At 41.3% G+C, this 122,137-nt stretch overlaps 1 protein-coding gene across 1 annotated transcript; it reads left to right on the top strand.

Moving 5' to 3' along the window:
- Positions 1-16,836: 16,836 nt before the first annotated feature.
- On the top strand, positions 16,837-110,982 carry LOC132830252 (eosinophil peroxidase-like). Its single transcript, XM_060847789.1, has 15 exons — positions 16,837-17,056; positions 67,411-67,498; positions 74,919-75,094; positions 77,811-77,943; positions 82,988-83,117; positions 84,481-84,687; positions 85,692-86,046; positions 89,406-89,566; positions 92,699-92,957; positions 96,756-96,926; positions 99,971-100,208; positions 104,145-104,350; positions 108,003-108,164; positions 109,918-109,976; positions 110,908-110,982. Exons 1-15 carry the CDS (start codon positions 16,837-16,839, stop codon positions 110,980-110,982), a joined length of 2,640 nt encoding a protein of 879 aa, XP_060703772.1.
- Positions 110,983-122,137: the final 11,155 nt, after the last annotated feature.

Raw genomic sequence — 122,137 nt, 5'->3', positions numbered from 1 at the left:
TGTGGAAACACTGTAGTGGTTATTTTAAAAGAGGTCATTGACATTTCACTGTGGACATAAGAGATTTTATTAGCAAGGCTTTCTGTTAATCATATGACTGATGATTTATTATAGATCTTGATGGGACTACTTTGAACAGTAAATGGTGTTGAAATGTGTTTGACGTTTCTGATTCATTTGGAGGAAAACTTGTGAAGGAGGATTCTGGGTAATCCAAGATGGAGGACGGGAAACATTTCTGGCTGTAAGAGCTGCTCCTTTTTTTGAGGTATTTTAGGTGTTGGAGGTGATTTCCTCGAATTCCAAGTGCAGCAATTACTGTTTTATATGCTGTTGCATTGTTTTGGAACTTTGGAAAAAAAAGTCCAAACAACAGCAGTTTAAAAGAGAGAAGGGCAGACAAAGGAAGCACTTGGTGAGGACAGTGCAGGAGACAGAGAACCTGCACAGTTACTGCCTTTGCTGTTTGAATTCGTGTATCGCTGGACATTGGAGTGCATCTGGGAAAATTAACAAACAGTGAAATTCACAACTAATCTTGTTGGGTGAAGTTCACAGCACAGAATCAGATAAGTTAATTGTTGTTTTAAGTCTGTCCAATAGAAAGGCTGCAGTAGTGGGTACAGTGGATTCTTTCTTGATTTATGTTTTTGGAGGTAAGTCTCTTGATTAAACTTAAAATATAAGCCATAGCTATTAATTTAACCTGGGGCAGTGTTTGTAGAGGAATAAGATGGTGTTATTTTCTGGGTCTGTAGATTGTGAAGGAGCAAAAATGGCCTTTGCAGTGATGTGTACTTCTTGTCAGATGTGGGAGCTGAAAGAGAGTTTAAGGGTTATTGTGGATTATATCTGCCATAAATGCTGTTGAATGCAAATCTTATCAGATCGAGTGGATTGTTTGGAGAGACAAATAGAAGTGATGAGGAATTTGCAACAGCTACAGTATGTGATGGATGGCAGTTATAGAAAAGGGGGGGGGAAGTCTCAGATACAGTCACATAGCTGGGTTAACTCCAGAAAGGGTAAGAGAAGGAGGCAGCTAGAGCAGAAGTCTTTTGTGGATATAACCATTTCAAACAGGTATTCTGTTTTGGAAAATGTAGGGGATGATGGATTCTCAGGGAAACGTAGCACAAACAGCCAAGTTTCTGGTATTGAGACTGGCTCAAATCAATGAGGGGTATGTCGGCTTCCAAGAGATCAATTGTGTTAGGGGATTCTGTAGTCCGAGGTACAGACAGACATTTCTGTGGCCAGCAGAGAAAAAGCAGAATGGTGTGTTGTTTCCCTGGTGCCAGAATCAAGGATGTCTCAGAGAGGGTGCAGAATGTTCTCTTGGGGGAGAGGGGGCAGCAGGAGGTCATGGTCCACATTGGAACCAATGACATTGGAAGGGAAAAGGTTGAGACTCTGAAGGGAGATTAGAGAGTTAGGTTGAATTTTAAAAACGAGGTCCTCAAGGGTAGTAATATCTGGATTACTCCCAGTGCTACGAGCTAATGAGGGCAGAAATAGGAGGATAGAGCAGATGAATGCATGGCTGAGGAGCTGGTATATGGGAGAAAGATTCACATTTTTGGATCATTGGAATCTCTTTTGGGGTAGAGGTGACCTGTAGAAAAAGGAGAGATTGCACCTAAATTGGAAGGGGACTAATATACTGGCAGGGAAATTTGCTAGAACTGCTTGGGAGGATTTAAACCAGGAAGATGGGGGGGAGGGGGGGCACCCAGGGAGATAGTGAGGGAAGAGATCGATCTGAGACTGGTACAGCTGAGAACAAAGGCGAGTCAAACAGTCAGGGCAGGCAGGTACAAGGTAGGACTAATAAATTAAACTGCATTTATTTCAATGTAAGGGGCCTAACAGGGAAGGCAGATAAACTCAGGGCATGGTTAGAAATATGGGACTGGGATATCATAGAAATTACGGAAACATGGCTCAGGGATGGGCAGGACTAGCAGCTTAATTTTCCAGGATGCAAATGCTACAGGAAGGATAGAAAGGGAGGCAAAAGAGGAGGGGGAGTAGCATTTTTGATAAGGGATAGCATTGCCGCTGTGCTGAGGGAGGATATACCCGAAAATATCCAGGGAAGTTATTTGGATGGAACTGAGAAATAAGAAAGGGATGATCACCTTTACTGGGATTGTATTATAGACCCCCCCCCCCCCCCCCCCCCCCCACCAACCCCAATAGTCAGATGGAAATTGAGAAACAAACTTGTAAGGAGATCTCAGCTATCTGTAAGAATAATAGGGTGGTTATGGTAGGGGATTTTAACTTTCCAAACATCAACTGGGACTGCCATAGTGTTAAAGGTTTAGGTGGAGAGGAATTTCTTAAGTGTGTACAAGACAATTTTCTGATTCAGTCTGTGGATGTACCGACTAGAGAAGGTGCAAAACTTGACCTACTCTGGTGAAATAAGGCAGAGCAGGTGACTGAGGTGTCAGTGGGGGAGCACTTTGGGGCCAGTGACCATAATTCTGTTCGTTTTAAAATAGTGATGGAAAAGGATAGACCAGATCTAAAAGTTGAAGCTCTAAATTGGAGAAAGGCTAATTTTGACGGTATTAGGCAAGAACTTCCAAAAGCTGATTGGAAGCAGATTATTCCTGAGATGCTGCCTAACCTGCTGTGCTTTGACCAGCAACACATTTGCAGCTGTGATCTCCAGCATCTGCAGACCTCATTTTTTATTCGCAGGTAAAGGGAAGGCTAGAAAATGGGAAGCCTTCAGAAGTGAGATAACAAGAATCCAGAGAAAGTATATTCCTGTCAGGGTAAAAGGGAAGGCTGGTAGATGTAGGGAATGCTGGATGACTAAAGAAATTGAGGGTTTGGTTAAGAAAAAGAAGGAAGCATATGTCAGGTACAGTCAGGATAGATCGAGTGAATCCTTAGAGTAGAAAGAAAGTAGGAGTATACTTAAGAGGGAAATCAGGAGGGCAAAATAGAGACATGAGATAGCTTTGGCAAATAGAGTTAAGGAGAATCCAAAGGGTTTTTACAAATATATTAAGGACAAAAGGGCAACTAGAGAGAGAATAGGGTCCCTCAAAGATCAGAAAGGTGGCCTTTGTGTGGAGCCACAGAAAATGGGGGAGATAATAAATGAATATTTTGCAACAGTATTTACTGTGGAAAAGGATATGTTAGATATAGACTGTAGGGAAATAGATGGTGACATCTTGCAAAATGTCCAGATTACAGAGGAGGAAGTGCTGGATGTCTTGAAATGGTTAAAGGTGGATAAATCCTCAGGACCTGATCAGGTGTACCCGAGAACTCTGTGGGAAGCTAGAGAAGTGATTGCTGGGCCTCTTGCTGAGATATTTGTAACATCGATAGTCACAAATTAGGTGCCGGAAGACTGGAGGTTGGCAAACGTGGTGCCACTGTTTAAGAAGGGTGGTAAGGACAAGCCAGGGAACTATAGACCAGTGAGACTGACCTCGGTGGTGGGCAAGTTGTTGGAGGGATTCCTGAGGGACAGGATGTACATGTATTTGGAAAGGCAAGGACTGATTCGTGATAGTCAACATGGCTTTGTGCGTGAAAAATCATGTCTCTCAAACTTGATTGAGTTTTTTGATGAAGTAACAAAGAAGATTGAGGGCAGAGCAGTAGATGTGATCTATATGTACTTCAGTAAGGCGTTCAACAAGATTCCCCATGGGAGACTGATTAGCAAAGTTGGATCTCATGGAATACAGGGAAAACTAGCCATTTGGATACAGAACTGACTCAAAGGTAGAAGACACAGTGTGGTGGTGGAGGGTTGTTTTCCAGACTGGAGGCCTGTGACCACTGGAGTGCCACAAGGATCGGTGCTGGGCCTTCTACTTTTTGTCATTTACATAAATGATTTGGATGTGAGCATAAGAGGTACAGTTAGTAAGTTTACAGATGACACCAAAATTGGACGTGTAGTGGACAGTGAAGAGGGTTACCTCAGATTACAACAGGTTCTTGACCAGATGGGCCAATGGACTGAGAAGTGGCAGATGGAGTTTAATTCAGGTAAATGCGAGGTGCTGCATTTTGGGAAAGCAAATCTTAGCAGGACTTATACACTTCATGGTAAGGTCCTAGGGAGTGTTGCTGAACAAAGAGACCTTGGAGTGCAGGTTCATAGCTCCTTGAAAGTGGAGTTGCAGGTAGATAGGATAGTGAAGAAGGCGTTTGGTATGCTTTCCTTTATTGGTCAGAGTATTGAGTACAGGAGTTGGGAAGTCATGTTGCGGCTGTACAGGACATTGGTTAGGCCACTGTTGGAATATTGCGTGCAATTCTGGTCTCTGTCCTATTGGAAGGATGCTGTGAAACTTGAAAGGGTTCAGAAAAGATTTACAAGGATGTTGCCAGGGTTGGAGGATCTGAGCTACAGGGAGAGGTTGAACAGGTTGGGCTGTTTTCCCTGGAGCATCGGAGGCTGAGGGGTGACCTTACAGAGGTTTACAAAATTGAGGGACATGGATAGGATATATAGGCAAAGTCTTTTCCCTGGGGTTGGGAAGTCCAGAATTAGAGGGCATAGGTTTAGGGTGAGAGGGGAAATAAAAGAGACCTAAGGGGCAACTTTTTCATACAGAGGGTGGTATGTGTATGGAATGAGCTGCCAGAGGATGTGGTGGAAGCTGGTACAATTGCAACATTTAAAAGTCATTTGGATGGGTATATGAATGGGAAGGGTTTGGAGGGATATGGGCTGGGTGCGGGCAGGTGGGACTAGATTGGGTTGGGATATCTGGTCGGCATGGACGGGTTGGACAGAAGGGTCTGTTTCTGTGCTGTACATCTCTATGACTCTATGACACACTGAGTCATCAAAAAGCTGAAAAAGAATAAGCTGAGTTTGGGGAAAGCTTGTTTGGAAAAAGCTGAATTGAAGAGAAGCCACCTCAGACCAAGTCGAACTGGAGAAAAACCTACTCAGACCAAGTTGAAGTGAAGGAAAACCTTGCAGGTGATTTCTTCCAAATCTGAAAAGAAAGCCTTCCATTTGAGTTCAGGGTAAAACCAATTTGTTGTTTTGAAAGATTGATTGAAAAGATTTCTCAAGAGTTGTTTCCTGAGCAAGGAGACTCTGCAAAATTTCAGACCCAACTGTTCATGATGAATTATTTGACTACTCTTGCCAGAACATTCAGGGAACAGACTTTGGAACAGCCAATGCTTTATCCTTTTGTCTTTGAGACTAACTTATTTGCAAAGTGCCTTTTTTTTTGCAGACAGTAAATTATTGCAGACAATTTTCTTTGCTCTTTACCTGAGGAGTATCTATGACTTACGTTCATTCTTTTTAATTCATTCATGGGATGTAGACATCACTGGCTGGCCAGCATTTATTGCCTGCCTCACACTGCTCTTGAACTGATGGCTATCTAGGCCATTTCAAAGGACAGCTGAGAGTCAACCAGATTACTGCGGGTCTGGAGTCACATGGTGACCAGAACAGATGAGGAAGGCAGATTTCCTTCCCTAAACGACATTACTGAGCCATACGGATTTTTGCCTGACAATTGACAATGGTTTCATGGTCATCATTAGATCCTTAATTGCAGAATTTTTTAATTGAATTCAAATTCCACCATTTGCCATGGTAGGATTTGAACCCAGGCCGTCAGAACATTAGTTGAGTTTTTGGACTAATAGTCTAATGACCATACCACTAGGCCACTGCCTCTGGTTTTGAGGGCATTTAAAGTAATAACTATTTATTTTCATAAGTATTCATTTTTGATAAACCAATAATTGTGCTTATCAGAATCCTGTTTGTTAGATCTTATTGATTAAAGCCTAGCATTTAATTGGTCATCTTTGTAACTGGAAAATATGTATTTTTATTTGTGACCCATGGAGTAGTGGGAATAGAGTACAGTCCACTTCTCCAGTCTCACCCCTAACAATATTCATTATCAATGGCATTATGCTTTTAAAATCACAAAGAGTGTATCTCTGATAAAGGCAGTTCAGCTACTGTAATGGGGTGGAAAAGAAACTTTGCCCTCAATAACAAAACATTTTACTTGTTAGTTATGTATGAAATATCTTGTGATGGAATCTGGAGAGTCAAAAATTGTATTTTTCTGAAAAGCCAATAATGAAGAAGGGAAACCAAGCAATGGAAACCAAAAATGCAACCTGAGAAAGGAAGCTGATGCACCCAGTTTCTAAGAAAACCTATACAACGTTAGAGTGAAAACAAAACTCCTGCTTTGAACTACATGAATAAAACAGAACAATTTGAGCTCAGTGAATGGCACATCTAGTGGCACAGTCCAGGCAAGCTGAGGAAGGTAGAGCACAGACTCAATAACTGAGAATAAGCAAAGGGATGGTTGCTGCAGCTATATCTGTTATGATATTATGACATTAAGTAAAGGTGACAAATGTATGGTCCACGTGCCACGTAACTTGCCAGAGTATTTCATATGTCTACTCTACTGGTCTTTTTCTTTACAGCTTAAATAGTTCTATGTAGCTTTGTGCATTGGTCTAGGTGGCTGGTCAGTGCAAATGTTTGGGCACACCTGCATTCATGGCTCGACCCATTCGAAGTATAAAGAGATTCTACCGAAGTGTACCATTTACGCTGAAGATCGTGCCTGTGTAGTTTGTATTGGTTATTCACTGCTGTTGGAAGAGGATCAGGATAAATCCTAGCAAAAGGAAAGATGAAATCCATTGTGACTGAGACTGATGGCAGATCTGCTCGATGGATTGTGGTATCTGCTGTAATTACATCTGCTAATTAATATTTAATATTTAATTTTTAATTGATTGCAATGTTATCACTGTTAAGTAATTTTGTCTTTGTGAGACAGTATGGTGACATTGGCAGCTTGAATTAAATCCATGCAAGGAAAAATGTAAAATAAGATACTAATTTGGTTTCACCTGCCATTTTTGAATGATTACAGACTAAAATCTTACAGGTGTGCTGCTACCGTCCCTACTCCTGGACTGAGGGGTCTGGGTTCAAGTTCGACCTGATCAAGAGGTGTGTAACAATATTACTGTAGCAAGTATATCTCCTCAGACATCATCCCATTCAAATGGTGCAACTTCACCAAATAAACAACAGAGGGCCCCAGTTACAGAAATCAGGATTTTGTTGCACATGTAGATTTACAGCAACTGGCGGAATGAAACTTAGAGAAAATGCCCAGTGTCGCCTATTTAAGAGTTGTGATCATTTTATTATTTTAACCATTATAAAAAAATTACTTCTTGACAGTTTAATATATTTACTGATCGCTTTAAACCGAAGGTCTAATGTACTGGTCTAATATTTCTAAATGTTGGTGCATGTTGGTAGTTTTGAAAACTAAAATAGTTTTATTGCGACTCAACCATTTTTATAGTTTTATTGTTGCACTAAGCTAACCTAGCAAAAGAAGCTATTTTGAGACTAACAGCACAGTAATGATTTGAACTCAGTCACTGCACATATGAAAACCAGCCATTAAACAAGGAGTGAGCATCAATTATAAGAAATTGAAGAATACGTAATTACTCAATAAATTAATAAAAGATATACATATAACTGGCTGCAGAAAGTCTGAAAATGTTTAAGTAAACATTTAATTGTATAAAACATATAATTTTAAATGCGTGTTGTAAGTTTTTACTCTGCAAAATAGTGGTTCCTGAAGCTAAAAGATAGGGGATACAAAATGAATCTTTCATTAATGACTTTGTACAGTCTCATTAAACTGAATAAAGAATATTGCATTTTTGAACTTGATGCAAGAATAAAATATGGAAATAGTCTGGCAACTAGTACCATTGTTTTAATGTATGGGAGAGCGCTCACAAATGTGAGAAACTATTTGTAGGTATCAGAAACTATTAAACAGACAGTTAAGCCAATTAATTTGCGTTTGACACATAAGTCAAGTTGATATAAGAAAAAATGGAGTTGTGGGCTTGAAATGAAGATTTTGAGGAAGACATGGTAATCTCTTAGTCAGCACTGGGGAGTGGTGTATACACCAGGCTTCAGTCTGCTTGATCAACAGAAGTGGATGGGGGAAAGTTGTTTGATTTAAGCTTTTTTGTTGTTGTTACCTGAATCTTTATCATGTATCATTTTAATCTAGAACATGTCTATCATTCAATGTTCAATAAACCTTTGAACTTACCAACTGAAGGGTTTGGTCTCACCTTATGGCTAAATCTTATTTAAATTTAACTCAGTTATGGTTGGAGAATCATTGAAGTTGAAACACTTCAATGTACATTATGATAAAACTTACATTATGAATCATTTTCAAAAGTGGGATGAAACAATTTTCCGAAATGTGAAGTTTATCAGAACTCGAGGGTTACCAATGCTGTTGCACCCCATGGCAGTTACCAAAAACAGGTTTGCTGACCACCCATTGGGTATTTTGCTGAAACTGTACCTAGATTGAATGGAACGTTGAAGATAGTTGGAATGGGTAGTCACCCACAGCAGTAATGAGTTAAAAGAGTCAAGATCACAGTGTAAACAAGCTCAAAAAGTCACAAGAACATAACCCTGCCACTGCAGCTGAGTTACAAACCACAGAGATAAGACAAAATGATTCTCCCTCCATCTGATCAAGGGAAATGAATCTGCAATAAACATAACTCTGTACTAACACATGAACACATCAATAATATATCAATATAAACTGTCAAAATCACTTCAATTGACATTAACATGGGAGTGAAGGACAGAGTTTATTGGAATGGTGAGGGTGAATATGTTTGGAGTTTCTTATTTAGGACAATGCTTGATGCACAACATGGGTGTATATTGACACATGTTTTTCCACTAAATCTGACTGTCATAGATCTAAACTGGACGTGTCTAATGGGATGGTGTAAAAGGAGTTCTACACTTCGTCTAACCTGTATGGTACAAATACTCCGCTCTTCTCCCTCTTCAGCATTCCAAAAGGCCTGCTTCCTTCATGACACCCTCTATGTCTTTAATTATTCCCAGCATTTCAAAATACTCATCCATGCAGGATCAGAACATGTACCACCTGCTTTTTACCTTCTCTCTCCTAAGATGCCAAGTCCCCAGATGCTTGTTCCAGATGAAACAGCAAGTTGTGAATCATTGGATGGCCACTTTGCAAACCCCCTTGTCCAGGATGTAAGCTCGCTATAAGGTTCCAATAGCCAGCCATTCTAATTTGCTTTCATTCTGATCTCTTCCTATTCGGCTCAAATGAAGCTCAGGGCCAGTAACCTCAGACCCATCCTGAAATAGCTTTGAGTTTCACCATTTCAAAACGTAATTTCTGTCACCATTTTATTTCCATCTTTTGCATTTTATTCTTATTTTCCTCTTGCATTTCCTTTCAGCTGGCAGCTTTTCATCATTCTGCCAATCAGACTTCATCTAGCCACTTTTGTTATTAATTTTTTCCAATACCGTTCACTTTGTCTTTGCATCATCAACTCTTTTATAATTCAAAGTTTCCTTCCACAGCTTTACCACATATCTTTTGCCTTTCCATTCCAGCTTTTACCTGCTTTAAAACAATTGCGTTTTTACCAATTTGCAGTCCTCCTAAAAGGTTATTAACTTAAAAGGTTAATTCTACACCACTTGTCATCAAGTCTGCCAGACCTGCAGGATATTTCTAATGTTTTTATGTTTTTACTTCAAATTTCCAGCATCCATTGTATTTTGCTTCTGCATTGTATTTTATTTCTATCTGACTTGCACAACTTGATGGGACAGTATGGATGGAGCTTTACTCCTTGCCTGAGCAGGGGTCGGTCAAATCAGTAGAGCGCTTTTATTCTGCACTGAGTGTTAAACATGGCTATGAGCGCTTGTTCACAACTCCGGGTAGAAATGTCAGCATACCTCACTCCCCGTTGCCATGGAGCAGAAAAAAACCACACAAAAATAAAGCAAGTTATTTTTGAAAATAAATTGGTTATTGTAACTGTGGTCTGAACAACAGCCTCTGAACAGTTACAGCAGCTGAAGACAAAAAGAAAAGGGATGAAATATTGTAAATCCAAAATACAAAAGCAGAAGTGTTAGTAATGCAAATTCTTTATTATTTCAGGCTGTGAAATTCACGAGCAAGATCAAAATTTTTACTCACCCCTAATTACCCTTCAGAAGGTGGAGCTACGCAACTATTTTGAACCTCTCCTGTCCAGATGGACTGGTCCACTACAGTGTTGGTCGGGAAAGATTTCTATGTTTATGCCCAAGAAATAATGAAAGAACAGTACAGTTTCAAGTCAGCAGTGCGTGTCTTGGAGGGGAATATACAGGTGGTGATGTTCCCATTCCATCGTTACCACCGCTACCTGACAGTGCCCAGGCACCTGCATTCCATTCCACCCTCAGGCGACGGTCTGTGTGGAGTTTGCACATTCTCCCGGTGTCTGCATGGATTTCCTCTGGGTGCTCTGGTTTCCCCCCACAGTCCAAAGATGTGCAGGTTAGGTGGATTGCCTGTAGGTAATACAAACTTATAGGAAAAAGGGTCAGGACACAAGTCTCGCTGAAATGCTCTTCAGAGGGGTGGCATGGACTCAATGGGTCAAATGGCCTGCTTCCACACTGTAGGGATTCAAAGATTCTGACTGTAAGTGATAGAGGACACAGAAATGTAAAATGCTGTTGAAGGAGCATTTGTGAGTTACTGCAATGCATCTTGTAAATGGCACACACGGCTCCCTCCATGCATCAAAGGAAGAGGCAGACTCAATGCTGAGTGATGGCTATTGATCAAGAGGTTCGCATTGCCCTGGTTCTGTTGAGCTTCTTCAACATTTGTTGGAGCTGCATTCATCAAGGTTGCTAAAGTGTGATGCTGAATAAAGCACAGCAAGTCAGGCAACATCCAAGGAGCAAGACAGTCGACATTTCTGGCAGGACCCTTGTTCAGGACTGGGGACGAGGTGGGGGTTGAGACATGAATAGGGGAAGTGGGGTGGGGCGAAAGGAATGGTAAGTGGGATAGTGACAGGTGGCAAAGGTAGGACATGATGGTGATAGGTCGAGGGGAAATGAGGAAAGGAGAGGTGGGAATGATGATGGACAGGTAAATCAGGTCAAGAGGGTGGATCTGTGGTATGGAGTGGGGAAAGGGAGATGCAGAAACTGGTGAATTCATGGGGTTCATGCCATGTAGTTGTAGGCTCCCAATGAAGTGTTCCTTCTCCAAATTGTGAGTGACCTTGTGTAGACATTAGAGGAGACGCAAAATGGATATGGCCTCAGGGGAGTGGGAGGGGGTGTTGAATTAGATGGCCACTGGAAGGTGGGATTAATTGGTGCGTACCGACCAGAGGTATTCCCTGAACTGTTCTGTGAGTTTGAACTCAGTCTTTCCAACATAGAGGAGTCCACATCGAGATGAACGGATGCAATAAGTAAAATTGGAGGATGGAAAGTAAATCTCTGCCAGATTTGAAATGATCCTTTGGGGCATTAGACTGAGGTGAGGAGTGTGGTATAGATGCAGGTTTTACACCTCTTACATTGGCAGGGGAAGGTGCCAGATGCAGAGGGGGTTGGGTGGGGAGACCAGACCTAAGGAAGGAGTAGCAGAGTGAATGGTCCTTACGGAATGCAGATACGGGTGGGGAGGGAAATGTCATTTTGGTGGTGCACTCTGACTGGAGGTGACAAAAGCAGCAAACAATGATGCACAGGATTTGGAGGTTGGTGGTGTGGAATTTTCTCTCCCCTGTGATCAACAGTGCCCTCAACTGTATCTCTTCCATTTCGTGCACTTCTGCTCTCGTACCCCATGCCTTGAACTCCAACAAGTATAGAATCTCCCCTCGTCCTCACACTTCACCACAAATTTCAAATCCAGTGTATCATTGTCCATCACTTTCACCACCCACAGTCGTACCCTACCATCAAAAATATATTTCTCTCCCTACCCCATCTGCATTCCCTCTGCAACTCTCTCGTTAGGTCCGCTCACCCCCCACCCCTCTCCACACCTTGCACTTTCCCCTGCCAACATAAGAGATGCAAAATCTGCGTCCACACCTATCCCCTCACCTCAGTCCAAGGCCCCAAAGGGTCATTCAAATGTAGTAGAGATTTATTTGTACATCGTCCAATCTCAGTTATTGTATCCGGTGCTCTCAATGTAGCCTCCTTTACATTGGAGAGATCGAGTGGTTCATGGAACATCTCAGAGAACATCTCTTGTCTGTATGCACCAACCAAACCCACCTTCCTGTGGCCATCCATTTCAACTCCCCCTCTCACTCCCCTGAGGATTCTGGGTCACCTCCACTGCCCACACAAGGCCACCTGCAAACTGGAGGAGCTACACCTCATCTTCAGCCTCGGGAGCCTACAACTATGCAGCATGAGCATTTAATTCACCAGTTTCCACATCTCCCCTTCCCCCACCCAATCCCAGGTCCAACCCTCTGACTCAAATCTGTCCTCTTGACTTTATTAACCTGTCATCTCCATTCCCAACTATCCACTCCATATTCACACCTCCTACCTTTAACCACCTGTATGCATCTCACCTTCCTCTCCCCTAGCCCCAACCCCCCTCCTCCTATTTATCTTTCAGCACCCGCTCCCTTCTCCCCGGACCTGAAGAAAGGTCCTGTCTGAAATGTCACCTCTCTTGCTCCTTGAACACTGCCTGGCCTGCTGTGCTTTTTTCCAGTGCTATGCTTTATCAACTATGACTTTCCAGCATCTACAGTTCTTGCTTTCTCTTAGTTGCTGCTTCATCAAATCACATCGAAAATATTCATTCACATTCCTAATGTGTCTTATAGATGATTGACAGGCTTTGGGTGTCAAGAGGTAGGTTATTAACAATAAAATTCCCATCATTTGACATTCTCATGCAGCCACAGTATTTATGTGGCTGGTCGGATCAGTTTCTGGTCAATGGTAAACTCATGGACTTGGTGGTGGAAGTTCAGCAACGCCAATTACCATGAAGAGGAGATGGTTAGATTCTCTCTTCCTGCAGATAGTCAATGCCTGGTATTTGTGTGAATGAATGGTATCAGCACATGACTGAATGTCGCCAGGTCTCGCTGTAAGCAAGTATGGATTGTTTAAGCATCTGAGGAGTTGTGAATGGACCTGAACATTTTATTATCATCTCTGAACATCCTACTATTGAGCTTATGATACAGGGAAGATCCACATAGTACAGTTGACTACAGTTAAACTAAATTTCAGGCATTGTTTAGAACAAATTATTAATCTGATTCTCTAATTTTGTGCCACCACTAAAATAATTTTTCCTCTTGATGATTAATCTTTCCCAGTTTCAACTTTACAATGTTTAAATTTAATAACATAAAAACATACCACTACTATGATCTGATTGTTTGCATTATCTTATCCTCATGCTGTCATAGTCTCATCAAGATGTGCAATACAGAAAGAGACGCTTTGGTCCAACTCATCCATGCTGACCAGATATCTTAATGTAGTCACGTTTGTCAGCATTTGGTCAATATTATTCTAAACCCTTCCTACTCCTGTGCACATCCAGTTGTCTTTTCAATGTTGTGATTGTACCAGCTTCCATCACTTCCTCTGGCAGCTGATGAGTATTGGAGTATATGATTGGTGACCAACTGTATTGTGTTAAGGCTTAAAGATGGTGTCAATTTGTTGCTTTTGCACCAAGACGATGAGCTGGTGTATGACAGTATCCAACTTAACAGCCTCTGCATCAAACTGAAATTCAATCAGTCCAGGACAGAGATGACCATATCTGGCTATACAGATATCCTTTCAAACTATCGTATTCTGTTATCACTGAAATTAGCTCATGTCACATTTAAAACACTGTCCACAGTCAAAACACATCAAATAATCTGCAAGTCAGCATTTATTTTTACCTTAAATAACCAGGAGGTAATTTATTTATGAAGCCAGAGGAAGTGAGTGAGGTCCTTAATGAATATTTCACACTGGTGTTCATCAACGAGAGGGACATGGTGATGGTAAGATTAAAGAGAGCTATGTTGATTTTTAAGGACACGTTGGTATTAAAGAAGAGGTGTTGGGTATCTTGAGAAACAGGGCCTGATGGGATCAATCACAAGCTACCAGGAGAGGAATGGAAGAGATTGTTGGGGCCTTGACATACATCTATGTTGAAAATGTTTTGCTGGAAAAGCGCAGCAGGTCAGGCAGCATCCAAGGTGCAGGAGAATCGACGTTTTGGGCATGAGCCCTTCTTCAGGAATGAGGAAAGTGTGTCCAACAGGCTAAGATAAAAGGTAGGGAGGAGGGACTTGGGTGAGGGGTGTTGGAAATGCGATAGGTGGAAGGAGGTTAAGGTGAGGGTGATAGGCCAGAGTGGGGGTGGGGGCGGAGAGGTCAGGAAGAAGATTGCAGGTTAGGAAGGCGGTGCTGAGTTTGAGGGATTTGACTGAGACAAGGTGGGGTGAGGGGAAATGAGGAAACTGGAGAAATCTGAGTTCATCCTTTGTGGTTGGAGGGTTCCTAGGCGGAAGATGAGGTGCTCTTCCTCCAGCCGTCGTGTTGCTATGGTCTGGCGATGGAGGAGGCCAAGGACCTGCATCTCTGTGGTGGAATGAGAGGGGGAGTTGAAGTGTTGAGCCACGGGGTGGTTGGGTTGGTTGGTCCGGATGTCCCAGAGGTGTTCTCTGAAACATTCCTCAAGTACATCTATGTTCCCTCTTTAACCACAGGTGAGGACCCAGAAGACTGGAGAATAGCCAATGTCATTCCTTTGCTAAGAAAATCCAGGATGTTATAGGCTGGTGAGCTGTACATCAAAGAAATTATTAGAGAAGATTCTTAGGGACAGGACTTACTTGCACTTGGAAAATGATGTCACATGACACCAGGTTATAGTCTAATGGGTCTATTTGAAATCACAAGCTTTCAGAATGCTGCTCCTTCATCAGTTTTACAGATGGAGATGTGTGACTAATGTGATCTGTAGGAATCAGTGCTGGGACTCTTGTCGTTTATAATATATGAATCCAGTTGGTTACATCAGTAAGATTGCAACCAACATGAAAATTGGCAGAGTTGTAGCTAATAAGGAAAGTTATCAAAGGATACGTCAGGATATAGATCAGTCAGAGAGTTGGGCAGAGAAATGGCAAATGAAGTTTAATCCAGATAAGTGCAATGATACATTTTGGGAAGTGAAATGTAAGAGGAAAATACGCAATAATGACAGGACCCTTAGGAGCATTGATATATAGAGAGATATTGAGGTGCAAGTAAATCGCTCCCTGGAACTAGCAACACAAGGTGGTAAAGAAGATATACAGCATGTTTGCCTTTATTAGTTGTGGCGCTGAATATAATAGTTGGAAAGTCATTTTGCAGTTGTATAAAACTTTAGTGAGGTGACATTTGGAGCATTATGTGCATCACACTATAGGAAGGATATGGATGCTTTGGAATGGATGCAGAAGAGGTTTACCAGGATGTTACCTGGATTGGAGAGTACTACCTATAAGGAGAGGTTGGACAAACTTGGAATGGCTTCACTCGAGCATCAGAGGTGGAGTAGTGCAACCTATTAGGAGTATTTAACAAATTATGGTGAAAATAGATAGGGTGGATAGTTAGTCTTTTTCCTAGTGTGGAAATGTCAAATACTGTAAGGGATTGGTTCAAGGTGAGGGGGGAAAATGTAAAGGTTATGTGTGAAACAAGTCTTTTCATACAGAAGGTGGTATGTGATTGTAACAAGGTCAGCCAGGTGGCCCCCATAGAAAATGAGTTCCCTGACTGGAACAAATTAACATCCAAGGAGCAGGAGAATCGACGTTTCGGGGCTTATGCCCGAAATGTTGATTCTCCTGCTCCTTTGATGCAGCCTGACCTGCTGACACATTTTTCAGCTCTGATCTCCAGCATTTACAGTCCTTACTTTCTCCTGGAACAAATTAACAGGCTCAATCAGGGAACCCTCTCTGACAGATATAAATAGAATTATCACAGGTTCTGTTCATTCACAGCTGGCTGCGAGGGAGCTGGATCAGTGTCAAGGACTCGCCACATAAAAATAAAGGGTGACTTGGTGAACAGGATACCGGCCTTTGGAATTAGTTCAGGGGCGATGGGAGGAAAAAATGCTCCTGAAGAAATTCACTCATGACAGTTGTTCTGGAGTTGGGCAATCATTTGTGGCATCAAGCTGTATTCAGGAAGTTTGATTTGTTCAATCTTGCCATTGAATACTGGGCCTAGTATGTGGACAGAATGCATTATTCTTCTAGGCAAATGACATTGGGGCAGATGAAAAGCAATGAATAATTCTCCTGATAGCTTGCAGAACCACAGGTTTTCAGTTATTCGGAAGCTAACTTTTCCTGAGGCACTGATATTAAACATTTCAAGAATTGATGGATTTAGTTATGGAATATTATCACCCCAAGCCTTGTCTAATTCTGAGATGCTATTGGTTTTACTTTGCAATTCAAGAACTGGAGGGAATCCATATTGGAATTTTTGACAAGGTTAAGCTGACTGGCTGGGGGATCCAAGATGGCAGCGATCTAGGAGATCATATTGCTGGGCTCTGCACTGCAACATTGGCAGGACATAGCTGGAGCCCATCCCGGTCAAGTCATTGTGAGAAATAAAACATTAAAAAAGTGACAGAACTTAAAGACTTCACTTAATTTTGTTTTTGCTGCAGGAGAATGCTAAAGAAAGGAGGGAGTTCACCTGAGGAGGGGGGCCACAGCTCAATCCACTAGGACGGTGGGCTTGCTTACTCACCAGGCCTTGGTTGAGGACCTGCCATATTTCGCGAGGTCCTGGGAAAACAAATCAAAGACGAAATCAAGGACAAGCTGGCCCCCATCTCTTCTATGCTGCAAAAGCATGAAGAGCAGCTGGAAGACCTGGGGAAAAGAACCGATGAGCTTGAACGCCAAGTCACAGGGGTGGGAGCTGAGGCTGATTCATCCATGAGTCAGATTGAAGTCCTGGAGATACAGATCTGTGGCTTAATGGATCTGGTGGATGATCTTGAGAACAGGGGCAGAAAGAAGAATCTTCAGGTTGTTGGCCTGCCCGGTAGGACAGAAAGTAAGTGGCCAGAGGAAGTTTTTCAGAAGTGGTGACCAAAATCTCTTAGCTTGAATGCTGAAAAGGGAAGGATAAAGATTGAGAGAGCCCAATGGGTCGCGGCATGGAGGCCAGGTATGGACCAACGTCCTCACCCTGTCCTGGTACGGTTCCATCCCTATTAAGACAAGCAGAGAGTCACAGAAGCTTTCAGAGCCCAAGGGAAGGATCCGAGGACATTGGTGTGCGAGGCCTTCAGAGTTTTGTTCTTTCAATACTTTTTAGTGGTGGTGTGTGATTGGAAAAGGAAATCCTACGACAGCATCAAGAAGAGATTGAGAGAGCTTGGGATCCAATACTCTCTGAGATATCCAGTGGTGCTTCTGATTAACAGAATGGACCTGTACATTTATTCAGCTCACCAGAGAAAGCGAGAAAGTTTGTGGACACATTAACTTAAACTGGATGATTGAATAGGTACAAATAATAAAGTTGTTTGGGTTTGTCTTTCTTTAGAGAGGACTTGGTGGAGTCCCTTCTTTTTCTTCTTTGTTGGTCATAAGTTGGGTTACATTGTGCTCGGGATGGATAGGACATTCACCTTTAACTTCCAGGTTAAGTTATACCAGGGGATGCATGATGTACTTACTTGTGTATATTACTAATCTTTTTGTTTGCTACATTATTCTGCATTGCCCATGTTTGTGGTCCGACCTTAGCTAGGAGCAGTTAAGAGAGTGGTTGGGATGGCTAGTATGGTTTTGAGATGTGTGGGTGCCCCCATGAAATGGGGGGGGGGGAGTGTAAATTCCTCCAATCAGTGCCTCTGGTGCTCTTTTGCTTTTTCGTTTTTGATGGACATAGTTTTTGTCAGTTTTGTTGGTTTATTGGTTGTAGCTGTTTTAGTCTATGTAGTATTTAGGTTTTGTGGATTTTCTTTTACTGCAGCAATTCATAATTCTATTCTTCCTCTCGAAAGTCTAAATGTTGCTATAGAATGTTATGGCTAGGGATGTGTTTAAGTGGTGTACCTGGTCAAGAGGAAGAAGATACTTTCCAGGGAAAGGATGGATGTTGCCTGATTGTAAGAGACACACCTAGATGATGCAGAACGTTTGAAACTGCAACAGAATGGGTATGATGGGGTTTATTTCTCATCTTTCAATACTAGGAGTAGGGGAGTGGGCCATACTGGTTATGAAGAATATTCTGGTTAAGTTATTAGGGTGTAAAGACATGCAAGGGGGATTCATAATCCTTAAAGTCATGATAAATGGGGAAGAATACAGGATCTTAAATGTTTATTATCCCCTGACACACCCCCTCAAATTCCTGGTAGACTCACTTTCTAAATCGGTTAGTTTTGCATCTCAGCATATTATCATGGGGGGGGATTTTAATTGTCAAATGGATCCACCGTAGGCAGATTGTCCAAAGGCCACCCAATACCTTCTTCATGATCTAAGTAATTAAGGGATTTTTATGTTGAACTAGGGCTGGTAGACGTTGGGAGTCACTTTCACTCTACCAGCATGGATTTTACGTTTTTCTCCAATCCGCATAAATATCATACCAGGACTGATCTCTTTTTGACAGCACATTTGGGCTTGGTGGTGTCATGTACAATTGGCAATATCATTGTTTCTGATCATGCTCCAGTGTACCTAAAGGTCAAGAGTAAGGACACTATGGTAGATTCGAGGCACTGGTGACTAGACCCCTTCATCCTTAAGGCAGCAAATCTACTGAATACTTCTCCACTGAATTAGGCATTAATTCAGCTCGGCTGGTAAACCATCCATTGTATTGGAAACTGCTAAAGCCTTTGCTAGGGGGTTAGTTATTTCCTACTCTATCAGTAAGAAATGATAGAAGGGTGAGCAGCAACGCTTGCTTGAAACATGACTGAATGCAGCCGACAAGGCATACTTTGACATCCCTTGCTGGCTAAATTACAGAGGAGCACAGCGCTCTGGTCCACACTGAACTCCATGCTCACACAGACAGCTAAGATGGAGCTTATTTTGCAAAACAAAGGTTGTTTGAGCATGTAGACAAACTAAGCATGTACTTAGTGTATATTGCCAGGAAAAGAAGTGCTCCCCAAGCCAGCGCCTCCATCAGGGAAGATACTGGAAATTTCACCTGTGATTCTAAAAGCATTAACGTGGCATTTTGAAAGTTTTACTCCAAACTGTACCTATCTGAAAGTTGTGAGGATGGGCGGGCCAGGATGCAGCTTTTTTCAAGAATTTGGATCTCCCGGGTGTGACCCCCAAACAAGAATCTCTCCTTAATTCCCCACTTCAGTGCAAGGGGTGAAGGAGGTTGAGGGACAGCTCCAAAATGGAAAGGCACCTGGTCCTGATGGACTTCCCACTGAGTTTATAAGGAATTTATACACATACTGTCAGGACCGATGCTCAGTATGTTTAACAATTCACACAGTCGTAGCCTCCTCCCGTCATCTTTAAAGGAGGCAAACATCTCTCTTATCTTTAAAAAGGGAATGCCCCGGAGGATTGTGCTTCCTATAGGCCCATCTCACTTCTGAATGTCGACTTCAAAATCCTATCAAAGACCCTTGCATTAAAACTAGAAACTGTGTTGTCTTCCATGAGGATCAGATGGGTTTTGTAAAACTTCACCGATCGTCTAATAATGTCAGGAAGTTACTTCATATGGTCCATATATGTCAACAATGATCAGTACGGTGCTTAGTGATCTCTCTAGATGCAGAGAAGGCATTTGACTGGGTTGAGTGGCCATATCATTTTTATGCTTTAAAAGTGGTTTGGCTTGGGTAAGGTCTTTATCAGATGGGTAAAGGTTCTTTTTAGTGACCCTGTTGCCGCAGTTCTCACCAATGGGGCAGTTGACAAGGCTGTACCCTGCCACTGTTGCTTTTCACATTGGTGATTGAACCATTGGCAGAGGCAATAGGCAGGGATCACAATATATCTGCTCCAGAAGTGTGGATAAAGTCACAGAAGATTGCATTGTATGCAGATGATGTTCTTGTCTCTTTATCAAACCCAACAGTTTCTGTACCTCAACTGATATAATGCATCAATTCGTTTGGCAGCTTTTAGGGTTCCATCAACTTTACTAAATCAGAGGCCATACCCATGGGTGGTCTCCTGAAAATGCCTGGTCCTGAGGACGAATCTCAATTTCCCTTTAAATGGTCACTGGAGGGTCTTCTCCACTTAAGTATATTCATTACTCCCATCTTTGGTCAGCTATTTAAAACCAATATTGCCCATTTATTCGATAGAAACAAGCAAGACTTTCGCAGATGGGAGATGCTTCTGAACTCTTGGTTAGGTCAGATAGTCCTCATTAAAATGAAAATTCTCCCCCACCTGTTGTATTTTATACTAAATGTTTCCTTTGATCTTTACGAACCAAACATTCGGGAGACTGAACAGTTGGTTTAGTTTTTTCATCTGGTGTTGCAGACGACCCTTTATTAAATTCACTAAAATACAGCCACCCCACAGACTGGAAGGAGTGGACCTCCCAGATATTAAAAATGATCAATAAGCTTTTGCTGTCTTAGGTGAATGACTAGGCCCGGGGGTTCCTCTATCACTATGGTTAGACATAGAGGCATCTCAGACAAGATGCCCCCTTACTAGCTTACTGTTCTTGGACAAAATGAGGATAGTTAAGGAATAATCAATAGTTATTAATCCTGTTAACGCATGGAGGGCAATGCATCAGAATGAGGCAATTTTTCCAAAACGTCATTTTTGACACCTGTATGCTGGGTTTTCAACCAGGGATGATGGACTTGGGATTTAATCTATGGGCAGTTAGGGGTGTGTCTTGTCCTGGATGATGTATTCGAGAGGGACATATTGCTGTTGTTTGACCAGTTGGCTTGGAAATACGAGCTGCCCAGTCAGTACCTTTTCTATTTTTTTTTTCAGATCAAAAATTTCGTACAAAAAGAGACCACACTTCCAATTGATTCTTATAGATCTGACATGGAGAAGAGGATGCTCAGAACACACTTTCTGTCAGCAATCTCTATCACCTGTTGGGAGAGGGCTCCTCGGACGAGTCCAAACGGCTCTGTAAGGTTGGGAGAGAGAACTGGACATTGAGATCTCCTCTGAAATGTGGGAGGATATCTGGGAAAATGCATAGAGGATCTCGATTTGCAACAGGACCCATGCCTTGCAACTGAAGATTCTCCACAAAGTCCACTTGGCTCCAGATGCCTCTCAAAATTTAAAGCGGAAGTATCTCCAAATGTAAAATGAATATGTGTATGCTCACTCATTGCCTTTGGTCCTGCCACAGGCGATGGGCATACTGGAGCGCTGTGGTGGGAGAAATAGAGGGTCTTGGGGACAGAGATGGGGATGGACTCGGTATCTCTTTTTCTTGGCCTAATTAATCCACTTCCATTAGACACACACAAAAAAGGCTTTTCAGCATCCTCGCTTTTTGTGCAAGAAAGCACACCCTGTCAGAGTCAGTGTCTGAAAATCCGCGGGATTGTTGGGCTGGTGTAAGCTAGTTATGGAATACATCCCTTTGGACTTTCTTACAAGTATGATACAGCATAAAACTGAGAATTTTTTTAAGACGTGGTGGCCCCTTTTGGACTACTTGGGTACAGATCAGTCTGCCACACCAATAAGTGCCTTTATATCACCATGACAATGCTGTTCCATGAATTAGATATCCAGAGAGGAAGAATTACAAACATGGTCCGTGGCCTTTGCCACCTTACGCGTTATCTTAGTGGGCGGCACGGTGGCACAGTGGTTAGCACTGCTGCCTCACAGTGTCAGAGACCCGGGTTCAATTCCCACCTCAGGCGATTGACTGTGTGGAGTTTGCACGTTCTCCCCATGTCTGCGTGGGTTTCCTCCGGGTGCTCCGGTTTCCTCCCACAGTCCAAAGATGTGTGGGTCAGGTGAATTGGCCATGCTAAATTGCCCATAGTGTTAGGTAAGGGGTAAATGGAGGGGTATGGGTGGATTGCGCTTCGGCGGGTCGGTGTGGACTTGTTGGGCTGAAGGGCCTGTTTCCACACTGTAAGTAATCTAATCTAAAAAAAATATGAATATGTGCAAATTTATAATCTCAACAGTCAAGGGCTATTACTCTCCTTCGCTGAGACAAATGTCATGATTTATTAGTTAGATGTTGGCTATTATTTATTTATTTATGTAATTAGTGGGTTTCTTTGTGCTGTTTTGTATTTGTTTCAATATCCAAAAATATCATTTTTTTCAATATAAATATTTATTCAAAAAAGACGACTGGTAGAAGCACGTGGTATTGGTTTAACCCTTAATGAGATGTTGATAGAGCATTTAGCATGTGGGAATAATGATGTAACTATATAAAAGTGCTTGCATGCTGAAGCCCAACAGGACCTCAACACAGGGACTACAACTGGCTTTATCAATGGAAAATGCAGCAAGTACAGCATTTGAGTTACAGGGTATTCTTATAGAGGTGGACACTCTTGCCAGTCCAACTGAACTTGGGGAACACCACATGAGTGAAGGCAATTGCTTAGCTACAGTCAGAACATATCCCGAACAGAGAAACACAAGGTTAACCCACAACAAAAACCTCAAAACAGAGCCAAGCCTCAGCCAAGCAGTTAAAATTGTTTTCAGGATCCAGGCCAGAAAGCCATTGAAATTGCTGCTGGGACTCAAGACAGCAAAAGAGTTCCACTAGACATAAATTGAGTAAGAGATCTCACCGAGGACAGTGCATATCTTGGAAAGTCCACCTACATCTGGTAAGGAACAGTCAAATTGCTCAGCAACATCCAAATCAGAACCAATCAAAATATGGTTATATGGTGAACACTTCTGATGGAGGTTGATTCCGGTGCAGCTGTTTCGGTCGTCAGAGAACCAGATTTTAACAACATTCGTTCTGGATTCTAACCCTCAAGTTTGCACAAGACCTCAATTAGATTAAGAACCTATACCAGGGAACCTTTACCGATTAAGGGTACAACTTCGGTTCTGGTGTCTTAAGAGGGTCAGCGGGTTCAGTGACTACTGATTGTATTAAAAGGCTGGGGCCCAACCTTGATAAGGTAAAATTGGTTGAGAAAAAAATCACTGAGATTGGCTCAACATTTTTTAATTAGAAAATAGTAGCCTGAATGAAGTCCTAATTAAATACCCAGAAGTGTTTCAGAGTGTTCTAGGGACTATCAAAGGTTCCAACGCCACTTGCATGTTGACCAGGAAGCAATCAGTTGTTTCGGCAAAGCCCCCCATTGCCTTCTGGGCAAAGATTGAACCAGAAATCAGAAGGCTTGAAAGTGAAGGAATCATCAAACCACTCCAATTGGCAGAATAGGCCTGACTGGTCGATTTGTCTTTGTGGGGGCTTCAAACAAATAGTAAAATGTTTTTTGCGGGTGGATAAATACTCAATCTCAAATGGAGGATACATATGAAAAGCTGGTAGGGAGGGCTGTCCTTCACAAAGCTGGACATGAGTCATGTGTATTTGCAATTGTGTTTAGATGAGGATTTACAGAGTAATACAACAATTAGTACCCATCAGGATTTGTACCAATATACAAGACTGCCAATTGTGGTACCATCAGCCTATGCAATTGTTCAGCTGATGATGGAAAATATTTTACAAGGTCTACCCTAGGTCGCTATTTTGTTGATGAGCTAGTAACAGGGAAGACCAATATGGAGCACTCAGAGTGTTTGGACGTGGTCCTCAAATATTTCTCCCAGGCAGGTGTATGCCTAAGAAGTGGAAAATGTGTGTCCCAGACATCCCAAGTGACGTGTATGGGCTACAGAATCAACAAGACTGAGTTACACCCATTGGAAGATAGAGTGAGGGTGATCAAAGGTGCCCCAGCTCCCACATCTGTCCTGAAGTTTGGGTCTTCCCTTGGTCTGATGAACTATTACAGAAAGTTCATATGTAACCTGGCCTCCATCCTGGCACCTTTGCAACTCAATAAAAAAAGGGTCAGCCTTGGAAATAATCACATAGCCAAGTAATAGATTCCAGAGAAGTGAAGAAACAGCTTCATTTGCAGTTGGCACACTATGATCCCAAGCGAGGTCTGGTACTGGGGAGACATGCAATGCCTCCCCGTACAGCATCAGGGTAGTTTTAGCATTTGAGGACATAATGGAGAGGAACGCCCAATAGTATATGCATCTAAAACTTTTGCTAATGCAGGGCGTAAATCTGCCTAGAGAGAAAAGGAAGATTTGGCAGCCATATTTGGAGTTAGGAAGTTCCACTAAGTCAGGATGTTTACAATGTGTAATAATAACAGACCACAAACCCCTGCTAAATCTATTTAAAGAAGACAAGGCAGTGCTGCTGATAGCTTCAGGCTGAATTCAGCAGTGGGCTCTAATATTAAGTTTGCATCATTATAAATTGGAACACTGTCAATTCCAGACACAAGACCCTGCTAAGTGAAAGAGACAATTTACTTTAGGGGCCGAAGTTTGGTCTAGAAAACCACGGAAATAGTCCTTTATGGGTAAGAGGTATGGTCAATGTGGGATCAGGTCCAATTAGGTATAAAGCACAGGTAGGTGCGATGGTCCCAAATAAGCACATGGATCATATGAAATCTGCAAACTCACAAATGGTACAAAACTTGCCTGAGTCTTCAAATGTTTTTGACTGTTCCAGAACCATGGGTTTGCCCTCTCCATCAAGCATTGGAGAAATGTCAGAATCTAAGATGGGTACAGCAGATGTCACCACCTCAATGCCTTTGTTGCCTGAAGAGGAGAATGAGTTTCTTTCAACTTGCTCCAGGCACAATTGGTGAGCTACTGTGCATTCCACACAGCCTGTAGCAGAGGCAAAGTTGGAGAAACCTGATTCAGCCCCAGGTAGAGCTACAAAGAAAAGGACTGGCCTGTGTCCTCAGACCCAGAGAGGGAGGGATGTAGTGAATGTAATGAGGTCAGTCCGGTGGACCTCTGTATATGAGTTCCTAAAGTGGACTGTTAATCTGGTCCAATCAGAGAGCCTGGCTGACCAATATAAACAGGAGTGTTCCCTTTTTGATTTTCTTAAAAACCTCCTCCTCTGTTTTTGGTTGCACTTCAGTCCCACGCTCCTGATCTTCGGGCACCCGGTGCGGAGGAGGGAGGGCAGGTCTGAAGACCTCCTCGTGGGTCTACTCCTGGGCCTGGCCAAACTGGCCATAAACAGGTCCAGGCAGCGGGCCGTGGAGGGGGTCGTTAGGGCCGACTGCCTGCCCCTCTTCTGCGGTTACGTTAGGGCCCGGGTGTCCTTGGAGAAGGAGCACGTGGTGTCCACCAACACCCTGGAGTTGTTCAGGGAGAGGTGGGCGCCGCATGGAGTGGAGTGCATCATTTCCCCCTCCAACTCTATTTTGATTTAGTCCCTGCCCTCCCCTTCACTGTTTGTTCACACAGTATTGCCCTTTGATGTGAAGGACACTGCTTGTCACAGGCCACTCGGGTGTTTTCCTACTTTTCCTCGTGGTGGAAATTGAATAAAGATTTGTACACCTTGTCTCTCACTGTGTCTCACAGCTGCACACACACACCATGGGTGCTGGGGATAAAAATAATAAGCACTACCACAGTTAGGCATTAGTGTGGGGGTTAATAAAAAAACGAAAAAAGAAAAAAAAGTAAAAAAAGAACAGGAGGGTGATCACGCAGCATTGATGTGAAGGGCACTGCTTGTCACTGGCCACTTTGGTGTTTCCTTTCTTCCTGGTGGTGGAAATTGAGTAAAGATTTGTAAACCTTGTGGCTTTCACTGTGTCTCACACCTGCACAAAAAAAAAGAAAAAAAAGGTAAAAAAAGAACAGGAATGTCAGACACCCTGTTTATTCTGAGAGCTAACCCTAAGGGAACTTGATCAGTGTCAAGGATTCTCTGTGTGTAAATAAAAGATGCCTTGGTGGTGGTATACAGCCTCTCTGAAAAAAAAACAGGAGTGTTCACACAGCATTGCCCTTTGATGTGAAGGGCTCTGCTTGTCACTGCCCACTCGGGTGTTTTTCCTATTTTCCTGGTGGTGGAAATTGAATAAAGATTTGTACACCTTGTCTCTCACTGTGTCTCATACCTGCACACACACACCATGGGTGCTAGGGATAAAAATAATAAGCACTACCGCAGTTAGGCGGTAGTGTGGGGGGTTAAAGAAAAAAAAAGAAAAAAAGAAAAAAAAAGAAGAAAAAATAGAACAGGAATGTAGCATTGTCCTCTGATGTGAAGGGCACTGCTTGTTAAAAAAAAAGAAAAAATAAAAATAAATAAACAGGAGTGTTCACACAGCATTGCCCTTTGAAGTGAAGGGCTCTGCTTGTCACAGGTCACTTGGGTGTTTTCCTATTTTCCTGGTGGTGGAAATTGAATAAAGATTTGTACACTTTGTGTCTTTCACGGTGTCTCACACCTACACACACACACACCATGGGTGCTGGGGAAAAAATAAGCACTACCACAGTTAGGCGGTAGTGTGGGAGGTAAAGAATAAAAAAGAAAAAAAGAACAAATAAGAAGAAAAAAATTTATAACCAGGAAAAATAGAATAAACAGGAGTTCCCCTTTGATGTAAAGGGTACTGCTTGTCACAGGCCACTCGGGTGTTTCCTTTCTTCCTGATGGTGGAAATTAAATAAAGATTTGTGCACTTTGTGTCTCTTACTGCGTCTCACACCTGCACATACACACCATGGGTGCTGGGGAAAAATAAGCTCTACCGCAGTTAGGCGATAGTGTGGGGGATAATAAAAAAAATTTTAAAAAGAAAAAAAAAAGGTATTTTGAAAATAAAAGCAAAAAAAAGAAACAGGAGTGTTAGAGGCTCTGTTTGCTCTGACAGCTCACTCCGCGGAAGCTGGGTTAGTGTCAAGGACTTTCTATGTGTAAACAAAGGATGGCTTGGTGATGGGATACTGGCCTGTGTGACGGGATTTCAGGTGATAGGTGTCTGGATCATGCTGCCAGGAGCAGGGGTAGAAGCTGATACAATAGCAACATTCAAAGGCATTGAGACAGACACATGAGCAGGCAGGGAATAGAAGGATATGGGCCATTTGCAGGCAGATGGGATTAGTTTAGAATAGCATCATGGTCGGCAGGGACATGGTGATCTAAAGGGCTTGTTCCGGCACTGTACTGATCTATATTCGGTGTTCTATATCCTTTGGAAACACAACCTAAAATTAAAATGAATACACTTAAAACAAACACATCTGTTCCATGAAACACACCACAATGATTGAACCTTTCATTTGTTCTTGTCCAGATAGTGATTCCTTGTTGTGAGTTGATGGGCTCAAAAGTGCCTAACATCATACCCACAGTGAATATCAATATAGCTTAACTCAGAGACATGTGCATAATATTGCACCTTTTAGCACTTCAGGATTCTCCAAAGCAATTCATGCTTTTGAAGAGACAAAAACATTGCAGGTGCTGCATTCCAACATTGCAGGAGACTGGAACAAAACAGCAAGCAAGGCAGCATCAGGAGATGGAGAAATCAATGTTTCAGGTGTAACCCTTCTTCAGGACTGGGGGTGGGTTTAGGGGGAGCTGCAGATAAAGGGGGTGGTGGGGGCAGAGTGGTGAAGTGGGGATAGGTGAAACCAGGTAGAGGGTATGACCTGATTGGTCAATGGGAGGTATGAATCCAGTGGGTGACAGGGAGGAGTGGAAGGGTGGGGGAAGAGCTGGGAATGTGTTGGGTGATGGGAAAGGAGGGTATTTGAAATTGGAGAACACAATGTTGACTCCTCTGGGCTGTAGGCTGCCAAGGTGGAAGATGAGGTGTTCTTCCTCCAATTTGCAGCTTGGTTCGTTGTGGCAATGAAGGAGGCTAAGGATGGTGATGTTGGAAAGGGAGTCGGAAGGGGAATTAAAATGGTGAGTGACTGGAAGGTCCGGTGAGGATTTGAAGTGCAGTCATGGTTGTAGTGTAAGAAATAAAAGATCTAAATTGGTAATACCAAGGTTCCAACCCAGGTATGTGATAACGACCACCTAATCTATTTTACAGTGATGGTTTTGGAAGAATAAACAGACTTCAAGGAGAAGTCTCCCTTTCTCCTGCATACTAGTGCTGTGTGATTAATTGCATTCTCCACAGAGAGCAGATGAACTTCAGTTTCACATTTCATGACAAAGACTGCATCCTCCAATTTTGCACAGACTCTAGCTGCTGCACTGGAATGTTAGCCTACTTTTTTTTTTACCCAGTTCTCTAGAATGGCCCTTGAAGTCGGAACGACCACCACCAAAAGCCAGTGCTCATAAACCCATAATTTGATCAGATGTCCAGTCTGTTAATTTCATTGCTCAAATCCCAGAATAAAAGAACCTAATATTGAAAAAACAAAGATTGTATGCAAACACCATACAAATACTCAGCAAATTAGTGTGGACTCATAGACAAGACATGGACCCAAATGCAATGAATGCATTTCACAGGAACAGAGACAAAAGAAGAGTTATACAGTTTTTAAATCTGTTAAAGCAAAACTACTCAACAAAATTCAAAAAGTCAAAACAAGTGAAAAGATCATAAACTTAAAGCTCTTGCAGCAATAAAGAAACTCTATTGGTTTGTTACTGAATCCTGTTTCCTCACCCTAAATGCAATCTCTGATATTTGTCTGCTGGAAATACTCGAAAAGCCCCTTTTTGCTCTCAAGTTTCAAGGTCAGTATTTTTTGTAGAAACTTTAAACCCTCCTGAATATGATGCTGGTTGGTCAACTATCTTATCAGGTAATCTCTCAACCCGTTTTTACAATGTTTCAATTTTGACCTATTACTGCTTATTTGTGTTTTTTTTAATCCATAGAAATAGTACTAGCCATGGATTGCATCTGATTCACTTTGTTCTAACAAGATTATAGCCAGATAAATTGCTATGTCTGATATGTAACACCTTGGCCACATCATTTGCCACAGAACATAGAACATTATAGTGCAGTACAGACCCTTTGGCCCTTGATGTTGCACCGGCCTGTGAAACCAATCTGAAGCTCATCTAGTCTACACTATTCCATTTTCATCCATATGTTTATCCAATGACCATTTAAATGCCCTTAAAGTTGGCAAGTCTAATACTGTTGCAGGCAGGTCATCCCATGCCCCTACTACTTTGAGTAAAGAACCTACTTGTGACATATATCCTATATCAATCACCACACAATTTAAATCTATGTCCCTTCATGCTAGCCATCACCATCTGAGAATAAAGGCTCTCACTGTCCACTCTACCTAATCCTCTGATCATCTTGTATGTCTCCATTAAGTCACTTCTCAATCATCTTCTCTCTAACACAAATAGCCTCGAATCCCTCAACATTTCCTCAAAAGACCATCCCTCCATACCAGGCAACATCTTGGTAAATCTCCTCTGCACCCTTTCCAATGCTCCACATCCTTCCTATTATGTGCAACCAGAACTATACACAATACTCCAAGTGTGGCTGCACCAGTTTTGTACAGCTGCAGCATGATCTCATGGCTCCAAAACTCAATCACTCTACCAATAAAAGCTAATACATCCTACGCTTTCTTAACAACCCCATCAACCTGGGTGGCAACTTTTAGGAATCTATGTACATAGTTGCACACAGGACTAAATGGCATAGCTCAACAATTCACAATTTTTCTCAATAGAAAACATATTGTCTTTCACCTACATTGTATCAAACAACTCTTCTCCCTGCATCAGAATAAAAGCTTCTCATTCTCTGAAAATAATCAATGTTTAATTCTCATTGCCTGGAATCCATTGATTCACTGGCTGAGACACAGCTTAAGCCAGGTTCCTCGAGCTCACTGTACCCCTGTTTTCTGTTGAATATCTGATTTCTCTGTGCATGCTAACTCTCTGATCATCTTTAATTGCAACTCTGCCATTAATAACAACATATTGTACCCTGGAGTTGTTCAGGGAGAAGTGGGCACCGCGGGGAGTGGAGTGCATCATTTCCCCCTCCAACTCTATTTTGATTTAGTCCCTGCCCTTCCCTTCACTGTTTGATCACACAGCATTGCCCTTTGATGTGAAGGGCACTGCTTGTCACAGGCCACTCAGGTGTTTCCTTTCTTCCTGGTGGTGGAAATTAAATAAAGATTTGTGCACTTTGTGTCTCTCTCTGTGTCTCACAACTGCACACATACACCATGGGTGCTGGGGAAAAGATAAGGACTACCGCTTAAGAAAAAAAAGAAAAACAAAAGAAAAAATAACAACATATTGTTTATGGAATCGGTACTTTATGAAAGAGACTCCACTTTTCACAATTGCAGTTTCTGCTGCAAATCAGCAGACATTACAACAACAGACAGCAAACAGCTTAGAGAAAATTCCCATTAATGTTTCATTCTCATCTATAGAAGAAAATTTTTAAAATTACCAACTTGGCAAATTGCTTAATAAATTTACTGATATTTTAACAAGAAAGCTGAATCTCATGTCCTATTATTTTGGAATGCTAGTGTGAGGACTCAGAGGATATCATTACTTCTACACCCAACAACAATTACCAGAGTTTGCTGACCAGTCACTAGGTGTGACACTGAAACCACACCCGACGTTCAGTGCAAGAATAGCAATTCTAAAGGTATGAGGAGCAGCAAGTCACTCATACCGCTAATGAGATCAGAGTCAAAATAGTAGAGTGCAAGAAACTCAAACAGATTCAAGTACATAATTTTACAGGGTCAAAAAGTGTGGTGCTGGAAAAGCACAGCCAGTCAGACAGTATCCAAGGAGCAGGAGAATTGATGTTTCGAGGCTAAGCTCTTCATCAGGAATGTTGGGGAGAGGTGTGGGGTGCAAGGGTGCTGAGAGATAAATGGGGGAGAATGAGGCTGGGAGGAAGGTCGCTGGGATTGCGATAGGTAGATGAAGGTGGGGATGATGGTGATAGGTCTAAGTGGAGTGTAGAGCGAATAGGTGGGAAGGAAGATGGACAAGGCAGAAGATGATGCACCTTGGGACCCTCCAACCACATGGGAACAATGTCGATTTCACCAGTTTCCTCATCTCCCCTCTCCCCACCTTTTCCCAGATCCAACCGTCCAACTCGGCAGCGCCTTCTTGAACTGTCCTACCTGTCCATTTTCCTTCCCATTTATTTGCTCCACCCTATCACCACCACCCCCCCCCATCTTCATCTACCTATTGCATTCCCATCTATCTTCCCTCTAGCCCCATCTCCCTCCCATTTATCTCTCAGCCCTCTTGTGTGCCCTCTAATATTCCTGATGAAGAGCTTATGCTTGGAACATTGAATCTCCTGCTCCTCGGATGCTGCCTGATCTGCTGAGCTTTTCCAATGCCACACGTTTTGACTGTATTTGTATAGCAAGTCCAGTTCAGTTTCTGGTCAATGATGAACTCTGGTTAATGTTTATGGTGAGGGTTTCATTAATGGCACTGAATTTAAGGGACAGTGGTGCGATTGTGTCTCATTGGAGATGATCACTACGTGACATGTATGTGGTGCAACTGGTTCTTGCCACTTCTGAGCTCAATCCTGGATATTGACCAGGTCTTGTTGCATTTGCACATGGACTGCTTCAGTATCTGAGGAGTCAAGAATGGTACAGAACATTGGGCAAACATCAATAAACATCCCCATATCATTAAGGATGGGAATATTTGTGGCTCCTCCTTCTCCTCCTCCATCAAGTTATTTGATTGTCCACTACTATTCTCAGCTGGATGTTGCAGGACTGCACAGCATATGATCCATTGGTTGTGGGATCAATTAACTCTACTTGAAATACAAGAAATCCTGTTTTGTAGCTTAACCAGGTTGAAATTTCATATCTGGGTACACCTGATGCTGTCCATGGCATACCCTCCTGCACTCTTTATTGAACCAGAGTTAATCCCCTGGCTTCATGGTAATGGTAGAATGGGGGATATACAGTTTGCAGATTGTAGTGGAGTACAATTCTGTTCCTGCTGATGGCCACAGTGTCTCATGGATGCCCAGTCTTGAGTTGCTAGATTCGTTTGAAGTCTGTCCCATTCAGCATAATGGGCCACACAACATTATGTAAAGTCTTATCAATGTAAAACAATATATCAGACATGTCTGATAGGCAGGTGGTGAGGAAATCTCCAGAGTGTCTTACACTCACAAACTATTTTTTTGGCCCTGGAAAACAAAGAGGGTGATGGTTCCTCTGTGGAGGCCAGCCAGAGCCAAGGTCATGTCACAATGGATAGTCCTGTTGCTTGACTGGGTAGAAGTGGGCAAGTGGTTGTGGAGACCAAGAAATGTGAAAGGGCCTTCATGACTGGGGACTGGACATGCCTTTTTGTAGCTGTAGATGTGACCCCAAGATGGTATATTGTTTCCTGGGTGACAAGATCAGGAATGTTAAGGAACAGCTGTACAGCACCCTGTAGGGGAAGATAAAAAGACAGCAGATCTGATCCAGAAGACCAAAAGACCATAAGACATAGGAGTGGAAGTAAGGCCATTCGACCCATCGAGTCCACTCCGCCATTCAAATCATGGCTGATGGGCATTTCAACTCCATTTACCCGCATTCTCCCCGTAGTCCTTAATTTCTTGTGACATCAAGAATTTATCAATCACTGCCTTGAAGACATTTAGTGTCCCGGCCTTCACTGCGCTCTGCAACAATGAATTCCACAGGCTCACCACTGTCTGGCTGAAGAAATGTCTCCGCATTTCTGTTCTGAATTTACCCCTTCTAATTGTACGGCTGTGTCCACGGGTCCTAGTCTCCTCACCTCACGGCAACAAGTTCTTAGCGTCCACTCTTTCCAAGCCATGTGTAATCTTGTAAGTTTCTATTAGATCTCCCCTTAATCTTCTAAACTCCAATGAATACAATCCCAGGATCCTCAGCCGTTCCTTATATGTTAGACCTACCATTCCAGGGATCATCCATGTGAATCTCCGCTGGACATGCTCCAGTGCCAGTATGTCCTTCCTGAGGTATGGGGACCAAAACTGGACACAGTACTCCAAATGGGAGCTAACCAGAGCTTTATAAAGTCTCAGTAGCACAACGTTGCTTTTATATTCCAACCCTCTTGAGATAAATGACAACATGGCATTCGCTTTCTTAATCATGGACTCAACCTGCATGTTTACCTTTAGAGAATCCTCGATGAGCACTCTCAGATCCCTTTGTACTTTGGCTTTATGAATTTTCTCACCGTTTAGAAAGTAGTCTATGCTTTTATTCTTTTTTCCAAAATGCAAGACCTCACATTTGCTCACATTGAATTCCATCAGCCATTTCCTGGACCACTCTCCCAAACTGTCTAGATCCTTCTGTAGCCTCCCCACTTCCTCAGTACTACCTGCCTGTCCACCTAACTTTGTATCATCGGCAAACTTCGCTAGAATGCCCCAGTCCCTTCATCCAGATCCAGTTGCGGCCCCAACACTGAACCCTGTGGGACACCGCTTGTCACCGGCTGCCAATCTGAAAAAGAACCTTTTATCCCAACTCTCTGCCTTCTGTCAGACAGCCAATCCTCAATCCATACCAGGATTGATCCATCTCTGACATTATTTGTCAAGATAGGAAAAATGGTACTGGGATATCAATAAACATATGAAGGCCCAAATTCACATGTAGCATTATTCTAAAGTAAATGTTGAAGATTTGAAACACACCACTGAAGAAAGGCAACTGGACTCAGAACATTAACTCTGTTTCACCCTCTACAGATGTTGCCAGGCCAGCTGAGTTTCTCCAACAATTTCTGTTTTTGTTTAAGACTTAGAGGTCAGTCAATACTAGCTACTTGGCAGAAGTGGGTACTGCAGATGTGGAGGTTAGAGTCAAGATTAGCATGGTGCTGGGAAAGCACAGCAGGTCAGGCAGCATCCGAGAAGCAGGAAAATTGACATTTCGGGCAAGAGTCCTTCATCAGGAATTTTAGCTACTCCCCCAGCATTGGACAAAATGCAAAATGGATGGGAAAACAAGCATTGTAATTTTTCTCTTGTCCCACATCCGAGGTGAAGTCAAATCCAGGCATTTCTGATCTGCGGTGGATGAGAAATAAGCCAGGTAAACCACTCTGTCAATGATAGCGATAGTAAAAAAAGCAAGAGGTGTAAAACGTGTAAATTAATGCGTGAAAGGGAGACAATGGGTCCTCTCGCCTAAGAGCACATTAATCAAGATAAATGCATACAGCATTAATCCATCCCACATCTTACAGAGTCGTAGAGATCTATTGCATGGAAAAAGGCCCTTCAACTCATCACATATGTGTCAGTTAGAAACACCCACTAACAATTCTAATACCATTTTCCAGCACTTGGCTCAGAGCCTTTAATGCCTTGGCATTGCAAATACACATCTAAATACTTCTTAAAATTTATGAGGGTTTCTGCCTCCACCATCCTTATAGCAGTAAGTTCCAGATGCCCACCACCCTCTGGGTGACAAAACCTTTCCTCATATCTCCTCTAAACCTTCTGCCCCTTACCTCAGGCTTTATTACGAAAGAGACTAACCGCTGGAATCACAACATTAAACAAATCAGGTAGGAAAAATACTACAAAGGGTAAAGAGATGAACATACCGTGTCTATGTTTGCAAAAATAAGCTCTTGATCAAAGATAAAAGGGCACATACCTTTTTGTGGAAGCAGTTTGAGGTGTGTGGCCGTATATTTTTGACAGTAATGCTAATTTTGACTGTCACACTCTAAAAGCTAGTCAATTAGTCACGGAGATATTTAACCTTTCAGAAAGAATGTGAAGTAATTTCTCAACAAAGAAAATAAATCTCTTTTTGAGCACATTCCAATTCTCCTGGAAATTTGAGGCTGTTTTCTGATTGTAACCCAAAGATTTTGCACCTGTATAATATAGAAGGCTTAGAGATAAACACAAGGTAGTCCACAGAAAATGTTGATACTTAGTACTTTTTCAAGCTGAGTTAATGCCCAATGCTGATCATGCCTTAGGTACCTGTCTTGCTTTCAGACTACACTGACACTAAGTCTCAATGCCAACCAGTGCAACTATGCGATGAGGTCAGTAACTCCTTCCGGTGCAATAGCCATAGCTACAAGCATACCTGCAGATCTCTACAGAAATGTAATATCGAGGTACCATTTAATTCAAATAAACTTGTAGATTACCATCCAGGCTCCATTTACAGATGCCTGTCTGTCTCAATCCATCCACACATATAAAACCATTATAAGACATAAGGATTAGGAGCAGATTAGGTCATTCAGCCCACTGAATCTGCTTCACCATTCAATGAGATCATAGCTGACCTGAGAATCCTCAACTCCATATCCTTACCTTTTCCCTATAATCCTTCATTCCCTTACTGACCAAAGATTAGTCTATCTCGATGGTAAAGACTTCCACAGATACACAGGCTCCTGAGAGAAGAAATTCCCCCTCATCTATCTGGTGACCTGTTATTCTGACATCATGCTGTCTGGTCCTAGACTCTTCCACAAGGGGCAACAACTTTCTCCATTGGTCATGTGAGTTCCCGAAGAATTTGATATGTTTCAATAAGGTTCCCTGTTATTCTTCGATATTGCAAGAAGTACAGGTCCAATCTACACAGGCTGACATCACATACCCTTCCCTAGCACCTAATGAACTTGGATGTTTCACGGATAAGGCGCTCCAAATATCTCTGTTTTGTATATTTCTGCAGTCGTTCAACATTTAATTTACTCAGCTCCTGTACACTTCCTGCCAAAGTGCATGACCTCACATTTCCCCACAGTACATTCTGTCTGCTAATTTTTGAACTACTCACTTAACCTATCCATATCCATCCATTTGTATAATCCTCACTATTTGTCTTTTTCCCCTTTTTTGTGTTAGTTCTGAAGAAAGGTCACTGAACCCGAAACATTAACTCTGTTTTTCTTCACAGATGCTGCCAGACTTGCTGAGCTTTTCCAGCTTCTTCTGTTTTGGTTCATGATTTCCAGCATCCACAGTTCGTTCAGTTTTTATTTAGGTAAGGCAGATGAACCCAGTTGAAAACATGGGATTGGGATTTCATGACTATTACAGAAACGTGCCACAGGGAAAGGCAGGATAGACAGCTTAATGTTCTAGAGTATCAACACTATATGTAGGATAGAAAAGGTGCAAGAGAGGAAGGGGAGTGGAGTTTTTTGTTAGGGATAACATGTACTTAAGGAGGATACTCCTGGGAATATGCCGAGTGAAGTTGGGTGGAACTGAGAACTAAGGAAATTATTGGGATCATACTAAAGGACCCCAACAGTCATACAGTTATAGAGTCATATAGTATGGAAACAGACCCTTTGGTCCAACTCATCCATGCTGACCAGGTTTCCCAAACTAAACTAGTTCCATTTGCCCACTTTTTGGTCCATATCCCTCTAAACCTTTCCTATTCACTTCCATCAATGTTGATTTCTCTCCACAGATGCTGCCAGACCTGCTGAGTTTTTCCAACAATCTCTGCTCTTGCTTCTGATTTACAGTATGTGCAGTTCTTTTATTTTGAAATGTTGGCATTTATTTTAAAGAGAACAGAGTATGAAAATCGGGAAGTCTTGCGAGAACTATGCAAGGCATAGGTTTACCACAGTTGGAATACTGCAATCAGTTTTGGTCCCCTATCCACAGAATGTTATACTGGCATTGAAGGCTATCCAGAGAAGGCTCACTACATTGATCTTAGGTATGGAAGGTGTTTTCTTAGGAGAAGAGGTCAAGCTGGTTGTATCTGTACTTATTGGCATTTAAAACCAAAACATGGAGCAGAAGCTTCTTGATTGAATAACCCTTGACTGGGCAGCTCGATGACTCAGCGGTTAGCACCAGGGATCCGGGTTCAATTCCACCTTTGGGTGACTGTCTGTGTAGAGTTCGCATGTTCTCCTCATGTCTGTGTGGGTTTCCACTGGGTGCACTGGTTTCCTCCCACAGTCCAAATATATGCAGGTGAAATGGATTGGCCATGCTAAATTATCCATAATGTTCAGTGTTGTGTCGGTTGGGTGCATTGGCCATTGGAGATGGGGGGTTGGGTCTGGATGGGGTGCTTTTTGGAGAGTCAGTGTGGACATGTTGGGTCGGGTAGCCTGTTTCCCTGTTACATTGTAGGGATTCTATATTAAAAAGATAATCTCCCAAGGGCAGTATATTTATGGGATTCTTTATCACAGAGGGAGATGGAAGGTTGATATATTCAAGGTTGAGATAGACAGATTTTTAATCAGTAAGGGAGCCATTCGGTTATGGGTAAAAGGCAGGAAAGTGACAATGAGGATTATCAGATCAGCCATAATCTTACTGAGTACCAGAGCAGACAGAATGGACTGGATGACCTGCTTCTGAACATGGGTCTTAGTACAGGGCATTGATGAGACTACACCCAATGTATTCAGCAGGAAATTGTAAAGCAAATTAAGAAGGAGATCTCAGTAACCTGTAAGAACAACAAGGTTGTAATGTTTGGGGATTTTAATTTCCCAAACACAGACTGGGACTATCATAGTATTAAGAGTTTGGATGGAGAGGAATTTATTAAATGCGTACAAGAACATTTTCTTGTTCAATATGTGGATGTACCTACTAGGGAAGGAGCAAACAAGCTTTGAGAAGATTTGTAGTTCAGGTTGAGGTTCTGGATGTAGGTTTGTTCGCTGAGCTGGCAGGTTCATTTTCAGATGTTTCATCACCAAACTATGTAAAACCTTCAGTGAGCCTCTAGACGAAGCATTGATGATGATTCCTGTTTTCTATTAATATGTTTGGGTTCTTTGGGTTGGTGATGTCATTTCCGGTGGTGATGTCATTTCCTGCAGTGATGTCATTTCCTGTTGATTTTCTCAGGGATGGTAAATGGGTTCCAACTCAATGTGTTTGTTGATAGAGTTCCATTTGAACTGCCATGCTTCTAGGAATTCTCGTGCATGTCTCTGTTTGGCTTATCCTAGGATGTATGTGTTGTCCCAGTCAAAGTAGTGTCCTTCCTTATCTGTATGTAAGGATACGAGTGAGACAGGATCATGTCATTTTGTGGCTAGTTGATATTCATGTATCCTGGTGGTTAGTTTTCTGCCTGTTTGTCCAATGTAGTGTTTGTTATAGTTCTTGCATCGTATTTTGTAAATAACATTAGTTTTGCTTGTTGTCTTTCAAGTTCATTAGCTGCTGTTTTCGTGTGTTGGTGAGTTTGTGGGCTTTCATGATGCCAAGGGGTCTGAGTAGTCTGGCAGTCATTTCCAAGATGTCTTTGATGTAGGGGAGAGTGGCTAAGGTTTCTGGATATCCTTTGTCTACTTGTTTGGGTTTGTTGCCGAGAAATTGGCAGACTCATTCTTTTTGAATACACTGTATAGGTGATTTTCCTGTACACTATATTAGACAAACAGGCATAAAACTAGCCACCAGAATACATGAACATCAACTAGCCACAAAATGACATGAAATTCTCTCACTAGTATCCTTACATATAGATAAGGAAGGACACCATCTCGACTGAGACAACACAGCCATCCTAGGACAAGCCAAAATGAGACATGCATGAGAATTCCTAGAAGCATGGTAGTTCAACTGGAACTCTATCAACAAACACATTGAGTTGGACCCTATTTACCAACCCCTGAGAAAAAGAACAGGAAACGACATGACCATCGGAAATGACATCACCACAGGAAGTGACATCACCAACCCAAAGAAACCCAAACATATAAACAGAAAGCAGGTATCATCAGTAGTGCTTCATCCGGAGGCTCACTGAAGAGGTTACCTAGTATGGTGACAAAATGTCTGAATATAAACCTTCCAGCTCAGCGAGGAGACCTACATCCAGAAGGAGCAAAGATTGACCTTCCCTTGGGAAATAAGGCAGGGCAAGCATCTGAAGTGTTTGTGTGGGAGCACTTTGTCCATATTACAGAGGAAGAGGTACCAGATAGCTTAAAACAGATAAAGATGAATAAATCCCTGGGATCTAATCAGGATATCCAAAAATGTTATGGGAAGCTAGGGAAGTGATTGCTGGGTCCCTTGCTGAGATATTTCTATCATCGGTAGTCATGGGTGCGGTGACAGACTGGAAGTTGGCTAACATGGTGCCACTATTTAAGAAAGGTGACAAAGGAAAAGCCAACAAACTATAGACTGGTGATCCTGATATTGGTGATGAGTAGATTGTTGGAGGGATTCTGAGAGACAGGATTTACTCATATTTGGAAAAGCAAGGGCTGGTTTGGGATAGTCAACATGGCTTTGTGTGTGGAAATCCTGTCTCACCAGGTTGATTGGATTTTTTGAAGAAGTCATATAGAAGAGTGATGAAGACAGAGTGGTGGACATGTCTATATGGACTTCAACAAGGCATTTGACAATGTTCCACATGGTAGACTATGTGGAAGGTTAGATCAATGGAATCCAGAAAGACCTAGCCATTTGGATAAAAAATTGACTTGCAAGTCAGAGGCAGAGGATGATGGTGGAGGGTTGTTTTTCAGATTGGAGCCCTGTGATCACCAATGTGTTGCAAGAATTGGTGTATGGTCCACTGCATTTGTCATTTATGCCAATGATTTGGATGTGAATATAGGAAGTATGGTTAATGCATGACACCAAAACTGTCAGTGTAGTGGATAGTGAAGAAGGTAAAACAGGACCGAGATCAGATGGGGTGAGGAATGGCAGATAGAGTTCAATTTAGATAAATAGAAGGTGTTGCATTTTAGTAAGGCAAATCAGGGCAGGATGTATACATTTTAAGGTAGGATCTTGGGGAGTGTTGCTGAACAAGGAGACCTTGGGACACAGTTCATTGTTCCTTGAATGTGGAGCTGCAGATTGACAGGGTAAAGAAGAATGCATTTGGTACACTTGTTTTTATTTGTCAGTACATCAATATAGGAGTTAAGATGTCATGTTGCAACTGTACAAAATATAGGTTTGCCCAATATGGGAATGCTGGGTTGAATTCTGGTATCCCTGCTACAGGAAAGATGTTGTGAAACTTGAAAGGGTTTGGAAAAGATTTACAAAGATGTTGCCACAATTTGAGGGTTTCAGCTAGAGGGAGGGACTGAACAGGCTGTGGCTATTTTCCTTGGAGCATCGGAGGCTGAGGGATGACCCTCAAAAGTTTATAAAATCATGAGGGGCATGGATAGTGTGAGTAGCCAAGGTTTTTAGCCCAGCTTAGGAGAGTTCAAAACTAGAGGGTATAGGTTTAAGAGGGGAAAGATTTAAAACGGACACAAAGGGCAACTTTTTCACGCAGAGGGTAGTACGTGTATGGAATGAGCTGCCAGAGGAAATGGTGGAGGCTGGTACATTTACAACATTTAAAAAGCATCTGGATGGGTACATGAATAGGAAGAGTTTATACGGATATGAGCCAAATGCTGGTAAATGGAACAAGGTTAATTTCGAATATCTGGTCAGCATGAATGAGTTGGATCAAAGGGGCTGATTTTGTGCCATGACTGTATGACTCGAATTAGCAAAGCCACATTTATTGTTTAGCCCAAGATACCCTTTAACCTGAAAGAATTGTAAAACTAATCACTTTGCCAGAGTTACTTCAATGAGTCATTGTGGGGTTGGAGTCACATATAGATTGAAGGAGGCAGTTTAAATAGATTCTTTTTGAAAAATGTTACATGATCTTTTAATAACTAAAAAACATTGATCTGGAGCTTATTGGAAGACAAAGTAAGAACTTACATTCTGTTGTACTTTTCGCAATCGCATGATGTTCCAAATTTTTCACAGCCAGTGGAGTACTACTGAATTTTTAAACTACAGATGATAGCAATTCAGCTTGTCATGTCTGTTCTGACTCTCTGGAGGAATAACTCAACTAGTTTTCACTCCCTTATTCTTTCACTGCAGCCCTTCAAAGTTTCTCTCATTAGATTTTTGTCCAATTACCTTTTGGGAAACAAGATTGAATCTGCCTCCACCACACTCAGGCAGTGCACACACTGTATAAACAAGGTTTCCTCACGTTATCTTTGGTTATTTTGCTAATCACCTTAAATCAGTGTCTTTTGATTGTTGTCAATAGGAACTGTTTCTTCTGAACTATTTCATCGAGAATTCTCATGATTTCAGATGTTTTTAACAAGTTCTCTCTTTTCTGGAGAAAAAAAAATCCCAGCTTGTTGACGCAGCATGAGTCAATAATGACACCATAAAACACAGGAGCAGAAATTAGGTCAGTCAACCATTGAGTCTGCTTCACCATTCAATCATGGCTGATAAGTTTCTCAATCCCATTCTCCTACTTTCACCCTGTAACCCTTGATACCCTCGACAACCAAGAAACCTATCTATCTCTGTCTTAAATACACTCAATGACCTGGTCTCCACAGCCTTCTGTGACAATGAATTCCACAGGTTCACAGCTCTCTGCCTGAAGAAGTTTCTCCTTATTTCCATTCTAAAAGGTCTTCCCTTTACTCTAAGGCTGTGCCCTCGGGTCCTGGTCTCTCCTACCAATGGAAACATCTTCCCAACATCCACTCTGTCCAGGTGTGGTTTAGTGGTTAGCAGTGCTGCCACACAGCACCAGGGACCCAGGCCCTGGGTGATTGCTTGGGTGGAGTTTACAAGTGTTACTCATGTCTGTGTGAGTTTTGACCGAGTGCTCAGATTTACTCTCAGTCCAGTGCAGATTTGGTGAATTAGCCATGCTAAATACGGGGATAGGGTTGGAGGCTGGGTCTGGCTGGGATGCTGTTTGGAGGGCCTTTGCAGACTGGGTGGGCTGAATAGCCTCTTTCTGCGCTGTTGGGATTCTATGGTTCTTCAATCAGTCCATGTACCTGAAGTCCCTCATCAGTGTTATCATTCTCTCAATCCTTTCTGATCTCTCTTAGTCCTTCATAACCTTCCCAAAGCATTGAGTCTAATTTAACACAGTACTTAATTTGAAGTTGAAACAGTGTACTGTGAAGTTTCATTACAATTTCCTTGTTCTTATGCTTGTGTGCTTCTATTAACAACCTCATGATACTATGTCTTTTTAGCAACATTTTTAAACCTGTCCTGCCATCTCCTACAACTTGAGCGCATCTATTCCCAAATCTTTATTCCTGAACACCTTTTAACTTATGTTATTTCTTTATTGTTCCAACCAAAATGCATCAGCACAATTTATCGCCTTATTTTGTAATTGTTACCCAATCCACCAGTCTGTCCATAGCACATGAAGTCTATCATTATCTTCCTTGCACTTTATAACAGTTATCAGATTTGTGTAATCTACAAATGTTGAAATTGTTCTCTGTATACATAAATCTGTATTAGGATTATATAGCAAGAATGTAATGGCTCGAGTACTGAACTCTGGGTAACTCTACAGTATACCTTCCTCTGGTCCAAAAACACCACCATTCAGCATTCTGTTGCCTGTGTGGTTAACTGCATCAAATAGCGGAGACATATCGCAACAAGCATGGGCAGCACAGCGGCTCAGTGGTTAGCACTACTGCCTTGCAGCACCAGGAACCTGGGTTCAATTCTCCCCTCAGTTGACTGTGTGGAGTTTACACATTCTTCCTGTGTTTGTGTGGGTTGTCATCTGGGTGCTCTGGTTTCCACTCAGAGTCCAATGAGGAGTAAGTTAAGTGGATTGGCCATGCTAAATTACCTAGTGTTCAGGGATCCAAACTGATTTTTCAAATGCATTAATAGCAACAGGGTACCTAGAGAGATGGTAGGGTCTCTTAACAATCAAGGAGATCATCTTTGCATTGAATCCCAGGAGATGAGAGATGCTATACAAATATGTCACATCAGCTTTACTGTGGAGAGAGAAATGGAGTCTAGAGAATGCAAAGAAATAAACTTTGATGTTTTAAAAACAGTTCACATTGCATAAGAGAACATCTGGGAGGTTTTAGAGAATATAGAGGTGGATAAATCTCTAGGACCTGATCCAATGTATCTCAGAATGCTGTGAGAATAAGAGAGGAAATTGTAAGTTCCCTTTGCATCATCTATAACTACAAGTGTGATGCCTGATAACTGGAGGGTGGCTAATGTTGTAACTTTGTTTAAGAAAGAATGTAAGGAGAAATTGGAGAACTATAGACCTTTGCATCTGACTTTGGTTGTGAGTAAGTTGTTCGAAGTGATTATAAAAGATAAGATGTGTGGACATTTAGAGAAGCGAAAATTGATTAGGAATAGTCAGTATGGTTTTTTGTGAGGAAAATCCTGTCTCACAAACTTGTTTGGATTTTTTTGAGTAAGTTATCAAAAAGATGGATGATGACAGAGCAATAGATGTTGTTTATTTGGATTTTAGAAAAGCCTTTGACAAGTGTAGACTAATTAGTAAAGTTGGGTCACATGGGATTCAGGATGAGCTTGCCAGTTGGATATACAGTTGGTTTAATGGCAGGAGACAGAGAGGAAAGGTGGAGGGTTGCTTTTCGGACTTGAGGCCTGTGATCAGTATTCCACACGGATCAGCTCTGGGCCCTCTTTTGTTTGTCATGTATATAAATGATTTGGATGAGAATACAGAAGATATGGATAGGAAGTTTGCGGACAATTCCAAATTGATGGCATTGTAGATAGTGAAGAAGATTTTCTAAGGTTACAAAGGGATCTTGGTCAAATCGGTCAATGGGCTGAAAAATGGCAGATGCAGTTCAATCTGGATATATGCAAGATATTGTGTTTTGGTACAACAAACAATGTCAGGGCTTATACAATTAATGATAGGGTTATAGAACAGCAGAACCTAGGGGGCCAGGTACATAATTCTTTGAAGTTTGCATCACATATAGACAGAGTGGTTAAAATGTATTTGGATGCCTTCATTGCTCAGTCCTTTGAGTATAAGAGTTAGGAAGTCATGTTGAGGTTGTACAAGACATTGGTCAGGCCTCTTCTGGAATATTGTGTCCAGTTGTGGTCGCCCAGTTATAGGAAGGATATTATTAAGCTGGAGAGGATTCTAAAGAGATTAACCAGGATGCTGCCAGGTATGGAAGATTTGAGTTATAAAGAAAGGCTGGATTTTTTATCACTGGAGCATAGGAGGTTGAGAGGCGACCCTGATAGAAGTTTATAAAATATTGAGAGGTACAGATAGAGTTAATGGTAGCTGGTTTTTTCTCTCTCAAGGATGGGATATTTCAAGACTACGGGCACATTTTTAAGGTGGGAGGACAGAGGTTTTAAAAAGACATGACAGGCAAATTTTAGACAAAGAGGGTGGTTCGTGTGTGAAATGTACTTCCTGAGGAAATGGTGGATGTAGTACAATTACAACATTTAAAAGACATTGGATAGGTACATGAACTGAAAATGTTTGGAGAGATAGGGGGCAGGAGCAGGCAGGTGAGACTAGTTTAGTTTGGACATGTCAGCATGGACTGGTTGGCCCAAAAGGTTTGTTTCCATGCTGTATGACTCTGTGTGCAGGCTAGGTGGGTTAGCCATGGGAAATGCAAGGCTACAGGAATAGGGTAGGGGGCTGGGTCTGAATGAGATGCTCTTCAGAGGGTATATGCGGACTTGATAGGCCAAATGGCCTGCTTCCACACTGTAGGGATTTGATTGTATTCTCATGGCGAGGGATAATTACCATAGCCAGAGGCACATTTGGTGTCACATTTGTGTCCTTGATAAGGAATACTTCAGTTCAATGGCAAAGGGGGAAATGATATTGGGAGGACAAATATGGAGTCCAGTGGATTTTGGGTGACGACAATCTGTTGAAGAACTTAAGAGGAAAGCAAGTTTGGAGATGAGGCGATCGATCTGTCGGATAGGACGGTGGTCTTATTGAGGGTGGGATCAATGCCTGAGGAAAACTACCCCTCAGCTGTTTTATGGGAATGGGCTGAAAGGAATAAGATGTGGCCAAGATGAACTTGGAGAGGGACCGAAGGAAAACAAGAAAACTGGAAAAGCATGTGAATTCAGGACTAGGCCAGGAACAGCTTCGAGGGTCATTTGGTCCATGAGTTTCAGGGATAGGGGAAAATGTTTCTTTTGAGGGTGAATGCAGAACTATGTGGGACTGAAAGGATGGGAGACGATTACTGGAGGAGAATATAAGTAATTTGAGATGGTTGTATTCATTGACGCAATAGGGAAAGACAATAGAGGCCATGTGAGATGGCAAGATTGGAGATGTGACTGAATATGGTTAGAGAACTCATATGGAGAGAAAGCGTAAGGAGGAGCGGAGGACAGTGAATTCAGGGGAGGGAGAACATGGTAGTTGAGACACAGATTGAAATAATAAGGATGAGAATTTACTCAATGTAGATGGTGAAGCAGGGTGGCAGCGTCACTACCTCAGTTGAATACCTTGGAGGTTTGGTGGGAGTAGCTGTAGTAGAGGATAAAAATTTTAAAGGAAACTGAGAAAGGGTTGAAAAAGTTGAAATGCTTAAAGAAGATGGTGCTGGTGGAGTGAGGGGTGGCCACACTGCAATGCTACTGCCTGTACAGAGAAAGTGCTGGAGGTGAAGCCAGAAAAGGAAGCTTCAATAAAGGGGAAGCCATTATCACCAGCAATCCATGTTTCCAACAAGGACACAACATCAAAGCAATTCTCCAAAAGTTGATGGATGGCAGAAATATTACTGAAGATAGTCAAGAGGCTGATGCGGACAGGGGCAGTAAGAGCTATTCTATTGACTGGGAACATGCAACAATAACATTGCATGAAAGCTTAGATTGCTGAGTAAAGGATGTAGTGAGAGAAGCCTCAATAGGTCTTTCAGCGGATGCCATGTGAAAGACAGTGGGAAGCTGTAATTTTACTGAAAGGTCGTTTGAGCCTGGGATGATGGCAATAGGAAGGCCGAGGATTGCTAAAATCTTGCAGAAGTGACTGAGAGGAGTTAAATATTTATGCATTATTCCTTCAGTTTTACATTGGATTCAGCCTAGATTATTGAGCAAACCTCAGGATTGGAACTTGATTTCATGACCTCCTAACTCAGAACCTTTCACTGAGCTTGGATCAGAGCCAGGCCTGAACAATGATTTTTTTTGTTTACCTGGGGCTAAGCCCCAAGTGACCAATGAATTCAATTTAATCACTTGCCATGGTGCAATTGGGATTGACATCCTCTGGGTTGTAAGTCCAAACTATAAACAGTAGGTACCGTGTGCAGAAGAGTTCACACTTCAGAAGGTCATAGTCATAGAAATGTTCAACATGGAAACAGACCCTGTGGTCCAACTCATCCACGCTGACCAGATTTTCTAAACTAATCTAGTCCCGTTTGCCAGAACTTGGTCCATATCCCTCTAAACCCTTCCTATTCATATATCCATCCAGATGCCTTTTAAATGTTGTAACTGTACCACCCTCCACCACTTCCTCTGGCAGCTCATTCTATACAAGCAGCACCCTCTGTGTGAAAAAGTTGCCGCTTAGATCTCTGTGAAATCATTCTGCTTTCATCCTAAACCTATGCCTCTAGTTCTGGACCCCCTACCCCAGGGAAACTATCTAGTTTTTTTACCCTATCCTCGAATCTCAGGATTTGATAAATCTCTATAACATCACCCCTCAGTCTCTGATGCTTCAGGGAAAGCAGCTACCTCCAGCAATATGTAGTGATGGCGATGTGGGGCACCAGGCAGGGCAGTTTGAGACAGGTGTGCCAGGATCTCCAGCAGCAGGGATCAAAAATATTTGAGGGCACAGAGTTGAGCAACTAGAGCAATCCTTCTTGGAGGAAAGGGCACCTTTTGGTAAGAAAGTCCAATGGGGAGAAGAATCAAGCAGGTCAAAAATATCATCAATCTGTTGTAAACCAGAGCTTATTCCATGTAGATACTGTGTCTTCTATTTTTAACCCTAATTTCTCGTCATGTTTGTAATGACCTGATGCCAGGACTAAAAAATCCCTGCATCGTGAGCTATGTTCAAACCTCATGCTACAATGTCTAAGAATTAACATACACAAAGTTAATTACAAATATGATAAGCCACTTCAAGAAAAGAGTAAAATTACTTAGCAGTCAATATTTAATTAAAACATTTAATAAAAAGGAAGTTCAGAGTCTGTTGTAATTTAATTATTTTCATTTAATGGAGGTAGTTGAGATACAGGATTTATCTATTTTCTTCTATTTTAAGGCTTACAACTAAATTTGAAAGGTAATTAAACATATTTTTTTCCATGCGAATCTTTTAATCTTACAGCATGTTTTATTGTTTAGCCTGATACATGGCAGGTAATTTATAACTTGTTTGTGTGCCTCGTTGTCATAGATTTGCTGATTCAGAATTTTCCTCGCTCTATTGATGGTATTTTACTGACATGCAGAATCTCAAGTATGTGAGGTGAAACATTTTGTCCTGGAGTCAAATATGTAATTGCATGTTTTATTACTCAGCTGTACACGTATAATCCCTACCCTTCTGTGTTGCTGAAGTGGAAGGAATTTTACTTTGTGCTTATTATGAATTGAATGTAATTTGATTTAGCCTTCTACTTTCAATAATATGCTCACCAGAGTCAAACAGCCTAAGTATTGAATAACAAACTAGTATTGATTGCTGAAACACGTTCTGCTCACTGCTCTGATAAAAGTGGCAGAAATGTCTGCACCGAAACACATATGCTACGTTTAAACATTTTATAAATGTTAAAGTTTTGTAGCCACTTTTATCATATGGATTTTTACTATATACTGGAACCCCGGACCCTCAAAAACAGCAATGACAGAGTTTTTCACCAATTAAACAAAAGACAGATATCCCGGCTTCCCCATTATCAACAATATACATCAACTTTGAAGTTGTGAGCATTAGCAATTATTTTCTGTATCAATTAAGAGTTCCATGGGATCTTACCAAAATGTAAGAAAATACAACCTCAGTATAGATAAATATTTTTTCTGTATATATTACCCCATTAACAATATGAAAAGGTCACTGGACCAAGAAATGCTTGTATTATAGAAGCTCAGTGAGGAAACAGGCCATTTTGGCTCAACAAGTCTACATCAATCCTTCTAATAGCATTCCACCCAGAGCCATCCCATACTGTATTACTGTACATTTACACATGACTAATGCACCTAACCTACACGTCCCTGAATACAATGGCCAATTCAGCATGGCCAATTCACCCAACCTGCACATCTTTGGATTGTGGGAGGAAATCTGTGTAACCAGAGGAAACCCATGCAGACACAGGGAGAAAGTACAAACTCCACACACACAGTCACCAAGACTGGAATTGAACATGGGCACCTGGCTATGTGAGACAGTAATACTAACTACTGAGCCATCGTGTTCAAACCTCAAGTAATTTAACTGCTAGCACACTGCATCTCAATTCCTTTTCATTTACACCTGTTACCACTTACTTCCTCTTTAACCCAGTTACACAATTAACTTCAGCTTATCACATAAACTGTTCATACATGTCAATTTTCCTTCTTGTTCCTAATTTTGTATTATTAACCGTCAGCTATTGTTCTGAAATAATCTCTCCAAACATTTCAGCAATCTTCCCGTGTCAGATTTTTTTTGGGTCTCTTACTTAGCTATCTGTCCCATCCTGTGTTCACATTCACCTTAAGAAACAATAACAATAATGGTAAAAAGGTTTGGTGTTTCTTTTGTGTGTAATGTTGGTACTTTGGATTTGAACATTTCATTTCTGAATTAAACTGTCAAGATTATCTTAGTTAATCCTCATCCTTTTGCAAAATTAGAGAAAACAAAAAAATCCATGAACTTTCCTCCACCTTTAGCGAATTTCTTTCACTTTTAATCTGGGAAGAAGATGGCAAAATTCGGCCGTGGTATGGAACACACTAAACAGTCATATCCTTTGAGAAACGGATATTCCATGCAGAATCTCACACTTTTTTAAACTTAAGTGTCAGTTTAGCCAAGTTTTATTTCTTTCCATGAGGCCCAGGGAATTTTCTTGATATATCTTAACCAACTACCTCATTGGCTACTTCCCTCTCCATCATGGCGTCGCTCTTACGTAATTCTTGCATCATCCTGCCATCTGCTTTCATAGGACAAATCACCATGATCAGGACATCCCAGAATTGTCCCTGAAGCCAACACCATCTTCAAAACTTTGTTGTGCACCCCGACAAACATTTAGTCCACAGCTGCACTGCATGATTCTTGATATCTGCCCTGGTTGTGACAGACAAGGGAAAATCAGAGCCTTGTTTTGTGGATAGAGATGGGGAGGTCTTGCTGAATGGATGGCGGAGTTGGGTGCAGAGAAGGTCATGACGCTTGACTGTGGTCTGAGGCTGCCATCCAGGTCAGTGCAGACTCAGCTGTCTGGAAGAATGCCCCATTGTCTAGGGGCATTAACATTCCATCAGAGTAAATGCCACCATCTTCTTTCTGAGATGTCACACATTTTGTCTGGTTGCTGTACCCACCTCCCACCAAGGCTATTACTCTCACTATTGCTCGCAACATTTTCTCCACTTGACCTCACCTATTCAAACCCTGGAATTCAGAAACCCTGTATCCCCCTCTGTGTTTCCTACTGGCTTGATTAGGACACATTCAAACCTGCACCAACAGGAATAGCTCTGCCACCCAGTTTTCCCCTTAATACCTGCCTCTCTCATTCCAGGAGAAAAACAATCCACTCAAAGAGACAGGAGGGGTGGTAGGCTGAATTGCATTTAGTTCTTCATCCCTAATGAGTCACGATTTTAAAAACATTTGTTAACAAAGAAAGTTAGGCCCTGAGTCTGACCATTCCAAGCAGCTGATTGACTGTATTCAAGCCCATTGTCTCAGTTCTGAGACTGCCCTTGACTTATTGTGCCAGGACACTTGAACCAAACGCTATTTCCCTGAACATGACTAAGACCTGCCAACAACCATGAGAAACGTCCCAGCCTTATAACTGTGTTAAAAGCAAGCAAGGTGGAAATAATATGAGCATGGAATCTCCAGCTGAAGGACAAGGCAAAAAAAGTCAAGGCAAGCCAGGAAGGCTGAGAGCATCTCAAAGTGAATGTGGACCATGAGATAAAATAAAGAGGCTGGAAATGTAGCCTGGTCCACTCCATGAGCTGTGAGCATGCCTCTGAGTGCAAACTTTCCTTGCTGCAGCAGTATCATGATATTGAACTGGTACAGCATTGAAGAGCCACAAGTGGGTTGGCGATGTACCATGAAGGTTCATAGAGGCTGGCACATGTTTAGATACCAGTGTATATTGTCATGGGGTGTGGTATGATGAATACCCATGAAGAGAACCCTGAGATATTGGTGTCTCATGTTAAACATGAAGGTTCATTGAAGCATGTGGCATGTTCAAATCTCCAAGTATCTGCTCAGCTTTCCATGTGGAAAATTCTCAGAGTCAGAGAGTCTCAGATGTTTACAGCACAGAAACAGACCCTTCGGTCCAACTCATCCATGCTGACCAGATGTCCTAACCTAATGTAATCCCATTTGCTAGCATCTGACCCACATCCTTTTAAACCCTTCCTATTCATCTCCCCATCCTGATGTCTTTTAAATGTTGTAATTGTACCAGCCCCCACCACTTCCTCTGTTGGTTCATTCCATACACGCACCACCTGCTGCATGAAAACATTGCCCCTTTGGTCCCTTTAAAAATTTTCCTTGCTCACTCTAAACTATGCCCTCTCGTTCTGGACTCCCCCACGGCAGGGAAAAAACCTTGTTTATTTACCCTATCTACACACCTCATGATTTTATAAACCTCTATAAGGTGGTGAACCTATGGAAATCACTGCTTCAGAAATTGATTGAAGCCAAAAACATGGAATATTTTCAAGAAGCAACAAAATATAGTTCTCAGGACTAAAAGATCAAAGGGTATGGGAGAAAAAGGGAACAGAAAACTGCATTTGAAGATTAGCCATGATCATATTGAATGGTGGAGCAGGCTAAAAATGGCCACATAGCCTATCCCTGCTCTCATTTTCTGTGTTTTTTTTTCACGTCTATGGGATCCTAGCCAGAGGTTCTTAACAATAGATAAATAGTGTTCCAGTATATATTACTAGCCCCCAGATTCCTTATAAACTGTCATATAATATGTAAAAAACATAAAAAACATTAGTCAGAATACGAGAAGCCCACAAGTCCAACGAATTTTTATTTTATCTCAACCGATGTGACCATTATCACACTATCTCTTTACTATCTTTTGTTACAGCTACTATCTGATACCATTTACTTCCTTTTAAACTCAGTTACACAATTAGCTTCAATGAACTTTCCCCATGGACATTGCATAAACTATTTAAAAGTGTCTGTCTCAGCCCTAATTTCATATTTTAACCTGCAGTTGTTGTTCTGAAATTATTTTCTAAAGAGACCTTGGAGTGCAGGTTCATAGTTTCTTGAAAGTAGAGTTGCAGGTAGCTAGGATAGGGAAGAAGGTGTTTGGTATGCTTTCTTTTCTTGGTTAGAGCATTGAGTACAGGGGTTGGGGGGGGGGTCATGTTGCAGGTGACATTTCGTTAAGCCACTTTTGGAATATTGTGTCCAATTTTGGTCTCCCTCTTACTGGAAGGATCTTTTGAACCTTGAAAGGGTTCAGAAAAGATCTACAAGGCTGTTGCCAGGGTTGGAGGCTTTGAGTTTTTAGGAGCGGGGTAAATAGGCTGGGGCTCTTTTCTCTGGAGCATCGGAGACTGAGGGCTGTCCTCCGAGTTTATAAAATCATGAGGGGCATGGATAGGGTAAATAGGTCTTTCTTCCCAGGGTATGGGATGCCAGACTAGAGGGCATAGGTTTAAGGTGAGAGGGGAAAAATGTTAAAGGGACTTAAGAGGCAACATTTTCACACAGAGGGTGGTGCGTGTTTGGCATAAGCTGCCAGAGGAGGTAGTGGAGGCTGTTACAATTACAACATTCAAAAGGCATCTGGATACTCATGGGTACACAAATAGGAAGTATTTAGTGGGATAAGGGCCAAATGCTGGCAAATGAGACTAAATATTTAAGGATATCTGGTTGGCATTGATGAGTTTGACCAAAGGGTATGTTTTGGTGCTGTACAACTCTATAACTTTATGACTCTATGGCTGCCCCCATAAACAGTTGGCAGCTGCCATGGAGTCCCAAGTCCAGAAACCTTAGGGTTTGCTCAAGAGGTGTGCACATTAGTATCCATTATCCTACACATTGGTCCACAGGACTGAAGGTGACAGGATGGCTGGGGAATTGATCAGTCAAGGAGGCCCTTTCTCACAAAAATGACAGCGATAGTGCCAAGCAGCCTCTCAACTTGAGGAGGAAACAAATGCAGGTCCCTTAGAAGTTTTCTCTCAAGTCAATCCAGGGAGGACAGGTCCTCCAGCTCCATTCTGCCTGGCCGCCCTCAACCATTAGAAGCTAAACCAAGGAGGATCAGCTTGCCTCTAGCAACACACACCGGGTCAGCTGCCCAACACTCCAAGGCCAACAATCTCCAATCTCCACTGTTCAACAGTACCTTCTACCCACCCAGCTGCTCAACCAGGGACAACACTAAGAGGTAATGGAAAGGAAAGAAGAAAAAAAAAACTACGCAGGGCATTTTGGTAGCATAGATGACATTACCACACTAAGTAACCGTGACATTATACATTTGCTTACGACTGTTCTAGACCCACATGTTTGAGTCGAGACTGTTGTGCTGGAAAAGCACAGCAGGTCAGGCAGCATTCAAGGAGAATTGATGTTTAAGGTAAAGGTAAGGATTCCTGATGAAGGGCTTATGCCCAAAACATTGACTCTCTTGCTCTTTGGATGCTGCCTGACCTGCTGTGCTGGAAAAGCACAACAGCCTCGACTCCAACATCTGAAGTCCTCACTTTCGCTCGCATGTTTGAGTGTCCATGTAGCCCCTGATGTTACAGAGAAACTGATTTATAAGCTCATTTCCACACAGGATGTCCCATGGATTGATCTGAGTGTTGGAGCCTTGTTGCAGGATGTGGAAGCAATTTGGACAAACACTGAAACATAGTAGCTAGGAGTAAGAGTAGGAAATTCAGCCTTGGAGCCTGCACCAGAAATCAATATGATCATGGCTGATCCTCTGTTTCAACGTTTAAAACAGTCACAAATACATGTAAGACAGTCTAAGTAGATAAAAAAAAGTGCATAGAATACAGATCCCCTTCCCCCAGCAACCCAACAAGCCACCCATCCCTCCCACCTTCTCCTGTTTATTTTATTTTTTTTTTTGCATCCAATACTACCTCTAACTCCCCTCACAAGCCATATTTTAGCGACTGTTCTGTTTGCACTCAGGTGCCAAACAAGAATAAACAATTGTGTAGTTCAGCAATCCTGTAGTTCAGGAGAGGGACATTGGATTTGAAATTGGATACAGGGAGATGAAGGAGCATCTCATGTGTATATTATCCAGAGCTCCCTGATTAGCCCAACTTAACAACCCCAATCAAGGATCTCATTGTCAGTGAGATCTACTTGGTCTTCATTCTAATCACTATCAGACCAAAGTCTAAAACTTCATGTTTAGCTATGTTTCACTGCATCTGCCATGTGTTGTCCATTCACTCAACTTATCTAAATCATCTTCAATCCTTCTTGCAACCTTCTCACAGCCCACTGCTCCTAGTCCCACCTGGATGTATGTGGTTAGAAACTGTGGACATATTGAATCTGACACCCTCATCCATTATATATATCACGAATAGCTGAGGTCCAAGCACTGAGCCTTGCAGTATACCACTGATTCCCCACCAGCCACTCAAAAAAATTACATAATTGTCCCTACTTTCTGTTTCCTGTTTGTCCACCAATTCTCAATCCATGTCAATACGTTACCCCTATATGTTTTAATTTTACTCTTGTGTGAGACTTACAAAAATCAACTGAAAACTCCAATGCACCACATCCACTGATTGTCTGTTAACAATTCTATGATTCAATCTTCAAAATAATCGCGAGTAGATTTGTTAAGAATGATTTGCCTTTTCTAACTCTATTGTGGTTTTGTCCAATTGATTAACGCTTTCTAAATTATCTGTTGTCATATCTTTTACAACAGACTTGAGCATTTTCTCCACTACTGATGTTAGGCTAACTACTCTGTAATTTCCTCCCTTTTTAAATGGTGGAGATACATTTGGCACTCTCCAATCTGCAGGCACCATTCCAGAGTCTGTAGAAGTTTGCAAGAGGGCCACCAAAGCATTTAGTATTTCCATTTTCTTTCGCACTCTGGGGTGTAGCTATTCCAACCCTGGAGATTTGTTCACCTTTTAACCCCATTCATGTCCTTTGAAGATCAAACCAAAGTGTGTGTTCAATTCTTCTGCCATATCTTTGTTCTCCAATATAGTTTCCATGGCTTCTGACTTTAACAGACTTACATTTGTCTTTACCAGTCTTTTTTCTCTTCCTGTATTTATTGACTCTTTTACATTTTGTTTTTATAATCTGTGCAATCTGACACTCATTCTCTATTTCCCCTCTTATCAAACTTTTTGTCCTCTGTTACTGAATTCTAAGAAGCTCCCAATTCTTGGGCTTACTGCTGTTTCTGATAATTTTATATATTTCTTTATCAGATCTAATGTCCCTAATTTCTTTGGTAAGCAATGGCTGAGCTACCTTTAGTTTTGCTTCAGGCAGATACGAATACTTGTTGTAATTCATTCATATGCTCTTTAAATATTATTCATTGCCTATCCACTTTTAACCATATCAACTTTTTTGATTCATTCCCCAATCCATCTTTAGTAATTCGAGACTAACCCTAATCCTAATCATTCTGATTCCCTGTATTTAGATTCAGAGCTCGAGTTTCAGAATCAACTAACCCACTGTCCATCTTAATGAAGAATTCTACCATGTCGTTGCTCTTCCCCAGGGTAACCTGCGCAACAAGATCATCCTTTCTCATTGTTCATTTCCCAGTCAAAAGTTATTTGTTCTCTGGTTGTTTCCTCAATACATTGGTCTAAAAAACAATCACATTCACATGCCAGGAAATCTTCCTTCACAATACTATACCTGGTTTGGTTTGTCCAGTCTATATATAAATTAAAGTCACCCATAATTACAAGTGTACCCTTATTGCATGCATCTCGGCTTTCTTGTTTACTGCTTTCCCTTGCACTTCCATTAGTGTTTTTGGACCTACCTATCTGCCCAAGAATGTTTTCTTCCTATATTTCTTATTTCTGTTCACACAGATTCTACATCATGATTCTGTTGAGCCAATATCCTTCCTCACAATGATGTAGAATTCCTCTACTAACAATGCTACCCCACCTCTTTACTATTTTTGTCTGTCTTTCTTAAGTAATTGATACTATTGAATGTTCAGTTTCCATTCTTGGTCACCTCACTGTCATGTCCCTGTAATTACAACTATATCATAACCATTTATAACCTATTTGTGCATTAATTTAATCAAACTCGTGTTCTGTACATTAAGAGACAAATCCTTCAAACTCATCTTTCTAACCTTGTTAGTCATCTTAGTTTTACATCATGACTCCATTTGTTTTCCACCTGAGTTTTTTCTGCCTTTCACTTTTGCTTCTCATCTTTCCATAATTCTGAGATTACTATCTTTGAGTTCCTATGTTTTAGTTTATCTCGTAACAGAGCTGAAAAATGTGTTGCTAGAAAAGCGCAGCAGGTCAGGCAGCATCCAAGGAGCAGGAGAATCAATGTTTTAGGCATAAGCCCTTCTTCAGGAATAAGGAAGGTGTGCCAAGCAGGCTAAGATAAAAGGTAGGCAGGAGGGACTTGGGGTTGGGAATGTGATAGGTGAAAGGAAGGTGATGGGCTGGAGAGGGGGTGGAGGCGGAGAGGTCAGAAAGAAGATTGCAGGTCAAGAAAGCGGTGCTGAGTCCGAGGGTTGGGACTGAGATAAGGTGGGGGAGGGGAAATGAGGAAGCTGAAGAATTCTGCATTCATCCCTTGTGGTTGGAGGGTTCCTAGACGGAAGATGAGGCGCTCTTTCTCCAGACGTCGTGTTGCCATGGTCTGGTGATGGAGGAGGCCAAGGACCTTAACCTCCTTCCACCTATTACATTCCCAATGCCCCTCCCACAAGTCCCTCCTCCCCACCTTTTATCTTAGCCTGCTTCGCACACCTTCCTCATTCCTGAAGAAGGGCTTATGCCCGAAACATCGATTCTCCTGCTCTTTGGATGCTGCCTGACCTGCTGCGCTTTTCTAGCAACACATTTTTCGGCTCTGCTCTCCTGCATCTGCAGTCCTCACTTTCTCCTCCTTTATGTCATAACAACCTATATTCTGCTCATTCAATGTTATCCATTTCTTACCGATGTAATTGGTACTGTTTCGTAGCACAACCACTGGCTATTCACCCTCCCCCTTCAGAATATCCTACAGCTACTCCAAGACACCCTTGCCCTTGGCACCAGGGAGGCAACACATCATCCTAACGTCTCTTTTGCTGCCGTGGCAACACCTGTCTGTTCCCCTTACTAATGAATCCTTACGACTACAGCCTGTCATTCTTTCCTCTCCCACCATAGAACCACCTGTAATGCCATGGACTTGACTTCAGCTGCTTTCCCCTAGGAAGTTCCCCACTCCGCCTAAATAGTATTTGAAATGGTAAATGTATTAGAGAGGGATTAGTTACAGGGATCTAGATTAGAGTGGTGCTGGAAAAGCACAGCAGGTCAGGCAGCATCTGAGGAGCAGGAAATTCAACGTTTCAGGCAAAAGGCCTTCATCAGCTTCGGCTTTTGCCCGAAACGTCGATTTTCCAGCTCCTCGGATGCTGCCAGATCTGCTGTGCTTTTCCAGCACCAATCTAATTTAGACACTGGTTTCCAGTGTCCGCAGTCCTTGTTTTTACTTCAGTTACAAGGGTGTCCTGCAATAGCTGCCTTCCTCTCCTCTGTCTGGTAATCAACCATTCCCTTTCTCTCTGTTCAGTCTTCACCTGTGAGAGAGCCAACCTCATCAAATGTGCTGTCCATGGTCATCTCAGCATCACGGAAACTCCTCAGTAACTGCACCAGCTCTGAAATGTGGTTAGCCAATAGCTGCAGCTGGACAGACTTGTTGTACACATGGTCATCAGGGAAACTGAAAGTGTCCATGAATTCTCACATAGCACAGGAAGATCATATCATGGGAGGGGCATATCATGAGGCATGGAAGGGATAGAGGGTTCTGCCACATCATTGACCCACATAGTGGAATGTTCCTACTCATTCCTTTGCCTCAATGTGGGAAAGATGCTTGTATGAATAAGGTGGTCACTGCCCACTTGGGCAGGGAGTCGTGCATGGGGCCAATGTATTAGGATCCCAGGAATTCGAGACTCCTCAGGTCTGTGATCTCTCCAGTGTCTGGTTCCACAAGCAATGTGACTTCCCTTGAAAACGTTTCACACTGGAAGGCCTTGCAGCTATTTCCTTCACATGTTGATACATTTACTGCACCCATTCCTGGTCTGGTCACAGCTGATTCCCTTCACATCAAGCTCATTCAAATTCCAGTGAGACGGAAGCCGACAGTGAGCACTCATCAGTGATTACATTCAATCTCTGCCTCAATTTTGTGATGACCTGCTTAACATCCAGATTCCCCTTCCCTAGCACTGTTCTCATGAACCTTATAGGCTTCTCTCATGCCAAGTCCTCACCATCCTGTCTACATAACACTCCATCTCCTCACCTTTCTTCAGCTCAGCCTTGAGCATACATGATGACCATAATCTGTTCCCCTACTTGAAGCCAGGCTAATCTGAACTGTTGATGATCACCCAACTCCTGTATGACCCCACCCCCTCCCTATCTATGCTTTGCCACTTCACCTCTTCCAAATATTGTTGCCTCATTTCATAACTGTGATTTCCTCTTCCAACTGCATTCCCCACTCTCTACAAATAAGTTTCCAAGTCTCCTTTCTGCCACAGTGGCTCACAATTGACTGGCATGCTCGTCTGTAGACCTAACTCAAAACAATCCCCCAGTACTTTGGGACATGGCTGCTCACTTGCTCCACATACAGTGCGTTTGGCATGAAAACTGCTAGCACATGGAAAACATGGCATTAATGTATCACACAAGATGTGTGCTGTCTTGACTGAGGACTGCTGACTAGCAGATATCCTACTTAGTTGTGAAACTCTGTAATTGGCATGAGAAGGTAATGCGTGGATACTATAAGTATGCAGGTAGGTGCTAAGTGACCAAATGCTAAGAGAGCAACAGAACAGCCCTAAGAAGCAGCCTGGTCCAGTTTGTGAGCTGAGTGCTTGTCCGTACACACGGTATCCCTGCTACAGCCTTTCAGGGAAAGCTGCCTGTCCGGTCTGCAATGTGAGTATGCAGCTCCTAAACATGTCAGTGGATTAGATGATGGCTGAGAGGAATTGAGAAATGTGGGATATCATTGCCAAAGTATAAGCTAGTCACAGCCAGTGGCAAGCTGAATTTGCCAGGTATGTGCTCTGATTTCCATGTTGAATTTTCTCAACAAGTGTCTTATTTGATGTGTTTGGTTAGATAGAAAGCTGAATATTAATGAGTCAAAATTACTGAAGTGTTTAAAGATCTTTCATCCCAATGAATTGCCAACTCGTCACTGCCTAGCAATTACTTCATCTCACCACTCTGCAAATGGATCAGAGATGGAAGAAGTTGCTGCTGACCTCAAGATGAGCTGAATTAAATTGCTTGTACAATTCTGCCATTGATCTCGCCATAGTCCATGTTCGTTCAGACGTTTAATAGAATCTTATACCTTCCATGTCTTAATTCCTTTCTGTTACACTTCATCTGATACATTCATTTCCCATTAACTCAGTTGCACAATTAGCATCAATTAACTTCCCCCTAGACTTATCACATAATCTTTCCTCCACAAATAAAATGAAGGTTAAGGGCCACGTTTAATGCATTTCTCTCACTTTCATTCTGGGCAGAAGGTTGCAGAAGCTGGTTGGGGCTCCAAAAGGTAGGCTACATCCGAGACAATAATATCATTTCAGAAAAAGTAACTCTGTTTTACTCCACAGATGCTACCTGACCTGCTACAAATGTTTTCAAAGCAGTCTGTCTTTATTTAAGGCTGTGATAATGTTTGGTCATAGTGAAACTTAAATTGTACATGAGTGAAATTACGTTTGATGAGTAAATGCCATTTGATAAAATTGTCAACAAAGAAATCAAGCCACCATCATTTTGCTAATGATTGACTGTTGGCTTATGAGATTTGTGTTGCTTCTTGTGTACAGGATATACCTGAAAACTTTTCCTATTTACAGGTCAATGCCATTATTGTAGCTTTACTGGAAGAGTTTGGCTCGAAGCATGGCTACACTAGCACACAAGGCTTTTGCGATATATCTAGGATATGATCAGGATCCATAGTCTATGTTTTGTCCAGTGCAGTCAGCCACTTAATACTGTGTACACTAATTGAATGAGCTTCTGTGTGACAGAGATCTCAGAAAAAGCCTGGAATAGACCATTTACTCAGAATTGCAGGCTGAGGATGGTTTAAAACACCTCAGTGTAGTCTTTTGTATTCTTGTATTGGATTCCACCATCATTGAGATGCAGATGTTCCAGAATACTTTGTTTAATTGTCCTAATGAATTGAAAGCATTCTTCAGTTGCTCTTGAACATAATACTTCACTCACTTTATGCATCATAGTTCTGTGTTAACCACTTTAGTGCCTTTGTTTCAATTTGAACCTTTAACAAGTAGTGTAGTGCTTCAAATTTTGATTTGTTTTTCATGTCTAATGCAACTTAAACTTCCCACACTGCTATAAAAATGTGATTGTTAATTAAAAATGACTTAAAAAGGAATATGTACAACTCATATATCAACATATGATCCAGTCTATACTGAAGTTATACAATTTGGTTACATTTGTTGTTGTGCCAAGAAGATACTGAGTAGTTAACTTAAATGAACGATCAGAGGCATGACACCTGTAGATTTTGAACACCTTTAGTGGGATCTTAGAGGAATCTGAGTGATGCAGTGTAGGCTATGGTGAAATATGTGCAGAATTGCATTAGAAGTAATGTGAGCTTAATTTCAACATCATCTCATTCCAATTTATCTGGTTTTTACAAGTGCCATGGTGAGATTCTTACCTGATAATGGTGAGTTGCCAATTAACAGTGATTGACTTTCTTCATTCCCGATGAAGAGCTTATGTTTGAAGCATCGATTCTCCTGCTCCTCGGATGCTGCCTGACCGCTGTGCTTTTCCAGGAACACACTCTTTGACAGTGATTAACACTTGTCAAACTCCTAGTTAATATCGTAATTTGCGTAGTTAACAACACCAAGGGTGCTGGACAAACTCAGTAGCTCTGGTTGCATCTGTGGAGAGAGAAAAACAGAGTTAATGTTTTAAGTCTGATATGTCTCTTTGTTTGGAGTTCTGAAAATGAGACATACCAGACTCAAAATGCTAACTCCGTTTGTCTCTCGACAGATGCTAATCCTATCGCTGAGTTACTCTGGCATTCTCAGTGATTGTTTCAGATTTCCAGCATGTTTCTCTTGCCTCATTAATATTTCAATTGCAATTTTACCGAACACTACCCAACAAATTATCTCTGGGGAAAATCTGACATGGAAACCAGAGCACGTATTTGCTGGATCCAGATTTCCACCTCCTCCAAATAATCTCTCTTTGCCCACAAACTGCAGAGCAGGGAATGATCTAAGAGCACCAGCAGCAAATACCTTTCCACCATGGACATTAGCACCTGACAATCAGGGAAGCATAATCAACTTTCCTGGCATCACTCCAATGCCCTGGGAACAATATTGCCTTTGAACACATGATAGGGCCCTGGTGGAGAGGGGAGAAGGTGATTGGCCATCTTTCAGAATGCAAGGGTCTTCACATAGTAGAGACAGAAATGGCCAGGTGGAGATCTCCAACCATGCTTGTCTCATCTGGTGGCAGAGCCTCCTGTCACAGTCCTCCAGAATTAGAACACGTCTCCACTTCACTACCCATTGATCAGAAACTCCAGGTCCCTCTCAGAGATACACAGTGACAGTCTGCTATGTCTCCTCACTGAGCAGGAGAGTTGCCAAATGCCAGCACTCTTCCAGGTGAGCAACAGGCTCTTAAAGTTGGCATGGCCACAGGTGATCAGACGAGATACATTTCATAACCATGGAAAAGCCAATTAACGCAGTGAGCTTGGTCAAATATGGTGAGAAAATCCACTCAGCCTTACAGTGAGAAGGCCTCCATCAATTTGCACTTGGCTAAAAGGATTGAAGGTTCAATCCCACACCTCTTTATGAGATATGCTGATGGTGTGATATGTAGTTTACTGTCTATGTATTACAAATGGTAACTCTTCTTACACCACATGATCGGGCATAAATTTGAGTTGCTGTTTGTAATACCTTAAAGCGAAGACTGAAGCTTCTGAAAATACAGAGCAGGTCAATTCAATCCTCATCTCAGAATCCAAAACATTGGGATTATTGCTATCTCTCCAGCAATGCTGCTGATCTAAAATCGGTTCATATAATATTTGTATCCTTTTCGATTTGCCTTTTTAAAAACTTTGTGAGCGTTATAGTGCCTCGTGGTGGCTGAGGATGCACTTCCATAAAATATCAGCTTTTGACTTCCTCTTTTTAATGGAAAAGAAATCAAGCCTGCTCATTCTTTCCTGATGGAAATAATCCTGTAGTTCTGGAATCATTACATCACTTTTACATTCTCTCGAATAGCTGCCTATTCTTTTCTAAAATGGCAACAAAACTGTACTCAAAGTTATAGTCTAACAAACTTTATTATTTCAATTTTATCCCTCAAAAAGTAAATTCAACCAATTGCATTTTATTGTTGTGGTTTGACTGACCTGTGTCACAGCTTTCAGTATCTATGCATTTGCGTTCCCAGATCCTTTGGTTCTTTGATCATATTTAGGTTTCTACTTTCCAAATAAAATGTGTGCTCCTTATTTTTCTTGCCAAAATGCAGTAGGTGACTAGTGTTGATGTAGAAAGTGAGGACTGCAGATGCTCCTATGCAAATATTGGGACTACCCAAATGGTTTATAAGGTGAAGTGTCAGAAACGTTCTTGCAGATCAGACCCAGGGATCCCAAGGCAAGTATCAATCTGACCGCTGACTTCAAATCTTGTAGCTCATGCATGTAAAGTAATTTGGATGTTAAGTATTGAACAGGTATTATTGAGTCAAAATTAATTTTGTTCATTATTTGATCCTTAAGATCTTAGCTAAACTGACCTTCAGCATTTTTAACTGTCCTTGTGGACAGTTAAGTGGGGATCTTATTCCAATCAATAAATGACAAAACATGCAAAGTGAATCATGTCTTTGAGTTTTTCATATATGTAACATCTTTATTACATTTATAAGACCTCCTTTTAATTTCATTGGTTATTGATGTAACATGAACAAATGTTTAACTCACAATAATCAATAAAATTATTTATTATTTACTAGCATTTTGCTCTTGGTGCAATGGAACCAAATATCAAAATATTACATCTGTATTTCTAGATCACCTTTTTTAATCAGCACTTAATTGCGAACATCATTCTGAATTACCAACCTAGTTCTTAACTTAATGTCGCTTATTTTCTTTCAGAATGGCAACCCTGTGGTTGTTGGGTGTGTTTCTCACTGGCACTCTCCTGTCTCAGACTGAAGGAGTTATAGAGGGTAAGTGGATCAATCCAACTAATCTATTCCTTACCAAACTCACAAGCTATAAGGAACTGAACCTGATTCCTGTGGAATGGGCTGCTAGATCTCCTAATAGAAGAAGAGATTAGTGTTCCCCAAATCCATCTCTCTTTGAGAAAGGCACAATAATACAATGTGAGAATTAAAAAAGAGATATCTGAAAAAATTGTTTGCAATAATCATAGAATCATTGAATCCCTATCATGTGGAAACAAGCCAATTAACCCAACAAGTCCACTCCAACCCTTCAAAGAGTAGCCCACCCAGACTCATTCCCCAACCCAATTACTCTACATTTCCCCTGACTAATGCACCTAACATTCACATCCCTGAACACTATGGGCAATTTAGCATGGCCAATTCACCCAACCTGCACATCTTTGCATTGTGGGGAAAAACCAGAGCACCTGGAGGAAACCCACGCAGACACAGGGAGAATGTGTAAACTCCGCACAGACAGTTTCCCAAGGTGAGAATCAAACCTGGGTCCCTAGCACTGTGAGGCAGCAGTGCTAACCGCTGAGGCATCAGGCCACCCCATATGAAATTAGATGCCAAAGTAAAAACAAAATATGCCCTTAAAATGGATAAAGCTTGAGTACAAACACCAAGTCATTTAGGATGTGGGAAGCCTGATACCAAAGCTTTGACACCCACTTTTCTTGAATGAAGACATTTGATAAATTCCATATTTAGTCAAATTGAGTTAATCTGCACTGTGAATTGTTATTTTCAAATGTAAAGAAAATCATTACAATCTCAATATGGAGAAATCCATTACAACACTGACCTTTAAAAAGGATCTAAATCATTGAATAAGATTTTACCTAATGGAATGTTCATCTGAAGATTGCAATTGTGTTGACTATGAAATAAGAGTCTTTTGAAACTTTTGATTTAGACAATAAGCTACAGAAAAGATTTACTGAAGTTGCAGATTTGAGGTTTCTGAGAATTAATTACAAATGAATTGAGTTGAAAATTAGCAATGAGAAAGGAAATATTTCTAGCTTCTGACACAATGTACATGACAGGATGAGGGATGTAACAGATTTCAAACTGTTTAATCATGTCACAGTTTGCGAATTACACCACATTGAAAACATTGAAAAATGATATCAATGTTTGATAACCTTTGCAAATCTTTTTGAATTCAGCCAATTAGTTGAGAAATAGTGGAATTCAACAAGAAATGTAAGATAACAAGTTTACACTGAAGTAAGGTCAGGATCCAGGAGAGAACGGGAGCGGGGGAAGGGTATGTTGGTTCAGGGTGATGTCAAGGACCGGGCTGTGCAGAACAGAGATAATGGTGGAAAGAGGGCTTCCCAGGTCCTGGGCTCTTCCTGTTGCCTTTGCTCATCCCTCCCTAGCTCCTAAGCTCCCCTTTTCAATTCAGAGAGTTTCCCATCCAGACCCCTCTCCCTACAACAGAAACTCAGTTCAAAACCTCACACGCTTCCCTGCGCATGTGCAGTAACGCATTTGTGCATGGCGTCCTTATAAGGTCTACACGATGACATCAGTGTGCATAGCCGCACATGCTCCCAATGAGCATGCATGCGTAGTTGACTGAAGTTGTCTGTAATGTGGAGGTACAGGTGCAGATGTTGGAATGGGATGGACAAAGTTAAGAATCACATAACACCAGGTTATAGTCCAACAGGTTCATTTGGAAATACTAGCTTCCAGAACACTGCGCCTTCATCAAGTAGCTGTGGAGCAGGATCTTAAGACACTGAATTTAGAGCAAAAGATTACATTGTCATGCAACTGAAACAGTATATTGACTAAACCTAGATTGCTGTTAAGTCTAGGTTTGGTCCATATGTCATTTCTGTTGCATGAGACTGTAATGTTTTGCTATAAATTCTGTCTTATGATCCTGCTCCACAGCTACCTGATGAAGGTGCAGTGCTCCGAAAGCTAGTGCTTCCAAATAAACCTGTTGGACTATAGCCTGGTGTTATATGATTTTTACTTTTGAAGTTGTCTGTGTCAGTAAATGCTATGATTTAAATACCTTTAAATATGTTGGGTACTTCTAGAACAGAATGACTGAACATTTCTATATATTTCTGAAAAATGTAAACTTTTCAATTTGTCTAAATATTTTTAAAAAGTTTAAAACATATTTTAAACTTTGAAATGTTTTTATGTTTTTTAACAGGCTTTGAAAGGCCTGTCTTCATTGTCAATTGGAGCTTTGAATTGATAATGCCTCTCAGAAGTTCAAAGCTAGCAGAAAATAAATGGTGTTTCCATCAAATCTGTTCAAGGCCCATCTATCATTCCTTGTCTTGATCTTTGCTGAAACTGTTCATCTCTGATTTAAGCAGCTACCTCCCCTCAACTTCCAACCTACTCCTCAAATGTGCACATTGAAAATCTAGGATTTACAGTCTTTACAAATTGAGATATCGATCCTAAATTCAGGAATCAATAGGGTAAACATCAAAAATCAACATAAGATAAAGAAAATGTTTCTATGAAGTAATAAGCTGAGATAATCACACTGGGTGTAGAATTAAACGCTTTCCCATATTGACAGGTTAGGTGGATGGAGGGTAACACCTTCCAGCATCTGCCCCAGTCAAGTCTGGGTGGAATAGTTTGAGAACAGCTTTCCTGCCCATTGCTTATTGAAGTACACATGTTGTCTACTAAAGTCCACTTAAGTCCTTAGCTTCCGTTACTGTTATAAATGCCAGAACAGACAGACTAGGCACCCCCAAAGAACAAACCTGATTGGGTTGTGGGCTGTAGGGCTTGTTCCTTCGGATGCACTCAGTGGCAATGGGAAGACCAGCCAAAAGTGCATCATGTGCTTCTTGCAAAACAAATGAAATATAAAAGAGATTCTGAGATTAATGGCATACATACATTGCATTGTTTCTTGGAACCAGTGATACAGGTTGGTTAAAGCCTGTATTTGAGTTACTGTGACATTGGGATACAGGACCGTAGGAGCTTCTGTTAGGAGGTGCTCCCATAGAGATGTTTAGATATTAACTCCTCTCAATATAACCCTGGAGCCAAGTTATCATTCAACTAATTTGATTGAGAATAACCAGAAGAACTCAGAGGAGTTTTTGAAGGAAGAGACAAAGGTTTACCACTAAAACAAAACATGTTCAGAAAGAAAGGCAGTGAAAAACACAAATGGTTTGTTCATTTTTAGTATCCCTTTTTAAATTCACAGTTAACAGTCATCTTCGCTTGCCATCCCTTCCACTGACAGCTTTGTATATAACTGTATAGTGCTGATAGACGCTTAGTGATGAGTGTATTTTGTTTCAAGCACTCATTTGAACTCTTCCTAAGTTTACACAAAAAAAGCATTGTGGATGCTGGAGATCTGAAATAAAATCAAAGTGCTGGAGAAACTCAGCAACTCTGGCACAACTGTCAAGTTGTGCTTGATCAATTCTAACCTTTTTTTCACTTGTGATATTTTTGCATGCAATCCTTTGGAAAGTAAGATTTGCTCTAAGAAGGTTGGTCTTCATAAATCTCCAAAAAGTAGAATCAAAGTAAAATGAACACCATCTTTTTAAAAACCAGTTGGCAACAACTTTGCAAAAGAGAATCTAAAGATTTTAGCCAGTGAGTTTATTTAGCAAATTGATTTGTTGGATTTGTTAAAAGAGAAATGAAACTACATGATCATCAAATTCACTTTACCAGTGTGTTTCTATTGGCCATGTGCTCCTCAGCGTGAGCACCAAGCTAAGTAAAATTGGTGAAAATGAATGTAACTGATTTACAAAACAGTCTGAGAGGACCTGCAGCAGTGCTCCTTTGGAACCTGTTAAGGAATATCTCAACTTGCAATTTATGTAGCAATTACAAATTGTGGAAATTGTAAGTTGTAAACCATCATAATTACATTAAAAAATGACAATTCCAGAGCCTTTCTTAAAGTGAAAATACAACCCCTAGTATATTAGAGCTGTCAGCATCTTTTTATACATCAGTTGTATTCATTACAATGCTATGTCAATCTGTTTCTGCTATTTAAGCATTGGGAGATCATGTTTTGACATATTCAATTTCAGTATTTAATTAAAAAGAGAATGTCTTGAAAGTGCTGTACGTGATTTCTGTGTCATACCTCAAATACCTGTCACTTGGTTGAAAACAGTCTTCTAGATTCCTGTTATCGCCACAGGCAAGATACTCCACCCTAGATTGGTTTATTCAGCTTTTCCAGGTAATCTATGCTCAAAATTGAACCAATAAAAATTAAGCAATGCCCCAATTACTGTCATAGTTGAGAAAAATAGCTTATGGATACTACTGGAACAAATTGTAAGTTTCCTACTGGGAAGGCACTCAATAAATAGAAAGTAACAATAACATTTTAAATTGGAGCTACACTGGCAGCATGTCAGGTCAGATGCTGTCACAGCTGAGTGGAGTTATTTTGGTCCTCTACTGTATTTCTGAGCCTCCACACTCTAATAGTTTATTGCTTCAAAGTATGCTAATTGATACATTTATTGCAATGAAGCACTTGCATCAATTAAACCTGAAAGCAGTCACTCTTGCAATCCTCTGTCACACTTTCAACAAGATGTTTTTTATTCAATTGACAAAATTAGCAAACGGCACATCAAATCACTCCCCAACTTTCTCAAAGTGATGACCTGTTTGGTTCAGAACTGCATTGTTATTGTTTTAGATGTTGCCCTGGGCAGTCCGTTTGTGGAAAGTTCTGTACGTGAAGCCATAGAACTTGTGGACAAGGCCTACAAAATGTCCAGAGACCAGTGAGTAATTATTTCTTATCCATTTACATGAGATGTCCAAATTTCAATGTGAACCTTCTCATGGTTTATTCATTTCTGGAGATCAGAACATTTTGGTGCTGCAATGATCAAACATACACCTTTTGTGTTAAGGGTTTAAATTTGGATTTGGAAATTAATTGTGATCATAGGAGAACATTCTTGCTAGATGTGTTGTGGCACAGACACAAATAGCAAGTTAAGAGGAAAGGCTAAGGAAGGATATTTTTCTCTGTAAATTAATTTTGTAAGTGGCTTGAGTGAAATATTAAACGTGAATGTGAAACATGTGACTATGAGGTATAATTTTGATGAAATACATAGTTTGCATTTATATGGTTTTAGGAGTATCAAAATAGTGTGCAACAACTAATTGCTTTAACTTTCAAGTGTTACTGCTATTACACAGGGAAACATCAGAATCAACTTGTCTATAACATGACCTCTCAAACCTCAGCATGAACACATGTGAAATAGGTGCAGGAATGGACATTTCAGTAACTGGAGCCTGGTCCATCTTTCAGTTGGATCATGACTGATCTGACTGTAGCTTTAACTCCATTTTCTTGTCTGCCCTTCATACCCTTTGACACCTTTATCAATTAAAAATCTGTTCAATCAGCTTTGAATATATTCAACAATCTAGTCCCCACTGCTCGTACGGGTAGAGAACTCCCAGGATCTTTAAGAAAAGAAATTTCTCTTGATCTCCATCTTAATTTTTTAAACTGAGCCCCTAGTTGTAGATTTGTCCACAAGAGGAAACCATCAGATCAGACTCTACCTTGTCTAGCCCTCTCATAATCCTACATATTTCAATAAGATTATTCTCATTCTTCTAAATTGAAAGACTTGGCATGACTTGGTCAACCGCTCCTTTTAAGAGAGACCCTTCATCCAACAATTCACTCTAACAAATCTTCTCTGAACTAGTTCTAATGCAAGTGTAACTCTCCTGAGGCTAGGCAACTAATGTGACACAATCAATTGAAGTGTGGACTCACCAATACAATGCACAATCATAGCAAGATTGTGAAGAGATCCTGTGGCAAAGTGATAGTGTCCCCACCTCTGGAGATGGAGGCCTGAGTTCAAATCCCACATGCTCCAGTCATGTGTCTGAACAGATGGGTGGTATATGTTAACCTCTTCCTGAGTGTTTCAGGCTTTCAGGGAGCTAGGTTGGAAGCTCAGGCTTTCAGGGAGCTAGGTTGGAAGCTCAGAGTTAGAACAAACAGAGTTGTAGTCTCTGGTTTGTTACCCGTGCCACGTGATAGAGAGTCGAGGAATAGGGAGAGAGAGCAGTTAAATGCGTGGCTACAGGGATGGTGCAGGAGGGAGGGATTCCGGTTTCTGGACAACTGGGGTCCTTTCTGGGGAAAGTGGGACCTCTATAAAAAGGATGGGCTACACCTGAACCTGAGGGGCACCAGTATCCTTGGGGGGAGGTTTGCTAGTGCTCTTTGGGAGGGTTTAAACTAACTCCGCGGGGGCATGGCAACCAGGACTGTAGCTTTAGGGTACAGGACCTTGAGTGTAGGGAGGTTAGGAATAATGCAGCGATCTCTAAGGAGGGTGCCTGTAACCAGAAAGGTGGATTGAAGTGTGTATACTTCAATGCCAGAAGTATAAGGAATAAGGTAGGTGAACTTGCAGCGTGGGTTGGTACCTGGGACTTCGATGTTGTGGCCATTACAGAGACGTGGGTAGAACAGGGACAAGAATGGCTGTTGCACGTTCCAGGGTTCAAATGTTTTAGTAGGATCAGACATGGGGGTAAAAAAGGGGGAGGCGTGGCATTACTTGTCAAAGACAGTATCACAGCAGTGGAATGGACGATGGAAGAGGACTTGCCATCTGAGGTAGTTTGGGCTGAGGTTAGAAATAGGAAAGGTGAGGTCACCCTGTTAGGTGTTTTCTACAGGCCTCCTAATAGTCCTAGAGAAGTAGAGGATAATATTGCGAGGATGATTCAGGAAAAGAGTGAAGGTAGCAGGGTGGTTGTTATGGGGGACTTTAACTTCCCAGATATTGACTGGGAGAGCTATAGCTCGAGTTCATTAGATGGGTCGGTGTTTGTACAATGTGTGCAGGAGGGTTTCCTGACACAATATGTCGACAGGCCAACAAGAGGGGAGGCTATATTGGATTTGGTTCTAGGTAATGAACCAGGCCAGGTGTTAGACTTGGAGGTAGGTGAGCACTTCGGGGACAGTGACCACAACTCGGTGACTTTTACTTTAGTGATGGAGAGGGATAATCGTGCACCGCAGGGCAAGAGCTATAGCTGGGGGCAGGGAAATTATGATGCAGTGAGGCATGACTTAGGATGTGTGGATTGGAAAAACAGGCTTCAAGAGGAGAACACTAATGAGATGTGGGGATTGTTCAAGGAGCAGCTACTGCGTGTCCTCGATAGGTATGTACCAGTCAGGCATGGTGTAAAGGGCCTTGTGAGGCAGCCGTGGTTTAGTAAGGAATTGGAGTCCCTTGTGAAAGGGAAGAAGGCGGCATATGTAAAGATGAGGCGTGAAGGTTCAGTAGGGGCGATTGAGAGTTATAAGGTAGCCAGGAAGGAGCTAAAGAGGGAGCTAAGAGAAGCGAGAAGGGGACATGAAAAGTCTTTAGCTGGTAGGATTAGGGAAAACCCAAAGGCTTTCTATAGGTATGTCAAGAATAAAAGGATGACTAGGGTAGGTATCGGTCCAGTCAAGGATAGTAGTGGGAAGTTGTGTGTGGAGGCGGAGGAGATTGGAGAGACATTAAATCTGTACTTTTCATCAGTATTCACTCAGGAACAGGACACTGTTGCTGATGTGAATATGGAATCACAAATAATTAGAATGGATGCCCTGGAAATATGCAGGGAAGAGGTTTTGGGAATATTGGAAAGGATGAATATAGATAAGTCTCCTGGGCCTGATGGCATTTACCCCAGGATCCTATGGGAAGCTAGGGAGGAGATAGCAGAGCCATTGGCCTGGATTTTTGTGTCGTCATTGTCAACGGGAATAGTACCAGAGGACTGGAGGATAGCGAATGTGGTCCCATTGTTCAAGAAAGGGAGTAGGGATAGCCCTAGTAACTATAGGCCAGTGAGTCTGACTTCAGTGGTGGGCAAAGTCTTAGAGAGAATGGTAAGGGATAAGATTTATGAACATCTGGGTAGGAATAACGTGATCAGGGATAGCCAGCATGGTTTTGTGAAGGGCAGGTCGTGCCTCACAAACCTTATTGAGTTCTTTGAGAAGGTGACTAAGGAAGTGGATGAGGGTAAAGCAGTAGATGTTGTGTATATGGATTTTAGTAAGGCGTTCGATAAGGTTCCCCATGGTAGGCTAATGCTAAAACTTCGGAGGTATGGCATTGAGGATACATTAGAGGTTTGGATTAGGAATTGGCTGGCTGGAAGGAGACAGAGGGTAGTAGTTGATGGATTATGTTCATCTTGGAGCGCAGTTACTAGCAGTGTACCACAAGGATCTGTTTTGGGACCATTGCTTTTTGTTATCTTTATAAATGATCTAGAGGAAGGACTTGAAAGCTGGGTAAGCAAGTTTGCGGATGACACAAAAGTCGGTGGAGTTGTGGATAGTGAGGAAGGAAGTGGTAGGTTACAGCGGGATATAGATAAGTTGCAGAGCTGGGCGGAAATGTGGCAAATGGAATTCAATGTAGCTAAGTGCGAAGTCGTTCACTTTGGTAGGAATAACAAGATGATGGATTACTGGGCTAATGGTAGGCTACTTGGTAGTGTGGATGAGCAGAGGGATCTTGGTGTCTATGTACACAGATCTCTGAAAGATGCCACCCAGGTAAATAGTGCTGTGAGGAAGGCATATGGTGTACTGGGCTTTATTGGCAGAGGAATTGAGTTCCGGAGTCCTGAGGTCATGTTGCAGTTGTATAAGACTCTGGTGAGGCCTCATCTGGAGTATTGTGTGCAGTTTTGGTCGCCATACTATAGGAAGGATGTGGAAGCTTTAGAACGAGTGCAGAGGAGGTTTACCAGGATGTTGCCTGGAATGGTAGGAAAATCTTATGAGGAAAGGCTGAGGCACTTGGGGCTGTTCTCATTGGAGAAGAGAAGGTTTAGGGGAGATCTGATAGAAGTGTATAAGATGATTAGGGGTTTAGATAGGGTAGATACTAAGAACCTTTTACCGCTAATGGAGTCAGGTGTTACTAGGGGACATAGCTTTAAATTAAGGGGTGGTAGGTATAGGACAGATGTTAGGGGTAGATTCTTCACACAGCGGGTTGTGAGTTCATGGAATGCCCTGCCCGTATCAGTGGTGAACTCTCCTTCTTTATGGTCATTTAAGAGGGCATTGGATAGGCATTTGGAAGTTATTGGGCTAGTATAGGTTAGGTAGGATTCGGTCGGCGCAACATCGAGGGCCGAAGGGCCTGTACTGCGCTGTATCCTTCTATGTTCTATGTTCTATGTTCTAAGACTATCCCACTTTTATACTCAATTCCTCTTGCAATAAAGGCCAATATTCTGTTTGCTTTCATAACCACTTGCTGTACTTTTTGATTCATAAACAAGGATATTGAGATACTGCTAACTTTTAACATTTTGTAATCCTCCCCTGTTTAAATAATATCATGTTTTTCCATTCTTTCTGCTGGAATGGACAGCTATTTCATCCACCACCACCACTCCACCCGAGCATACTCACATCTGCCCATTTTCTGCCTGGTCACTTAAACTATTTATGTTCCTTTGAAGACCTTTTGTATTCTCTTCACAAATTTATTTCCTACCTATCTTCATGTTATTAACAAATTTGGCTACAATTCTGCTGGCCTTTTCACTTAAGTTAAGTTCATGCTTCAGTGCTCTACTAGTTAGATTTTGCCATCTTTTAAATAACTCATTTTTCCTAACTGTTTCCTATCAGTTAGCCAGACTTCTCTCCATACTAATATTTATCTTCAACACAATAAGATCTTATTCTGTACCTTGACAAGCCACCCTATCAAATATCTGGGCATGCATATGGTCACAGAAATTTGAGGATGCATACATGAGGATCAGTGGTCGGCACAACATCGTGGGCTGAAGGGCCTGTTCTGTGCTGCACTGTTCTATGTTCTATGTTCTAAAGATCGTTTGGACACCTAAATATTTACATCACTGGTTCTCCTTTATCCATGCTATATGTTATATCCTGAAAGATCTGTAAAATATTTGTCAAACAAGACTTCCTAAAGATGTTGTGGTTCTGTGCGCCGAGTTGGGAGTTTTTGTTGCAAATGTTTCATCCCCTTTCTAGGTGACATCTTCAGTGCTTGGGAGCATCCGGTGAAGCGCTTCTGTGCTGATTCCACCGGCATTTATAGTGGTTTGAATCTGCCGCTTCCGGTTGTCAGTTCCAGCTGTCTGCTGCAGTGGTCAGTATATTGGGTCTAGGTCGATGTGTCTGTTGATAGAATTTGTGGATGAATGCCATGCCTCTAGTAATTCCCTGCCTGTTCTCTGTTTGGCTTGTCCTATAATAGTGGTGTTGTCCCAATTGAATTCATGTTGTTTGTCATCTGAGTGTATGGCTACGAAGGATAGCTGGTCGTGTCGTTTCGTGGCTAGTTGGTGTTCATGGATGCGTGTTGTTAGCTGTTTGTCCTATGTAGTGTTTTGTGCAGTCCTTGCATGGGATTTTGTACACTACGTTGGTTTTGCTCATGCTGGGTATCGGGTCCTTTGTCCTGGTGAGTTGTCTGAGCGTGGCTGTTGGTTTGTGTGCTGTTATGAGTCCTAGTGGTCGCAGCAGTCTGGCTGTCAGTTCAGAAATGCTCCTGATGTATGGTAGTGTGGCTAGTCTTTGGGTTGTGGCATGTCCTCATTTTGTTGTCTTTCCCTTAGGCATCTGTTGATGAAATTGCGCGGGTATCTGTTTTTGGTGAATACCTTGTATAGGTGTTCTTCTTCCTCTTTTTGTAGTTCTGGTGTGCTGCGGTGTGTTGTGGCCCTTTTGAATAGTGTCCTGATGCAACTTCGTTTGTGTGTGTTGGGATGGTTGCTTTCATAGTTGAGGACTTGGTCTGTGTGTGTGGCTTTTCTGTATACCTTCGTGGTGAATTCTCTGTTCGGTGTTCTCTGTACCATCACGTCTAGGAATGGGAGCTGGTTGTCTTTTTCTTCCTCTCTCTTGAATCAAATTCCTGTGAGTGTGGTGTTGATGATCCGGTGTGTGTTCTCTATGTCCCGAAGTCCACCTTGGACGATGGTCATCCGAAGGTCCGAGGCTGAATGCCCTGGACCACTGAAGTGTCCCCAACTGGGAGGGAACCTTCCTGTCTGTTGATTGTTGTGCGGTGCCCATTCATCCGTTGTTGTAGGTTATCTCACTTATTAGATTAGAATCAATCTAAACATCAGGTCATAGACAGAGAACACAGGGGGACAATACCTTCAACATATTGTCTAGCTATCACCATTGTTAGCAGCTAACCCGAAAATGCAAGTTTAAAAAGAAGGGTTTTGTGATTTACACATGAAAGAAGTGAAACTATCACTGTATTCTAACAGATCGAAGGCTGAACACAAAATCAATTTTTCAATGTATAATTTCTGTTACATCACACTGCAAATTTTTGATATAAATTCTGTGTTACAATCGAGCCCTCCACAATCATCTGATGAAGGAGCGTCGCTCTGAAAGCTAGTGTGCTTCCAATTAAACCTGTTGGACTATAATCTGGTGTTGTGTGATTTTTAACTACTTCTCCAGTGTTTGTGATTGTGTTAAGTTCTTCTGTTCATTTGTCTCTTGATTTTCTACTGATCTTGAGTTTCTTTTTATGTCTTCAGCTGTGAAGACATAAAAAGCCTCTTTCATTTACTGATTCAATTTCCTCATTATTTCGTTCCACTAAGAGACCATTGCTGATTTTAGCTAGTCTTTCTCCTTTCAAATGTTTACAGAAGCTTTAACTGTGTGTTTTTATATTTCTTGTTTGTTTCCTCTCAGACTTCAATTTCTCCCACTGATCCTCAAAAATTTCCAACTGACTGATATACCACTAACCTTCATGGTTTTATCTGCCTTTGCTTTCAATTAGATGCAACCATTAACTCCCAAAGTTAACCACAGATTATGTAATGTTTAGCAGAAGCTGTCTTTCTCAAACTGAATGTGAAATTCCATTATGTTGTGAATACCTTTGCCTAGATAATTCTTTACCAAGAGCTTTATAATTAATCCCATCTCATCACGTTGTTAGTGAAAAAAAAATATAATGGTCAGTGTTGGGAAACTCTAATCAAAAGTGACTGAAACTAGTGTTCTTAAGTAACAAGCTGTTACTAAAACAGTGGTACTGTATCCCAGGTTCGTATTTATACATTCACTTCCAGAGAGATGTCTCCATTTAGTCTGAGCTCTTTTATTTCCAGACACAAGGAGAAACTGAGAAAAAGGTCCCTGAGAACAACTGACCTTCTACGTTTCTTTAAGCAACCGTTGGCAGAAACAAGGAGAGCAGTGCGATCAGCAGAGTACATGGAAACGGCACTGCACCTTATTCAACGCAATGTTCATCGAGTCCACAAGCGGTCCCTGAATGCATCAGGTCAGTTTAGAAGTGTTTCATCCACAGATGAGTGAAACACAAACTGAACCCAGCCAGGCTAGAGTGAATGTGACATAAGAAGCAAATATAGAATGTGACAGCACAGAACACTATTTACTCTGCTGGGTGTGTACTAGCTGTCTGAAGCAGCAAATTACATACAGTGACTCCCCTGCCTTCTCCTTGTAACCCTGCACTGTTTTATTTCCCAGATAATACTTCAGTTTTCTTTTAAGAACTTTGATTGAACCTCCCTCACCCTTTTCAGGCACTGCATTCTACATCTTAACCATTATCTGTATAAAACTTCTTCCCTCAGATCACGTTTCCCTTTTTTGCCTTCTCCTCCTCAACTGCCTGCCTTTCCAGTAGGTGAGCAAGGTCACCCAGATATCCAGGCACCTATCGTCAGGTGTGAGGGTGGCTGGGAGCTGTATTCCCTCCAGTCTGGATGAAGGCGGCAAGTTGAAAGACTCCAAAAGCTACTCCCGACACTGGCCTCTGACCACTCTCCCCATGCAACTCACTGCTGAAAGAGGCAAAACAAAAATGTTATGTTGCCAATGGATCCTTGCAAGGTCACTGGCACTCTTTAAGACCCAGAAACTCCTGGCCTTTGGCTGAGGAACTCCCTGGTCAGCTCTGAGCAGTTAATCGAGTGATCCAATGAATTTTCTCAGTGCAGGGGTCAGGAGATTAATCAGTGCAGAGCTTGCCTGCCCCACAAAATCTGAAAAAGAGAAAATCATGACTCAAATCAATAAAAACAGAGGTCAATCTACATCTAATTAAAGAAAAACTACCCCAAAAAACTGCAGGCACTAGAAATCTGAAACAAAAACCAAAATTGCTAGAGAAACTCAGCAGATCTGGGACCATCCATGAAAAGCACAGTCTGGTGACTGGACCCGAGACATTAACTTGCTTTCCCTCCACAGGTGCTGCCAGACTTGCTGAGTTTCTCTGGCAATTTTTTTTGCTTTTGTTTCAATCAATGTCTCCTGTTAGCCACTCTCTCATTGGTGAGTAATCAACAAACCCAGGCGAATACTCTGGGACAAAGGTCCACATCCCAGCACAGTGCTGATGACATTTAAATTCAAATAAAATAAAGACACAGAACATAGATCTAATTATAGGAATCATGAGAATTAAATTATCATGTGTTATAATGTTAAAAATCCATCTGGTTCACTAGTGTCCTTTCATGAGCAAAAAAATCCACCATCCTTTCATAGCTATGGTTCTGTGTCTCTCCAGTAATGTCATTCATTCTGAACTGCCCTCTGAGATGTTCTAGCAGACCATTCACAATCAGGGGCAGACAACAAATGCTGGCCAACAATATCCACATCCAAAAGAAAATAAATCCAAAAGGACTTCCTGATAACCATAACATGCGAGGTGGAATGTAAAAGAAAGTGTTTTGCAGTCTGCTGCACGTGCTAGTCCATTTTTTTATTTGGATGCTGAAGAAATACTCTCGCATTCCTGGAGCATGTGGTGAGCAGTGTACAATCCAATCATGAAGGCTGAACCTATCCCAGCATCAGTTTGATGTCGAGGAACCAGCTGGAGACTCTCCGTTGCTTTTTGCTTTCAGAAATGGTGGGATTCTGGTTGCAGTATAAAGAAAAATATTGATGTAATCAATAAATGGATGATGCCAGTGCTTAGAGTCACCTCACTGATCAAAATAGGTGTCTCTAAATGGTTCACATATGCCACCTCACCTACTTAAAGATACCTGAAGGAAACACTTGTTGTATTTTGCAATCCAACCGACTTATTTCATTCAACCCCATTCCATGATCGCTAAGAGTTTACAACAATATTAGAAACTGAGTCATGCGAGAATAGGTTCCATTCCCAAAAACACGATCAGCCTGGGACAGTGCAGACTCAGGCCAGGGAGTGAATGATACAAGTCAGAAGATCACTTGTGACTGGCTTCAGTCCAACTAGCAGTTTCCTGCATGCTGTCTGACCACAGGGAAGACATTCCATTTTTTACTGATCTATTCAGTTCAAGACCCCGTTTCATCTACTGAGTATTACAACTCACCTCCAGCACATTGAAGCTGAAAATGTGTTGCTGGAAAAGCGCAGCAGGTCAGGCAGCATCCAAGAAACAGGAGATTCGACGTTTCGGGCATAAGCCCTTCTTCAGGAATCAGCCCTGATTCCTGAAGAAGAGCTTATGCCCGAAACGTCGAATCTCCTGTTACGTGGATGCTGCCTGACCTGCTGCGCTTTTCCAGCAACACATTTTCAGCTCTGATCTACAGCATCTGCAGACCTCACTTTCTCCTCCAGCACATTGAAGGTAGGTTGGGGAGAATCTCCCAGGAAAATCTGTCCCAGGATTTCAGATTCCTGATCTGGCACTTTCCTGGCTCTAACCTGCAGCTGTTGTCCAATGTGAGAGACTGTCACTTACAAGATCTGCCTGGAAGCAGCCTGTTTGAGAACCCATGAATTTCTCACACAGGCAGTGTGGAATAAAGTCAAAGTTGGCAGTGGCACACAACAGCAGGTCATACTGCAATTCAAACCGACAACCACAGAACCTGGACTGGTGCAACCATTTGTACTCCTCAACAAAGCACAAGGTACTATTGGTAATGGAAAATCAGATTATTGTTTAACTGTTATACTTTTAGTGTGTGAATTTCTCAGAGATCAGAACTGGTTAACGACTGTGTGTTTCCTCCAGATTTATTAACACCGGCTGACCTGGATACCATTGCACGTGTCACAGGCTGTCTGGCCATACGCCAACCTCCGATATGTAAATATGACTGTTTTTCAGACCGATACAGGACTTTCACCTCTGTGTGCAACAACAGGTAGGAACTGATGCTGCTGGTGACCACTATCCATTGCAGTGATTGAGTGCTAAGCAAATACAGCCATTGATTAAATGTTTTTATCTTCATCTTAATTAACATCTACTCATGATAACCAATAGACCATGTCTTCAGAAGCATTTATATCATTGTAATACAAACAGAAAATGCTGGTGCTGCAGCCAACATTGTGGAAAAATAAAGTGACCTTTCTTCAGAGCCATTTGACATCACATTGATGCAGGGGGCCTTTCAATGCTGACAACAGTCTTAATTGAAGAGTGAGAGATAGAACAAGAGACAGTCCGGAAACCAAAATGGATTGTAAAGATTTCACAAAGCCAGAGCTTTTTTTTTTAATAATAGATACCTGTTACTGTGGATAGATGGACATTGGGGGAGTGAAGCTTTTCCTACTGAGGTATTTCTGGGCATTTTCTATTTTCAGGGTCAGTGTGGACTTGTTGGGCCGAAGGGCCTGTTTCCACTGTAGGGAATCTAAAATCACACAAAGTGTAAATTGACTCTGAACCATACAAAAAGTTGTAACTTTATAAATTCCAACTTGTCTGATGAATCCTCCAAAACCTCGAAACATCTCCATCAGCAATTTAATTGTAAATTTTTCACTGGTTTGTCAGTACCCTTCTAATTTCAAAGTAACATCTAGTTTATGTTTACTATAGTTATACTTCCTTTAAACCATTGTAATTGATAGTTGAATTTTTGAGTTTATTTTAATTCTTTCATGGATTGTGGGCATCATTGGTTAGGCCAGCATTTCCTGTGCATTTATAGCCACACTTGAGGAGACAATGATGAGCTGTCTTCTTGAAACACAGTATTCCTTTTGACATCGTAAAATGTTGTTAGAGAAGGAGTTCCAGGATTTTGTCCCAATGATGCTGAAGAACTGTGTCGTATTTCCCAGTCAGGATGGTGAATGCCTTGGAGGGGAACGTCCGGTGGTAGTGTTCCCATTTATCTGTTCCCTGTATTCTTCTAGATGGAAGTGATTGTGAATTTGGAGACTGATGTGTGAAATACCTCCAGATGTTGGTATCCTGTCACAAACATCGCCTTTGTTTACACCTGGAAAGTCCTTGACATTAGTCCAGCTCCCTCAGAACCAGCTGTCAGAGTGTCAAAATGTCTGATACTCCTCTTTTTATCTGTCAGCCAGGGCTCCCTGATTGGACCAGATTCATAGCTCTAATCAGGGAACTCATATTCTATGATAGCTGAAAATGTGTTGCTGGAAAAGCGCAGCAGGTCAGGCAGCATCCAAGGAACAGGAAATTCGACTTTTCGGGCATAAGCCCTTTTCCAGCAACACATTTTCAGCTCTGATACTCCAGCATCTGCAGACCTCACTTTCTCCTCATATTCTATGATGTCCACCTAGCTGATCTCACTACTCTCTGTATGGGACTTTGGTGAACCTCTGCACTGCACTTTGTAAATGGTGCACATTGCTGCTGCTAAGAATTGGTGATAGAGGGAATCAATGTTTCTGGATGAGGTGCCAGACAACTGGTTTATTTTATCCTGAATGGTATCAAGCTTCTTAATTGACGTTGGAGCTGCACTCATCCAGGCAAGTAGAGAGTATCCCATCACACTCCTGGCTTGTGCCTTGTCGATGCAGGACTGACACTGGGGAGTCAGAAGTGAATTGTTCGCTGCAGGATTTCCAGCCTGTGACCTACTCTTGTAGCCACAGTACCTGTGTGGCAGGTCCAGGTCAGTTTCTGATCATGGTAACCAGCAGGATATTGGGGATTCAGTGATGGTAATGCAGGAGCTGAGTGGTCTTGGTGAAAGACAAATAGGGTGTCAGTGATTATTGTTGTGATGTTGGTGATTGTTAGCATTGTTGATTACACCTTCCATCATTTTACTAATGATCAAGAGTAGATTGATGAGGCAATAATTAACTAGCTTGGTCTGTCAAGCCTTTTGTGTACAGGACATATCTGGGCCAATTAGAAGAAAGTGAGGACTGCAAATGCTGGAGATCAGAGTCAAAGAGTGTGATGCTGGAAAAGCTCAGCAGGTCAGGCAGCATCCAAGGAGCAGGAGAGTCAACATTTTTTGCATAAGCTCCCGATGAAAAGCTTACGCTCAAAACATCGACTCTCCTGCTCCTCGGAGGTTGCCTGACCTGCTGTGCTTTTCCAGCAACGCACTCACAATATCTGGGCCAATTTTCCACATTATCAGGGAGATACTATTGTCGAAGCAGTATTGGAACAGTTTAGCTAGGGGTACGCATGTACTAGACCACATGTCCTCACTCATATTGCTGGACTGTTGTCAGGGTACATAGCCTTTGCAGTATCCAGTTCCACTGATCATCCCTTGATATCACGTGGAACGATTTAGATTGGCTGAAGACAGGTTTCTGTGATGCTGAGGAACTTTGGTAGATGCAGGTATAGATAGGATAGATCGAGTGAATCCTTAGAAGAGTATAATAGCAGTAGGAGTATACTTAAGAGAGAAATCAGGAGGGCAAAAGAGGGGACATGAGATAGCTTTGGTAAATAGAATTAAGGAAAATTGAAAGGGTTTTTACAAATACATTAAGGACAAAAGGGTAACTAGGGAGAGAATAGGGCCCCTCAAAGATCAGCAAGGCAGCCTTTGTGTGGAGCCGTAGAAAATGGGGGAGATACTAAACAAGTATTTTGCATCAGTATTTACTGTGGAAAAGAACATCGAAGATATAGAATGTTGGGAACTAGATGGTGACATCTTGGAAAATATCCATATTACAGAGGAGGAAGTGCTGGATATTGAAAAGCATAAAAGTGGATAAATCCCCAGGACCTGATCAGGTGTACCCGAGAACTCTGTGGGAAGCTAAGAAAGTGATTGCTAGGCCTCTTACTGAGATATTTGTATCATCAATAGTCACAGGTGAGGTGGCGGTACACTGGAGGTTAGAACAGAGAACATAGAAATGTACAGCAGAGTAAAGGCCCTTTGGCCCATGATGTTGTGCCAAGAATTAATCCTCATGTAAAATAAAATAACTTAACCTGCATATCCCTCAATTCACTGCTGTCCACGTGAATATCCAGCAGTCTCTTAAATGTCCCTAATGACTCTGCTTCCACCACCACTGCTGGCAACGCATTCCATGCATTCACAACACTCTGCATAAAGAACCTTCCTTTGATGTCCCCTCCATACCTTTCTCCTAATATCTTAAAACTATGACCCCTCGTGCCATTCAATCCTGCCTTGGGGAAAAGCATCTGGCTATGACTCTAGCCTTTCCTCTCATTATCATGTACACCTCGATCAGGTCACCTCTCTTACTCCTTCTCTCCAGAGAGAAAGGTCCGAGCTTCGTCAACCTCTCATCATAAGGCAAGCCCTCCAGTCCAGGCAGCATCCTCTCCAAACCTTCTGTATCTTTCCTATAGTAGGGCGACCAGAACTGGACACAATATTCCAAGTGTGGTCTCACCAGGGACTTGTAGAGCTGCAATAAAACCTCGCGGCTCTTAAACTCGACCCTCCTGTTAATGAAAGCCAAAACACCATATGCTTTCTTAACAACCCTATCCACTTGGGTGGCAACTCTGAGGGATCTATATACTTGAACACCCAGATCCTTCTGTCCCTACCCACTGCCAAGAATCCTGTCTTTAATCCTATATACAGCACTCGAGTTCAACCTTCCAAAATGCTTCATTTGCATTTATCCAGATTGAACTCCATTTGCCATTTCTCAGCTCAGCTCTGCATCCTGTCTATGTCGCGCTGCAGCCTGCAATAGCCCTCTATAGTATCAACGGTACCTCTAATCTTTGTGTCATCTGTAAATTTACTAACCCACCCCTCAACCTCCTCATCCAAGTCATTTATAAAAACTGCAAAGAGCAGAGCTGTGTCCACTACTTTTTGACTTTTGCATAAATAATTTGGATGTGAGCACAAGAGATATAGTTCGTAAGTTTGCAGATTACACCAATACTGGAGGTGTAGTGTATACAGCGAGGAAGGTTACCTCAGCTTACAACAGGATCTTGATCAGATGGGCCAATGGGTTGAGAAGTGGCAGATGAAGTTTAATTCATCTTAGCAGGACTTATACACTTAATGGTAAGGTCCTCGGGAGTGTTGCTGAACAAAGAGACCTTGGAGTGCAGGTTCATAGCTCCTTGCAATTGGAGTCACAGGTAGATAGGATAATGAAGAAGGCATTTGATATGCTTTCGTTTATTGGTCAGAGTATTGAGTACAGAAGTTGGGAGGTCATGTTGCGGCTGCATAGGAAGTTGGTTAGGCCACTGTCAGAACATTGCGTGCAATTCTGGTCTCCTTCCTCTTGGAAATATGTTGTGAAACCTGAAAGGGTTCAGAAAAGATTTAGAAGGATGTTGCCAAGATTGGAGGATTTGAGCTACAGGGAGAGTCTGAACAGGTTGGGGCAGTTTTCCCTGGAGCGTCGGAGGCTGAGGGGTGACCTTATAGAGGTTAAAAAAAATAAAGTGGGGCATGGATAGAACAAATAGACAAAGTCTTTTCCCTGTGGTCGGGGAATCCAGAACTAGAGGGCATAGGTTTAGGGTGAGAGGGGAAAGATATGAAAGGGACGTAAGGGACACAGAGGGTGGTACATGTATGGAATGAACTGCCAGAAGAAGTGGTGGAGGCTGGTACAACTGCAACATTTAAAAGCCATCTGGATGGGTATATGAATAGGAGGGATATGGGCTGGGTGCTGGCAGGTGGGACTAGATTGGGCCGGGATATCTGGTCGGCATGGATGGGTTGGACTAAAGGGTCTGTTTCCATGCTGTTCATCTCTATGACCTTATGACTCAAAGCCTGGAAATCAAGTTTACACTGACATCTACTGGCTTCATTCACACAAGAATACCTGTGAGCCTAAATTTAAATGCTTTTATTATTCATCCTTCAGTTGTAGAAACATTACTTGGATGAGTGTCATTTAGACTGGGTCCTATTTTTGGATTGGGGACATTGATGAAAAGAAGTTTAACATTTTTCTTTTCCTGACTTCCAGAAGGAAGCCTCGCCTGGGATCGTCCAACATTGCACTCAGCCGATGGCTCCCAGCTCGCTATGAAGATGGGGTTTCACTTCCACTGGGCTGGACTCCAACCAGGCAGCATTTTGGATTCCGGCTGCCACTGGTAATTGTTTGCAAATCAGGCAAAAATAAATCAAAATCTCTATGCTATCCATAAAAGAGCTGTCTGTTGGCAGTCACCAGTAATATACCAGCATCATACTTGGGGCAGGTAATGAGGTGTGCTAGTGTAGTATCCCTTCTTTATGACCCCAGCTGATATTATTACTGAACAAATTAGATCATGGATAGATTAAATTTTATTTTCTTTATATATAACAAGATAGTCGTCACTGAACCACAGACCTACAATATTGAAGATTTGGTATTAATCATAATTTATTAATCAAGACAAAAGAAGATCAAACCGAATAGACAAAACTATTTTCACATGATACAAACTATAAGATTTCAAAACACTCAGTAACATACAATCCCATTTATTCCAACATCACCCCTCAAACACCAGAAAGAACCCATTCTCTGTCACCTTTATGGATTGACCTAACTTTTCTTACAACTCCCAGTCCTAAAAGTTGGGTAGCCTCTTCTTTGAGTGTTCACCTGATTGAGCTTTGACTCTCCTAGCTTCAAATAATCACTTCAGGGTCTAACTAAATACTTCTGGTGTGGAGTTTTCAAACTGCTTACACTTAGGTAACTTGTACCTTAACCATTCTAAAGCATGTTCTCTCTTCAGGAGAAACTGTTTTACACATCTAATTCCTAGTGTGACTTCTTCAAACTGAAACCAAAAAGCAACGTTTTTGTTTCCAAATGACACATGTTTCCTCTAAACAAAAAAGAAACTCTTTTGGATCCTTCTGACTGAAATTCTAAGGCATTTCATTCTTTACCTTGTCCACTGGTCCCCTGTGAACACATTCCAGGAAATGTATCCTCATACTTTTAAAACATCAAGGGCCCTGAAAACCCAAAAAATCTGAAGCCTGTAGCAAATGATGTTAAAATGCATATAAATCACACATATTACACCCTACTGCACCTAGAGTTAACCTGTCAGACAGGATGAAGTTCACTTTTACCCTTTCAGTGTTCAATGCTATTTTATGAGTTCTCTTTGCAACAGTTCAACACAGTCTTACTGGGTGTGGACACAAAACACAACTAACTCTTTAATGCAGTAGTAACTGAATATACATTGGCAGTATCATTGGAAAGACCATAATGCAATGGTATATTAAACGGTCCACTGATTGAACAAGATAAAAAGAAAATCCCAGTCTGCTATTGAATGTCTCTAGCTTGGCATGTTCTTTGTGTTCTCATGGGGTTTCAGTCTTTATTAATGTTTTCTTAGTTGGGAATGTGTTGCAGAAGAGCAGATGAGAGGACAGTAGATATATCATTGATGGATGAGCCTTGACACGATTTCATGTGATGAATGCTTTCCTCTTTTCCTCCAGGTTCGAAAAGTGTCAAATGATATCCTGAGAACAGCCAATAAAGATGTGGTCTCAGATTTAACAAGAAGTCTTTTTTTTATGCAATGGGGTCAGTGGATTGATCACGACATGAGTTTAAGCCCTTTTAGTGGCAGCCTCCAGACCTTCAATGATGGCATCAATTGTGACCGAACTTGTATTCAGCAAAGTCCTTGTTTCCCAATTAAGGTTAGACCTCTATTCCACTCCTGAAATTCTTTGTATAGCATGTGATCTTTTCCCTTCCTTCCATCCTTGATCCATGCATTTTCTATCAGCTCACCAGTGAAATTAAGAGTATTCAAATGTTTCCTGGTGATCCAGTTCCAAATCCTTAACGATACCCTCTGACTTGGTTTGACCAACAGTCTTTACTCATAATAGATCATGAGAGATGCAACTGAATTCTTCTATAGTAGTTGAAATATTGACTAAGGTGGAATGGGGGCAGAGTGAGGAACCATCTGGCATCTGATCGATGAATTATTGAGAACAATTAAGACCAGTAGAAGATAGATCTGTTATTATGCTCTGGAGCTATAGTGTCAGATTACCCATTGCGATTGAAAAGAAATAGAACACTGGGGTTTCTGTAATACAGACTTGATGTGTCTTTTTTCAGTAGTGTTCTTAGAATCTTCGTTTGCACTCTTCTTCAACACTCTCCACTAAATCAACAAGAAGTCAATGAATGGAGTCAAATCCAATGATTTCATCAATGAAGTTTTATTGTTAATGTACTTTATTCTTTGAGCTGTAGTGTTCTGAACTGTGTCTATCCTTGATTATGTATTTGTAACTTATCACAGCTATTCTTTGTTAAGACATTCTTGCCAAATGATTAAATTTGTGCTTTTAAAAACATATATTTATTCATTGCCTATGCATAGTTCCTATTCTGCACTAACCTGCATTATTTTATGGTGTTATACTCTCATTAAAATCAACCAACTATTGCTTAGTCTTTTAATTTATCTGTTCTGAACTTATTTACCTTTCTTTTGTAAGCTTCCTGACAATGTGCCTTGGTGTCACCAGGCAATATTTAACAATTGCTGAAGTCAACTGCTCCATGTTATTTATTCTGTGAACAATAGCATGCAGAACAATTCCTTGTAGAATTGTCCCAGTCACTGACTGCAGACAGAGCCTCTTTCACTTTGATCTAAAGTGTTCTTGATCTTTCCTGACAGATCCCTTCAGGTGACACAAGAATCAAGGACACAACTAAATGCTTGCCGTTCTTCCGCTCAGCTCCTGCGTGTGGCAGTGGTGAGCTGGGTGCATTATTTGGAGATGCCAACACTCGTCAGCAGATCAATGCACTTACTGCTTTCATTGATGTGAATGAAGTCTATGGCAGCACAGACTGTTTGGCCAACAAACTCAGAAACCTCACTAATGAACTTGGCCTGTTGGCTGTCAATGAGAAATACTCTGACAATGGGCGAGAATATTTACCATTTAACACCATTTCAAGCAACCTTTGTGGAAGTATGGGGGAAAGTTGTTTCACCAGTGAAAATTCAACTCCATGTTTTTTGGCTGGTGAGCAATAGCTGGATTAAGAACTCCTGTCTCAAGTCATTTTTGTATGGGACATTCTTTTTACATGCAGTGCTCCAGCCTTGCAATCGTTTAACACGCATCACAGGAATTTACTGTACATAGAAAGAAAGGTGTTAGGAGTTATCAAGTAGCAATTGATTTTGCAAGAGTTGGAAGATGGCCAGAGACAATAATTAAAATATGAGAGAACATTGCACAAAGATTTGCACAAGTGACCGTAAAGTCTGAAGAAAATAGCAATCTATTGAGCAATAGCAAGACAAAAAGGGCAATACTCCACCACTGCCTTTTTCATTATCCATTCAGTCACTGCTTTTCACTCTGAACTGGGCAGATCAGAAATGTATCTTTATAGGTACAAACTTGTTTGTCCTGTGTGACTTGGATGTTGCAGCTTATGTGGTGTTAGTGGTGAGGTTCTTATGATGCTCGTTCCATCTTTTGGCGCTTCGCAAAGTAAGGTCATTAGACTCAAAAAGTAGGCCATTCAAGCCTGCTAATTGAGATGAGATGTGATAATCCTCAACTCCACTTTTGACTTTTCCCCATAACACTTGGTTCACTTGCTGGTAAAATGTTGTTCTATCGTAGTCTTGAATATATTAATAACCCAATCTCAACAGCTCTTTGTGATAAAGAATTCCCACAGATTCACAACCCTCTGAGAGAAGAAATCCAAGAAGTCTCATAACTGTTTTAAGTGGGTAACCTCTTATTCTGAGATTTTGCCTGAGAGGTCCTAGACTCTCCTGCAAAGGGAAATAATCTCTCTCCATCGACCATGTAAAGTTCTCTAAGAATCCTATTGTTTCAATAAGATCTCCTCTCATTCTTCTAAACTCCTGAATACAAGCCCAGCTACTAAAATCTTTTTCATAAGGAAACTGTCCTAACCCAAGCTGAACTTGGTGAACCTTCTCTGGAATGGCTACAATGATAGTATGTTTTTTCCCTAAGTAAGGGGACCAAATTTGTTCTCAGTATTCAGTGTATTCTAACTAGTATCTTGTATAGTTATGACAAGGCTTCCCTATATTTATACTCCGTTCCGTTTTCAATAAAGGCCAATATTCCATTCGCCTTTTGTTATGGACCAGGCCAGACCCCTCAAAACATTTTTAAACAGATAGCACACACTGTAACTTTGCTATTTGTTTAGGTGAATGTATAGTGGATATTCCTGGAGCGAATTAGCTGATCCGACTGCCAAAGTTTAAACAAACATAATTTATTTCTAATTTACACAATGAAACACAAAGAAAAGAAAATAGAATACTGGATTACTTATCATGTCCAAAGATCCAACAGACTTAATGATGCTGTTCCGACACAATTTGCAACAGTCCCAATGAAAACATCCCTTAGCACAAACAGTAAAAATGAAACAAATCAGGGCTGACAGGCTTGAGGTTAGAGAGAGCGAGAGAGCGAGAGTACCCGGCTGGACTTGCCCCAGCAGCCTTCCTTCACACACACTGCTGCTGAACTGAGTCAAAAACTTTATTCTAAACGCAGGCTAGCTGGCCACTCCCCTTTGATTATTCCTTTTTTTATTAAGACATGAAAGCCTTAGGATGGAGGCATTATCTGTTCGGGATAAAAGTAAAGGGCCCCAGTAAACCTTTCAAAACCAGCGTAGCTAGAGCTGAGCCAATTTCCCCCCGATCTGGAAAAACCTCGAGGGCACAGTAACCTTGTAAAAAGACCAACATTGTGACAATTACCTATTAGCCTGCTGAATGTGGAATCCAGCATTCATGCACGAGAAGCCCCAACGTCCTTTGTCCAAATCCTTCAGCAGTCTTTCTCCATTTAAATCATATTCAGCTTTTCTTCTTGCCAATTTGCATAAAATAGTTAAACACTCATTTTCAGACTTTTATTGAAGCACAAAAACAACCCACATTGACTGTCACAGAATATAATAAATGATCAGTTTTTTTTCTGGTAAGGCTTGAGAGATAAATGATGAACAAGAGGAATCTTGAGGGTCTCTACTTCCAATCATATGTCAATCAGAGAGAAGAAGTGGGGCCTTGGTTTACATCTCATCAGAAGCTTCATTAGATCGCTATTTGTCACTCAACCACTATCACACAAAGTTTATAATGTAAACCATTATATCTTGCTATTTATGGACTATTACTGAGCACAACTAAGCTGCGATATTTCCTATATTACAACAACGATAGAAAGGATAGTGATAAAGGCATTTGGTATGCTTTCCTTTATTGGTCAGAGTATTGAGTACAGGAGTTGGGAGGTGATGTTGTGGATGTACAGGAGATTGGCTAGGCCACTTTCGGAATATTGCGTGCCGTTCTGGTCTCCATCCTATTGGAAGGATGTTGTGAAACTTGAAAGGGTTCAGAAGAAATTTAGAAGGATGTTGCCAGGGTTGGAGGCTTTGAGCCATAGGGAGAGACAGACTAAGCTAGGGCTGTTTTCCCTGGAGTATTTGAGGCTGAGGATTGACCTTATGGAGGTTTATAAAATCAAGAGAGGCAATCGGTAGGAAAAATAGACAAAGTCTTTTCCCTGGGGTGAGGAAGTCCAGAACTAGAGAGGATAGGTTTATGGTGAGAGGGGAAAGACATAAAAGAGATCAAAGAGGTAAAGTTTTCACACAGAGGGTGGTGCATGACTGGAATGAGCAGCCAGAGGAAGTGGTGGAGGCCAGTACAACGGCATTTAAAAAGCATCTGGATGGGTATATTAATAGGAAGGGTTTGGAGGGATATGGGCCAGGTGCTGACAGGTGGGACTAGATTGGGTTGGGATATCTGGTCGACATGGATGGGTTGGACTGAAGGGTCTGGTTCCGTGTTGTACATCTCTATGACTCCACTTCAACATATTTATTGTCTACAGCTTACTTTACAATGTCTTGATTTTGTGAAAGGTGACTTAAAAATGAAGTTCCTTTAATATTTTGCCCTTAGTATTTCCTTTTCAAAATTAAAGTCCCAAAATCTCTGGTGAAGAAAAACTGTATCCATTAGGTTTTCATGCCCTACATTTTCAATGATGTCCTATAGTCTTGCTGGTTTAACTACAATCAGTAATCCTCCCACATTTTCACCATTATGCATTGTAAAACTATCAAGATCTCCTACCATCTCCAATCTTTTAAACCCATGTTCAGACTTTTTTTTCATTCATTCATGGGTTATTGGTGATATTGGATGAACCACCATTTATTGCCCACCCTAGTTGTCTTTGGGAAGGTTGTGTTGAGCTACCTTCATTTTTCTACAGTTTTTTTTCTTTTCTAAGTAACATTGTGAAGGATTGTAGACCTACCATTTGTAAACTTGAATGCATTTGTCTTCCCACAGGAGATGTACGAGTGAATGAACAGCTAGCCCTATTATCATTACATACAGTGTTTCTCCGGGAACACAATCGTTTAGCGAGAGAGTTGAAGAGAATGAACCCTCACTGGAGCGGAGATACGATCTATCATGAAGCGAGAAAAATCCTGGGAGCTTTTCAGCAGGTAAAGAGAAAATGTCCTTCAGAACATATGTAGGAACAAGTATGGGCTATCTTTAATTAAGTTTATGGTTTATCAAGTTTAATCAGACTATAAATTGTTCAATTATTTTGACCTATTTTCCCTGTTTCTGGTCACTTGACATTTGTTGATGTTATGCTGCCTTGAGTTTCAATGTTGATGAATATATTCCTAGCTAGTTGCAGATAAACAATGTTGTGGGCAGCACGGTGGCACAGTGGTTAGCACTGCTGCCTCACAGCGCCGGAGACCCGGGTTCAATTCCCGACTCAGGCGACTGACTGTGTGGAGTTTGCACGTTCTCCCCGTGTCAGCGTGGGTTTCCTCCGGGTGCTCCGGTTTCCTCCCACAGTCCAAAGATGTGCGGGTTAGGTGAATTGACCATGCTAAATTGCCCATAGTGTTAGGTAAGGGGTAAATGTAGGGGTATGGGTGGGTTTCGCTTCGGCGGGTCAGTGTGGACTTGTTGGGCCGAAGGGCCTGTTTCCACACTGTAAATCTAATCTAAAGTATGTAATGTTTTATTGCTCATGAGCTTCCAGGGGCATGAGGTTAGAAATTGAAAGGATCCATTGCAAGTGTGCACCCCAGCCTTGGGGTTAGGCAGTGGTGTGTCTACACTCTGGAGTCAAGACAATCGGGTATCAATGTTTTGAGGTCAAGACTGTCTTGCTCTGGGGTCAGACAGTAGGGCAGAGTGGGTTGCCCGGCGATAGTGTCAGATAGTTGGGTACCTATATTCTCCAGTCAGTATCTGAGCTAAGATGGCCTGTTGCATTCAGAAGACTTCTCCTTGCAGTGGTAAACGTTCAAATGTATTGAAGTTGATAAGGAACCTGAATGGGATGAGGTGTATTCTAGGATATTGATGGAAGCCTGTATCCATTTTGTGGAGGAACTGTCTCTAATTTTCCAACCTTGAAATGCCAGCAGTTGATAAAATTGCCAATGTTGCACACTTGTTCAGAAAAAAGTGTAAAGGCAAGCTCAGCAGTGGAGTTGGTCATTTCAATCTCATTGGAGATCTCATTTCGGCAGATTCAGAATGACTGAGGGAGGCTAGCATAATTTTTTGAAGGAAAGATGGTGTTGAACTTGCTTGAGTTTTTTGAGGTTTGACGAAGGCTTCATAAGGAGTTCATATGGAGGATATAGATTTACAGATTTGATCAAGTGTGCAATGAATCTATGAAGATAGTTAGATCTCATGCCCAACAAGAGGCAGTGGTAACATGACTTTTAATGAATTTGGCTGAATGAACAAAAACAGAGTAGTGGTAATAGACTGTTTTTTGGATGGGAGCAGGTTTATAGTGTTGGGCTCCATAGAACTCATCCTGTGTAGATTAATGACACAGATCTTAATGTAGAGGGCACAATTTCAAATGTTGTAGATGATATAAAACTTGAAAGTTTTGTGAATCATGGTGATGTTAAACTTAAATATGGACAAGTTGGTGAAATGGTAAATGAAATTTATTGAGGAGAAATGTGATTTATTTGTGACAAGCGTTAGAAGTCAATTATTTTGATAGGAAGAGCATAAAGACACAATATGAAGTAGAGTGCAATTCTAGAAGTAGTACAGTCTCAAAGAGACTGGATGCATTAACCATTGAAGGTGACACACAGATTAAGTGAGCAGCTGATAAAGCACACAGAAGCATGAACTTTATGAATCAGGACATAGAATCTGAAAGCAAGGAACTCTTGTTAGAGCTGTATAATACTGCAGTTCAGTCTCAACTGGAATATTACATCCATTTCTGGTCACCACCTCTTTGCAAGGAATTGAAAATGTTTGGAACGAGTGCTGAAACAATTCAAGAGAATCATAGAATTCCTACAGTGCAGATAGTGACTATTCAGCCCATCAAGTTTGCACTATTTACCCTGAAGAGCATCCCACCTTGACCTATGATGCCACAGCCCCACATTAACTATGGCTAACCCACCTAACATGTACATCTTTGGAAGCTACAGAGTAACCTAGCATGGCCAATCCAGCTAACCTGCATATCTTTGGACTCTGGGAGGAAACCCATATAGTGACGGGGTGGGGGGAATTATGCAACCCTACACAGATAGTCACTGAAGGGTGGAACTGAACCCAAGTCCTTAATACTATGAAGCATCAGTGCTAACCACTGAGCCACCATGCCAATAATGTTGCCTGTCGTGAGAAACTTCAATTATTAGATTGATTGGACAAATTGCCTCAGATAAGAGAAAGCTTACACCAGAGTTGATAGATGCTCAGAATTATACAATGTCTGGTCAGAGTATGTAGAGAGAAGCTTTTCCTATTGGTGGAAGTATAGGATGCTGATTTAAGGTAATTGCTAAAAGAAGCAACGGCAACAGGAAGAAAACTGTTTTCACACAGCAAATGGTTAAGATCTGCAATGTATAACTTGGAGATGGGTTTAAAATTGAGACACTCAAAAGGAAATTTGAATCAAACCTGAATAGGCATCATGGGCAGAGCTCTGAGGAAATGATGGTCATTTAGGATGAAAGAGGAAAGATATAAAAGAGACCTAAAGGGCAACATTTTCATGCAGAGGGTGGTACATGTATGAAATGAGCTGCCAGAGGAAGTGGTGGAGGCTAGTACAATTGCAGTATTTAAAAGGTACTTGGATGGGTATATGAATAGGAAGGGTTTGGAGGGATATGGCCAGGTGCTGGCAGGTGGGACTAGATTGGGTTGGGATATCTGGTCAGCATGGACGGGTTGGACCGAAGGGTCTGTTTCCATGCTATACATCTCTATGATTCTATGACTCTATTGTTGATCAATCCTTCAGAAGGTCAACACCGATACAATGGGTCAATTGAGCTCCTTTTGTGCTGTAATATTCCAATTCCAATTTGAACTTCTGTACCCAATCATTACTTTCTGAATTGCCATATCTTAGCTATCAGGGTAAAGAGCAAGGTATATGCACTCTCATTTCCAAAACACAACAGTGATGGAAACTCGAATCCTTCTGAGTGTGCCAGAGATATAACCGATTAATATCCAGCGACAAAGAGATCATTTTCTAATACAACACTTAATGATCCTTTTGTCAATTCTGACTACACTAATAACTTCTCTTCCTGCTACAGATAATAACCTACAGAGACTTTCTTCCACTGCTTATTGGGAATGAAGCAACAGAGAAATATCTCCCACGTTATGAAGCCTATAATGAATTTATTGATCCTGGTATTGCCAATGTTGTCGCAACAGCAGCTTTCCGTTTTGGGCATCTTATCATTCAGCCAAAGCTATTCCGCCTTAGTGAAAACTACCAGGAACACCCTCAGTTCAAAAACATTGACCTGCACCAGGCTTTCTTCACACCCTGGAGACTGATCAAGGAAGGTAGGTAACAATCTTTAATATAGAGTTATAGAGGTGTACAGCACGGAAACAGACCATTCAGTCCAACCCGTCCATACCGACCAGATATCCCAACCCAGTCTAGTCCCATCTGCCAGCACCCAGCCCATATCCCGCCAAACCCCTCCTGTTCATAGACCCATCCAGATGCCTTTTAAATACTGCAAGCAGCAATCTCATCTTGAGACATTACAGTGAGACTGAGAGCAATCTTCCACTTCAGTAATGGGCAAATAGACTCATGATTACAGTAAGTAAGTTCAAGCTCTGATAGAGTTGAACACAGGTAGTCCTTATTTAAGGTTATGGTTTTATTTCTGAGAATTGCAACCTTAAGTGAAACAGCTTTAAGTGAAACTTAGATTCCTGTACAAATCAATGTGAAAGCTATAATAAGGGTAGGGCCTTTCTTATCAGAAAGTACGAAAGCATTTAGAATCAAAGAATCCTTACAGTATGCAAACAGGTCTTTCGGTCTATCAACACTCTGAAGAGCATTCCAACCCTCCCCACACTATACCACGGCTAATGTGCACAACATGCACCTCACTGGACACTACGGGGGAATTGAAATAGCCAATCCACTTAACCTGTTCAACTTTGGATTGTGGGAGGAAACTGAAGCACCTTGTGAAACCACCACAGACACAGGGAGAATGGGCAAACTCTATACAGACAGTGATCCAAGGCTAGAAACAAACCAGGCTCCCGAGCACTGTGAGGCAGCAGTGCTACCAATGTGCCACAATGCAGCCTGTTAAACTTAACCTATCAGCCTTAATATCTTACATTACTGAACTCACACATTTCAAAATACCATGGTCCCTTTCTTGATCAGATTATATTCCCTACAGTGTGGAAACAAGCCCTTTGGCCCAACAAGTCCACACTGACCCTCCAAAAAGTAACCCACCCAAACCAATTCCCCGACCCTATAGTTACCCTTGACAAATGCACCTAACACTATGGGCAATTTAACACAGCCAATTCACCTGACCTGCACATCTTTGGATTTTGGGAGGAACCCACACAGACACAGGTAGAATGTGCAAACTCTACACAGTTAGTCGTCCGAGGTTGGAATCAAACCTGGGTCCCTGGCAGTGTAAGACAGCAATGCTAACCACGAAGCCACCATGCCATCCTGAATTATTCTACCATGTCATTCTACATTCTTATTTCTTGTTGGATCTGGCAACCACAGAACTTTTTGTCAGCTCACATTGGGACTCCAGCATTGGATCAGATCAGAAAGATGCCGCAAGTGGCAGGATAGGTACTGGGAGAGATTGCAAACGAAGGAGACAGGCCACAAGTCAAAGAATTCGAGCATGGAAGAGGCCACAGAGCACATAGGTGTTACCTGTGAAATATTCTTAAAAGACTGTTTGACCAGTTTATAGCTCATAAACTGCATATACCTTCATCTACAGAAGCAGAATTAGACCATTCGGCCCATTGGGTCTGCCCCACTGTTTGATCATGACTATATTTCTCAAAGCCATTCTCCTGCCTCGCCCTGTAAAACTTGTTGCCATTACTAATCTTTTTGGCTTAAAAATATTTCTCCTCATCTTAATTCCAAAGTGTCATCCCTTCACTATAAAGTTGAATAGATGCTAATGATTTTTTGGGCATTCCTGTTCCTCTGGGCTAGTCCTTGTCTGTTTTTGATCTATGGTAACTTGGCAGCTTTGCATGCTATCAGGCCTTGCTTGCAGAAACTGTTTAGCCGAATTTGTGTTGGGCCTAGGTGAAGGGTGACCTTGTCGAGGTTTGTAAAATCATGAAGGGCATGGATAGGTTAAATAAACAAGTTGTTTTCCCTTGAGTGGGGGAGTCCAGAACTAGAGGGCATTGGTTTAGGGTGAGAAGGGAAAGATTTAAAAGGAACCTAATTGGTAATGTTTTCATGCAGAGGTTGGTGCGTGTCTTGAATGTACTGCCAGAGGAAATGGTGGAGGCTAGTACAGCATTTAAAAGGCATCTGAATGGGCACATGAATAGGAGGGGCTTAGAGGTATATGAGCCGGGTGCTGGCAATTGGACTAGATTAGGTTGGGGCATCTGGTCAGCACGGACCGAAGTGTCTGTTTTCAGGCTGTACATCTTAATGACTCTATAACTTTTTAGATGCCACTCGTTTAGTTGTCCTTTGCTTCTAATTATATGAAATGATTTTCATTCTGTTACTGCAATTTTTATTATCTGTCATTTGTCTTCTATTAGACCTGATTCCCTGGCCTGCTGTTTTGCTTGTGTTATTTCTACCATAATAGTGGGTGAAGCAGGCATTGTTACCCTTTTCCTCAATAGAAACTCTTTGAGGAGTGGCTCTAATTTTCAACTCTTGAGTAAAAGTAGCTGATTCAAATTAAATAATCATGTGCACCTCTTCCCATTTTCTGTTCCATTGACTTCAGTGGTTGTACTTGATAAATAATGGATGAGATAACTAAAGTTCAATGAAATCAATTTCTGATTAGCTTCATGTTGTATTTGTGCTGGCACAGTGCCTGGCCAGCAAGTTAGTTATTAAATAACTGTGAAGGAAAACTGCTCACTATTGGTCAAGTTAAGGTGTTAGTTAATGAGCCTGGCTGAATTACATTCTGTTTTTGTCAGCAAGAACCCACACTTTTCACGTAGGTTCTTGTTTCAGTCCCAATTTTCTGGACAGACTATTACTATCACACATTGCAGCAGATTCGTGAAGAAGGGTTTATGTCCGAAATGTCAATTCTCCTGCTCCTCGGATGCTGCCTGACCTGCTGCACTTTTCCAGCAACACATTTTTCAGCAGAGTTTGAGAACCTGAGTAAAGTGAGGTTTTTCTTTTTCCACAAATTGCATCCAAATATAAATTCACTGGCTCCTCATCATTACAAAAGAACTCTACTAAAATACAGAAAGGTTTAAGGAAATGATAGCAAGGAATGCCAATGCCATTCCAGCCCTTGTTTCACTTGCATGCTATTTTTGATTCCCCCACAGACAGTAGATTATATACAGTACATTTTAAATTGACATTTAGTATCCATTAATATCCTTATAAAACTCGATCAGAAATTATGAGAAAATTGTTTTACGATAATAAAATGAGAAAATGTTGAAAATACTTACATCAGACAGCATCTATAAACTAAGTTAAAACTTACAGCATTTTCTGTTTTGATTTCAGATTCATAGCATCTGTAAAATTTTGTTCACATAGACTTCAAGCTGCATGACAAAATGCAGACTCAAAAACATGATGTTAACATGCTATATTTTTTCTTATACTCTTCAACTATCAAATTGTATTTCTCTCGCTCTTTCAAGTACCACATAGCATTATTTAGAATTTCTGAAAACAGAGTAGCGGAAGATTGATGAATCTTCTGGAGAAATGTCACAAAAGTTATTGATGCCAGTTTTGCAATATGGCCATTGAAATTATGACAGGAATCTTGATTACTACCTTCCACAATTCAGATGTCTATTCATTTTGCCAAAAACTATTTATATTCAGCAAGATTCTATTACAGAGTCTTGCTTAAACAATGCTGATTTTGTCAGGTCTGAAAATGTGTTGCTGGAAAAGCGCAGCAGATCAGGCAGCATCCAAAGAGAAGGAGAATCGACATTTCGGGCATAAGCCCTTCTTCAGGAAAAGGCTCAGGTATCAATCTTTGTCATAGATATTTCTCCCACTCTCAACTATTCTAATACTCTTCAAGGTACAGTGTAAACAATAGAATGCATGTTCATTGTGTGTGTGTGTACCTTCATTCGTTTTAGGTGGGGTTGATCCCCTCATACGAGGTTTGTTGGGCAGACCAGCCAAGCTGCAGGTACTGGACAAGATGATGCATGATGAATTACGTGAAAAACTTTTTGAATTGACCAGCCAAATAGCCCTGGACCTGGGTTCTTTGAATATGCAGCGTTCGCGAGATCATGGAATTCCAGGTAAGTGGAAAATCACGATATAAATGCAAAAGACATGTTGAAATGTCAGTTAATACAACAATTTTATTACTAAGGCTCATAGTGTGAAGAAGCTAGCAGGAACAAGCCTGGAAAATGCAGTTCAGCAGGGCAGGCAGCATCTGTTGAGAGAGAAGTAGAGTTCAAAAGAGTCATACTGAACTAAAAATATCAATGCTGTTTACCACAGATGCTGCGAAAACTACTGTGATTCACCAGCATTCACAGAATCCTTACCAGCGTGGAAGCAGGACATTTAGCCCATCGAGTCCACACACTCTTTCTGAAGAGCATTCCACTCAGACCAACCCCGCGATCCCTGTAACCTTACTTTTCCCATGGCTAATCCACCTAGCCTACACATCTCTGGAGACTACGGACAATATAACGGCCAATCCAGCTAACCTGCGTATCTTTGGATTATGAGAGGAATCCCGTGAGGGCATGGGCAGAGCGTGCCAATTTCACACATACAAACACCTAAGGGTGGGATCAAACCTGGGTTGCTGGCGCTATGAGGTAGCAATGCTTACCACTGAGCCACTATGCAATGCCTTAAAAAAACGCACTGCTGAGAAAGAGACATAACCCCAGATTAAAAGCCTGATGCTCTACTAGCTCAGCTACGCAAATCCACATTTTCTGCGTTTGTTTCAGATTTCCAGCACCCAAAGTATTTTGAATTCTTAACCAACAAATACGGGTTTCATTAAATTAATAATTTGTTTTTTGCAAAGTTTGTGAAGACTTGTAGCTCAGGTTGAGGTTTAGGGTGTAGGTTTGCTCGCTGAGCTGTAGGTTTGATATCCAGACGTTTCATTACCTGGCTAGGTAACATCATCAGTGGTGACCTCCAAGTGAAGCGAAGCTGTTGTCTCCTGCTTTCTATTTATATCACCAGCATTCACAGAATCCTTAGCAGTGTGGGAGCAGGACATTTAGCCCATCGATATGGGCTGCATAGTTATAAATAGAAAGCAGGAGACAACAGCTACGCTTCACTTAGAGGTTGCTACTGATGATGCTACCTAGCCAGGTAATGAAACCTCCACCCTAATAATTTGTTTTATCCCAGAATTGACTGGAAAAGATGTAGAAAGACTTATATTAAAATGGAAATGCTCAAAAAAAAATGGGAATTGCACGTTTTAGTTTCTTAACTGCTGAATTTGACCCCCTACTTTCCCCTCTGGTACAGTTATTATCAGGCTATACAGCCGAAACGCAAAATGTTATCCTCAGCTTTTGAACTCATGAATTTAGCCTTACTTTTATGGAAAATGCTGAAGTTGCAAAAGGTTATTGAAAAGAATGGTGCCTTCAGTTGCTGAAGGAGAAACTACAGAAGCAGGGGTTATTCTTTGTAAAACAGCAAAAGAAACAGGGGATCTCCAGGCAGAGTAAATGTTTGAATCTGAGAAGGTAGATACAGAGGTGTTTCAATAAAAAGCTGGACTTTCATCCTCAAGGCGAGTAGAAAATGTTGAGAAAATTCCCAGCTTTGCATGCCTACCTCGGGAAGTATTACTTTCAAAAGTACAATCTTCATTGTTGATGGCTGGCTGCTGGTTCCAGCCTACTTCAGATAAAGGTGGGATGCATCCGCAGTTTCATTATATTTTGTTCTTAGCTGAGAGCCCACAAAAATGAAAATCATTTGCTTATTGAAATTGCTCGCCTGCTTGATTGACAGCTCTGACCTCGATCAATTTGATAATGTGTTGGTTTACAGAAGGGAAAACGTTACATGTACTGAAATGTTGAGAGGTCTAGATAACTGCAAATGTGTTGCTGGTCAAAGCACAGCAGGTTAGGCAGCATCTCAGGAATAGAGAATTCGACGTTTCGAGCATAAGCCCTGGAGATGCTGCCTAACCTGCTGTGCTTTGACCAGCAACACATTTGCAGCTGTGATCTCCAGCATCTGCAGACCTCATTTTTTACTCTAGGTCTAGATAACTGACACTTTCATTGCCCTGCAGTAAAAAGGAGATTTTTTTACAACACATAGTTAAAAATTATGAAGGAATTTTTTTTAAGCTTTTGTTTATCTAACTGCCACTATGAAGGGTATGTTTCTCTACAGTGCATACATGGTGTATAGGCCTGGAAGTGCTAGACCTTAGCATAGAGTGGCTGAAGGGCCATGGGGGTTATTTCGGGAAGCACACCTTTGCATAGGAGAAGGATATTGTGAACTTGCTTTTCAGTGGTTTATGAAAGAAGAATTGTATTTGTTGAACCCACAGGGTGACATTTATTTAAACAATCTTGTAGATAAGATGAAGGTGAATCAGTTAGTGACAACCTCATTTCCAATTTCACTTTTGAAATGATTATTTTTTTCCACTTCCACCATCTCATTAGCAGTAAATTCCTTATCATTGCTATTTGTGCATAAAAAGTGTTCCTCCTCATATGCACCTGCATTCATTTCCCAAGGCCTTAATCGTTTTCATCCAGACCTTGTACCGTCAGCTAATGGAAATGGTATTTCTTGGTTGACCTTTCCCAGATCTGTCAAAATCTTGCATAGTTTCTAGAATGTCTCCTCAATCTCCTTTTACTCCAAAGTCCAAAGTTTATATATAGCAAAAACATATAAATCACAGCATTGCCAGTCTTTATCAGTCTCCTAGCATCATTGAGATAACAATGGAGCTAGGGAATCCCAGTTGCAGGGCAATTGTGGGTTCAGCATGGGACCTGCCATTGGTGAAGGCATTGACAAGGTGGGTCCTGCAGCGAAGAGATGACGCCTAAAGATTGGTGACTCTGACGTTGGTGGGTCTGGCACAAGCGCCAGTACAGGTGTTGTTGGTGAGCCAGCTCAGGATTCTCTTTCAGTTAATCTTTTATCCTTTTTATGCTTGAACAATTCAAAATGGCACTGGATTGTGGTGACTGTTGGAGTTTTTCACTGAATGTTAATGTATCATTCACTAAAATATCAATTATAATAAACAAATAATTCTTTCAGTTACTGACTGATGTATGGTTCTATTGACTCTGTTTAAATTTTGCAGGTTATAATGCTTGGCGGAAATTCTGTGGCCTTACGGAGATCAGGAATCTTAATCAATTTCGTCAAGTTATCAACAATTTGAAGGTGGCAAGGAAATTCTTCGAATTGTACAAAACTGCAAACAATATTGATGTGTGGATTGGGGCTATTGCTGAACCTTCGGTCACAGGTGGAAAGGTGGGCCCATTGTTGGCTTGTTTAATAGGACAGCAATTCAAGAACCTGAGAGATGGTGACAGGTAATGGATAATATTAACCGCACCAGAACAGCTAAGCACATTGATATTCAGTACTTCAGTAGAATGTGATTTCACAATCAAACAATCAGAGTTCAGAGACACTGGGTTGCCTAGAACCCCAGTCTACCAGCCTTAACTGTGTTATGTTCAATCAATCAATTTTGTTACTGGTAAAGCCAGTTATCATAGAATCCCTATAGCGTGGAAGCAAGCCCTTCAGCCCATTGTCTCCATACTGACCCTTCAAAGAGCATCTCACCTAGACCCACCTACCTATCTTATCCTTGTAAACCTGCATTTCCCATGGCTAACCCACCTAGTCTGCACATTCTTGGACACTATGGACAACTTAATGTGGCCAATCCACCTAATGCACATCTTTGGAGTGTGGGAGGAAACCAGAGCACCTGGGCAAAAGCTATGGTGAATGTGCAAATTCCACATAGCCAGTTGCACAAGGATGGAATCAAACCCAGGTCCTAGTGCTGTGAGGCAGCAGTGCTAAACACTGAGCCACTGTGCCATTTCTATTGTATTTATGGTTTATAACAAACAACTGGCTTTGTGTTAACATTCCACGCTTGAGACAGAAGATGCAAAATTTGAACTCAGCCTCAGATAGTCACAAGGCATTTGATTTGACTTGACCAATTTATTATCACATATACCAAAGTACAGTGAAAAGTCTTGTTTATGAGTGGTACAAGCAGATCAAAGTAAGCAAGGATGTACAAATCAAAAAGACTTAGACAGAGGCATAAAGGTTGCATTTCATTGGATGCGTTCTAGGCGAGATCGACGTTAGCTAGATCAGTGTTATTTGGGGCTAGAGTCTGTTCATCAGTCTAATAACGGCCAGGAAGAAGCTGTTCCTAAACCTACTGTGCATGTGTTTAAGCTTCTGTATCTTCTGCCTGATAGAAGAGGTTGTAGGAGATCACTACTTGGGTGCAATGGGTTTTTGATGTTTTTGGCAGCCTTTCCATGGCAGCGAACCACGTGAATGGACTCTATGGATGGAAGGTTGGCTTCCTTGATGGTCTGTGCTGTGCACACCCACCCTATGTAGTTTCTTACGGTCCTGAGCAGAACAGTTGCCATACCAAGCCATTATGCACCCAGACAGTGTGCTTTCTGTGATGCATCTATAGAAATTGGTGAAGGTCCTTATGGGCATGCCAAATTTTCTGAGTCTCCTGAGGCTGAAGAGGCATTTTTGTGCCTTCCTGACCATTGCATTTGTATGGGAAGTCCAGGGTAGGTTGTCGGTTATCGTCATTCTGAGGAATTTGACATTCTCCACCCTCTCAACCTCCGTTCCATTGATGTAGATGGGGATGTGTTCTCCTCCTTTCTTTCTGGAGTCAATGATCTTTAGCATTGCCGGCATTGAGAGAGAGTTGTTCTCATTGCATTACGTCACCAAGCCCTCTTTCTTCCTTCTGTATTGTGACTCGTTGTTGTTAGATATGGTGGTGTCATTAGCGAATTTCTGGGTGGCGTTCATTTGGAATCTGGCCACACAGGCTCGGTTGTACAAGAAGTACAGTAGGGGCTGAGGATGCATCCTCGCGAGGTTCCAGTGTTAAGGGTGTTATTGTGGAGGAGGTGCAGTTACCTGTCAGTGGGTCTATGGGGAGAAAGACTGAGGATCCAATTGCAGAGGGCAGAGCTGCGATCTAGGTCTCAGATTTTGAGATCAGTCTGGCTGGGATAATGGTGTTGAAGATGGAGCTGTAGTCAATGAGCAAGAGTCTGACGTAAATGTCTTTGTTGTTCAGATGTTCCAGGGATAAGTGCAGGGCTAGGGATATGGCATCCACTATGGAGCTGTTACATCAGTAGACAAATGGAGACCCGTACTCTACTTCTGAATTCTGGGTTGACATGCAGCTTAAATTTGTAATCTGGAGGTATCTTTTGTCACTCGTCCCACACCCACCCACCTCCCTTCCCGCTGTCCCAATCCCTAATTCCCAATTATATGCATTCTGAGATCCCATATAAGATGAAGAATCGTATTACAAGTTATGAAGTTGATTATGGATGTGGAAGGAATGTCACATTGTTAATCAACCAGCAAATCCTTCAATTACATCACGCTACTTTTCTATCAGAGACTGTAGAAACATGATTACAATCTTCGAAGAGTGTGATGTGTATGACAAGTGTGTCACCAACCTTTCCGTAAATCTATCTTCAGTCAATTGGAAACTATGTGATCACTTAGTGTCTTGAAGAAATTTGTAAATGAAGTAAACTGTAAAACCAACACTTTGCAAAATACGCGAGGGTCGATTTTTCCCACCTGAGGGAAACTATTTACTACATTTGAAGTCAATGAATGCTGTCCCTGCTGGCATTTTTCAAACAGCTGCTCTAGGTTAATTGAAAGTCCACAGTTATTATTTTAAAGGCAGCAAATGCAGTACCTCTGATGTGCATTTGCAGTCATTGAGTAAGCAGAAGCCATGGAATTCATAGTGTTAAAGGAGGTCCCTTGATCCTTCATGCAAATATCAATGTTTGCTTTTCAACTAGAATTAATTAATCTGTTCCTATTTTCCTGATATCATTTTGTATTATTTCTTTTCAAATAATTGTCCAATTTCCATTTGTTATGAAGCAGACCAAACCCACTTCAAATATATCAAGGAGCTATGGTCTAGGCTAACTTTCTTTTAAATGCAAGTGTAAGCTGCTGTGTTCCAGATGTAATGTGATTGGTTACATTACTTAGTTTTAAGCAAAACATTTTATTATTACTCTTCAGTTAAAAAGCAAACAAAAGAAAAAGAGGAATTGGTGTAACATTAACTGTACTGGAAAACTTAACAGAATAAAAATTACTTCACAGCTAAACAGCAACTATTCCAAGATAGTAACATCCCATAAACACACCCTCGGTAAAGCAAATTCACTAAATCAGATTATTTCACATGTAATATTTCTCCAGTCAGGACGAAAGAACATCAGAAGAAAATTCTGGCAGAGAAAGAATGTATTCAAGCATTTTGCTGTAGCAGGGAGAGATGTATAGAAATTTCAAAACCCCAACAACTGCTGAAAGCTAAACTAAGACTCTGACTGCACCCAATCATGCTGTTTCTATTGTTCCAACTTTTAAAAAAACCCAAAGTCTCACAAGCTGTTTAATTTATTTATTAGGAACAGACCATTTTTCACCTCTGTCTTAACCAGGACAAAATGCACTTCTTAGAGCCATAATATGGTTGCACATTTAAATGAACGATGTCTCAATTTAATCTCATGGATGAAAAAGTTACTCCACATTCTCACAGTTCTTTCCTTTATTGAAAATATTTGTTCTCCTACGCTAATCATCATCCTACCCTGTGAAAGCCCTTTATTGATGACAATTGATATGCAAATCTCAAGTGATTCTCATACTATTTCAGATTCCAATTGTTTCCATGTGATTCATTACAACAGGAAGCGGCCTCAATCATGTACATTGCAACCTGATCTACGTTAGTAATTTCAGAGGTTTCTCTATGATGCTTTTGCTCTTGATTTATCGGGCATCAGCTTTAGCACTCTGTTAGCATTCTCAGCTCTGAATTTAGCTATCATGGGTTCAAGCACCTGCCAGGAACCTACAGTCTTAACGCATATCCTAGTGTTTACAGGAGTGCTGCACAGTCAGATAAAATGTTAAACTAAGATCCTGCTGCCCCTTCAAGGGAATATAAAAATGTACAAGGAAGCTTTCCAAAATCTTGGCTAATATTTCTCCTTCGAAACAGAGCATCTGTCATTTATCCCATTGTTCTTTTCTGTGCATCAAATTAGCAGCTGTGTACCTTAAACTACAAGTGACTGTACTTTAAATGTTTATCATTATCTGTGATAAGCTTGTGGGACATTGATCTTGTGAGAGGAGTATTACAAATCCAAGGTTTTCTTTCCCTTTAGATTCTGGTGGGAAAATGAAGGTGTTTTTTCAGGCAGCCAACGCCAGGCTCTTTCTAAAATCTCCCTGTCCAGGATTATCTGTGATAACACCGGGATTCGATCTGTTCGTCGGGAAGTATTTAAATTCAGTCAATATCCAAGCGGATATGTGGAGTGCAGCACGATACCAGCAGTAGACCTGAGTGACTGGAAGGAGGATACTCAAGGTACATAATTACAGGGCTGGCTCAGTCTTCAGAAAGCTGGCATTATTACTAATTTATTTTTGAGCATAAAACTACCCAAATCTATTGTAATAAAAAGACAAAGAGAAGCTGAAGTCTGGAACTTCGAAAACCATTTCTTTATGATTTAGTCATGTACTTCACTTTTTCAAGAGCAGAGTGATGCACCTGCAGTTTCAAAATTAGATCTCTGACACTTTGGATTTGCATTATCCAATATAATTATCCCATTCCCACCTTGAATAAAAAGAGATATCTCAATATCAAGTTCATGTGGGGTCTGCAAAAAATGTAGATAGTAGGCAAACTGTTCTCATTGGCAGAAGGATCAAGAATGAAAGAGCACAGACTTAAGATCATTGGTAAAAGCAGCAATGACAATGTACGGAAAGTCTTTCTCAGTCAATAAGAGGTTAAGATCTGGAATATGCTGCCTGAGAGTATGGTGGAGTTAGGTTCAACTGAGGCCTTCAAAATGGAATTGGACTGTTATCTGCACAATTTTTCTCCCCTTATTTGAGGAAAGATGTGGTGGCATTGCAGGCAGTTCAGAGACGTTTCACTGGATTGAGCCCAGAGATGAGGGGTTTGTCGTACGAAGAGAGATTGAACAGTTTAGGCCTATACTCTCTAAGGTCTGGTTGAAGATTTGTAGCTCGGGTGTCCGTTGTTGTGGTTCTGTTCGCCGAGCTGGAAGGTTTTGCTGTAAACGTTTCGTTCCCTGGCTAGGGAACATCATCAGTGCTATTGGAGCCTCCTGTGAAGCGCTGCTTTGATGTTTCTTCTGGTATTTATTCTCCTATACTCTCTGGAATTTAGAAGAATGAGGAGAGATCAAATTGAGGTATTCAAGATGATAAAAGGTGTGGATACAATAGGTGTGGAGTAGATACTTCCTCCTTTGGGGCATTCTAGGGCAAGAGGTCATAGTCTTAGGACAAGGGGTAGCAAATTTAAAACAGAGTTGAGGAAAAACTACTTTTCCCAAAGGGTTGTGAATCGGTGGGCTTAGCTGTCCCACATGGAACAGTGAATGTTGGGACAGTGAGTAAATTTAAGGAGGAGTTGTACAGATTTTTAATTGGTAATGTGTTTAAGGGATACAGAGAGAAATCAGGAAAATGGCATGAGGAGTATATCAGCCATGGTCGAATGGTGGAGTAGACTCGATGAGCCGAATGACCTAATTCTGCTCCTATATCTTATCAATCTGAAAAGGAAGGATGTACAGGATTACAGGGAGAAGATCGGGGGAATGGCTTTAGTTGACTTGCTCATTCGGAGATCCAGTACAGTCACAGTAAGTCAAGTATCTTCCCTTCCTGCTGTAATTCTGTGACTAACAACCAAGCACTCTCACCTTATTGTCCTAATTTTCCACATTTGTTTCATTCTGATTTTTTAAGTACAACATTCATGAACATAATTAATAACTTATAATCTTAAAATAACTACATGAGTGGTCACTGCTTGATGGCTTAAAGATTCCCTTTTGCAGTTGACATTTTCCGGCTACCTCCAGGTTTCCTCAGATCCCATTACCAACATTAAACTCATTTGCAAAAGAAGTGCATTAAAGTATTTACTGGGTGTGGAGAACTGTTTCTAGCTGGCCTGATATGTTTCACATCCAGTTATTCAAGCACAGCTAAAAATGTTCAATTTCAAGCTTCAATAAAAAATGAAAAACAAAAATCAAAATGTTTCTTTCAAGAGAATTTTGCAGTCCTTATCTCTGTTGTTACCATTGTCTCCAAGATGTCACAAGCACCCAAACACCCTCAACAGTTAACCTTTCTGATTTTACCTCAGTAACATCATTCATCCTTGGCACTACCTTGGAATATTGCCTCACGAAATTCCTCTCCGCACTTTTTTTTTCTCTTTACTCCAAATGCTCTCTGGTCAAATTCCCATCTTTAGTGGTCAATAAATGTCAACTGATCCAAAACCTTTTTACAAGTTTAGAGACCACACAAAATAGTATTTTCCTTTCACCCTTGTCTTGAGAGATGTGGGATCATGTTCAATAATGACCAAGTGAATGGTGAAAATCGTCTCTTTGTTGAGTATTCACAGTAGCACAGTTCGAGAGAGCAATGGAATCCAAAGTACAGTTTTACAATAGCCTCTTTCACATACAGTCTTTAGCTACGTTAAAATTTTGGGATATGGTGTCACATGATCGTATCTTTTGTACACAAGTTTGTGTGACATCTGCCCTCGGGAAACAGGAGATAGTTTAAGCTTCACAGGAGGCTCCCAAGCACTGAGGATGTCACTTGGAAAGGGGATGAAACGTTTGTAACAAGAACTTCCAGCTCGGCGAACAGAACCACAACAACGAGCACCCGAGCTACAAATCTTCTCCCAAACTTTGAATAGTTTAAGCACTTGCTAAATAGTGCTTGTTCCTCCTAATGGTATTAGAATGACTGTGCTTTAAAGTTGGTGATGTTAATAGAAATACTAGACCTATATGATGTGAATAAGTGAGAAATTATATGTGTACTGACTAAAATTATAGAGGATATTAAACTGATCTCCAGCAGCTGGATCTAGAGATTTCATTTACTATTGCCAGTTTTGAACAGTTCCGACACATTCATTTATGCAGTTTCACAGAAGCGCTATTTTGATAGTAAATTTCTTAAAGGGGGTAGTGGCTGTATTTAATATACATTTAAAAAGTGTAAATCCATACGTTAGTACAAGATTGTAGTCCTAAATAAAAGTTAGAAATATTAATTAGATTTAATAGAAATAGGTAGTATAAAAGGAAATTTCAAAGAGATAAAAAGCAGCAGACTATAGGGCCATGCTAGTAAAGGAAACTATTTGACGTCCTGAAACTATTCAGGTCCTGAGAGATGGTTACTAAGGGCTAATTAATATTATATTCTTTCCAGAGTTTTGTGTGAGTTAAGAAAACATGATGACATTGATGGCATTGTTCTGAGTAAGTGACAGTATTAACGTTTATTCAGAGGTAGCCTTTGATATAGAAACAGGTCTAAACACTGGTTGCAGCATGGGGCTGATAAGAATTGAATGGTGTAAAGTAACAGTAATGGGTTGGCAGCCCAGGAAGGGATGTTTAATTTAGTTTATCTTTATAAGAGTAAAATGGAAATGCGGCATAGTAAACATACGGCGCTAAATGCAGTTTAATGAATGAATGGAAATGTGGTGTCATAAAATAGAGTGTTTGTGAGTGAACTGTGAAGAGAATCAGAATACAAAATTTCACACTGATATGTCCCAGCTTTCAGTCCTCAACTTTACAGACTGAAAATGTTTATCTTTATGCTTAAGGTTGTCCTCTTTCTGTCTCCTCATGCTCTGCTCCTTGATGTCCCTGAACTCTGCCATTAGCTTTTCTAACTGTGCTTCCTCATTTTATCCAACTGTTGTTGGCTGGGTTTTCATATTCTCAGTCATTCAGGCCTATACACTGAAATTTCTTCTCATGTTCCTCAACGTCTTCATCATCCTCACTTCCATTTAAGGCTTACCTTTTAAGACTCACTTGATAACCACCTGTCATTCTGTTTAATCTTTGGCTGGGCACCCACAATCGTTTAAACATTCTCAGTAACATTTCCTAATTGATGTCTGTTTTCTCTTTTTACAGTGACCCCCTGTGGCTCTGTTCCTGTTGTGAGATCTGGCCATTTCTCAATCTGTAAGTTGGCAGTCAAATACACCTGTAAATCCGGATTCAGGATGGTGGGAGAGGACACTATAAAATGTCTGAGTAATGGAAAATGGGACTCAACACCACCTAGATGCGTGGGTAAGAGCTTTAATAAATACATGAATTATAGGAAAATAAAATGGAGCGCAAGAAATGGAGGAGAATAATATCTCACTTTAGCAGCCAGCCAGGAGAACCAGGCTATTCCAGGTGCAAGATCTCACTTGTATAGAGCTGACAAACTGGAAAGCCTCAGACAATGTTGGGTAACCTGGAGACCGTAAAGCCAGCATTACAGTCAGACCTGTGACAGGAGAAGGCTAGGTAAGGGCTTACAATTTCAAAAGTGTGTGAGGACAGCAAAACTCGGATTAAGTTCAATGAGCACTCCAACATTTCCTGGTCCCATGAAAATAAATGTCTCACTTGTCACCGAGGACATCCACTTCATGATCAACAAGTTCAACAGTGGCTCACAGAGGATACTTCACCAACAAAAGGCTTCACAATCATTGTAAACAAGGTCCTGATTCAAATCTGTTTTCAAGAATCCTACCCGAGACTGATGGGTATGTCAGATATGTCCCAAACCAGCAGTGAGGTCTCTGCTGCATCTAAATAGTCCAAATGCATACAAACCTACAAGAAAGAGGGAAATATAGAAAAATTGGATCAGTCAGGCTCAGATGATGTTAGTGGTCCAAAATGGAATAATATAATACAGTTGATCACAGGAAATCTGCTAGATAGTGGAATTAGTGTCGGAGGAGTCTGCGGGAGGTCCAGTGAATTTCAAAGATACCAATTTTAAGAGTTTAATGTAAATACCAAACCAGTTCAATATGAGTTCCCTGACTGGTGCTGTTAACCCATCCAATCAGGGAGCCCCGGCTGACAGATATAAACAGGAGTGTCAGAGGTTCTGTTCACTCTGAGAGCTGGCTTTGAGGGAGCTAGATCATTGCCATGGACTCTCCAAGTTTAAATAAAGCATGACTTGGTGAAGGGAAACCAGCTTCTGTGAAGTTATATCAGAAATGAAAACAATATGACTTATACAAATAAAAGTAGTGACTTGGGCAGTGTTATAGAACTGTGAGACCTAGGGGTCTAGGTGCAATTTCTTTGAAGTTTGCTTCACATACATATAGGGTGGTTAAGAAAGCATTTAGCATACATGCCTTTGTTGCTCAGACTTTTGAGTATCAAAGTTATATTGAGACTATTCAGAACTTTGGTGAGGCTTGTTCTAGACTACTGTATCCTGTTCTGATTGCCCTGTTACAGGAAGAAAGTATTAAGCTGGATAAGGTTAGAAGAGATTTAGAGGGTTTGAATTATAAGGAGAGGCTGGATAGACTGGAACTTTTGTCGCTGAATCATAAGAGGTTGAGGAGTGACCTTATAGAGGTTTATAAAATCATAAGTCAGAGATAAGGTAGTGTCTTTTCCCTAAGCTGGAAGATTTCAAGATTAGGGGCCATATTTTTTAAGATGAATGGAGAAAGATTTAATAAAGACATGGGGGCAATGTTTTTACACAGAGAGTGGTTTGTGTGTGGATTGAACTCCCAGAAGAAGTGATGGATGCAGATACAGTTACAACATTTAAAACTCATTTGGATTAGTACATGAATAAGAAACGTTTGGAAGGATATGGGCCAAACGCAGGGTGGTGGACTAGTTTAGTTTGGGATTATGTTTGACATGGACTAGTCATACTGAAGGGTCTGTTTCCATATTGTAAGACTCTGTGACTCTATAATAGAACTATTGAAATATTTTCTGGCATATTTCACTAAATATCATATATCTTTCAGTTCCCTACTAATTGTACCTGACGATGTTACAGGTGCAAGAGTCAAGATTTGCTCAAAATGGAAGCGGTTAGAGAATGGATACCTGGAAAAGGTAAACTTTGGGAATTTCCTCTGATTTGCCTGTTAGGGGTCTGCAAGATTCTTGCCCCTCATGTTCCTGCTTTTCCACTCTGTATTGGTTTGGACAGCCAGGCACTGAAGAGGAATTAGGAAACTGTATTATCCCCTTGTTATTCAGACATTGTTTTTGTTCAAACATTTAGGGACTAAATCCAACATTTAATCAAGCACTGAATGCAGGATCTTAATTTTAAACTACCTTAACATGTCCTCAGAACATAATTCAAGGAATGAAAAAGTCATCTATTTTTTGCATCTTGCTCTTAGCTTAAAGTTGAGCTGATCCAAAACTTCACAGCTCACACCATAGTTTGCACCAAAACCTGATTCTCACTCATTTTAAACTCTGCAAAAAAAAATTCATTGGATGTAAAACAATTTGATTCAACTTGTAGTTTTATATATACATGTAAGTCTTTCTGATATCTTTAAATCTTGGGAGTACGCTAAACATAATTTATTTTTTTTTGGAAATTGTACATGAAAACTTAAAGCAGGTGCAGGACATTGAGATCTTTCAGTTTGTGTCTTGTGTAGCCCAAGACTAGCACATTAAATCTCTCTTGTATTGGAGATAAATATTTGTAAAATGCTGCAGTGACAGGAGAAAACTGTCCTTCCTTAGGCAGTTCCACACCAAATATTTCCCAGGCAGTCATTTTAATTTTGTAAGTCGATCCTTAGCACTTTCCAATCCCTTTGGCTATAGTGGGAATATTTATCCGCTTTGTCACAATTTCCTCTTGTGATGGCTTCTCAAAGACATTCATTGTGTGCTGGGCCATATTATGTCTTATCATCTTCTTCCTACGAATAATCCAAATGTTGGAAGCAATGTTGTTTTGCAGGGATATATCTGCATATTGCAGGATGCAGATAAACATATTGATCTATTCTTACAGGTGCATGGAGTTCCTTGTGAGAATGAAGGGGCAATAGCAGTGGAGGACAACTTAACTGAACCAGAAGAACATTAAGATGATGGTGGGCCTCCGGAACTTAGCAAGAGAATTATTCCAAAAATATCCAAATTTTCTGTACAACCTGCAACTGAGAATCCAAAGCTAATTTACCAATTCAATTCTATCATATCATTTCTGATGGACAGTGAGACTAGTCACATGTAAAATTTAACCCAAACGTGAATGGGTAGGTTAAGACAGAATTTGGAGCAGTGGGGATTTTCAGAATGTTTTAAATTGGGTTCCAAACCAAAACTAGCTCTCAACCTACTTTCAGACTGAACTGAGACAGGGAAGAGATGGCTTATGTCATTTTTATTTAGATTTAATTTGGATTTTTTGTTAGCCTTCCTAAATCTTGGTCCCAAATCAGTGACAGGAGACAAAAAATTATTTGGATTGAAGAATTGAATGTCCTTGTATCTAGCTCCTGGATTTAGTGTGACTACCTGAGGAAATTCCACAATCCAGCACCCTCAAACCTTGCCCAGTTGCTCTCAGAACCCACAACCCCCATTAGATCTTCAAGCCATTTCGTGATCCCTTTGATCTGCCTCATCAGAATTGTGAACCCTCCCGATCCCCACTTCTGACTTCCTGATCCACAACATTCCCTGTCCTCAACCCCAAACCAATCCAGGAATAGCGGATTCCCTCGATTGCTCTCACATACTGATTGTTTTCTCTGGACGTGGAGTGGAATTTTAGATTTGAAATTCAGCTTGCTTAATCTGTGTATTTTTAAATGCTTTTTTGCAAACACCTGTTCTCTGAGAGAGGAGAGCAATTATTTTCTGTATTGATACATTGTGTATCTTGTGCTGCTGCTGCAGTGATACACCTAATCTCAAAACACCGGCAGATTTAGTTATCAACCAAGAAATCAATGATTAATTAGAAGAAGCACCGTAATTATATTTGTATTCAAAAAGTAAGTAATTGATAATTAGAAATTAAAATCTAATAGAATTTACTCATAACCTGAGAAGCAGCCTCTGCAAGATACAAGGCAAAACGCCTCCAATTCCTGAAAAGCTAAAACTGACCTTGGGTTTCACAGCCACAGACACACAGACTAATTGATGGAGGCCTGCCATTCTAGGAGAGAAGTGCATCATTTTCTCATGTTAAGACACCTTGTAGAATGGTAAGGACCAGTTAATTTAAGCATCACTGAATTATTAGCAAATTGGATATTATAATTAAAATGTACCGAATATATGGTAAAATAAGGTTTTTGAGAAAGTCATATTTTGTGCATGTGTGTAAAGGTTTTCCAGCTGAGGGAAGTGATACTTTTGCCCACGTTGGCTAGAATATAAACCAATTTAAAAGTATTCTGTTGAGGCAGAAACTTAAGGTGTTTTGAAATGTCAGATTTTAGGACGGTGTAGTTAGGGACTTCTGTCATTTGGGACTTTGACATTTAATGTCTTTGGAAAGAAGAACTTTTTCCATCCACAAATGGGAATCCAGTTGAACCAGAAGTCGGTTTTGTATCTGAATATATTGCTTTACCCTCTTGTATGGAGGCTATTGTGAACCTCTCAAGCTTAGCATTATCTTCTGCTTGGTACTTGAATCATTATGGTGGTTAGATTACTGTATTATGTTCTTTGCTTATATTCAATAAAATTTGGTATTATGCATCAACTTAGTGTTCTGTCTTACCTGATAGTACATCTCTGTCAAACCAGAAACATCTAAACTGTAGAGTTTAAAAGGATTGACTTGAAACTTTTTAACAGCCTGATCAATCAAACTGAATTAATCAAAATCTAATGAATTTCCTTTTAAATCCTGTTATTGCAACACAGGGATAGCAAGCCAAACCAAATCAGCCTCACTATCACTGGATTTGTAGCAGAGTGAAATTTAAAACTTTCAGTGATCCACCTAATTGTTCAATTGTTCCTGACCATTCTTTATGAATAACAGTTCTTGGATACAGCTTTATAACTTAAACAAAAATAAACAATTAACAATTAACGCACAGACTGACACACAGGTACAGTTGAGGGATAATTAAAGATAAAAAAACAAAAGAATCATCATTGGCTGGTGCCAATATTAAATAAACTCTTTCATATGATGAATGCCTTCAGAATTCCTTGGACAATGGGTTATTCACAAGCAAGTAGAACTGTACATCTTGCTTGAATTCTGAAGTCACTAGTTTATGCCCATTGTTTCAGTTGACTTTGAGAAATATGTATTTATTTCTTGCAGACTGTGATTCTTTCCTCAGAGTGTTCAACAATTTGGTAACTAGAGCAAGAGAGACTAGAGAGACAGCAAAACAAAAAAATGGCAATCTCCAGATATTTTCAAAAATCAGACTGCCTCCTGCCAAAACTCAATCAGAACTGGTTCTCTCCAATATATTCTGTGGTTAGCTGACTAGCACTGCTTCTAGAGCTGAAAATGTGTTGCTGTTTAAAGCACAGCAGGTCAGGCAGCATCCAAGGAACAGGAAATTCGATGTTTCGGGCATAAGCCCTTCATCACCTGGACACCCCATGCACCTGGACACCCCATGCTGGCCTCTTACCCGCCCTCGATCTCTTTATAGCCAACTGCCGCCTTTTCTGATAAAGGCTTATGCCCGAAACGTCGAATTTCCTGTTCCTTGGATGCTGCTTGACCTGCTGCACTTTAACCAGCTCTGATCTCCAGCATCTGCAGACCTCACTTTTTCCTAGCACTGCTTCTAACTTGATTGATCAAATCAATGCTCAACCTGCAGTCAGTCCTGAGCACAGCAACACCTCGGTGCCAATTCATCTACAGTATCCTTAGTTTAATAATTAAGTTGCAATATTTTCCAGGCCAGTTCCCAGCAGAAACCTCTGTCTTAGTTCAATCTTATTTTAAAAGAAAGCGCTGTTCAAAGTTCAACTTCAACTTACATTTCCAAACCAAAACAATGAGAAAAATGAAAGTAGTGATGATCTCAACACACTGTTCTATTTGAGCTCTCTTATCCCTTATCCTGGCAGAAGTGACCACTTTTCCCTTTAAAGGTTGCCTACTCCCCCCAGGTTCTAACCTAGCATGGCAGCATTCACCGGGGCAATTCCTGCCTGACTGAAGCCAAGTCTATAGGTCAGACTGCCAATGCTGCGGCGACAGACCTGTCACATCAGACACAACTACAACTCTGCAGTGTGCACACTCATCCCAACTTTATGGTTTTGTGTAACGTTTTGAGTTACCGACTGGGTCAGGTCAATAATAATCCAGGCCTTTAGTCTTCACTTAGGTGTGTTCACCTCTTGTGTACTAGGTGTATCATTTCTATGTGTTATGAATTGTTAACACTGCAACTGTTTCTTAATATAAATGCTTCTATTGTTGTTACTTCATAACTGAACAACAAACCTTATGTTAAAAGCCCTATATAAATGCAAGTTGGTGTTGCATCTCCAGATCACTTTGTGTTCTTTTCATTCCTGCCATGTTTTATTCTTAGTAAGTTGTTATTTACTCACATTCTATGTTCTTGATATAAACAATGGTAAAGAATTGGTTCTGAACAAATTGGGAGACCAACTATCATTAGATCTCAATGCTTTGACCAGGCTTGAAACAAATTGTTTGAAGTAAAATTTTCAAATGGTAATTTCCCTGAAACCATGATTGCATAGAGATTTAATCTTTTGTTGGATTGAAATCTTCAAAGAAAGCCAAATACAAACACAGATGTCCAATTCAACAATACTGGCTCCAAATGTATTACATAAATTCTAAGGAAAGGCTTTATCTCGAGTTAATGTTTCAATGAGTAAAATGACAATAATCATTCCATTAAATATCATCTACAAATTTGGAACTGCCAACTGTTAGAGGCTGAAATTATCACAGGTTGAAGGTGAACCTTGATAAAATACTGTCCAGTCCCAACTGGCATATTTAAGAACGAGGAGTAGAAAACCATTCAGTTCCTCAAGTGTGCTCCATGATTCAGTGAGATCATGGACAATCCACTTGTGAGCTTCACTCCACTTTTCTACTCTCCATAACCTTTGACTCATTTATTGATTAAAAATTTATCTCAGTCAGCTTTACATATATTCAAAGACCCAGTCCACAGCTCAGGGCATTTGGGAAAGAGAACTGCAAACACTAACAACCTCTAAGAACGGAAATTCTTCTTGTTAAATTGAAGACCTGTTTCTTTGAAACTGTACCCTCTGGTTTTACATTCACCTTGGAAGAAGATCTCAGCATTCACCCTGTCAAGATAGTAGCTGTAACGAAAAATAGTAAAGAGATAGTGTGATAATGGTTACATCAGTTGAGATAAAACCAAAATTCGTTGGATCTGTGGGGCTTCTCATATTCTGACTAATGTTTTTACATATTATATGACAGTTTATAAGGAATCTGGGGGCTAGTAATATATACTGGAACACTATTTATCTATTGTTGAGAACCTCTGGCTAGGATTCCATAGACTTAAAAAAAAACACAGAAAATAGAAGCAGGGATAGGCTATGTGGCCATTTTTAGCCTGCTCCACCATTCAATATGATCATGGTTAATCTTCAAATGCAGTTTCCTGTTCCCTTTTACACCCATACCCTTTGATCTTTTAGTCCTGAGAACTATATCTTGTTCCTTCTTGAAAATATTCCATGTTTTTGGCTTCAATCAATTTCTGAAGCAGTGAATTCCATAGGTTCACCACCTTATAGAGGTTTATAAAATCATGAGGTGTGTAGATAGGGTAAATAACAAGGTCTTTTCCCTGCCGTGGGGGAGTCCAGAACTAGAGGGTATAGTTTAGAGTGAGAAGGGAAAAATTTTGAAGGGACCAAAGGGGCAATGTTTTCATGCAGCGGGTGGTGCGTGTATGGAATGAACCTCCAGAGGAAGTGGTGGAGGCTGGTACATTTACAACATTTAAAATACATCAAGATGGGGAGATGAATAGGAAGGGTTTAAAAGGATATGGGCCAGGTGCTAGCAAATGGGATTAGATTGGGTTAGGATATCTGGTCAGCATGGATGAGTTGGACCGAAGGGTCTGTTTCTGTGCTGTACACATCTGAGATTCTCTGACTCTGAGAATTTTCCAGATGGAAAGCTGAGCACATACTTGGAGATTTGAACATGCCACATGCTTCAATGAACCTTCATGTTCAACGCGAGACACCAATACCTCAGGGTTCTCTTCATGGGTATTCATCACACCACACCCCATGACAATATACACTGGTATCTAAACTTGTGCCAGCCTCTATGAACCTTCATGGTACATCGCCAACCCACTTGTGGCTCTTCAATGCTGTACCGGTTCAATATCATGATACTGCTGCAGCAAGGAAAGTTTGCACTCAGAGGCATGCTCACAGCTCATGGAGTGGGCCAGGCTACATTTCCAGCCTCTTTATTTTATCTCATGGTCCACACTTACTTTGAGATGCTCTCAGCCTTCCTGGCTTGCCTTGACTTTTTTTGCCTTGTCCTTCAGCTGGAGATTCCATGCTCATATTATTTCCACCTTGCTTGCTTTTAACACAGTTATAAGGCTGGGACGTTTCTCATGGTTGTTGGCAGGCCTTAGTCATGTTCAGGGAAATAGCGTTTGGTTCAAGTGTCCTGGCACAATAAGTCAAGGGCAGTCTCAGAACTGAGACAATGGGCTTGAATACAGTCAATCAGCTGCTTGGAATGGTCAGACTCAGGGTCTTACTTTCTTTGTTAACAAATGTTTTTAAAATCGTGACTCATTAGGAATGAAGAACTAAATGCAATTCAGCCTACCACCCCTCCTGTCTCTTTGAGTGGATTGTTTTTCTCCTGGAATGAGAGAGGCAGGTATTAAGGGGAAAACTGGGTGGCAGAGCTATTCCTGGTGGTGCAGGTTTGAAGGTGTCCTAATCAAGCCAGTAGGAAACACAGAGGGGGATACAGGGTTTCTGAATTCCAGGGTTTGAATAGGTGAGGTCAAGTGGGGAAAATGTTGCGAGCAATAGTGAGAGTAATAGCCTTGGTGAGACGTGGGTACAGCAACCAGACAAAATGTGTGACATTTCAGATGGTGGCATTTACTTTGGTGGAATGTTAATGCCCCTAGACGATGGGGCATTCTTCCAGACAGCTGAGACTGCACTGACCTGGATGGCAGCCTCAGAACATAGTCAAGCGTCATGACCTTCTCTGCACCCAACTCCGCCATCCATTCAGCAAGACCTCCCCATCTCTATCCACAAAACAAGGCTCTGACTTTCCCTTGTCTGTCACAACCAGGGCAGATATCAAGAATCATGCAGTGCAGCTGTGGAATAAATGTTTGTCGGGGTGCACAACAAAGTTTTGAAGATGGTGTTGGCTTCAGGGACAATTCTGGGTTGTCCTGATCATGGTGATTTGTCCTGTGAAAGCGCATGGCAGGATAGTGCAAGAATTACGTAAGAGCGACGCCATGATGTAGAGGGAAGTAGCCAGTGAGATAGTTTGTTGAGCCAAAATGTTCTGTTTCCACACTGAGCTTCTATAATACAAGCATTTCTTGGTCTAGTGACCTTTTCATATTGTTAATGGGGAAATATATACAGAAAAAACATTTATCTATACTGAGGTTGTATTTTCTTACATTATGGTAAGATCCCATGGAACTCTTAATTGATACAGAAAATAATTGCTAATGTTCACAACTTCAAAGTTGATGTATATTGTTGATAATGGGGAAACCGGGATATCTGTCTTTTGTTTAATCGGTGAAAAACTCTGTCATTGCTGTTTTTGAGGGTCCGGGGTTCCAGTATATAGTAAAAATCCATATGATAAAAGTGGCTACAAAACTTTAACATTAATAAAATGTTTAAACGTAGCATATGTGTTTCGGTGCAGACATTTCTGCCACATTTATCAGAGCAGTGAGCAGAATGTGTTCCAGCAATCAATACTAGTTTGTTATTCAATACTTAGGCTGCTTGACTCTGGTGAGCATATTATTGAAAGTAGAAGGCTAAATTAAATTACATTCAATTTATAATAAGCACAAAGTAAAATTCCTTCCACTTCAGCAACACAGAAGGGTAGGGATTATACGTGCACAGCTGAGTAATAAAACGTGCAATTACATATTTGACTCCAGGACAAAATGTTTCACCTCACATACTTGAGATTCTGCATGTCAGTAAAATACTATCAATAGAGCGAGGAAAATTCTGAACCAGCAAATCTATGACAACGAGGCACACAAACAAGTTATAAATGACCTGCCATGTATCAGGCTAAACAATAAAACATGTTGTAAGATCAAAAGATTTGCATGGGAAAAAATGTGTTTAATTACCTTTCAAATTTAGTTGTAAGCCTTAAAATAGAAGAAAATAGATAAATCTTGTATCTCAAATACCTCCATTAAATGAAAATAATTAAATTACAACAGAATCTGAACTTCCTTTTTATTAAATGTTTTAATTAAATATTGACTGCTAAGTAATTTTACTCTTTTCTTGAAGTGGCTTATCATATTTGTAATTAACTTTGTGTATGTTAATTCTTAGACATTGTAGCATGAGATTTGAACATAGATCACGATGCAGGGATTTTTTAGTCCTGGCATCAGGTCATTACAAACATGACGAGAAATTAGGGTTAAAAATAGAAAACACAGTATCTACATGGAATAAGCTCTGGTTTACAACAGATTGATGATATTTTAGACCTGCTTGATTCTTCTCCCCGCCCCTCCAATCGCCACCAGGACAGAACCCCACTGGTCCTCACCTACCATCCCATCAACCTCCACATACATCGTATCATCCTTCGTCATTTCCGCCACCTCCAGACAGAATGCACCACCAAGGATATATTTCCCTCCCCTCCCCTATCAGCATTCCGAAAAGACCACTCCCTCCGCGATTCCCTCGTCAGTTCCACACCCCCCACCAACCCAACCTCCACTCCCGGCACCTTCCCCTGCTACCGCAAGAAATGCAAAACCTGCGCCCACACCTCCCCCCTCACTTCCCTCCAAGGCCCCAAGGGATCCTTCCATATCTGCCACAAATTCACACCTCCACACACATCATTTACTGCATCCACTGCACCCGATGTGGCCTCCTCTACATTGGGGAGACAGGCCACCTACTTGTGGAACGTTTCAGAGAATACCTCTGGGATACCCGCACCAACCAACCCAACTGCCCCATGGCGGAACACTTTAACTCCCCCTCCCACTCCGCCAAGGACATGCAGGTCCTTGGCCTCCTCCATCGCCAGACCATGGCAACACGACATCTGGAGGAAGAGTGCCTCATCTTCCACCTAGGAACACTCCAACCACAAGGGCTGAATGCAGAATTCTTCAGCTTCCTCATTTCCCCTCCCCCCACCTTATCTCAGTCCCAACCCTTGGACTCAGCACTGCCTTCTTGACGCACAATCTTCTTCCCGACCTCTCCGCCCCCATCCCCTCGCCAGCCTATCACCCTCACCTTAACCTCCTTCCACCTATTACATTCCCAGTGCCCCTCCCACAAGTCCCTCCTCCCTACCTTTTATCTTAGCCTGCTGGACATACTTTCCTCATTCCTGAAGCAGGGCTTATGCCCGAAACATCGATTCTCCTGCTCCTTGGATGCTGCCTGACCTGCTTTTTCAGCAACACATTTTTCAGCTCTGATCTCCTGCATCTGTAGTCCTCACTTTCTCCTCCTTTATGTCATAACAACCTATATTCTGCTCATTCAATGTTATCCATTTCTTACCGATGTAATTGGTACCGTTTTGTAGCACAATCACTGGCTATTCACCCTCCCCCTTCAGAATATCCTACAGCTACTCCAAGACCCCCTTAGCCCTTGGCACCAGGGAGGCAACACATCATCCTAACGTCTCTTTTGTTACCTCAGTTACAAGGATGTTCTGCAATAGCTGCCTTCCTCTCCTCTGTCTGGTAATCAACCATTCCCTTTCTCTCTGTTCAGTCTTCACCTGTGGGAGAGCCAACCTCATCAAATGTGCTGTCCATGGTCATCTCAGCATCACGGAAACTCCTCAGTAACTGCATCAGCTCTGAAATGTGGTTAGCCAATAGCTGCAGCTGGACTGACTTGTTGTACACATGGTCATCAGGGAAACTGAAAGTGTCCATGACTTCTCACATAGCACAGGAAGATCATATCATGGGAGGGGCATATCATGAAGCATTTAAGGGATCGAGGGTTCTGCCACATCATTGACCCACAAAGTGGAATGTTCCTACTCATTCCTTTGCCTCAATGCGGCAAAGATGCTTGTGTGAATAAGGTGGTCACTGATAACTTGGGCAGGGAGTTGTGCATGGGGCCAATGTATTAGGATCCCAGGAATTCGAGACTCCTCAGGTCTGTGATCTCTCCAGTGTCTGGTTCCACATGCAATGTGACTTCCCTTGAAAACCTTTCACACTGGAACGCCTTGCAGCTATCTCCTTCACATGTTGATACATTTACTGTACCCATTCCTGGTCTGGTCACAGCTGATTCCCTTCACATCAAGCTCATTCAAATTCCAGTGAGACGGAAGCCGACAGTGAGCACTCATCAGTGATTACATTCAATCTCTGCCTCAATTTTGTGATGATCTGCTTAACATGCAGATTCCCCTTCCCTATCACTGTTCTCATGAACCTTATAGGCTTCTCTCATGCCAAGTCCTCACCATCCTGTCTACATAACACTCCATCTCCTCACCTTTCTTCAGCTCAGCCTTGAGCATACATGATGACCATAATCTGTTCCCCTACTTGAAGCCAGGCTAATCTGAACTGTTGATGATCACCCAACTCCTGTATGACCCCACCCCCTCCCTATCTATGCTTTGCCACTTCACCTCTTCCAAATATTGTTGCCTCATTTCACAACTGTGATTTCTTCTTCCAACCTGCATTCCCCACTCTCTACAAATAAGTTTCCAAGTCTCCTTTCTGCCACAGTGGCTCACAATTGACTGGCATGCTCGTCTGTAGATCTAACTCAAAACAATCCCCCAGTACTTTGGGACATGGCTGCTCACTTGCTCCACATACAGTGCGTTTGGCATGAAAACTGCTAGCACATGGAAAACATGGCATTAATGTATCACACAAGATGTGTGCTGTCTTGACTGAGGACTGCTGACTAGCAGATATCCTACTTGGCTGTGAAACTCTGTAATTGGTATGAGAAGGTAATGCATGGATACTATAAGTATGCAGGTAGGTGCTAAGTGACCAAATGCTAAGAGAGCAACAGAACAGCCCTAAGAAGCAGCCTGGTCCAGTTTGTGAGCTGAGTGCTTGTCCGTACACATGGTATCCCTGCTACAGCCTTTCAGGGAAAGCTGCCTGTCCGGTCTGCAATGTGAGTATGCAGTTCCTAAACATGTCAGTGGATTAGATGATGCCTGAGAGGGATTGAGAAATGTGGGATATCATTGCCAAAGTATAAGCTAGTCACAACCAGTGGCAAGCTGAATTTGCCAGGTATGTGCTCTGATTTCCATGTTGAATTTTCTCAACAAGTGTCTTATTTGATGTGTTTGGTTAGATAGAAAGCTGAATATTAATGAGTCAAAATTACTGAAGTGTTTAACAATCTTTCATCCCAATGAACTGCCGACTCGTCACTGCCTAGCAATTACTTCATCTCACCACTCTGCAAATGGATCAGAGATGGAAGAAGTTGCTGCTGACCTCAAGATGAGCTGAATTAAATTGCTTGTACAATTCTGCCATTGATCTCGCCATAGTCCATGTTCGTTCAGATGTTTAATCGAATCTTATACCTTCCATGTCTTAATTCCTTTCTGTTACACTTCATCTGATACATTCATTTCCCATTAAGTCAGTTGCACAATTAGCATCAATTAACTTCCCCCTAGACTTATCACATAATCTTTCCTCCACAAATAAAATGAAGGTTAAGGGCCACGTTTAATGCATTTCTCTCACTTTCATTCTGGGCAGAAGATTGCAGAAGCTGGCAGGGGCTCCAAAAGGTAGGCTACATCCGAGACAATAATATCATTTCAGAAAAAGTAACTCTGTTTTACTCCACAGATGCTATCTGACCTGCTACAAATGTTTTCAAAGCAGTCTGCCTTTACTTAAGGCTGTGATAATGTTTGGTCATAGTGAAACTTAAACTGTACATGAGTGAAATTACGTTTGATGAGTAAATGCCATTTGATA

Source organism: Hemiscyllium ocellatum, chromosome 31 (genome assembly GCF_020745735.1).
Source record: "Hemiscyllium ocellatum isolate sHemOce1 chromosome 31, sHemOce1.pat.X.cur, whole genome shotgun sequence".
NCBI classification, from domain to species: domain Eukaryota; kingdom Metazoa; phylum Chordata; class Chondrichthyes; order Orectolobiformes; family Hemiscylliidae; genus Hemiscyllium; species Hemiscyllium ocellatum.
This window is presented reverse-complemented; position numbering and strand designations above follow the sequence as displayed.

Bases quoted from the DNA above. Each gene is read 5' to 3' on its own strand.
- LOC132830252 (XM_060847789.1), top strand. From the start codon at position 16,837: ATGCTGCAAAAGCATGAAGAGCAGCTGGAAGACCTGGGGAAAAGAACC. The intron at 89,567-92,698 runs GTAAAGAGAAAA...TTCCTGCTACAG, and splicing joins TCCTGGGAGCTTTTCAGCAG to ATAATAACCTACAGAGACTT. The intron at 96,927-99,970 runs GTAAGTGGAAAA...TAAATTTTGCAG, and splicing joins GCGAGATCATGGAATTCCAG to GTTATAATGCTTGGCGGAAA.